The following is a 119,298-nucleotide window of genomic DNA, read 5'->3' on the forward strand; positions in this document are numbered from 1 at the left end:
CTGATATTCATGTCTATTGAGACCCCAACATCGTCAGTTTCATGGCACGCTATCGTTTAAGCACTGTTTCTCTGCCAAGTGGTCGTTCATTAAAGAAAGTTACTGTTAGTTGGGTAAGTAGTTGTTAAGGTGCCACTTCATCGAAATTTGATGCGCAAAGTAGTTTAGTCCTTGTTAGAGTTAGTATTATTTGTAGATTCTCTACAGTATGGAAGTGTACAGTGCAGTCATCATTTCCTAACTACATCAATAATTTGAAAATACTCCTTCTATGTTGACTACAGTCATGTCAAAACAACGTGAGGTTTGGTCCTGTTGAGCTCGAGACCTTATCGCTAGCTCCAACCAGACTGCAGAAATGAAGGAGCTAGCGAGGATACCATCCCGTGCGGAACCCTTTACGCAATTGCACAAGCTTTAGGTTGTTTTGATTCGATCCGCAAATTGTCACGCTGGTATATTTGATGCTAAGCATAACGAAGCTATTGCATAACTGAATTGCAAATTCGTTCTTGCAGTCACTTGTTTTTTTTTTTTTCGTAATATACCGTGAGATTCAACCTAGGAAACGTAGGGGTTACAGTTTCATTTCGGCTATTTTTATTTTTTGTGACAAATTGGATGAATGTTCGAGGTATTACCTATGCATGAAACCTATGCATGAAACTTTAGTGGGCTGTTTCTGATCAATAATTCTAGATTTTATTTTTACTCGCTTTCACTTCAGCTTGTTGCTAGTAGTCATAAACTCAGAGCTCTGATGGACTCGAATTTAATCTAAACTCATCAAAATATCCCTTCATTTCTTCTTCCTCAATGTTCGCAGTTTCTTTTAAATGGAATAGATTCTACCTTAGCACGAAAGGTAGAGGTACATGAATGCACCTGACATATTCCTCTCTTCACAGAGGCTGGCCTTCAAAATAAGTTTTTGTTCGAAACTAGAACGCCATTCTGTAGACTTGTGCGTTTTTTTCCCCGTTTTTCAGAGAACTAGTCGTATTATTCGAGAGCTCCTTTTTGCTCAAATAGTCTATAATTCGACAGGTTTGAACAGAAACATGATTCTAAAGAGGTAGAGGTATTCTTGCATGTTTTTGAAGAAAAAAAATTGCAGGATTTAGGGCAAAAAGGGCAATTTTTCAGGATAAATTCACTTTATTTATCTAAGGATTTGGAAGGATTTTACTAATGTAAGACTGGACTTCACCACAATGTTTTTGTGATTTGTGGGCTAGCAATCAATGATAGAAACGGTTAGCCGACAAGATCCTTAAATTCTCATTCTACACTGACATACTTCATGCAACTTTAGCTTCTCTGAACAAAATGTGCGAGACTAGTCATGTGCATTCTTCACTAGTCAGTCAGCCATCCAAACAATCTATGGAGTAGAATATTTACTGTCATTCGATATAAAGTAGTTATTACCTTTTTTCGGAGGAGGTTGTAGTTGAGTTTCCTTTTTGCTGTAGAAGTAAAGAACAAAGCATACGAATGCGATCGCAACTAGCGGTATGAAAATGTGAATGCCTGAAATGTTCGTCCTTAATGATTAAAATATGAATACAAGAGTTCGAATGTTCTCTTATCTTGAAACCTCGGCATATTCTGCCTATGTTTTGTATTAGTGTGCCTACGAGGTTTTCAGAAGCGAAAAAGGCGAAACGTAAGGTAAATAAAAAGTTCCACCTAAAAAACCTCGTAGGCACACTATTACAAAACATATGAATAGGAGAGTTTGTCACAAAATATCTTCGACATTTTTCTTGACGTTTACTTAAAAGCTATTATTGTTTGTCTTCCAAAAAAGGCCAAGCGTTAAGTATCCCTATGTGAAATTGATTGCATGAAGAGTGCGCAAGTCGCAAGGCTTCCAAGGAAGTGGGCGGGATTCAGGGATGGGTGACCCAGACGCTGGATATCCAATGTTATGCCTTTTCCGTCTAAGCAAGATATGTGTGGGGTGAGTATTTTCCGGTTTGGTGCTAATTTGTGGAGGAAAAAACGGCAGTGCCAGTATTTTATTGGAAAGGAATCGTAGATAGTTAGGAAATATCTCCAACTAAGAGTTCCAGGAGGCAGTTCTTTCGCTTCTTTTTACTTTGGTTTCTAATGTATTTAGTAGTAGTATGTCTAAGCCACTACGTTTCATAGTTTGTTTGTTTTTTTTTTTCACAAAATTGCCGCTCTACTCCAGAATAGTGTGGATGTGAGCACAATATATAAGAAAGATTTCGCAACAAACCCGGAAGATAGCCAAAGAAGAAACAAAGAATGTTAAAGATGACTCACTTTCAACTATGTCATATACGACATCCATATTCCCGCCAGATCCGTGATTCTATCCGAAAATAGAGAGCTAGTCAGTTCTGGAACAACACTTGTTTTTATTCCCGAGTGAGAGGATAGAATAATAGGTCGCATTGTAGTATAACAGGTAGAAAATGGCGTATAGAACACAAGTTATGGTAACTTGTAATTTTTCGATCTTTCGCTCATAAATGATCTATGTGCTTGTCTGATGTCTCCTCTTTGTTTACAATATCTTATCGAATCGATATTCTGTGTGCTGGAAAAGTGCGGAATACTTGTTGCATCCTTCGACAACGTGTACTAACATCTATGTTTGTTAATATTTTACTAAATATTTTTAACAGGCATAGGTAAGAGTTCACTATGTTCTTGTGTTTACCTATAAAGGAGCTATTTTCTCATTCTGTTATGTTCACTGCTGATTCATGCAGGATTTTGCTACTGTCTGTCATTTTCCGGAGATCTTTTGATTGTTTCAGCCCTCGTGCTGAGGATATGGATATGAGCGTAGAAGCCCATCCGGAAGTACCGACAAATGAAGTGATTCAAGCTGAACCAGACAATGAAGTTGAGATGGTCACAGCAGCACCAGAAACGGAAGGATATAACACACCAGTTAGCAAACCAACGCCAAGCGAGTGAGTCGGTTCGAGCAATTCTGTTCTTTAGTACGTTTCTGGACGTCTTGTAGGAATATTAGAGAGAAAAGATATGATAAATATGAAAACGAAGAGAATGTAATTGTGGAGTGTTATCGATCGTTATGAGTCATTTTATTCGAGGAAAACCGTTGAGATTCTAACTGAACAGGATTTAATGCAATATATCTGACAAAAAATGACTTTTTGGAATATCTAACACCGTAATAACCAGAATGATCGAGAAGATTTTCATAAAATTGCCAGGTAAGACATCTGCTGTGCTGGTTCCAGTAGAAAGGAAGCAAAATTCCTTCAGATTGCTATCAAATTAGCTTTTTATTTCCTCCTCATCACTCTCTATGATGTCTGTGGAATTTGACGTTCCGCTGAGTTAATTGGAATCATTGACGAGTTAACTGCTGGCAATAAAATGGCGGTTCCGACGTTTTTTCTCGATGGTAATGAGGAGGCAATTTCGAAGTTTGTATTGCAATTTGCGTTCTAGACTTCGTTTATCGTTAGCGAGGCTTCAGCCGGATTCACTGCGCGTGCGCACCAAGTCGGACAATAGTTCAAAAATTACCATTTTAAACTTTCGAAAGAGTGCAAATATGTTTATCGTTTTGATAAGATTGCTTTAGTCATTCTAATGGAACCGTTCATTTTTGCGCTACGGTTGATCTAAAGCTACTAGCGGTGGTTATTCCTTGTTTGTTTATGAATTTTAGCATTTTTAAGTATTATAATAGCGGTGATGAGGTAGAATGTGGAGTATTGGAAGACTACTGGGAAGTGGGACAGTGATTTATTTAGTTACGAAGTAGGGCCCTGCTAATTTATTTCTAACTGATTAATTTGTCTTTTAAGGATAGCAAAAAAGATTTCGCTTGAAAGAGATGCTTTCTTCCTTTTCAGTATGATTCGCTTTCCTCTTTTTCTAATTTTCTTTCTCAATATCCACACTAAAATGTCAACTCTGGTATGCATATGGAAGATTTCAATTAGAAAGTGATTCTTGAAGAGTGTTTTCCTCCTTTTTCATTTTGGACTTTAAGAATGTTTTGCCTTTTAGAACTGCTTTTACTTTTTGATAGGACTTGAAACTGTCCATTGATGATTTGGATGAAACTCATGAATATATGAGAACTTTCTTGTGCACTGGAGACTGGCAGAATACAAAGCGGAGAATGTTCAAAAAATGTGTGCATTGCGTTAGCGCTACTGTATCTGAAGATGATGTCGCGAGTGAAGGAAAATGTGTAGGAGCTCTGCATTTGAGATGGAGGAGTCAGAGAGATGTGGTGCTTTTGCTTTTTTAAATCACGAAAATTAGCGCGAAAATTCATAATTCAGTAGGATAAGTTTTAAAATAGTCCTATAAATTACGCATTTCTCGTGGCGAGTAGATAAATGTAATGTTGTCGACATCCAAATGTCTCTTTCGTATTTTAGGAGAAGTGGAAAGTGTGATGTGTGGAATTGCGTAATTTTGAAGAGTTCAGAAGAGGCAAATGTGTGTAATGGTTCTAATGTAATGAAACTCACCTTAGACTGTTCAAACAAGACAGAGGACATGTGTACAAGGGCCCAACATTTTAACCACAGGAGAGTTGTGAATAGAAGTACGGCAAAATTGGCAGAATATACGCTGAACAGCAGAGGAACATAGGTGCAGCGGCAGCAACTGTGGGCCCAGCAATCGATTCCTCTCCTCAATAAGGCTTCTGGTTTTTCCAACTACTCGTTTGACAAAGAGGAGGAGGAGGAGGGCTGTCCTGCTGCTGCTGCTGCTGGTTGTTGTTAGTGGTTCGTACCACGGCATGTAGGCGGCCACATCGATTCGGTGGAGGTTTGGTCGAAAGACTGAATACACTGCCAGAATCCATTTTCCGCCTTGTGACACCTTATCGTGACAAGTCGAAGTGGTCGGTTGCTCTTATCTGGCTGAGCAGTGTCGAGCCGCGCTGAAGTAGCGCCATCGCACCATGGATCCGCCAGTCGACAATGAGGAGAATGAACTATTCAATAAGGGAGGCACATTCACCAGGTGGGGTTAGACGTATGATTGCGAATTTCCATATTCGATTAATTTATTTAGAGGTATTGTGTATTTGCACAGCCTAACGATGGGGATTTGCTTTCTAGGGGGTGGTTCTAAAGCTGTATGTAGAGAATGAACAGAACTAAAGCTTATCATGTCCAATCGAACGATCCAATTTTTTTTTTCGCATAGTTCAGCCTTATGTTGTGAATCTGTATTCTCGACAACAAAAGAGTTGAAAAAGTTCCTTGTTAAGAATGTTTTTCTCTTCACTAAAAAACATGATTGCTGGGGAGTCAGTCCCTGGAACCAGTTTCTGATGCGTATAAAATAGGGGAAGCGCGTTTTACGATTTTTCCTCGAAATAAATACGATGAATGTCATGCTGGTCAATGACGGTAGTGAATGACTTTTTTCCCGGACAATTGTAGGCATGTTTACCATATTAACTCTCAAAAACGAAACAGCTTGCAATGAAATAAATTTAATGAAAACTGGGAGTCCATATGAGGAGTGTGGGTGAACCAGTGAGCTCACCCGTACCACCTCTTTCGTAGAGATTGGATTTCGGGACATTGTGATCACCAGTTTTGTTAAGATGTTTGGACCACAACCACGTGAAATTCAGGTGAATCCTGTCCGCTATGCCGGGTTATCAACGTAAGCTTTTGTAGAGAACTAGAGGTTTGTGCCCGCAAATGCAAAAATTATATCTCTTTGGTACACGGATTTCTGGTTTGCAGAAAGTCACTTGAAGGAAACAAGCAAAACGGGTTCTCTTGAGTTTGGAAGTTAATGTTCCGCTTAGCTCTGCTAACAATAGTGTTGCAGACGCCAGAGCTGATCCAGATCCAGTATATATCCGTTAAAGTGGAGAGATGTTTACACCCATCGCTTATTTTATCGCTTAATCAGTAGGATAAGATTATGGAGTTCACATCAAAATCGGAATCTTGGTTAAGATTTGTCGTTCTTCTGAGGATTCTTTCAGATCTGTGGCATATCTGTAATCTCCTGAATTTAGTAACTTAGGTAAAATGGCGGAGTGAGAATTTTGCAGTTGGTTGCGACATGCTGTTTACAATTATTGTTTCTTTTGTGCGGCATTAATAGTACCATGCGAGCTTGTTTAAATGATTTTCCTAGCAGTATTCTAATGAAACCTTACGTAATGAGGTGCGGTCACAAGGTCATCATTTCTTTATGTGTTCTTCTCACTAACGAGGAGTTGTTTCCATACTCTGTCTTTCTAACACTTAACCTTTCTTGGACAGGTTTTAGTGGTGATGGGACAACGATTGAAATTAACTGTCGCCTTTATGTCTTCTCTGAATGCGAAGCACTCAGAAATCCCTTGTCTCGTTCTGAAGTACTGTTTACTTAGCTGACAGAGTAGAGAATATCGATGGTGTTCATGGTAGAGTCAGAGGAACGCAGTCAGGGATTCACTAATCCCGTACAGTTTGTACAACCCCAGCGTCATGTAAGTTGTACTGAATTGTCGTCGTTTTTTGCATCATTCTAAAAGGGTTTACTGGGAATCGCGAGAGACACGCGACAGCTTAGAAATGCATAGAGAGGCATGCTTCAAGCAAGGATGTGCAGGAAATGACTTGCTATCACGATTCGGCAGTAAAACGGCGTATACGCTTTTTCCCTATGTTTATTCCATATATGTATATTGTTTATATGCCCGCTCGAAGAAATGAGAACTTCAAAAACTTCGAATCAATTACATTATTTTGGTGCGATGCATTAGAAACACTAACTACGACCTTGACTTGTGATAATTTGATTTAGGTCGGACTTAACAAGGACGTTCACACGACGACCTGCGATTCCAAAGGACATCTCGCCAATACCTGACAATTCGATGCCTTCAGCTGCCGACACTGCAAACCCCAGGTTGGTGTATTCCGAGAAAAATTTCAAATTTTTAGCTGTTTTCCTTTTTTGTTTTATTTCCCATTTACTCTTGCTTCTGAGAACTCCTACTTTCAAAATAGTTGATTTTTCTGGAGCATTCAGTTAGTTGTTGCGGTTATGCATGCATTGAGGTTTACTCACGCTCAAAGATTTGAGTTCATAGGTCCAGTGTTTTTGACGAAGGGTACAACTGTCACTTTCTGCAGTTTTTTCTTTCTTTACCGCTCTGCGCTCATAAAGTTTTTGTCTCCCATAACATTCCAGTTAGAAGGGGACTGCGGGGAAATTAGCTGTTTATTGGAGCTAGAATAATCAATTCCACAGCATCTAAACCTTCCATGTGGACGAAAAGAAAAAAAAAAAACATTTAACTGACTTGGGCTCACTGGCTAAATTACTTACAATGGAAACAGGGGAGAGTAACAGATTTATAAGTAATTTACTACCCTACACTTATTTAGTTAACTATTGATTTTGATCAAATAACTAGAATTTTAGCTGTTGATTCAGGGCGAATGTGCGCTCGAGTCGTCAGAAGACAATGACTATGGATCCGAGTGGTACGCATGAGCTGAGGAAGTTGTTTGCAGATGCTAGGGTAAGTTTGAAGGTCCGAATTTTGTACTTTCTCTTTGAATGGGAATTTATTGACATTTTTCCATCAAGATCAAAGTACTCATTTATTTGATTTAAATAAGGAAACCAATTAGAATCATATGCGATTCAGCAATCTGGGATGTCACTAGACGATCTGGAAGCAAAAATTGTGGATCTGTTCCGAACCAAAGACGCAGAGCAAAACCTACGCCTTGCTAAGGTTATTAACGGTTTATGTATAAGTTTTTAAAGGCGCCTAAAAGTAATAGTGATGTACTGTATTATGCAAAATTGTGATGGTTTCAGGCAATGGAACAGGTTGAACATCACGAAAAACATGAATGTCGTAATGATGAGGCGAATTTAATGGTATATCGAGCGTTAGTGGCAGAATACGAAATGATGATCGAAGAATTGACTTCTGGAGCTTGTGAGAACTTTCTGTTTACAAGAGAAGTCAAACCAAGAGAAATTGTGCTTGAAGTGTAAAATTTAGGGAAATTTAATCTATTTAGATATTCACGTCGGACGATTAGAGGAATATGGGTATTCGAAGAATGCAGGTTGTGGAGCTAATTGCAAGGCATCAGCGTAAGTAAGACATAAACAATAAATCTGAATGTTTATATTCATTTGTATTTCAAGTGAACGTGATTCCATAAAATCTGAGTTGGATTCGTTGCATGAAGACTACAGTAAGTTGTATGATTCATTCAAGAGACTTCGGGGAGTTGCAGAGGAGCAGAAACAGGTGATTTTATGTTTCTTTTTTCTTTGTTTGTTTCCATTTATAGTTAATTCTTTCGGGAGATTTTTTCATATTATACTTCTGAGAGCGTAGGTGAATGAGGAAGCGAAAAGTCTAGGCATAGTGATAGATCATTGGATCCGCTCTGTTCCCTTTCGAGTTTATGAATTACTGATCTACGTAGTTTTGGGGAGTCCACGACAAAATTTTTCCTCACGTTTACCTCGTCATATTTGTCTGATTTTGGTGAAATCCAAGATCGTATAGGTTGAGAAAGCTTCGTGTGCAATGTTTGGTGAAGTATATTCACAAAATCTTATTTTAGATAAAGTGATCCCGAATTTCCTAGTGTAATTTACACCAATCTCATAGTAATTATTTTCGAGCTTTGGTTGTTGCTGCGCAAAATTAGTCCGTGAAAAGGAACCAAAAGAGTCATTTAATGGAGAGTTAGGTTTCCGCATATTAGTTTCTACAGCTGCCGTAAAGGTACACTTACGAAAAAAATCCAACCAATTGGAGATATGGTATGCACGGAAAAGCACACATTTCACGGTCATTTGTGCATTCATACAGATATAAATCGTTTCACGCCACATTCAGAGGAATGTGTTGCGTCGTTTTGATCGAAAGCATTTCATGAATCAGGCAGGGAAGAAAAATTCTAGCATTCCGTCTTTTTTTTTCTGCATCGATAAACCTTGCTCGGCCTTTACTCTTCAAAAAACCTTGTTTCGAGTCTAAACTGACAGGCGAAAAATCGCATCATTATGAACTATTCATGAAGGAGCGTTTTCGCTTCTGTTTCATATCCGTGCTTCGTGACACGTGAAAATCTTTATGTTGACAAGGATACATTCACTGAAGTTTTTTTTCTTAATTCTGAGTGTCAAAAAATTATCGTTATCAGCTGTAAATGCTGTGAATTTTCATGTCCGTATATCTCCTATTTTCCTCTAGGACTCTAGCTCTAAGAGTAAAATTTCTTAAGAAATGGGACTTGAGTGTCATCCATTAGAGGAGCAGCATTTACTGCGGCAGTGGTTTAAATTTACTGATTAATGAAAACAAATGTGTAACTACGTAGCCTTATCGAAGCCAATATTCGAAAATAATGAGTGGATGAAGCTCATCATGACATCAGGCATAGTGATATTCAATGAATTTATTCTATCCGTACAAGGATTGCATGCCCGTCATTTTCTCCCCAACCTCTACCAATATTATATTGCTCAATTTTATACTACAGCCGATACTGTATGTGTATACATAGCTTCAACTTACATTTCTTAGGAATACGCTGCATTACACGAAAAATATGCTGAGAAAGTGGAAGAGAACAAACGCATACAAGGAAAAATGATTCGTTTACGTGAAGATGCCCAGAATAAGCTAGAGATGTAAGTGGCTACGGTAGCTGGGAAGAAATGAAATGAGAGCACATTAATTTGGTGATTTAAGGGCGTCGAAGGACATGGCTGATTGTCTTCGGGAACGAGATGAAAGCCTAGTAGGCTTAAAAATGAAGGTACGACAGCTTGAAGTGGATCTGAAATCAAGTCAGAAGGAGCTAGAAATTAAGGCAAGTTGAATTTCACTACTATTCTTCACATAACAGTGGAATGTTTATGTCAACCTATTGTCGTTTTATTGCACTCTCACGATGATGGGACTGATTTTTTTTTGTGATGAAAGAGTGCATTGAAAAGACAGCAGCATTAGAAGGTTACTCTCATGCAGATATTTCGTTTTCAATAGAAATAGCCCCTAAAGGATTCTTAAAAGTTTTTTTTTGCGTGTTCAGTGAAAAAAAAGGTTTAAAAAACACTTCAAAGTGAGAGAGATCCAAACTTACTCACAGAAGAACGAATTCTACTTGCACGATATTCTGTTAAAAATAAGCTTTGGAAATGGAGGTCTCCAGCAGGGGACCTATAGTGGTACTCTAAATGAACAGATCTTCCCCAGCACTTTTTCCTTTTGTTGATATGGCGCGCATCATTGTATCTATTCCAGAAAAATGAAGCCATCGAACTTCGAGACATTTGCAACCAATTGATGTCACAAATCGAGCCGGGTTCGGATGTGGAGCAGTGATTCTCGGAACATTGATCTTTGCATTTCTTAACTGACTCACTTCCAAATGAGCATCAGGGTGCAGGTCAAACTTAAACTTAAACGATGCGATTCACCTTCTCATTAAATGTCTCATGATCTTTTATGATGCGTATTCAGCTTCAACCAGTAACTTAATTTGAATTTTTTTTTGTAAGCTGTGATTAGATGCTCGCTGTTTATGTATACTATTGATTTATTTCGGGTTCATTTTCTCTTCATAATGCATGATATACATATAAAGGCTTGTAATAAGAAGTAGTCAGTGGAATTGCTCGTTTTAACGAAAATCCTAACGAATGTTGGCTTCATTGGAACTGTGAAAGTTCGTAATATAGACCAGAATGGTTTTTATCACGTTGATTTTTTAACCAGACCAAGAGCGAACCGTCGGTAAGTGCGTTGCTTATATACTAAGTGATATTTACAAGTTCTATCCATCCGTGCTATACCAATAGTAGTACCAATGGGAAGAGAAATCTATGTTGCACGGAATTACAATTTGCGTCCATGCGCGTGTGTTGAGCGCTCACCAGGATAAACAGGTATTGAGGTCATGCTGTGAAAAAAAGAGCAAATTATGATTTAAACAAGAAAGATAAGATCGATTCTGGAGTGATGGGAGAAATTACCGAAGTTTTTTTTTAAGAGTTGATAAATGACGCTTCAAATAACGGGGACTTTTTCGACAATGGCGCGGAAGAACATACGTAAACCGCAATATAATTGTCGTAAAATTTCTTAGTGATCTTGAATCAGAAATAAGTACCTCTTTTTTGATGATTTAATCGGAAAGAGAACATTTCGTACGCATTTGTTACAGTTGCGCATGAATGAACAGCAGCAGTTTTTAATTTGAAAATGCGCTAGCAGCGATAGATGCCCTGACAGAGGCCAAAAAACATCCAAGATTTGCAATTGACAGCTGTAAATAGCGGAAGTGAATACGAGGAGAACAATCATGAATTAAAAATTAAACGACGAGAAAACGAATGGATGTGAGAACCAGTGCAGACGGGACGACAAAAAGACCAACATGAGTTTGAGTTAATGGATTTCCCTATTCAAGAACGAGGATGAGGCAATGAACACTTCCAAATGAGGCAAAAGAGCCAGATGACCAATTCGGGCCGACGACCACTTGAGGATAGCGACCGCACATTCGGCTAGGACTTCGCGAGCTATTAGCACTTGGACGTTGTCGATGCCGCTACCTATCGATCGGCCGTCGTTGACCATCCGAGCAAATGCGGTTCTCGTCAATTTGTTGGGGATGCGTTTTGTCACTAAGATTAGGAAGTCCGTGCATCCATATTCCAGTAAGCATCAGGATGGAAAATGTATGACGAGCTAATTGCTTTCTCCACATTCAACCGTCCAATTTATGCTAATCATTGTGACAAGAACTGGTTATTGAAAACTGTGTATATTGCCTGGGTTTTCCCAAAAATGGTCACTTCCCAGGCAATTCAGGAATCTCTGATCTTCATGTTGGGTTCTTTTGAGGTGGTTTTATAAATATAAGGTGGATCTATCGAACATATCGGCGTGACGGAACCCATTCGCCATTCCATACGGGTAAACGTGATCTTTCGTGCTCGTGGTTGGAATTTTTTTACACCATCTTGTACCACGGATCAAAATTTTCTTACCGGACAGCGGGAGTACTGGACCGTCCGAATATTTGCTAATTCTCGAAATCGGTCCCATGACCATTGTCCACAAAAATATCTAACAAAAATCCTAAAAATATATAACCAATCCAACATCAAGATATCAAATAATGCTATTCGGCTACTTTCTCGAGCTTAACTACAGCATATACTTTTTTCTATTTAACTCAAACGAGCAGAGCAAGCAGAAGTACGAGTCGTTTTTCCTGAATTTCCTGACCTTTTGCCGACTCAGTCATCATGTAGTAAGTAATGCAATGCGTAATGCTCCAGTGCGCACCCACACTCGGGAAGATGTCTGCAATTACAGAAGAACTACTGATTTTAGATGTATAGTACCACCAAAACTACATGAAACACGACGCAGTTGCGTAAGCAGTTGCGCTCGAAGCGTTGCAGTGGAGCTTAGCGGTTAGGATCGAGTGAGGACCTTTGGCGACACCAGTCTTCTCTGCAGTTCGCGATGGTCCCACCTCGATTTCAGCGGTTACGCGTCACCGCGCCGCTTCGAGCGCAGCCGCTTGCGCAACTTCATCGTGCTTCATGTTATTTTGACTCTACTATACCTATACGTGTTTTTTTGAAAACGTTCACTGTCCTTGAAAATATGAATGTACATATAAAATATATATAAAAATAAAATATATAAAAATAAAATACTGTACATATGGGGTACGATATACTCAACGGTCAATTGATGTAGCAAAAAATATGAGTAGTTAGTTCTTTTTTTGTGGATGACAATAATTCTTGAAACATATTATTTTCATTTTTGATTTTCGAAGAAACACTTACGAAGTAACACTTCGAAAATTGCATGAACCCTTCGAGTTTCCATTCCCTTAATTTCCTTCGGGCATTACAAGTGTATAAAAATCAACCTTTCAAAACAGAAGCACCGTAACTCTGAGCTCTCCAATTTCTGATTCTGATATTCACATTTCTACGAGGCAGCATATGTAAGGTAGGTGGTTTTTCCTGTTTTTTTGCCTGAATGTCCACTGATTCAGCGACACAAAAAAGAGTGCACGTTTGAACACACCACTAAATTATGCATTGAATTCTCAATGTGCATTTTGCCAATTGGAAAATTACGAATAAAACGAAGAAAAACTAGAAATTACAGTCGTGCGGACAATCACATGGGTCAGAAGGCAAGACGCACATAATAGAGCTAAGTGCTCAAACGTAAACACCTCTACTTCATGTTGCTGAACCGATGGGCATTCCAGGAAAGAAAAACAAATCGAAAAAACACCTAGCCATAGAAATACTGCGACGTTGAAAATATTTTTTTTAGAATTAGGAGTCATTGTTTTATGAGGGAGGTGCAATGTGTGAGATGGCGGACGTAACACCATTTCGTTCTAGGATTACGATGCCTCGCCTTTGGGAGCTTGATTTCTATACTTCTCCCATTGTGAAGATTCTAGTGGACTAGTGTTAGCTCTATCCATGTTTATTATTTCCGTTTTGATAACTAATTTTCTATAGATTGCTGGAAATTTCTTCTGAGTGGAAGCCTATTCAATCATTACATTAACTACATTGACTCAGCAGGTCCATATTTTTCCCTGCAACTCCTAATTTTGCGTTCCACTCGACCTCCTCAGTGTGTCCAAACTGTAGTACTTCGTAATTTTCGCAGTTGTCTTTTCTGTTTAAACGTTCTATTGTTAAATATCACAATTTGAACAGGTTCTGAACTGGTACCGATATGGCGACAGGAAACCGTATCCCTGAGAACTATGAAACGCTTACACCAATTCTCAAAGCACCAATCTCGGATACATTCTCCGTTCCGCTCTCCCAGCAAGGTGTGGATAGTCTTTGGGAGATTTCTTTCTTGTTAACTCTTCTTTTAGTTGACTTAGTACATACTGGTATCACTACGGTTATGATGACGGCCTATTCTTTCTAGGTCGAATTTGCGGTTTCTTTGAAGCACAGCTATTCCGTTGTATGGAAGCTTATGGCGCTAAATTGGGACGTAAATATTGCGATTTAGAGCATCGTGATTTCAAGGAATGTTTGACTGGTGACAAGCAGAAAAAGGTAATTCTCGGCTTATTTTGCTTTCGTCCTTTTTTTTTTACCTTTTCAAGTCAATAACATTTCGTAAGCAACATTTTCAACATTCATTCTTTGTCATCTACATTTTTTTACCTTTTTATATTATTCTCCATGGATTTTTTTCTCATGACGTTCCTTTAAATGAATCTTTTTCTGCCTTATAGCGAGTCCAATTCTTTGACAATATTCTTGTTTTATTTGATTGATTGTCTTTTTATTTTATGTGTATTTCCTTTCGAGATTCCGTGAAAGTGTTATTTGTGTGTATAATTACATGTCCGTCAAGCCGAATAGCATCTTTTCGTATACGGACGGAAATAAGTTTTATGGTATTGTAGTTTATTCTCACTAGCTTTTTCTTCTGAAATTCTCGGAATTCTCATTCTAGACATGTGATCCATATATGCTCCATAATTTCACAAAATTCTTTCTTTTGCAGCGCGTAGAAGCAATTGCTGCACAACGTCGGAAGCTATATCGCGAAGGGAAACTGGATAAGCCGTTCCTCGAGAATCATCCTGAGCCAGGCCACTTTCAAACTGATCATTTTTCGTGGAACAAGATCCACTAGATTGTACTTTTCTTCTTTTATATGGTAGAATTTAGATAAAAGGAGTAAAGATGATATTTCATATGTTGTTGTGTTTCTGCCGAAGTCGTTCTAAGAACGTGCTACTACTTCCATCTTATATTTCCAATTTCATTGGTTTTTCAGTCGATTTATTTAGTGTAGATGCTCACAGTTTTTCTATATTTTCGTTGAAGAGGTGACATGGTTGATGACATCCCTACAAGTTCCTCAACATTCGAATCGAAACCTGGTCCTTCATCCCCTTGTTCACAGTTCATCAAAGATTGGCAGGAAAGACGAGCGTATGTACGACCCAGTGGAAATTTAGTGTTAATGTTAACAGAAAGAGAACGTGGATTTTCAAAGCACGGTGAGTGCTAGTTGATTTCTTGGATTTTACTAGTACTTACTTTAATAGTAGAAAATCCTCTAAGGGAGCACTTCTGTTAATATCAGTTACGGGTTGCTGGTGGGTTTCCATTTATCCTTTCTCACTGCATTTCTTGAAGTATAGTTTACGGATGCTGCAAATTGTGATGCTTTTCACATTCATCTTTTTTTGGTGAGTTTTTGTTGGAATCTATCTAAAAATGAAAACTTTCCAATTATACCGATTTTTTTCATTCGCCTAGCCTCTTCTTTTTCTACTTCTTCCCATCAGTCTTATCACCTCATCTTCTTAAGGTGTCTGCCATGTTCGAAATAGGCGTGAATTCTACGGAACAGTGGCCATGGATCGGGTAGTTGAGGTTTGTTCCTTATCTTTGTATTTCGCATTTTTTTTTTCGAAGCCATACGTTATTGATTGGAATATTTTAGCTTCTTCTTTCAGCCAATATTGTCCGTCCCATTGCAGGTTCCAGAAACTCGCCACATGCAGGACCATGTAGTTTCTTGGACTCCAGATGGTTCTAGGCTGATAACGTTTCGCATAAACTTACGTTCTGTTAGAATATTTCGATATTTGGGTGTGGAAAGAGTTCGCGGAAGTGCTCCTGAGGAACTATGCGAAGTACCATTTGCTTTTTTTTTTCTTATTTCTTCTTGCACTCTAATTTATTCCACGCAGTTTCTGTTTTTCTTCACGTGGTTTGTTTCCATGTGAGCTAAAACGATAGTTTCAGCGACTTTTCACACTGGAATCTGAGGTAATGATGATGATGGGCTCTTCACGCCTAGAAAGTGCACTGTTACGAACAGATTGTATGCTTTTCACTGACGACGGGAAATATATGGTTGTAGCAACAACAGCACCGGTGCGTTGTCTTCAAAATAAGTTAATTTCTTTTTCCGGCGCCCCGAAAATTCTTCTGTGCTCATTTTTCGTTCATTTAGGCACCAGATCAGCTAATCACAATACCAATGGTTTATCCGAATCATGAAGCACTTCCATTGGCGAACTACAGCCTGGAGATATACACCTTTTTCACAATTGATTTAAAGGTACGTTGAGAAAAATCCTTTTCCTTCGTCTGTTTTCCCTTAAACTCTTAGCCCAGTCTTTTGAGAAATCAGATTGTATCTTTCTTTCTAACTGGTTTCAGAAAGGATCCATAGCTCATTTTGTTATGTACAACTTCGATAGAATCAATTTAACCCATGGCGTTGCGTTATGTGGATCTACAATGATGATAATGTCCTTACAGAAACAGGTAAGCTGGTGAGGATTACGCAGTTCTTCCTGCATTGTGAGAAAATTTCTTCGCATTAGTTGCTTGCTATTACCGCTGCATTCCGCTTAGATGAGAGAGAACTCACGCATTCTACTGATTCCATACATGAATCGCGCTTAGATATGAAGAAATATGTTGTGTGGCTATTGCCGTCTTTGGCCTCTTTCGCTGAAGTGTTGAACTTTGCGTGTATTTTTTGGACCGATTTTTTTAAGGTTATCCATATGCTCCATGTGGATGAGCACGGTGCGATGATACCTTTGAAAGATATTGGCCCTTCGGTATGGGATGACGATGCACTGTATTTATTGTAAGTTTGATTAAAAGTATTTTTGGTCTAGATCGAAATTTCAATGTGCAAAAGCAAAATTCTAGTCTACCTAGTATATTTGGATTTTTTTCGTTCTCCTTTATTTCACTCACGTGGAAATTGTTACTTTTTCCATTTTTTCACCTAGATTTTTGTATTTTTCCAGTGGCGACTGTCAAGCCACGCCTACGCGATCGACTCTATACACTGGTTTGAAACAACGGTTACTGACGTTTTTGTATCATGAAGCAAAACGCGAAGGAAACATACAACATTTTCTTCGATTTATGCCACCATACGTAGAGAAGCTTAGAATGCATCGGGCACAATTGTTCGATGGGCATTACCTGCTGGTCAGGATGCTACCGCGTGAGTATTGAGTTTTTTTTTGAAATCCAGAAACGCTATTTCGGAGTGAGCTGTTAATTTCACTGTGGTTTACGTGCGAATTCGATTTCTAAAGCTAGTTCTTTATTCTTTGTGGAGTTCATCTAGTTGTTAAGATAGCTTGAGACTATCCTGTTGAATTTGCCATTTCCGTTCAAGTATTCTCTTCAGATTCTTCAATTCGATACGATGTTTCTTTAATGCCTTGTTTTTTATTTGTTATGGACTGGAGAAACTGCAAAATTTTGGCTATATATCGAGAAGTTAGTTGCATTTATATTAGATTATGTTAGAAATTGGTTTCGTGTGTGAGTTTGAAGTCAAAAATGGTCAAGCTTCGTATACCATTGCAGTATGGGCCCGAATTGTTGGCGTTCTATGAGAACTTCGTGGAATCCTTGCTTACTCCTTCTCAGAATCCACACCGGTATCCGAAATCATTCCAGTATAATCCACATTCTCGACAAAGAGTGCACTGGTTAATGGCGAATAGCTCTGGGAGTTAGTTTACGATTAATTATCACATTTTGACCCAATTTATTGGCACACTCTGGAAGCTTAGTTAGTATTTCGATGACAAAGATTCAAAGTTTATTTTTTTCCTGTTTTCTTTCACTATTAGTATGCTCCAGTTTACGAAATCTTGTTATGATTACTTTTCGTTGTCATTCTCCCTAATTCCTCGTTTTCTTTTTTTCCAGCAATGCCCGAAGCATTATATCGACGCATTTTGTCGGTGTTACCATTTTGTGGATGTCATGTGAGTACATAAAACTCTTAGTGACTATAGTTTATGATTTGTGTGGGAATCTTAGTTATTTTCAGTGAAATTCCTCCAATAAGATCTAAATTTCTGCTACGTATTATTTATTCCCAATGAAATTGATGAGTAAATCTTTCGTTTTAGCACTCTTCATCGGAAAATCCATACCTCGACCCGCTTTACTTCTCCATAGATGAGAAAGTTCATTCAAATCTTATGTACGGCCGCATGCGTTTCGATCTTGGACCAGTCAAGTCAGTTTTGGTTCTTCTTTTTGGAAATCTTCTTGCTTTTTCTTATATAAATTTGTTTTTGAGAGGAATCAAGTTGCTTTGGACAGGAACGTTAACAATTTTCAGCTTTGTGCTATGTTATGAGTATAACGCACTCCTCTGATTTTTACAATTAAAATTTAAGATTGCCTGAGTGCGATGATTACTCACAAGTGAAGTGACTGGTGTTCTAATCAATACAAAGAAGGATGAAAAGTTGTTCTAGATTCAGGACTGAAGGGATGCAAATTACATATAACTGTTATTTCCCAGTATACTCTCATAATTGCTACTACACCATGTAGAAACAAGGATTCGTACGCATTTACAATATATAAGGACCTTTGCGATTGCCTTATATCCAAAAACATCTCGCGATACCCACTCATTTCCATGTTTTCCGCATTCTTTTCGCATCTGTAATTGGTTGCAAATAAATGAGTGGCTAACTAATATTTATGTCAGCGAAAATTTAATAGAAACGAAACTTTATTTAATTGAAATAGCAGGTTCGGAGTATTTTTGCTTACTTTACAACAGGACGATTTTTCTGTACCATGGTACGATTTTGGTGAGCAAAACAAACGTTTGAGCAGTATTTCTTGAATTTGTCCTGCATGTTATGTGAAGAACTTTTACATGATGTACTTCCCTACATTGTCTCCCAGTCGGTTTGACAGCTGTTTGGGTGTCAGTGTTGGTCACCTCATATTACAGCAGTGTTGGACACATATCGATTGTGTTCCTCCTCGATATTTAGCATTTGCTTGTGCCACCTTTCTGGAAGAAGTTTGGAACGTTCACGAAGTTCTGCTTCGAGTTCTGATGCAAATTTATCCTTAGAAACAGTTGCACGGAATAATATCAAGAGAATATGTAATTGTCTTTTGGTTTTTTTCTTACATATTCAAAGTACCATGTTTCTTGTTCTTATAACCAGAAGTATGCAAAGAATGAAATCAGTCTTTATTTTTTGAAACTTTCGCCGCTCAATAATACTTCACCTAAAAATTTCTCACCTTTAAGTTTTTTTTAATATTTATGTGATAAACATTCATCTCTTTATATTTGTTGTTTAAAGAATATTTGCGAGACGAGCGCAACACTTGGTCTGTACGTTGTCGGTGCCACCAGCGTTAGCATCGAAAGGACCAGCCTGCGTGATACTTTTCCATCCGCAAGACCCTCTCGCTGTGGCATTTGATCGTGTTCGCACGGAGCAGCCACTGACATTCTACCTGCCTTCATCGCCTCAGGAGTAGCCAGGTAGTTCTTCAGTGACATGTTTATTTTCTGATTCTATTAAATGAATTAGTTATGTAAGACGACTAGGTAGAGATTCCTTCTGTTATTATCTCGAAATTCCCTAATCTTTCCTTTTCTAGAATATGTTAGATAGTATTTGTGAGGTAATTTATTTAGAACTATGAGACCTACCTCTGCAGTGCGTGAAATGCACGTGGCGCTGGTAGGAATGGCTGGATCTGGCAAATCAGGTGAGTTTTACTGATCTTGGATTCACTTTAAAGAAAGCTTCGCAGTTTGTTTCTTCACCTGTGTGAGCATTTGCAAGGACTGGTATTTAATACTGTTGGGATTGAGAAAATTTAATATTTGAAACTAATAGTACTAAACTCTTTGCTCGTATTCATTATCGAGTTTGTCGTATGCAAAGATTCCAACACTTAATGTCACCGAATTTTAAAAATAATTTTAAATGACGGTTATTAGCCTTGCTCAGGTCCCTGTTTTGATGAATACTGTCAATGTATTACGTTTGATAGCGCATAATAACTCCATTTTGTGCGCTTTTGAAGATTCTGTGACAGTTCTTGAAAGTTTGCTTTCTTGAAGAACTTTCAAAAATGTTTTCTTCTACTGTTTTCTTTCTTTGTCGCACTTGAGTTAGTTCAGTTCTAATAAATCACGTAGATTTCTTCTATAAGTTATATTAATTATGTTGCATGCAAGAATTTCTTAGTTAAAACAAGCTTTTTGAACGTAGAGAATACAGTAACCTCGTGAATGCTTGAAATTCATCACTGTCTGTAATAGAATGTATTCATTTCGTGGATTATTTACAATCAAACTCTGTTCTTTTTTAGCTATAGCCGTAAAATATATAACGAAGCGCTTCATTGGAGAGTACGACTCGACTTTAGGTAGGGTTCGTACTTGAATTTCTCTTATGTGATCACAAAGAAAATTTTGTAGAGGATACTTATTGCCGCCAGGATACGGTAGCTGGGCAGCCGCTGATGGTGTGGGTCATGGACACGGTGGATGATGCGTCTCGTGACGAAATGCGGTGGTTAGCTTGGGCTGATGTGTACGTAGTGGTCTACGATGTTACCAGCCAATTAAGCCTACAGTAGGTTTCATGCATATTGAGGACGAATTTGAATAGACGATTCTTGAGACCATCAGATTTGAATGCAAATTCTCACAGATATGCTGAAAGTATTCTGGAACGTATAGCTATGCATGAACATTTGCTGTGTGCCAGAGAGCATAAGACGATTCTGCTTGGGAACAAGAACGACCTAGAGAGGTATAGGTAAGTGCTTCGAGAATATTTTCTGCTTACTCCTTACCTTGAAGTTTTGTTGAACATGTAGTTTAGACAAGTTTCCGAAGCTGAAGGAGAGGCAATGGCCGCAAAGTACAAAATTCAATTCGCCGAATCAACAGCAGCTGGTGATCCCCGTCCCCTGTCGCAGCTGCTGCACACTACTTTTCATGTACGTCTTTTTTTTTTTTTGCTAAATTAGGGTCTCAGAGAAGCAGAATGACTTGCTTCTTCAAGTTTTTGATAGTTGATTCTTTGTAAGGCCAGCTGACATGTACGAAGGAAGACCGTTACATTAATGTCTGATTTTTTTTTGGTTTCTCTATACTTTCTGCTGTAACGCTGCAATAATATGAAATCGTAAGTTACCTCCCAGAAGCAGAATCACAAATGCTGCACTCAGAAGATAGTGATTACATAGCTATTAGGTGCATTGCTCCTGAATTCAATTTGAAAAAGATACTAATGTGAAAAGACCTATTCAGAATATCCTGACTGGAACGAGGAGTCCTTCACCACGACTGTGTTCGTCGGACTCGGAGATTGTGACTCCAAGTGAGCAATGTTCTTTCAGTTCTGCTTTTTCCGATATATGTTCACTACAGTAACACATATAGCTGGCATAGTTGTAATTACAATCATCTCTGGGATGTTAACGATTCGCGTCATTCAGGGAAGTCCGCATTCTCGGCATTACGGTCAACGAGCAGATCCAGCCAAGTCCGTGTTAAAGCGCCAAAACCAGCGCAATTGCACAAAACTCCAAGCCTGAGCAAGATCAAGACGGGTAGCAAGTTGTTGAAGTTGTTTCACAACTAAGAACAACTGCATTCGTGTCTTCGAGAAGTACTGTGGCAAGGATACTCTTACAAGGTACTGTATTAGGTCAGGCATATCTAGTCTTTCGTCCTCTGGTCAATTTTTGAGAAGTCTTTCTCTCAACGTCCTTCCCTTCTCATCAGTTTAGAATATACACTTTTCCGGATTTTCATAGTTATTAGTTGCAATATTCGCCTTTGATAGTATTTTGAATGTCCATTTTCATCTAACTTATTTTCAGTTGTACAAGATTTGTGGTTTTGTTGTTCTTCTTACTTCTACCTATTGTTTTTTTTCCCAAAGTTAAAAAATCTTTCCGAATACCAATGTTTTGCAATAACTGGTGTTGTATTGCTCAAGTCATGCTCTTCCATCTAAGTGCCTAACGATTCGAAAGATGGTTTAGAAGGATAAATTTACGAGTATTCGAATTGTTTCGAAATGAAAGGATTGTGACTCCTTCATGCCTTTTTTTCGTTTGCATTGATTAATTATTATTCGTGAAGTGGATGAATGACTCTAGCGTCACTAAAATAACCAACGGATTACAAACCGCATTGTGAACATTTCGGAACCCGTGCTAACAGCTTTCGAAACTAATTTCTACTAAGACAAAACATCTTTTTGGAGCACAAAAAGGCGATTTGACCGGCGATTGATCCATAAGAACCGTACTCGGCTACACGAATGTAATTTTGAGTGTTATTTTTGATCAGTAACCTTGCTGCGAAGAAAAAAATCATCATGTGGATGACTTTTCAGTGGATACTTGCTGGAGAAGTTGAAGAGCACTGATCACTGTAGTGCGGGCTTATGATTGGTTCGTTCGATTAGATTGATTTGATTTTAAGAATTGTGCCCGATCTTTCATCTTTTCCTTCTGAATGATATCTGAATGATAGCCTATAAAAATCTTTCACTCAGCGCAAAAAAAGTCTGAAAACAACTTTTATTCCCGTAGTCATTCGAGGTATCGTTGTAAAGTGATTCGTCATCGAAGGAATTTCTCGATGCAGCTCCAGTTCAAGCAATTCCTGTCCCGTTGTTAAGCACGATAGCCACGATAGAAACAATGTATGAGTGGCTGAAGAATGGATCCAGTGTCTGGATTAAACGATGTTCTGTCTAATCGGCACTGCTCTCGTAGCAAATCTCGACTACACCTGCTGGTACGTTACGGAATTAGTGGAAACGTTCGATTTCCGATTAACCGTAACACAACTGTACAGTTCTTTGATTTCCTGATGAGTCGAGAATTCTGGGATTGATATGATGAGAGCCTTGAGGATCCGAGGGACTATTAAGCAAGAAATGGTGTAGTTAATGGCAACAGCCCAATTTCGAAGTAGATCTTTCGATGGAATCCCATATCGGTTTAAATGGAACATGAGCATTATGCGACAAAGTAGAGAGGATAGGAGCGGCACGGCGTCATTCAATAATTACCCGTTACCAGATGGGTAATTTCACTGTAGACTACTGTAAGCGATCAGCGTTTGTCGATCTACATTTACGCGCCATTGGAAATCAATCACTCTGCAGCGCGCCGCAATCGTTATGGCCATCTTGCCTATTCCGGACAACGGATCCTTCCATTTGTGGGACCTTGTCGGTGGCGTCACCATAAAGTCGGCTCGTTCATTCCCACCGTGATCTGGCTCATAGTTGTCGAATGGTGGTGGCAGTATGGTCGAGTCTCAGTGGGAGGCAATCAATGGAAATAATAAGTAATCGAGATGCTGGTATTGACGGTAATACACCGTTCTGGCTGTGGTATGTTTCTTTCTTCTTCTTTTTTTTTTTGAAAAGTTAAATGAGGTACTACGAGATATTTGTGTCATTAATAAGGTTAGAAAGTCTTTTTTCTCTTGTAACTTTTCCTATCCTTCGTTGAGATATCTTTTGAAATATTGGAAACATTTCCATTGATATTAGTGGATTAGAGATAGGATTACCAGGAAATTTCTCGAAATCTGAAGATTTTTCTAGAAAATTTGGCGGAGTTTCAGGCTAGAGTTTGGAAAAATTTCGCGTTAGGATCCGTTTTTCATTCTTAGTTTTCTTAGAGATATTCATCCACGTTTCACTGAGATTGTTTTTTTTTTTTCAGCCAAGATTTGTGATCCTCTTAGATATTTGTTGACTATTAGCATTTCTATATTTTGGCTCCTTCAGTGCAATGAATGGAAATTGATCGCTCCATCTAACATTTGTCTTCTAGAATGTTGGTGAAGACGCGAAAACGACCTGCGGCAAAGTTAGACGAATGGTTGCGTGAGGGCGCCAGTGGAAGTGCATTTTCTCAGCTATCGATCAATAACTGATCTGAAACTCCACGAAATCTTTTTCTATTCTCAGAAAAGCCAGCATTGGACATCGATAGACAGTTGGCATCAGCAACAAATCGGCTGATGAAGGAGAAACTACCGTTCAAAAAAGAACAAAATCCATACGATGTTACACAGATTTACAAAGATTCAGGGTAAGCCTCTTTTTTCCTGGAAAAAGCGTTTGACATCATGGATTTATTTCCAAATTCTCAGGTTCATCATACTAGATAGGGAGAAAGAAGAGGCAGCAATTCAATTAATAGCGAATTTGGTAGCGTCGAATCAGCTCCCAGCCAGTGCTTTGATCCGAGTTCAAGGAGACGCCAAAAAAGCTAAAAAGACATTCTGGAAAGGGAAACAAAAAAAGAAGAACAAACTGAAGAAAAAAGTATAGTTTTTTTTACTTTTCACTTGAACAGATTGTTGATTTACTGTTGATTTACTGTTGTGTTCCTTTTACGTTGTCATACTGATCTTTGAATTTGCATTCGTGTCAGATGACATAGAGCTTGAAATTCTATTTTCTATCCTGTGAAATGGTTCATTTAGTGTTTAGCCTTTTTTTGGATCCGTGATTTTTTTCCAAATCTCGAAAGGTAAATAATAAATCATTGATTTGGTTGGTAGCGTTATCAATTTGATGTTCTTATGAGGATCTCCCACTCATTGTAGTTACAGTACCTTTCTTCAATAAGTTGCAGCGGAGCGGGAAAAGCTGATGGTGAGGCTGTAATCGTAGAATTTCTGGACTGAAATTTGTCATAGTTTATCCAGTGTTTTCATTACATTTTGCGCGTTCCTAACTTCAAAGGAACAATTCAGTGATATGAATGTGACCGTAACATTCTATGCGTGCGCAGAGATGGTGATCACCGCTCCTCGGTCACGTTGGTTTGGTGAGCTCTTTTTTTCTAGCTTGGAGTAATAAAAGCAGTAGTTTTCTAAGTTTAGGTACCAAGCATAGGGAAAATTTCACATAATCAAAATTAATGAACTGTGGTATGGTTTACTTAGCATTACTCTGAATCGGAGATGTAGTGGGTCACTACGATTGGGTTCCAACGGCTGCGCTCAAACCGACGCGGTCGAGCTGGCGTAGGCGAGCGACTTGGACTGCAGCATTGAGTGGAAATGAGAAGGGTCCCACCTCAATTGCAGCAGCTGTCTCCACCGTGTCGCTTTGATTGCAGTCAGTTACGCAGTTGCACAGAACATCAGGTTATTTGACCCGACTATATCCCATTTGAATCAGTATCAGTCAGCATCGGTTGACAGTAGCGAGGATTGACAGTCATCCCGCGGATACGGTTGTAGTATTCGAACATCCGTATATAAATTGGCCACCAGTAACCTCTGATATCGATTGAAATTGATAACTGGTAGAGAGACACGGACACGGCTGAAGTTTGTTTCGTTCCAAAAGGACTAGAATCAACCATGTAAGCCACAGTTCCGTATTCAGATCCTTGGATTTATCTTCTACAAAAAGCAGTATTAATGAGTTCGTATAGTTCGTAACTTCCAAGAGTTGCGAACTTCCAAGATCTTATAGTAACTCTGTCCGCATGAGAACTGGAAAGTAGACTCGTGTGACGTGATCTGAATCATATCCTTGTACAGTTCCTTGAATAAGAACTTTTCTTGGTATGGGTGTGCTTTTAACATTTCTTAAAGACATCATTCCACGAATCTGGGATGGTAGGGGTTTCATCAGGGTAGTGCCTATACGTGGTCATAGATTGTGGGGAAGAGGGTGATTCCGTTCATCTCTCCCCTGTATCAGTGGAAACGTGCAATGGTATTCCATCTGTCATGAGTTGCTGATTCAGGAAACGATTGATTTCATTTGCGTTTGCAAAATAAGCTGCTGCTTCATTGAGATTTTTCAAAAAATTGACGTTGGTTTTTGGTCTTACGAGAAGTTGCTATGGGTCTGGACTGGCTGAGGCAAGAAAATAGATTTGATGTTCTGTCCATAGCTAGATTTATTAAAATCTATGAAATGTACTGTCAAAGTTACTTGCGTCGTTTTACTGAGAAACTTCCGATGATCTCCTGCAGATCGATTGAACATGTGAGAACAGTGCACCTTCCACGACACATCACTAGAGATACTCCTCATTGATTAGATTATAAAATGGAGAAGGTGCTAGTCAATCATTTTCCGGCGACCAAAAACACTGGACGTGATCCTGAATGGTTCTTCTCAGTTGTCGTGCCACAGCCACACGAAGGTGGTTTTTTCGAACGGCGGCTGTCTGGGCCTTCACGGGCTCGATGTTTTCACTTTATGGATTCATTTCTCTAGAAATCTACACTTATATTACGCTAAACAGGTAATTCTGGTCAGATCTTACAGTATCGATTGAATGCTACCGTATTTCTTCAACTAGTCCAGTAATGCGCTATATTCGCAGAATATCAGTTGATCATATTAAGCTAAGCGAATATTGCTACTAGTAGCTCTGTAACAAGTATAAATTTAGCACTTTTAACTCTCCCAAATATTCCAGAGCCAACTTCATCACGTTACTCGATGAGCACCTACCGATCTTTAACCGAAAAGCGTTGGGAGTTACCGTAATGGGTTGTGTGGTATTATTTATTCAAACGATGAGTATAAACGTTATGAGAGGGCAGGAAGTGGTGCGACTACGAGCGACATTAAAGACGTCTACTGTAAGATACACTTTACATTAACTTAACTATCGAAAAATTGATTTGGATCGATTTTAAATTTTCATCAAAACCTCCTGAAATTAGGATTCTTACCGATTCTTCCCCTTATTTTGAGCGACAGATCTAGAGTTGATCGTTATCATCCAACAATCTCCTAAATTTCAAATCCGAGGTTCACTGTACGTCAAAAACTTCGATTTTAGCTTGGCTTACAGTAACGCAATGGTCAAAACACTTTTTCGAAACATACAACTTCTATTTTTCCGATTTTCTGGGCTTATAAGGATCCAAGTTCTGCTTTTTCGGTCTTGTGGGTGGATAATACACCAAATCTCACTCAACGCTCTTAGCTTGACTGGCGTGAAACACCGGTGACTCACTACTCACAAATGGCTCGATTTTTGCTAAAATTTAGAAGCATTCGTGCATGACTATAGTTATAGGTCTAAAAATATAGTGAACACATTATTGTGCTATGACAAAGTTATAATTCGCATCATTTTCATAAGTTTTTCAAGTTTTTAATAAATTCATATCTGTAGTTGCACAAAACTTTGTCTTCAGGTGGTAATTCTCAGGATCTCAGCATACTTTAGGAAAAAATTCTCACAATGTCATTAGCTGTTGTTATTCTGCTATTTGCCGGCGTGCTATGTATTGTATACTCTAACGGCTTGAAACCTGCAATAGCTATAGGTTTATTGAAGGTTTGAGCTTTTTTCCAACATTTTTTTGAATTCCTGAATTATCGGCTTTTTAGACCGTAGCTGACTATGATGAAAAGCAGGAAGCTCGAGCTTTTGTTGATAAAATCCAGGTAGTTTTTATCGAGGATGATCATCGAGTATCCAACAATTACAAAGTTGTTGTAGAGGGGCCAAATAGAAGTATTGATTGATTTCGAGTTTGTTCATTTTAAGCTGGATTTTTCTATGTAGCGCTCGTTCGATTTGTACATGCTGAACTGGTATCTCGGTAATATACTTTCCTATGATAAACACAACCTATGAAAGCCGGAAGTCTTTTGAAATTGTGAATTTTCGAAAAGCGATGCGAAAAAAAAATTGGATTTTTTCTCAACTCAACGATATTTCCTGTGTATTTCATCTCCGTAGAAAATATTCACGCAGATGTCTGCAACTACAGAAAAATTACTGATTTTAGATGTTTAGTCGGGTCAAAACGACGTGAAGCACAGTGCAATTGCGTAAGCAGCTGCGCTCGAAGCGTAGCGGTTAGGATCGAAATGGGACCTTCGCTGACACCGTCCGTCAGTACAGTTCGCGATGGTCCCACCTCGATTCCAACCGCTATCTCCACTGCACCGTAGTCCACGTCATTTTGGCCATACTATAAGTCTAGTTTACTAGGTTTCTTATAATTGCTGTGGTATTAACAGCCCCGAAGACTACGAAGATCTATCAAGCGTGGATCTATACGGGATGAAAAAGTTAGCCTTCTTAACCTCCATTCCTCAACAATCGATGATCGATCAGCATATCGATTCATTTCAGTCAGTTGCCACGGGAAAAAACCTTGCGTGACTGTCCGCATGAAGATACAGCATGTCTGTATCCGCTTTCATGTTGCTTTTCTGTGGAGTGCACGGAATATCGATTGGCTGAATTGAACATCGAAGGGGATCGATTTCACGATAGATGGTATAAAAGAAAAGGTTGGTCATCACACGACAACTCACACAAAATTTGACGAGTTTCCAAATGGTTCATACGGATTTCTGGAGTACTTTTGTCACTTGTCAAAGAATTGTGAATGGGAACACTTTTGAGAGTAGGTAGAGGAATTATGGACCATATCCATTTCTCGGTTAGAGGAGGGAGGAGAGGGGAGGGGAGGGTAGAATAAATAATGAATAATCCAAACGTAATTCTATAGGATTCACAACCACGAGGTTTTTTTAATGATAGAATGAATTTACTGTATGATATCATTGGAAATTGCTATTCAGGATGTGTCTCCGCTCTTTTTTCTGCGTATTCTGGATTATTGGAGCCGAAACTCCCCATATTTGTCGTATTTCTAGCTCTTGGTTTGGAGATAATTGGTCTGATTTTCGCACAGGTAGTTTCTTTTACGTGCTTAATAGAAAATATTAATAATCTATGGCCTCATAGTTGACCCTCACTGGCTATTTGACATTAGCTGAAAGCGGTCTGAGTGATGCCGATGAGTCAATAGCATGGTTATTGCCGTTCTCCTATCCTGGCCCGGAAGATCTCGTTCAGGTGACCTTCACTGATCTTCGTGACACACAAACATGGTAACATAAAGAAAACGAAGTTTTTGTCAATATTGGTGAAATTTTCTGGATTTTACGTTGGAAAAAAGTGGATAGTAGACTGCGTGCAACTCCGTGCGCCAGTTTTGGGAAGTGCATCGTTATTCCTATGCAATAGGATTTTTTCAGCATCTTAGTGACTGGGCCGCTCAAATATACATTGATAAAGATGAAGTAGAGCAGAAGGAAGCAGGAGTCGATCAGAAAGAATCTGACAAAGTCCCCGGTTCAAAGCCAAGAACTCCGGTCCAGAGAGCCGCAGGAAGCGGAGGCGAATCGCGAAAAAAGAAGCAACTACGAAAAAAATGAGGTAAAAAAGATCTTAGATTAGATTTTACCCTTGCTTAGCACTTCAACCATGTTCATGAATACCTTTTTTGAGTGATAAGCCTACTACAGGTCTTGAATCCTGGGTTTTGGTTGTTCTCATCCCAAGCGCAATAAAATTAATAATAGAACACCCTACCGAGGTTTCGATTACATGAAAATCCAAACGAAAAAGAAAATTGAGCAGTCTCTGCGTCTCTAAACATTCCTTAGGTTCTTCCCCCACTGCCCGTCCTTCTTTTCACGAATGTAGATAAAATTTATGTTTTTCTGGACGTTTGACAGCTACCTATCAACATGGCTATCCATTTGCTTCAAAAAAATCGATAAATGGTGCAATGCCAAGTAATCAATCAAAAAAATCAATCATGTTCTGCATTTAAGGTCACCTACACTTGCTGATATGGCATGAAATGAAGAATGAATTCTTCTATGCTAGAAATTACTGCTATGAATTATACGCTTAAGTTGAAAAGTGGTTCTCTTTATTTTTTTTTATTTCTAGAGCATCTACAGAAGTAGAATATCAAAATAAAGAATGAACTCGTAAAGGAACATGGCAAATATAGTTTTAAGTACACCATAATGTTAAAATTGACATAAAACGATCAACCAATCTGCAGTAGTCAAAAATCATGTGGGACTGTTTCCTCGGCTCTTCATACTATACAGCAGTATAAAAAAAGTCCTACTGTAAATCTCTACTACCGTACACCTTAGTGTTCCGCAGCTTCTTCTTCCTTCTTGAACTTCTCGTATTCCTTCTCATCCAGCAGCTCTGTCAACTCTTTAGGATTGCTCAGGCGGAGTTTGTATAACCATCCTGGAAAAAAGCAGTTACCATTGAAATATTACTTGATACGTTGACCTAATGACCAACTTACCTTCTTCAAATGGACTTTTGTTTATCCTTCCTGACTCTTTTTCCAGCACAGCATTCTTTTCAGTTACTTTCCCGGAAACAGGTGCGTAAATGTCCGAAGCAGCCTAGAGTAGTTCTTTGATTAAGCGGTGAAAAATTCGCATTCGCAGAGGAAAAAACGAAAGTTCCTGCGACTACCTTCACACTTTCCACAGCTCCAGTTGTGTCACCTTGCTTTAGTTCCGTCCCTACTTCGGGAAGTTCGACAAATACAATATCTCCAAGTTGTTCCTGAAAATTATCAAGTTACTATTGTGATAGTTACTGTTGCTATTGTGATACCAGCAATTTTTTACTATTGTAAAATAGCGCTCCATCATTTTGGACTGGACTATCAATGTATTAGGGTGAAGTAGAGTAACTAGTTCGAAAATTCTCAACTGCAAAGGGGAATTTTCCGCTAAGTCTATTTAAGCCTCTAAATAAACTGTAGTTAGTGTCTTCAAGTGAAATTAGATTTGTAGTTTCGAAATGGCCAGATTTCGTTCACCTATTCTTCCATACAGTCCTTGAATTCTTAAAAAAATAGCAGTAATCTTCAAAGGATTATGACAAGACGATTCTCGTCCGTATCTCTACGTCTATAATTGATTTATTGCATGCTGAACAGTTCATTAGCACCCGTGCGTGATACGGCGCAAGTGTGGCGGCGCACTCGCAGGAAGAGACAGTGTCGGCGGTGATGAGTGTGGTTGGTCCGTGTTTCCGACAAGAGAGTGATGTTAGTACAACCATCTGAGCCGAACCAGATCGATTATGATCAGTAGATCGTAGAATCCAAGGTAAACAATGCCGTAGTGATGCAAATCCTAGCGAAGATTATTTATTTTGGCAAGAGATTGTTCTTTCTTTCGGCCACATTCAACAACCGCCCTACCGCTCACGATTCCAAGAGATTGTTCAGGACAACGCATACTGAAAGACAGTCCTTTCCGCCATACTACTTCTTTTTCATGCCCGGATGACCAGGCGGGTAGCCTTCCAGTACTACGATAGCTGTCACTTCTTTGGAAGTAGCGTTGGATACAAGTAATTGCGCAAATTGATGAAATTACCATACTTCTGAGTGTAGAGTTAAGCTTAGACTTGCTTCCTGGACTTACTCGGTCGTTGATTTATAGAAATCTATAACCGCTGAGTATCATGATGGGAATATTAGCAAATTTGAAGTTTCTTCATTCATTCTTCTTCAATTTGAAGCGCGTAGTCCTTACATATTGGCATTTAATACTTCGAAACATATAAAGGTACCTAATAACACTAACGTGTAGAACTAGAACAGCAGTGCAATTGCATGCATTCTTCTTAATGTTAGCCGATATTAAGGTCACGTGCACTGATTAGAGACAATAGTCAATCGATAATCAGAAGCAAGATAAGAAGGCAACCGAGTAGAAGACGAATTGCTCTTCAGAAATATTCTAAATTGACAAGAAAATCCTCCCCTCCTGTTCACATGTAATTTGGGAACAATTAGCAAAAAACAACAAGAAGGGAAATAGGAAGGAATGACGCGCAATAGCCTTTTTTTCTGATATTCCAACTTTTGAAAAGAAAACTTACCGCCGCAAAGTCTGTAATGCCAACGGTGCCCATGTCTCCGTTAACTGAGACCCATTCGTGTTTCTTCGTGTATTTGCGTTCTAAAAAAGTTTTACTGAAGCGAAATATACTTAGAAAACAACTTTGTGGATTCAAAACTATGGAAAACTAAACGTTAGGGAATCAATATGGTTACATTTGTAGTTGTAGTTCATATAAGTTTATACTATACTTCATATGTTTTATACTTCATATAAGTTTTGTCCAAGGTATAGATCCCTTCATTCAACCATGTAAACACAAAAAGTTCTTATGAGAGTCCAAAGAAATGAATAGTGGGTAAATAGAAAGACCAAGGCAGAAAATAATCGAATGCAAGACTTTAGAGAGTCACATCTAACTCTACTTCACATCAAATAAACCTAAAAACACGAACCATCCGAATCAGAAGCATGCAAAAAGCATAGCTATTCCAAAAAAAGTACATAGAAAGGTGACAACTATATCGTAAACATTTACAAACCTGCAAATAACTTCGCAGAGGCGGACAATGCCCTCGTTTGAAGCACAGCTCGCTCTACACACGACGCAAGGCGCATTGCAGCGCATGCACTCCGCATGAGCATCGCCATTCTGAAAAGAAAGGATCAGATTTGATTCAAAACACAGCAGGAAAAATGTAATCATAGCAGAAATGGATGAGGATGAAAGCGATGTAGTTTACGAATAGCTTATTTGTGAATAATAAGAAACTCCAAAAAAGTAAGTGGTTCTCCCGAAGTGTTTTTGAATAGTACTGTTAGCTCCTTCAAGGTCATTAATAATCGCTGAAAAACCAGAAACTTTATCCAACGTGCTGAAGCAGTTCAGATCATCTGTATTAAATGACGGAGAATTTTCAGTTAGAATTCTCTTTCAAAGGAAAAAAATAAGTGAAGGAAAACCTCGCAGTAATGAATCTTCGACAAAATTTTCATTCAAATTTTGTGTAAAATCTTATATAAGTACAATTAATAATTGACACTACTGTGATTTCACTTCCTCAAATGATTCGACTGCCGTTACGGAGAACTCTCAGAGTTTTTTTTTCAAAGAATATGTTGAACATAAAATAGTTACGGTTATACGTTTAGCTAAATAAATGAGATGTTTTTGTTTGTTTAGTGAAAGATGTGCGAATATCGATTTTTCTGACAGCTGCAACATTTTTTTCCGTAGTTAATACAATGAACGAAACCCCGTCCTCTGTTTCTATTAGGTGCATCGCAGTATCATCGCAATGCACCTAATAGAAACAAAGCAGCAGAAATCGTTATCAATCCACGTTCGACGACTGTTTGTACTTTAGAAGGAAGTTTGCGAAGCTAAAGTTCCGTAAGGAAAAAAAGTCTGGAGAATACTATGTTCAAGAAGTACCCTGCTGCTGTTTCGGGAGTATCAGTACGAAATAAAGAGGTTCAAATGCAAAAAAAAAAAAAAAACTTGAAAAACACCAAGGAAAGTGTTCACATGCAAGTCCAAAACTCAAGATTTCTGGTGTATTTGCACAATATGGCTAATATGGGCGGTTCTCATTACCATTACATTACCTAGCCAATGGCCCTTCCATTGAGACCATTTTCACAAAGAGGTTCCTTCTACTCAGTTGAAAAAGCAACCATTTTAGTCAATTAGAATATTGTGAACTTAATTTTACTTAAAAGGTACCTATAACATCTGGCTACTACATTTAGATACGTATCCACTAAAGTTCTGCAGCTGCTGATGTTGCAGTCGGGGAAACGGTGCACAGGAAGTTCAACATAACTGGATGGACTATGTTTGCACATTAAAATGCGTACAACATCATTTTAGACCAATTGCGGGAATAAATAATAAGAAAAGACGACACAGCTATGAAAACTGAAGTGTAACATCGTCGCGTTCGTGATTATCACTGATAACGTAACTGATAGGTGCACCACAAAAGCGGGAGTTTGGCCTTTCAGAGTGCATTAACGATTTGATCGGTAAACGGAAAGAGAAGAGCAAGTTTACGTGCACTCACACCCTCTCAGCAACAAATAATACGCATAGTCTAAATAGCTAATATAACAATTAACATTTTTAAGAGAAATTGAACCCAATGCAAGGACCGCAGAGTTGTAGAAATATGTTGCAGAACCAAAGGAATTCAACTGGAGCAGTATTGAGAAGTGATAAACCGGAAATAAAAGTAAAAGGTGAAACACTAAAACCACGAATCGTGCCCATAACAATTAAAACAAGTTTCTTGTAACGTTACTTGAAGTAGAAGCTAAATATTAACTAATCACACAAGTTCAAGTAAAAGGAGACTGACCTCATTTCTTCCCATTCTCAAATGAAAAGTTGTAAAAATTTCAAATAACTTTCTGTGAAATCACGTGTGACGAAATCGCGGACGCGATATTGCGTATTTACTTCAAGCTCAATAATTTCGCACCGTGGTGCGACATGTTCACAATTTTAATAGAGGTAGAGGTATCTGTTGCACATTTAACATTTTTTTTTTAAGAAAAAAAGGAAGTTGGTTGTTTATTGTGTGGTGTCGGTGATGTCGAAGCGTCGTCATAACACTTCTGGCGAGGACAGGATCCCAATAGTAGAAAAACTATACAGGTTCGTTTTTCAACCAATCCTATCTACGTAGGTTAGCTAAGGTTGCTTGTAGCCTCAAATGCGTTTTAGATTTTTTCGCAATAGGTTTTGCTTCAGTACCATAGCTATTGATGTCTAAGTCATTTTTGGAATATTAAGGGAGAACCAACCTTCATTTGAATGTGCTGGTGGCTTTATGGACGATGACGACCAATACCAAGAGAGGAGAGACGAGTTGTCGGAGTCAAAACAAAGAAGTGAGTGAAGATTGCTTCTTATTCCGTTAGTGTGTAGGTACGAAGGGTCTCTACCTTCAAAACTGTACTAGTTGCAGACCCTTTTTGCTCTGTTATCTAGAGATGTTTTTTATGCGATGGTTTGGTTTTCGTTGCAACTTCTTTTCCTTCTTTTTTCGCCTAGAAACACTGCGAAGGTTTCGTGCTTTCGTTTTATGGAACATTTACAATACTTTTAACATTTTTTCCTCGGGAATAACGTGTGTGGGCGTCTTTACTATTTTCATATTTATGTCCATATTTTATTAGACCCATGTTTCTTTGTATTTTTTTTTGTGAATTTCTCTAAAGATGTCCCTGTATTTGAAGTCGGTCAGTTTTAGGAGCCGATGCGAAGTTAGCTAGCCAGGATATTCCCGACAACTGTATCAAATGTAATAAGCCGATGTTCGATTCGTGGCTTTGGGAACGCTATAACCATCCAGTCTGTGATGGTTGTAGGTACTGGCTTTAGTTATTATTTTCGTACATATAAATTAGCTTTCGAGGATCATATATTTTGCCATTGGCTTAAACCTCTGTGCTGTCTTCATTATTGATAACATAATGAACACATAATTCATTATATTTCTTGTAGAATTTTTGGTAATATTGATAATGTATGGTCTGTCTATATTTCAAGTTTCTCATGCCATTTAAAACAAGCTCTTTCTATTGTTGTTTTTTCCTCTCAAGATTTCCATTACTTCTGTTTTAACTGTTATCACGTTGTAGCTGGTTTTGATGACCCTCTTTCAGAGATGACCTCAACGAGCACAAGTTGATTCCTCGAACGGAGGCCAAATCAACATATTTACTGAAGGACGCCGACCTCGATCTTCGGAAACCACCTCTAAGATTTTGGGCCAAGAAGAATCCGCACAACCCTCGCTATGGAGACATGAAATTGTACTTAAAGTGTCAGGTGAGTGGCTACTCTCATTTTTTTTCTCTGCTTTAATACGTTAGCTCCCATGTCTTATAGTTGTTTCTTCACATTTATTCAATCACACATCCTAAAAGGATAAAGTCACTGGCGTATCAATCCACTTGGGATGCGCCAATGCGTTTTACTGGAATTCGTGATCGTTGAGGTTTTGGAACGCGTGCTAGCCTATACAATAACTACAATCACACATCCTATATGTTTTGAAATATTTCTATACTCATCAATAAAATAACCTTCAGGTTGTCGATCGAATGCTTGAAATATATGGAAGTTGGGAAGAGTTTGAGGCGGAGAAAAGGCTGAGGGCCAATCAAAAAGAAGCTCGAGCTGAGAAGAACTTCGAGAAGAAAGTGAAAGAGATGAGGCAACATGTGAGTGTTTTTTCTTGAATTAACTTAGTGACTTTAATGGTGTAGTTCTCAAAATAGTTCTGTCATTGATATATTGACATTTTCATTACTCTTTTAACACTTATACTACTTTACTTTTAGCCGTTTTATTTTCTTGGATGTTTGTCTAAAGATTTTTGCTGCTAAATGTTGCGTGCTGTGGAATTAGTTTGTTTTTATGTTAGTGCAGTTCTTAATTTCAGATCCGTGGCTTGTCTGGAGTGAAAATCCAGCCTGACAAAGCACATGAACACACGTACGCAGAGGAAGAGTATGACGAAGCTAAAGACGAGTACTTGAAGAAGTGCACACAATGCGATTACGTACTTAGATATGAAAAAATGTGAAGGCATTCTAACATTTCAAAAAGGTAAATAGCTCTTCCTTCTCCTGTTCTTTGAATTGCGCGAGGATTTTAGAGTAAAATAAGTGTCAAGAAGGTTAGGATTACACCAACATGATTAATTTAACCATATGTTTTGTGTTAATGATTTTGTTTGATCTCGTGTAGATTGATTTACCTTTCTAGGTTATTTACGGTAGACATAGTACGAGTATTTATTCTTTTCTTGCGAATTTGCTTTAGTCGTTCCGTCGTGCTATCCTACTCCTCATCTCATTTAGCGAATAGTTGTTTACGCCTCGCAAATCTTTTGTTGTTAAGTTAAATATTGAATTATGGTTTTTATTACCACGTACTGCCTTTTTCATTTCGGATATTATTTTTCCTTTTACTTTGCATCTGTTTTACAACTTAAGCAACATTTCATAGCTTACCTCGTTTCGTCTGAAGCCGGTGATTATTTTCTTTGACGGAGAAAGTATATAAAGTTTGATTGATTTTTACACATTTTTTTCTTGACAAATATATTCAACGGTACTTTGGACGTACAGTAGAGTAAAAGCGGCATAATGCATGGTGGAGAAGTTCGTTCGCTCGAAGCGGTGCCGTAAGCATAGTGATTAGGATCAAGTGAGAACCGTTGCTAGCAACACCCCTTGCTGCAGTTCGCGATGCTCCCACCTCGATTACGTCAGTTACCTCCACTGCGCCGCTGTGAGGGCAGCTGCACCGTGCTTCCTGTCACTTTGACACGATTATAACTATTGTAGAAGCATGCATATGTAGTCACCATGTTATCGTCCCCTCCGATGAATTCTAATTACCACATTTTTTAGAACTATTGTATCATTATTGCTTGGTACGAAAGTGACCCATGTAAATGCTCAGTGAATTCGTGGAAGAATATCTTGCTGAGGTGGAATTTCCGTGAATTTATTTAGGTTCAGAAATGTTTAGTCGGCGTCGATAGTGCTGACGGGCGCGTTACGTCCTCGATGGCCACTTTGCTGTAGATGCGGTGATCGTTGTTCATTGAGTACGTGACATCGTCGAAACCGCAGCCACCGAGGACGTAACGCACCCGAGGACATGACACGTTAGATTCTGATAGGAAATATTTGGTGTATGAGAAAAACGATACCCTTGTCAGCGCTTGCGCTTTTTCAGACCAGAATAGCTCGTTCCTTCTTATCCGTGGCGGTTATTGTGACATTTCCCAACGCTCCAGAGAAAGAGAGGTTGGTTCTGTACTGTTTGTAATAACGGAACGTAACAGATTTTCTACACAACTTGAAGATTTGATCAGATTTCTTTGCGCCAGAACCACTTTGTGAGGGATAACACTCTGATGAAGTCAATCAATACATATCATAAAAAGTCGGTACTCTGTGAATCCCAAATGCTCCACATTAAGAGCTAAGAAACTAAAAAGCTAAAAAGAAAAAAAAAAGAAAAATAAAAGCTAAGAAATAGAAATTTGCTGTGTAGCCTATAATTAAGTGCGCACAAAACCCTAAATGACTATTTCATCGAAATGTTCTTCTTATTGCAGTACAGTGACGTGTTCTTTGAAAACAACCTTTATAATTCCTATTTACTTCCTTCTCCTTTTTTGTTTACTTTCTGCCAACACATAGAAATGTGATATTCTATATCCGTCGACATGCCCAGTGCCTTGGTAGGAAGAAATCAACGATTGGATTACTATAGGATGCACATCTTGTACGTGCATACCATTCCTGACCATAGAACGCGATGAACATTCCAGTACCTGAACGATCACTACAAATCGACTGGAATGTCAAATATTCAAAAAATCAATATGGAGCGAAAACTTATAAACGTTATAGTAAAGGAGGGTAGAGGTTGGCGACTAAGCATTGTAGACTGTGCAGGAGTGCATGTAGTGAAAAGTAGGACTAACCTATTAGTAAATTGAACCATAGAACAGTATTCCAGACTGATTTATTCTTGATCAACTTTGATACAGAGAAGAAAATTCCTGGAAATCAAAAATGAAAGCGGCAGCATTTCGTACGAAATCATTTAAAAAAAACATAATTATGGGTTGTTATTTACGGCGCAGTTACGATTGTTGGGAATTTTTTTCTGTCGCAGATCCAGGCTAAAACATGGACCAATCACAAGCGAGCATTATCCACAACACCTGGTCAGATAGTTATTTTGTAGCAAGATTAGCGTAATTTGCTTCATAGTTCACTTCATGGTAAAGAAATTTAGATGTTTATTAAATAATGTGGAGATTTTGGGACAGGAAATCCGTAATGACGTCATCGCTCACCTCCGAATACAAAATACAACATGAACATTACTGGGTACAAGATCCGAAATGCGATCCCAAACCAGTATTCATGGAAAACTGCAGAAAGGAAAAAAACTCCTAACTGGGCAATTTGTAAACCTTTTCGTCCGCCGATTAACTGGAAATGTCGGTTATATTTAATGATGTAAACTTTAAAAGACCTCCAAATAGGTCAAACCTTTGACAGATCCCTGTATACGTAGGCGTACAGCCAGTCATGTACGACTAAATTCCAGTTGCGGTAGTATTCAGCCATATTGTCAGCGTTCCACCAGTTCTCAAGTGTTGATGATTTTTTCGCTTTTTTTCGTGGATCATAGATGTTTTGATTTTCACGAGAGGAATCTCCTAGATTCTTCATACTCGCCTCTCAAAAATGCTAGAAACTTACTAAGTAGAACTGCCTATCGGCGAAACGCATCATTTCAGCAAATCCATTAAGCCAGGAGTGAAGGAGGCCATAGAATAAAGAGATGAGGCAAAGCATTCCCGGTACGATGCCAGCGAAAAGCGAAATGACAATTGTGGTGATTGATTGGGAGGGGTACTGGAAAGAAAAGTACTGTATTTCATAGCACTATTAACATAAATAATAATCTATATTTCTGCCGTGACAAGTTTTCGCACTGAGTCTGATTCTATCCCTGCTTTTATCCTTAATTTAATTTAACTATTCTATTAATTCGACCAGATCAACTCTTTTTTATTTTTTGTTCTATTTATTTGCTATTCTTGTTAGAAGTTACATGTTTATCTGCTTAAACACAACAATCAATACCAGACGTTTTTTTTTTAACTGGAGGAGCACGACGCGTCTACCGTAGCGCGCAGTTTTTCTGTGCTTGACACCCCCTCTCTGCCAAGTCGTAATCGAGGACGCGTTGTGGTCACCCGGGCAAACATATTTGAGGTCGGGTGCGTATTTAAACGGTTGCATTCACTATTACTTAAAGTGTAGTAGTTATAGCTATATATACATCCTAATGAAGCAAAATGTGATTAAATCTGACTCACGTCCAAAGCGTCCATCCACGGGAAAACATACTGTGTAAATACTAAATTCACATATTCTATAAGAATAAAACAATGCAGAAAGTGGATTCCAGCTTTCTTTACGCATCTGGTCTGAGTTCTGAAAAGAAGATCGCAATCAGTTCAAAATCTTCTAAGAATCTTTCGACAATATCATATTTACGCATTAAAAAAAATCCCTTCTCATAGCTAGAAGTACTAGCCAAACATGTTCCAATAATATTTTAATTTGAGAAAATGGCCATGAATCATTCACAAAGTAGTCAAAACTGAAACTCATGAATAATAATAACCTTGGATATTCGTCTCTGTAGATAAACGATGGACAGAACATGAAGTATACATATTGTTCCACAGTGGGCCATTGTGTCGTGGTTCCTGGCTAGAAATGAAATTTATAGTATTGACCTCTTTACGGTTTCTGTGCTACTTTTTCCTATCTGTAGAGTTCCAGCACAATAGTTGTAGTTGTCCTGATTTATGTTACTGTATATTTACTGTATATTATTTAAAAGAACTCCCATTGTGATGGCACAGTAGGATTACAGTAATAGCATCATAGATTTGTTATAAATGAAGACTTGTAACTTACCTCTACAATTTCTCCACTGGTTTTCTTCGCAATCCCCCTGGGAACATTCTCTCTAATAAATGAATGTAGTTTCATTGCAATTCGGGTCTGAAAAATCTATTTCTTCCGAAGCATTTTACCGCGTCATCAGGACTACCGCAACACAAGACTATTATTTCATTTTTACCACAGCACAAGACTATTTTTCGAATCAATCGTTAGATCGTTGGTGATTCTGTGCCAAAATATTTGAACAATCACGTCATGTGATACTGAGCAGCGAATAAATAACTTCAACGACTATCTTTTGGGGAAATGCTGCTATTGTGCTGACATTGTGCTGACATTGTGTTCGAAAAGATTGTTTTTCCTCATGCACTATAGGTCTATGGTATCTGTTTGGTTTCGTTAACACGTACTATAATCTGCGCTAAATGATCTAGGGTTACTTACCGTTTCGCAAGTAATTATAAAGGAACAAGCACAATTCAACTGCCATGTAAACAAAAATTTCAGGGGAAAATAGAAGAATCCAGTGAGGTAGAACACGTAGAGAGATAGTATAGGAAGCTGAAAAATAAAATTATAGTGTTGGTTTGTTAGGACCCCAACAGGAATCGCCAGAAAAAGGCTTGCGGGAACCGAAACAGCGTTTTCACGAAGAAAACAGCAACTTTCAAGAAGTGGGCCTTGATATAGAGTGGGAAAATACGAAATCTTGAAAATAACCTTACCTCAGATCTGAGGTTCACCACCTTCGCTGGAGCGTGAGCCCAAATTTTCAAACCAGCATAAGGTATGAATGTCGAGAGGAACATTAACGACCAGACGAACATCGTAGCCGGGAAGTATTGGAAATTCCAGCCAATCAACCAGAAATGATAGAATGGCCTGGAAGCGATTCTCGGATTTCGTGGATGAACAGCTTGAACAGAAAAAATAGAATGAAACTCACATCCCATGAGCAAAAATGTCATCTATGAGGGCTCTGAGAAAGAACAGAACGAATACGGCAGCAAGAAGATTATAGACGACACCAATTTCAGATTCATGGAAAAGGGTCCTGCAAAGAACAGAAAAGTCGCGATATAGTCCCTCGATTGCCCATCATTTTTATTTTCACTTTCTCAAAGGGATTTCTGCGGTTCTTCGGTTAATGCTTGTGTCCCACGAGGTACTCACGTTAGCAACGATTCCCTTATTCGAAACTCCTTCGTCTTAAATGTCATCTTCCGTGGATCCTTGGGCATTTTTGTGTTGTTGTTCATCTCCGTTCCCTCATTTTCCGCATTGCGATTCCGCAAGTTTGTCTCCATTCACTCTGCAATTATTGATTTTTTGAGTGAATGATTCGAACGATTTAGGACGTCACGTGCAGGAAAACGACATCCACATATGGTTAACTGCTGCTCATGGATCAAAAGGATCGAAGGAGAGTAAAAAGTGGAAGGATGAACGCAATTGAGATTCTTCCATTCAGCAAAATGTAAGCCAATAACTAAACCAACGGTATTTTTCGCACTTTTCATGTCATTGAAATGAATTTGATATCATTCAAAATACCTTAATATTTGAAAATTATTATCGATTAGCATTAGTGTGGAAAATGTAGTGAATCTCATTTGAAACATCTACGTTCTGTTGTTGAAGCCACTTGGTTTAGGTCTATTTTGAGCTGGAATCGAGAAAAAACAAAAAAAAAAACATTGAGATGAGTTAACTTTTGAAGAAAGCTACACGTTTCCCATTCGGGGTACCGACTGTTTGAGAGAAAAAATGCAGAAACAACAGGCCAAAATTGACCTGAATCCAGAATATTCTTTTAGAGAAAAACCTTGAAGAATATAATATCAACGTTAGGACCTTTCGGTTAAAAAGACATGACATGGGCGGAGCGCGACGTCACATGACTGTGGTATATTTTCGAGTGGCCGTCTAGGCTACCGTTCCTTCAGAACAACTTCTCATTCACTCTCATTAGTAATTTTAAAGCTTGGTCAAAAAATGGGCAACAAATAGTTGCTTGAGAAACACGCGGCGAGACCCCTGCTCATCTCTGAGGTCCCATTACAGCTAACAATGGTCCCAACACGATCCTAACCGCTTACACAATTTCTACCGCGAGACTTCTACACTGTTGCATAATGTGCTCTTTTTTTAAATATGAACTAAGTCCACATGGTAAACGGTGGATTAAAGACGTAACCAAAATCTGAAGTTAACTAACTACTTCTCTCCAAAACTTAAAGTTGGAAATTTTTAAAATTTTTCTTCTTAATTTTCTCAGCAAACACATTCAAATGCTTCGTGACGTAGGGAAATTTATTTCTAAAACATCTATCCCATAAGGAAAGCAACTGGGAAAAAAACCACAATTTTTTTCTTTTTTTCCGGTAGCGATTTGCCATCAAGAAGATCGAAAGTGATCGAAAGAAGTTCTCTGATGAATTTACATATGAATTGAAATAAAGTAGCGTTGTAGTGAATGAATAGCTCACAAATGTGATCAGGAATGTGTCCTTCCGGAACTGCGCAGATCACACCACATTGCACTTTTGCCGACGAAACAGCAGACGAACTGGATCGTGAAATCGTTTTATGATCGGGGAGAATTAGTGAAAGAAATAGGAACATTTTGCGATTTCTAGAAACTAAGAACGTGTCTACTGTGAAGTTTCGCTTCGTTTAGCTTTCTTCAAGGACACGCGAAGCAATTTTCTCTCGAAAAAGCGCATACATTCTGCCGTATTAATCGTAATATCAAGATTTTCGGCGACGAATAAATTTCAAAGGCAGGGCTTTTCTATTCTGATGTGATTCTGTCATTGTTGACTATCATTGTCAATAATTGAATCGTTTTCCACATAAAAATTACAAAAAGTCTCTCCTGCATGTATTCTAGCTCTTTTTTCGTTGTTTTCATTTTTTTCAGCAAAATCCTCGTCACAGCATAGTCTGTGACTCAGATCTTGTCCCGTTGACGAGTCGAGTTGGCGAGCGCCGCGACGCACGCGCGTGCGACGCGGTTCGCTATCTATTGGTGATAACTGTAGTATGACGGCTAACGGATGAAAAACTGCAACAAACTGCACTGGTGCGATTTCGTAGTCACGCGCTTCTTCCGCGACTGCGACCATTAAATTGCCTGAACTATGAATCAACAACATTTCTCAGTACTAGTTATAGATCTGCAGAAATTGACTTTTTTCGATTTCTTTTGGTTTAAAAAAAATGCTTTTGAATTTATGAACGGTTGATCGGCTACAGTATTCAGCTGTGGGACAGATGTTATTTAACTTGGAGATAGCAAAACTTTCAATTTAACAACTGCGAAAGCGACACTTCAAAATCTGCGCCTTCACGAAGTATGCAAATATTTATTTGAACAGTAACGGCGCAACAATAATATTTGTATATTTATTTTTTTCAAGTGCATCTGTAGTTGATGTCTAAACTGCGTAATATTTGAGAGAACCAAAAAAAAAAAACTAGAAAAATCTTTCGAGATCAAATACTTTTCCTCACCTCGTTTGAAACGTATTAGCCACAAAAGTACTCAAACATTGCCTGCAAAATGCTACAAAAATTTAGTCAAGTCTTAAAAACAGAGGTGAGCTGTGTCTATCCACTTATTCACTTTAAAGTGAGGTAGTCCATATATGCGATGCAGTAATTATTTGTTTATTTGTTATGATGATATTATATGACGTTGGTATTATTATACCATATTACATCATATAATTAATATTATTATTATTTGTAATATGCAGCAATAACATAAACATGGACGACATCAGTCGGATGCAATGCTGATGCAAGAAAACTCAAAGGTTTTCTCGAAACTGAGCAAACCTATCATTGGTCAACACGTGGGCGGAGCTAATTAGGCAGCAGTTGCAGGGTCGTTGGTTACTTCAAAACATTTCAAGAAATGAAACTAATTTGCGTCCCTGCGGCGCATGATTTGATCATATTCTTACTAGTCTAGTACATACAACGTTATTTACGGAAAAGTGGATTTGAATAAATATTCATCTGTGGGGAAGAAAAGAGGAAATGATTAGAGGCAACAGAGAAAAATTGATGTTAAGAGGAATATGTAGAGATGTTCTTTGGAAAAAAAAAACGGTATTGCAGGCTATGGCACAACAATTCGCCTGCTAATGGAATACCATGGTCGAGAGGGTGAGGGTGACCCTGGCGGTCAGCCTCATTCGCTACTACCATCACCACCACCACCTCCATCATGAACCATTGTAATTTAGGTCAGCACGCATTGGTTCCTCCGCAATCGTCGCGATTCGACATGAAAGCGAGTACGAGCGGCCGATATCGAGAGTTTAACGTAGATCTTTGGGTCACTCGCGGAGAGAATCCCATCACGAACGGATATGAATCACAGTGATGATTGCATGCTTGTTTAAATGACCAGCGAAAGAAGTTTCATGGAAGAAAATCCTTTATTTTTTTTCCAAAATTAGGAACAAAGTTTAAAAAAGCTGTTATTTAAACTTCTAAACACTTCTTAAATTGGGGAAACACTAAGATGCTCACCAAACTCGTGATGCTTTGCAGGTAGCTTCCAGAAAAATTCCCAGATGATCACAATTGATAAGATGACGAGTACGGATTCAATTCAGTATTGGAGACATTTGCATTTTGTGACATTTGCCCACAAATCCAGTCGCATGGATTTGGAAGATGTTTGGCTTATGTAACGAAGGACCTCAATTTTTCCAACTCTTCACACTCTTGGGAAAGCAATGTAAGCCCGTATAATGTAGATTTCTGGTGAATTTGTCCGATAAAACAACTCACTGTATCAGCCTAGAGTAATAAAATGAACTTTTATTAGTTTCGTTTCGTCTATCTTATAAGCGTAAGGAGTTGTCTCGTTGGGTCAACTGGTCCTGCCAGTGCTCTTGATGCCTTTGATTACCGAAGTCGTACGACGTGCTTCGTGTTCTCGCTGTGACTCTCGCTATAGATATAAAAATAAATACAAAAATCCATATTGCAAAGAGATGGAGAGATCCGAACTATGAAAATTCCCGCCAAAGCGATGGTTTTAGCAGCTCTTATCAACTGTTTTCAGCGCGTAGTTTCGCTGACGTCTGTTCATTCCCGTTATCGGAACTTAGGACGTAATCGGTTCCTTGTTAGAAGATTCGAACGAATACGTGAAATTCTCAGATTCTTTTGTTGGTGATTTAATTTTGTTCTCTAAGTTTTTCGTAGATTTTTTTACATCGCTAAATTTTTGCTTTGTTGCATGCATCTGCCGTAAAATTGCGTCGTTCAGCTGTACATTGTTTTCCTCTATTTTAGAAAAAAAAAACTTATTTTTGAAAGCATATTAGTTGTCTTGTCCGTTTTCTTTTTCAATTGAAGAAATTCTCTTCCATTCTTTCATTTAATTAACTGTAATGTACTCCTTTCCATTTACCCGGGGATGTTCTCATCATTCATACATTTTCTTTCAGATAGTGTTAATTCCAGAAGAATGAGTCTTGTATTTTATTGTTTTCTACTTTCTGGTTTTGTGGTATACTCGGGTCAAAACGATCCGGAGCCTGGTGCAATTACGCGGAGCTACCGGTTGCGATCGATGTAATCCCTTTGCTTGCTGCAGAGATGAGTGAGGGTCCCATTTCGATCGTAGCCGTCCGCTCGACCCCTTCACTAGGATCCCAATATGTGCCTGTGAGCATAAATACGATGAAAACTAAAGCATCGGTGACTTCTTTTTCCAGCCGTCCTATACAATTTAAGCGGGCTATTTTGCTGACGCAAACTCGGTGCATCGGTGCTTCTCTACGGAACCTAGCCGTTTGTTGCAGGAAGGTTTCTAGTGCTAAGAGGAGTGGGAACGTATTCCGCTGATGCGCTTGTTTGCGGTCCGTGTTTTCCATATTTTTATTGGATAGCAAGGTAGCAATATATCCAACCAACCATGGCACATTTTCCTTCTAGAGCGCGTTTATCCAACTGGAAGAGTTTTATTGGATACGAGCTCAGGTCGTTTTGACTGATCTATATATGTATATATATTTATTTATTTACTTATACATACTTTTAGGTTTCCTTGCAATTTTGCGTAGGTCGTCGCTAGCGGCTACTACTGCCATTGATGTCTTCTTGTCGTTTTTCTTGTTTCTTTTTTAAAACTAACTGTCTTTATCAGAGCTTCCAGTATTTGCAGTCGCTTCAGAAGTTTCCAGTATTTGCAGTCGTCCTGCAGAATGGATTAGTTTAGACTGGTGGAGGGGTTCAACTCATTTATTTTAAGTTGAACGCCCTTAAAATTCCGTCAGTGCTGAATATACGGATATTTGCGGAAAAAACAGAGGAATTGGCTGAAATGGGTGCCCACAGTTTTCAGTTTCTTGTTGTGGTTACATTGACCATGGTAAAGTACAGTTCAAGTGCTGACCGCTATGTAGACGGGGCTTGGTTGGGTTAGACGGAGGAATTTGCCACATGTGGGCAGCAATATAAATTAATAGGCCAATTTTTTGATTGGTTTCTGCGGAAAACTGCCAATCGAAGCACATTCTGCAAAGTATGGATTGGATTGGGGCGCGAGCGAAACTCCGCCCACAAAGTCGAGAAGCGCTGAGTAAGAACCACCCAAGAACGTTCAACTCGACCACTTTTGAAACCCTCTCCGTATTACATGCAGTTAATTCGACATTTAGTCCGGTAACCGTTTGCAGTAGTCCCGACACTTGCGCCTGATATTAAAGGCGGCGACACAGCGCCAAATAAATAAATGAAGTCCAGTGTCGCATGGAAAGCGTTCTATTGCTTTTTTTTTATTGATGTCAGTTCCTAGTTGTATGTGTGTGTGCGCGCATTAACAAGTACAAGTACATGTAATGAAATACCCGCTATCATTTTATAAATTACCCCCGGCAATCAATAACCTATCTGTAACGCAGCGGACCCGGACGATTTTTTTGTCGGACGCACACACGCACACACACATTCTGCTGGGCGGCGGAGGGCAGATTACGAAACCCGCACAAAATCGTTACTGGACGGCGCTCGCTGCTCGCTCCGCAAATATGGTTCCTTTATTTTTGGCGTTAGCCACTTCTATTGACATTGTGTTTTGTTCAGCATCAACCGATTCGTGATGATATTAGTTTTTTTTTTCCTCCCCAGTTATTTGATCGTAGGCAGCTGTTTTAAAGATTTTTTTCTTTCTCATAAAAGAAAGATAGTTAGAGTTCGCTTTGATGGATTTTTATAGGGTAATGTTTTTTTCTTTTTTCTTCTGTACATCAGCAAATGCATCACTTTTTTTTTGTTCAGCATTACCTGTAACATTTGTTGTTGTTTACCGATATAGTGTGAATCGTTCTACTAGACCTTGTTTTTTTTTGTAAACTTGTTTTTGTTAGATAAATTTTCAAAGGTGACTGGACTCATACTTCTAACACAAAAACAAGTAAAACGAATTCGTCACACTTAGCGAAAGCTCCTCCTCATATCAATCGATGTTGTGTCAAGCGTACCTGACCTAAAACAGTGTTATCATCACGTAAATAAGCAGGTATTTCAGTATTTCATAGATTATTTGTATTTGCATTTACTTTTTTTTGTATTCGCGAGATTTGTTTGCACAAAGTTATCGCCAGTTGTGTTCAACCGGCTCTTCGCGACGCTGCTGCATCGCGTTCTTTTCCTGCCTGATTCGTAAACTCTAACCTGTCCCAATCAAACGTGCCCGGATGAACTTATTCAGCGCCGAGTAAGAGGAAATTCACTCGCCGGGGAAGTTGTGCATTTTCAGATAAGAGACCAGAACTTATTTTCTGCAGTGTAGAGAAGAGGTAAATATACTCTTCGCATTTGTTATTTATTTTTGATAGTTTATTTCCTTCATATTTTAAAATAAATACTGCTTTACGACTATCTGGAATTGTATTTGAACACATATATTCGTTCTTATTGTGTACAATTATGGTGAGAAGGCAATTGTTGTTGTTTTTTTTTTGTAGCAGTTTGGTGAACCATGTATTGTTGAATTCTGTGCAAAGACAATACTCTACTATTAACTTTGAGGATTGACTGATGATCTTTGACTCTGCGCTTAAAAACTGTTGAGGGTGGGCTGAGGTTTTCTGTTCGGGAACAGATGTGAGATACACAGAAGATTAGTGGCGGTCGGCTTCCCATCTGCTTTACATCCACTGCTTTCTCTTTATTCTTCGTAGATTTCCTCGCTTATCGTGCGTTCTTTCACCGCATAACATCAGTTTTCGCCGAAGTTACACTGAACGTCTTGCAACGTCGATCAGCTGACTGTCTCGCACATTCTTTCGCGATTCAGTCCAATTACATCGGTGAACAGTTTTAAAGTGGCGTATTGTTCTCCCTTTTACTCTTGTTTCCATATATTTTCTGTGTTCAGCTCGAATTCGAACTATTGCTCCTTCATCACCTCAACATTCAGCACTGTTGTCTGCCTCCGAGCACACACACACACCCACATCCAGGCACGTCATCGATCGTTGTTTCGGAGGTCCTGGGCCCCATTTTGATGATGGAATTGCCTGCTTATTCCGCTTTCCTAATGCTGCAAGGTAACATCCCCGATTTCACACATGTGTAATAGGATCTCCGGAGGTTTTGCGGCCTTTAGATATTGAGTCATGTACGTTTCATTAAATTTCCGCCTCCGTGTCATGTTGAAATACAGTGTTATGAAAAGTCTGAGTAATGTTTGACAAACCATTCGAAATACCTGCTGCGAAATCTCTGGTAATGTTTCATAAAAACCACATGACAGAAATACTGTTTGATTTCAACATAACAGGCTTTTTTTTTTACTCACTTTTGATGTACATGAATAAATTATGCATCATCAGCGATCAGTATTTTGCGGAGTTTTTTTTTTCTTGAAATTCTTTTCGACTCAGCTTATAAATTGTTTTTGCTCTTTTCCTTTGCGTTTGTAAATGCTGCGGCGTCCGGATGATGATCCATTCTGCGTTGTCGGACAGCATTAGTTAACCAGCTGTTCGATTACGCATCTTCATCACAGAGCACAGTCTTTGCATCTTTTTATTCATTTCCTTGCAGCTGATTTCTTTTTTTCATTTTGTACTCATTTCAGAATTCTTTACATTATTTCACGGTGTTTGATGATTTTGCAGCTGGAGGCACACTCTCATCGCTGCGGTACTGCGCAAACATGTTTTATATCGAATCGATACCTTTAAAAATGTCAGGTAAATAGAGCAAGTAGAACGTAATCCTCACCAGCAGTCAAGGACGTCTATCCTTCTTTTTTTTGTTCCTTTGTTTATTGTGTGAGTTTGCAAAGTGATAGTAGTTGATCGTTTGTTTCTTCCCGTCGTAGTTCGTTTATTGCCAGTCAGGAATTATTGTGCTCTTTCCACTTTCTTAGAACTGATTCTGAAGGATCTCGATTTTAAAAAATAATTTTAAAAGCTGCGTAAGATTTGCTCGATACTATTGGTGTTTAGTGGCCGGTGCTCATTTTTTTCCTGATCCACAGCCATACGGCGTTCGTCGCGGTCGCCTGCGCAAATATAAGTTCTACCTACTATGTGTATCTATACAACAAACAGTGTGCTTTACGAAAACAACGTTGAGGTTATCCTATCAGGCAACTTGTTATGCTTAAAGAGTTTTTTTTTTTGCTGCAAATAATTTTCCAGGTCAATAAGTTACCTTTTTCACTATTAACACACATAAAACTAAGTTACTGTTGCAAATTATTACTCGAATCATCTAGTTTTTTCCCCTCAAAGTGCTACATACATTTGATTTAAATGGAGGGCGAATGATAGGTCAAGGATTTGCTTGTTTAGATTACTTGGTTTCCATGAGTTTCTGATACTTTTGGTGTAAAGATTGTTTTGAGCTCGGCTGATCTTTGGCGTATCGTCTTCAGCACTAGACGTACGCTGTAGTTTTTTTTTTTTTAAATCATATCTTTGTTGAAACATTTTCACTTACAAATAAAGATTAAGTGCAGCAATGTTGCAGTTTTAAAGACAGAGATATACCAGCAATTTCGTCTCGTGCATTTTTTTTTCTGCTTAGTCATCTTCGAAAGCTGGTATGCCTTATGGATTCCATCTGTTTGCAACACTTGAGCGCATGCGTGCTGGACGTATTTGCTTTGCATCTTTCCAGTGTCAAACGTTCCTTCTTGTAGATTCTTTCAGTTCTCTATTTTTACACTGTAATTACAGCAATTAGCAACCGTCAACTAGACTTGATACCGAAGTGTTACAAAAATAGCTCAGAAAGACCCAACTGGTGCTGGAATTGCGTAAACAGCGGCTGGGCTCCTCGAGATGGCGGGGTTGAATCCACAATCACCTTCGTAATCTGATTGGAGCTAGCGAGGTCCCATCGCGAGCTTTACTCTGTGCGCAATTTGCGCAATTTCGCTACAGTTCTTTTTAAAAGTTGTTTTAATCCGACTGTACTGTAGAACTGATGCCCATGTTCGATGTTTTTAATAAGCCTGGGTGAGGCAAGGGAAGGGGAGGAGAAGATAATTATCTGTGGTAAGTGGAAATTTTGCCATACATAATTACCCTGAGAAGAACTTCGCTCAACTTTGCCTTTATTTGTACCGTTGCTCCATTTTTGTATTGACCCAGCGATATTTTCTTTCTACCTATACACAAGTAAGTGCAGTTATGCTACAAAACCGTTACTACATTTGTGTTCAGCAGTACGAAAAAGTCATTAGAGAGTAAGTTTGATGAGATTCTCAGAAATACTATCGAAAATACAGTAACTACTGTTTCACTATAGTATGGGTATCAGAGCGGTTTTCGAAAACATTTTTCGTCAGTATTTTATGCAATAGGGTAGGATTTACTGAATTCCACCTGAACTATGTTAGCACACTACATAGTAACACTTTAAAGCTATGAAACAATTGTTTCAGGAATATCGACAGACCCTATTTGTATATCTTAAGCAGCACCGTAAGTTTCAGACAGGCATGAAATCTGTTGTGATCTAAGCATTTGAGTGGCATTATATCCGCCGATTTAACTCTGGTGAAAACCGTTTCATTTAACCGATCATTTGATGAAGTGACAAAATTCGTACGTCATCACCTACCAGTAATTTTCTAATACTAACCATAAGCCGATAAAAAACCGTTGTCACCCGTTACCTAAGTGGAGATATAACCGTTTGTTGTTGATTCATGTTTATGTTTCTAGTCGTTTTGCCTTTTGCCCATAAATATGTTTCAGGTTAGTGAGCAGTGGACTCTGCTGCAGCACGAGAACTCTCTCTACTTTTCTCTGTGCTGTTGGACTAGCACGGCGGATATGGTGGCGAGAAACATTTTCGCGTCGAAGCACCCAGACTTGTTTGCATAACCTTGAGCGGAATGGTGGTGGCTTCGGTTTCTCTCAGATTATGCGAAAGTTCGAAACCGTGCTCCAGCTGTAGATAAAAGAGCACCGTGTTCATAATTAAAGGGTGACTTTGGACTCGGTCAAGGAGCGTGGCGTACGCTTACATCATGACGTTCGGTTTTTTTCGTTTACTTCCCGTGCTAAAGGGTGGATCTGTTTATGCAACCGTGGCTCTCTTCCGGATACGAGCCGCACGATTATTTGCGGTCCATTGCCTTTTGCCCACAAGTAGTGATCGTCGAGTGTTTTTGAAGGGATGTGAAAATAAATAATTGAGAATCAGCCGCGAAATTGCCTTGCGACTAGACGAATTGGCGATACTTGCTTAGTGCTAGGATAGTTGATAGGAAGGGGCCAGCAGGCGGGACCCGACCTTGATGTCGCTGAGGTCTCCTCCGGAGTAATTTCCAATGTAGAATACCAATATAACATGAAAATATCGTAAAATTTTGAGTCTGAACGCAGATCTCGTTAAAAAGAGAGAAGATTTGTGAAGAACCCTTCACAGATTCAATTTATATGCTGAATGGATACCATATTTTTTCTCAGCGCGTAGGTTCGGACTCTTTAGAAAGGAAATTAAGAAGTGGGGACTCTCTCCTTTCGTGCCTCTGCTTTATTCTTCAACTACTTGCGTCCAATATATATGAGTATTAAGTGTATACGTATGGAAAATCTCGAAAATTTGTTCAACGGGAATGTATGTATGCCTTCTACGCCCATGGAGTGTTCAAGGATGTTTACGTTCGAGCGTGGCCAGTCATCCGAGCTTAATATCGTCAAACACTATGGAGTCATTTCGACCTAATTCTGGTATCGGATTCAAGCTAAGATATTCGAGAAAAGATGTGACAACGAATGCAAGAACTAGGACCCGAATGAACTCAAACGCAACTTCTGTAACCATATAAAAATCGTTCGATGCAATCGCACGATTGATAAATTCACTTTGTTTTTTCACTTTTCATAACCGACTTCGTTTTTTTTTTCCTTCCAAGATATCAGTTGTGTGCGAGATTATCGGTGTCGAGTGTGGCGTCGAACTATTGATTGATTATCTATGCTCATCCGTTTCATTTCTCCAGCGGAGTGCCAATGCTCGGACACTTCGTCCATGGAATCTGTTGAGTTGCCGTCGGTTCCCATCTCTAAGGATAACACTTGATTTGTAGACTTCCCTGGAGAGTGTGTGTTTCGACCGAGTTTTCAGCAGAAATAGATGTTGTTCTGTTTTTTCTTAAAGGATCTAAGATTCTCGAAACGAAGTAAGTTGGGCAAGGTCTTTCCTTGCAACGATCTTTTTTTACAATTTTTTTTTCATTCCTAAAAAGCACACCACGAGCTAATCCATGGAGGAGTAAAAACTTCGTAAGATTTGATGTCAACAAAGAGTCTTCTCTGTATGTTTTTCACTTGCTGGGCTCAAATCTTTAGAGTAATACGAGTAGTTTTCGATAGTATGCGAACTACAGAGACTGGATAAGATGCTAACAGGCCAGCTGCTGCGGATGTCTTCATAAAATTTAGAATAAAATAAAGGATAAAATTTAAAATTTGGAATACGTGTTGTTTTTACGAAAGGATTCAACGCAAATGATGAGTGACCAGAGATTAATACAAGATTTATGGTACGCCTTCCAGATATTCAGGGTCCAAATCCCTTTACTAATTACTTACCTTAACTTCTTGTTCCTTATCTCACCTTACAATGAACTCCGTTGAAGCACATAATCTTGAGGTTTGTTCTTCTACGCTATGTTCACATGCTTAATTGCTACTTGTTGCTCCGGTTTAATAAAAGCGGACCTGGAAGCTTATGTGGATCTCAGCCCGGTGTATATTGGTGATTCTATGGTTGCACTTTTCGACGAGGTATTGGATTTAAACAGTATTCTGATGCTTTCTGTCCGAGCAAAAGAAAAAAAAATGGAGGAAGCATTTACAGAAGATATAATAAAAAAAAAGTTATTTCAACAAAACTCTTTAATTTCTAATCACGTCCCACTAATAATAGGTTATGAATCCTATGGAAACCATTGTTGTTAGGATCTAATTTAGGGTTATGCTATTAGAATACAGCTGGGAATCTTCACAGCTTCAGATGGAATAGATTATACCAGAAAGAAGTAGACGAAGAAACCATGTTGTGCCTTATTTGTCAGCGGTGATCCGCCGATTTGTATTGACTTTTGATTGAGATGCTGATAAAAAATTCTCGACGAGAAATTGGAGATTTTTTTTTGGTAGCGCTCAGAATAGTGCTTTTATCGTCCTCTATTTGTAAATAGCTGCACTCTGTGTTTATTATAGCATGCTATGGTCTCCCCATGTGTTGTTGATGTTATTTATGCGTTACTCGCGCTTCGTCCATTACACACGGCGTAATATGATATGGACGGACGGGCAATACGCGCAACCAAGGTGAAAAATTCCACAATTGTTGCCATTTATTGGTCATTCCAGTAAGTTTGTCAATCAATTCTTTGTGTGAATCTTTACTGGGAGAGAAACCAGACACACACTGTCAGACTTGTCACGTATCAGCACCTCTTTTTAGTGCAGCGACAGTTTTTTCTAGAATAGTATTTTTTGTTATCGATCTAAAAGTTAGTATTTGTACTGAAAGTGTGTAAAGTAGGATATTTCGCAGGTATTTTGCAGAGTGAAAAATACTTTAGCTTGTCAGAGATCAAAAATTGAGAAGAACAGCGACATAACGCAACTTATGCGCAACCTATCATTCACCTCCGCAATCAAAATGTAAGAAGTATACGAATTTGTTTTTAGCTGTATGTGAACATGCGGAAAAAAAACCCTTGATTAATAGAGATTGATAGAGATAGTTCATTATCCGCATCAGTTGAATTCGTGGCTAAGAGCACATTTTACGGGGAGAATGTGGTTGGGGCGAAGGGGGGCACTCAAGGGTGCCCTTATTTCTCGAGGCCCTAGCTTCGTTTTTTCTCTTAGTAACTTTGGCTTATATGTCATAGATCCTCTAAGATAATCGACTTTACGGCCTTAGGGCCCCGATTGATTGATTTACTTCGAGAAATAAGGGCGTCACTGAGTCCCCTCCGCCCATCCACAACTAAAACTAAAATTGTAAGATAAATAAAAAGTATTGTCAATTTGTCCGAGAACTTCCGACTCAACCCATTACATTTTTTCCTATTTTGCTCTTTGCACATGTCGGGTACGCAAGGATGTGTGGTCGGTTTTTCAAAGAAGAACGATCCCGCAACAGCTTGCTACAGAGTAAATTCAGCTCAGTTGTTTAATACGCTGATTTGATTGCTTTAAGTATGGAGTACTTAATGTGTCAGTAACCCTAAGGTTACACAAAGTTCTTGACACATTATTTTCTCGGTACGGGGGTAATGCGAATGTGCAAAACCTCGACTGACGTTTTCAAACACAGCAATTAGTGCCAGGGCATCGTGTGACAGGTGGCTGAACGTCTATGGAACCGCCTCGTATAATCTCGTTTCGGGCCCGTAATGATTATGGTTTTAGTGCAAATAGGCGTGCACAACGCGGTCACAGAGGTATATGAGGTATACTTGGATTTAAATACTGATGTTCTTCATTACGTATGCAGTTTCGTTTCTCTGTGTTAAGTATTTTTTCGTGTTTGAACAGATGTTTCAATTGTTACATGTTCTCTTTTTTTTTTAAAATCGGCTACTCTGTCAAATGTTCATATTAGATCGATGTGTCCTTTTCCGATTGTGTAAACTTTGTGGGCGTTCCCGAACATTTCCCGAAGGACGACAATTCAGTGTCCTTCTTCGATGATGAGTCATTTAATCAAATGTCGATACGTATGTGGATAGCAGTGATTGTTTGCTTACGTTCTCGTATCAGATGTTATCCACGGGGATGACTAACATCGTGAAAAGTTCCTCCAAGTTTTTGCATCTCATCTTAGATGATTCTCAATCATTTCTATGTGGACGTACTAGTTTTATTTTCTATTTATTTCTAACTTGTTTTTCTCCAGCCAGTTGTGTTCCGTTCTAGTGCATTCGTTTGCACTTGTGAATTTGGAGCGTGTGGTTACATAAGTGAATGCCCATTAAGATCTATTTTTAACAACATTCGTGAATCGTTATTTAAAATCGTGAGAAAATGTGTGACGAAAAGTGCAGCTATAAGGTCATGAAATTATCATAGCTTCTAAGCAAAATGTAGTTACTATTGTCTCCTCCGACCGTAGGAAACATCAATACACCATCTGACATTCGCAAAATGTGAAGGAGACTTTACTAGCGTAGTTGGACGTGTAGCGGTGTTTTGCAGATGCTTTAACATTTGCAAGTTGTATTGTATACTTGTGGTTAGCATGCATTATTAACAATAATTTGTGTCGACGTTTTCAGCTCAGTTTATGCAAAAATCACTACTCTCATAAGTGCCATGTGCTGTTAATAATATAGCACGGAACATATTTTTGGTGTATCTTCAATGCCAGATATATTTTGATAATTATCTATCTTTTTGCTTTTTTTTTCTGGAAATTATTCTTTTTATGTTTCTTGTTGATGGCTTTTTTGTCTGACCTAGCTATTAGAAAAAAGATATCCAATAAATACTTAGCAACTTTTCATGGGGACTGAGCAAGCATTAAATGTTCGCGAAGGTGGTCCTCCTGACTAGAAGTGTGGTCGTTGTACATGCAGAATGTTGCTCACGTTTGAGGTTAATGAGGGAAATTTCAAAGTGGTTTTTTGTCAAGTGAATTCGACTAAGGCTTTCATTTTTAAGAACTTGTATAACTTGTATACTTCTTTTGGCTTACGAAGTAGATATGTCTCTTTTTTTTTTGAAATATTTCATGATATGGGACTTTCCCTACAATCTGCCTAAAACCACGTGATGCTTGGGGCAGTTTCGTAAGCGGCTGCGTCCGAAGTGGTGTGCTGGAGCATAGAGGTTAGGATCAAAGGAAGAGCTTTGCTAGCACCATGCATCGCTGCAGTTCGGGAGAAGAGCTTCAGGTTCACTTATTCAGAACTATAAATTCAAAAGAACTAGCCCAATGACGACCAGCGATAAACTTTGTCCCTGTATATTACTTGTATTAGTGTTCTTTTTATTTAGAAACTACTTTCACTTCAAGGGAGAATTACGTACGATCCTCTTCCATTTTTTGAAATTGGTTTCGACGTTCTTTGCTTTGTTTCTGTGCTGTGTCGGCGGTATGGTGGCTGGTGGGTGGTAAAACCATTTGTTTTGGTAGTCATTAGACCTTCCCCGTTGTGGAGGATGCGTAGGTCCTGTGGTGATTAATTCCCATTCACAGTTCTTCCAGTGTTCGTAGGAAATCGTACATTGATGTGAAAACATTAGACGGTTCGTTGAATTCACGTATCGTATCGGCTCATGAGTGAGGCTCCTGCACATGGATGAATATGTGTGAAACATGGTTGCGAAAGAAATATGCAATCGTATTTTTTACCTTTGTTCCTATTTTTTTGGACTTTATATTCTTTAGGAATATTTTTTATTCTGTTCCACTTTCCGTTGCAGATGTTGTTGAAATACCGGAAACGTTCAAAAGAAAGAAGAAAACTAATGAAAATGGTCGAGGTTCGCTTTATCCATATTTTCTTATCGTTTCACCTTTAAGCGATATCTCGAACTACATTATGCATCATTCCAAACATTGGGTGTGGTTGCGAACGCGGAGACTAATCCGAGTATTGATCGAAAGCATCCACTAAGAGATGAGAAGCGTGCTGAGGCTTTCTCCTTCATTGTTTTCTTGGACCACATCTTGGATTTTTGTTTCTGTGGACAAAAATGCTCATGTCTGCAACGTCTATTGCTATTCATCATACGCAATTGCTTGTTCCATAAAGGACCTGAAGTTTGGGAAGAAACGTGGAGGATCTTCACAATTTTGGCTTTTTTTCTGAAGTTATGAAGCTAGAAGTTGTTATATAAACTTTTCTATGGTTCACATTCCGTTGTAGACATGAAACACTTTTGGATCATGTCAAATTAAGGTCACCATGCTCTCTGGTGGATACGTGAACACAGAAATGATCTAATTTTGAAGTGAAATACGTAACGATCTGAAAATATCGTAGGTTCCGCCGTTCGTGTTTTTTTTTTAAATTTAGTCACCCATTCTCTATCATCTGCGTTGATCAGTGGGTGTAAAAATACGTGATTCATTCTAGTGTGACATTCTACCTCTCCTCATTTTTTTGTGTTTACTATTCCTATTCATTTTGAATGAGAGAATCACATTTTTATGCATTCATCTAGGTAAGTTATCAATAGATGTGCAAGAGGCTTTTTTCTTAGTTTGAACTGACCGTAGTTATGTATATCAGAATAAAACAGCCGTAATTAGGGGAAAAAATGTTGTTGAGACCCCTTGAAACGTCCTTTCTTTGCTGTTAGCGTGGGAACATTGCTATTATGTTCCAAACTGGATGAATTTCTACGTAAGAATAACGAGTTAGCGAAGCAAGTGACGTCCAGTGATCTGCAATAGATTGGAAATTGTTTTCATCCATGTGTATTATTCCTGTTCCACAGTAGGGTTGCCCAACAGTGATTTTTCTCTAATCGAATTAAAAACGGTTGGTATGTGATCTTGATGTGGGTGCTGTCTCGAACATTGATCAATGACAAACCGACATCAATCGATCTTATCATTTACATCGGTGAGATTGAATCGGTGTTGAGCCGTTCGTGTGAACCATGTAAGCATTTGGAACGGTAGTTCAGCTGATCAAATTTTAATGTTGTTTTTCGTTAATTATTTTATCGTACATTTTTGTGGATTTTGCTTGGTTTTCTTACCTCTGACCTCTTATTTTACTTATCTTTTGCGCCACAACATCCACAACTCTGATATGAAACACCAATTTGTTTTTTTTTCGACTAATGTTTTACGGTTTTATAGAGGTTATTTAGACACGTAATATAGATCTATATTTGTCGCTCTCGTTGATCGGCTGGTGCGACTCTGTCATTTCTTTTTTGACAAAACTTCTTTTAGTGCTCGTCCCACTTTTTTTTTCTGCAAATGGATATTTTTGTAGTTAAGTGCTGCATTTTCGGCATAACCCCGAAACCATAATGTTTCCTGTTTCTATATTTTCGGAGTCTCTCAGGTGAGTACTTCACTATAACAAATGTGTACGTTTTCTATCCAGTTCATCCAAGGAGTCCATTAATTTTCGTAGTTTTTCACGTGTAACGTAAGTATACGTCTTCCGGATTGCATTTGAGCGGGAATCAGGAGAGTAAATGGTGGGCAGAGTAGAGCAGTTTCACGTCTCTACTCCCATCCATCGTAGCCCATTCGAGAAACCCATTTGGTGGACAGAACTTCAATATTATTCGATTGGTGACGTAATTTGTTGAGCAATTTTTATTTTCGAAAGAAATTAGCGTGGAGATTATCGCCGGCTTATTCTGAGAATAACAGACTTTTCAGTTGGCAACAGAAGGAGAAGGAACCGGTCATGTCGAAATGCTTATTCAGGAAGCCTATTGTGAGAAGAAATAATCGACTTTTTTCCATGCACCAAATAATAACGGACGGAGCACCGAAGAACGACGTAAACTGCGGGCAACACACAATTACGTCACCAATCGAATCCACACCGCTGACGAGTTCCACTTCCGTTTATCGATCGTCTTGCTTTAGTAATTGTTGTCAACGTGTCCAGGTACTATACAGTCATTTTAGAAGTGCCAAGCACTAATCAATAATACGCTGTAGCGCTGCTATGGATAATAATCGTCGGGTGCGTGACTATATCGAAGAAACTAGTGATTCATCTTTGCTTTGATGAGAAGTTTTAATGTTTCCACTCGCGCATGATCTTCCCCACGGATGTTATTGTTCTGCGAACGCTGAAATCTCTGTTAATCTGCTCGGATAGGTTCCAGAACATTCTCATTTCATATCTTCTCGAATCGCCTGTTTGTTCGAGTTATTGATATTACGGTCCGAAAAAATGAGCACAGTGGAAGTATTGATAATGTGCAGAGTTTTTTTTTCTGGTTTCATTTCATTTCAAATAGTTGACTTTGTTTCGTTTTGAAATGTTTGCTTCTTCTTCTCTGAAAGATCTATGTTTCTCCTGAAAAGGAGCTGAGTATAACATTTGACGTCGGTCTCTGCTTCACATTTCAGTCTTTTTTTTTTCTTTATTTCCTTCATTTCATTTCAGTGTGAGGAAATTGAGGTTGAGAAACTCATTTTTTTCGTGATTTTCCGAGGTTATGGCTGGCCAGGTCTTTTCATTGGTGCAAAAGTGCAAAAAACGGATTTTCTATGTCATACAGACGGCGCTCGGGGCACAATCATTGGAAAATTACGTGTTTGAGTTGAGTGATGCCTGACTATTTAATGATTACTTGTGATTTGTACCATGACTACAAAATAAATGTAGTTATTGCGTTGCAGCATCAGAAAAGGTTTGTTTATATATGGAAAACGATGTTTTCTGAAAAAGGTCGTTGCCAGGATGCTTTCCAGGTAGTGAGATTGAGATTTCTGTTATTTTTCGCCAGATTGCTTCGACACCGGCGATGGGCCGACGACAATGACGAAAGATTGTGTTGTTATTTGGTTCTCGAACAGATTTAGTGTATATCAGGGAGGGAAAGTGCATGAATTGCAGCGAATGTGTTACTGTACTCCGTACCCACACGACCTTCTTTAACTACACGTCACGTTTATGCCATCCTAGCGTTGCTTCTATACGTTTTCTCGAAATTATTCGCCAATTCCACTCTATGATGTTATTGTTATGCGTCATATCGTTTTCTTCTCAGCTTTGGATTAGTATTGTCGTTTGGCGACGTGAAGTTTTGAATTTTCGCGCACTTTCTGAAATGACAAGAAATCGTGCAATTATTGCCGCGAAGTAATCAATTAATCTCAAATTTTGTAGCAGTTATAGTTTAAAATCATTTATTTGTTTTTCCATGCCTATGCGATCGTTCGAAAATCGCAGACCGGCTCCGGTTCTAACCGAACTCATTTGCGGCTGAGTAACAGTACATAAGGTCCTATATAGATCTTCATGATGAAAAGGTCCAATTTTGGCATCAAACCATTGATCCGAAAGATATCCGCTGAAAGAGACGACGAAAGAAGAGCGGTGTTGTTTGTATTTCTTTTCTTTTCCCTCTTTTTTAGTGTTGCTAGTGCAGAGGTTTTCAAATTAGTTTTGTCCACTCAATTTCACATTCGTTTTCACGTTTCCATATATCTTTCTCCTATATATTCTGAACTTGCAGTAGAAATAGAATTTTCCATTCACTAAAGTCTTCGTGTTAGGTTTTTCATCTCTTACTCAACGATCTATTAATAGATCGTTTCCCTTCGATACTTGGAGCCTACTGCGGATAATTCTAGAATTTCCCATTCGCCCGAGTCATTTGTTTAGTTTACTATTTATACTTTTATCATCCTCGTGTCCATTTCCCATCCTTAGTGTCATTTGACGGCTTTTCTTATCAGTGTGTAGCACAGTTTTTGGCGTTGTCCTGAATTTTCAGACGTCTCGCGTTTCTTGTGATGAAATTTGCCTAACTATTTATTGACTACTTTCACTTTATAGGAGAAGCTGTTCATACATGGCTCGTCGCCCGTATGATTTGCTGTTCAAGCTGTTGCTCATCGGTGATTCGGGTGTCGGCAAGACGTGTATACTTTACCGATTCAGCGATGACGCTTTCAACACCACGTTCATTTCAACGATTGGTTAGTTGCTCCATAATTTCTTTTGCTTTGTTTTCAGATAACTCTTCAAACCTTGCGCAGAATTTGTCGATGAAATTTGTGAATCATTGTCTAGTTTTTTTTTTCTGTAAAAGAACTGAGTTGAAGTCGTAGAAGTCCGTTAGAAATGTTTCTTTTGGAGAAACGTAGTCGCAGTAGTTCTCTTTTATTCACGTGCTATGTGCGATTGCATATTTCATGAAAATCTGCCTTATGTTCACGTAAGTATGGGGTTTTCCCTGAACTCCTTTTGGGTTGGTTAGAGGGTATGTAAGGCTGTTTTTTTAAAGATGATCCTGGTGCTGATTTTGGAATGATGACTTTGGTTAATTCGTAGAGGTAAATTTAGCGCTCTCGCGATGTGAAGCTGTTTTTTTTTACCATGGAGCAGTTAACCAAAATTCTGTTCATTTTCATTGAAATCACTATACTGATACGAAGACGTATGCTTTTGCTTCCTAGTTCTTTTTGTTTATTTTCGCAGTAGTTTCCATGCATCGATAAAATTCTAGGAAAATCTAAATTCAGCAATTTCTAATTTCGAAACATTCACTGCTACTAAAATTCTTCTTATGATTTAAGTTTTGGTTCTTGTTGAAATGCCATGAAGCGTTCGTGACAGACCAGAAAATAGATATGGATTCACGGGCGTTGTTTTTCTGGGGCTTCTATATTGGATTCTATTCCATTATGAGCAGCGCAGTGGTTTTTTTTTTTCATTTTTCCAACACATTTGGTGAGAATTAGCTCAATAGTTGGTGGCTTTGGAAGTGTTCGAATGTGCATAGTCATTATGACACAACGTTTATCCTGACGAGAGGGTTGGCCTTGGCGGAGAGTGTTCTTCAAGGTGTTTTGTTGGAATGGAAAAGAGTCGAAAGGGGTTCTCGTTGCCAGAACGGGTGTATTTGATATGATGTACCATAATTCTTCGGGTTTTGCTTTGATAATAACTACTTCGTTGACAATTTTCTCGGTGCTTTACACAGCGTTAAGATGTCATCTGTGTTCATTCACATTCGAAGAACTTTAGACTCAATAAGGGAAGAAAAGAGACGTAAATAGTTTAGAAGTTGATTGAAAATTTGTATTTCCGCCCATTTGATGGGGTCTGCCTTTCTTTGCCTTGCAGAGAACTGAGGAAGAGCAACAAAATTATTATAATTTCATGTTTTTATGTGAATATTGAATAATATGGAATTAATCAATAAATAGGTATTATTTGCTTCCTAGTTTTATTTTGTTGACTTCACCGCTTTGCATGGTCGCAGATTGCTTCACGGAACAATTGTTTGAGAGTTGCTGATTATATTTTTTCCAGTTATTTTGAGTAGATCTGATTCATCTGTTTGGAATGGAATGAAACGGTGAAGTTAATGAAACCTGTTATTGGAAATTGCAGAACAACTTGGTTGATTGGCTAAAAGAAGACTATAGTTGAGAAGTGACAGTATGACCAAATTAGAGAGGGAGCTGACTTGAAACCGCAAATTGGCAACACAAAATTTAGTTCCTGACTTTTACCCGTTTCATACGTATATTCCAGGCATTGATTTCAAAATCAAGACAATCGAATTGAGGGGAAAGAAAATCAAACTGCAGATATGGTGAGTTTAGAGATAATTTTGATTGTTTTGAAGGATTTTGTCCTCTTTTCTTTACCACAGTTTACTACAGAAAGATCCCATTCGTTTGAATACTGATTATTTGATACTATATTCTTTCCTTGCTTTAAATTGAGTTCCAAAGTTCTGTTTCTAGGGATACTGCCGGTCAAGAACGTTTTCATACAATCACAACGTCATACTATAGAGGAGCAATGGGAATAATGTTGGTGTACGATATAACAAATGCGAAAAGTTTCGATAATATAGCAAAATGGTTGCGAAATATCGACGAGGTTAGCTGGTTTTCTGTACACTCGATTAGCACATTCAAATATTCCTTTGAATTTGAATTATACAAAAAAAAAACACTCCTCGAATAAATTCAAGTGTGAGTAAACTCAAGTTTTCAACTCACCAACGAGTTTAATAGTCAAACGTTCATGTGACCACGACACTGGCGAAGATCGTTCTTTTTCTGTTCGGTCTGTAATACTAGATACATTTTCAGCACGCATCAGAGGACGTAGTGAAAATGTTGCTAGGAAATAAATGCGACATGACTGAACGACGAGTAGTGAGTAGAGAAAGAGGAGAGAAAATTGCCAAGGATCATGATATCAGGTTAGTTCAGAGCCAGTTTCGACTTAAACATTGCAACGCCTTTGATCCATCGTCATTTAAGCTCAAATTTCATTCGATGAAAGCGTTTTGGATACAATTTCTAATAGTTTTTATGTTTTTTTTTCGGTTAATTGGAGAATACTTTAGCAATTTTCAGTTGATAATTAGAACAAATAACAATTTTTCTTCTTGCTTCAAATGTCCAGTGGGAGATATGGGCTCATTGTTCTGAAACAAAAGGTCGTTGTCTGCGCGAGAATTGCTCATCTACAGAATTGAACAGAAACAAAAAAAACTAGCATTTGTTCGTTGTTTAATGGGTTGTCACGTTCATTTCTAAGAAGAAAAAAAGCAAACGCTGTAGCACCAAGGTGCAAGGGATAGTTATATAGTTGGATAGATTCATATTTGGTGAAATTTTGCTTTATTCAGATTCCTGGAGACGTCAGCCAAAGCGAATATACATATTGATACAGCCTTCTATGAGCTAGCAGAAGCTATTTTAGATAAGGTAAGTTTAATTGATGTTTGCTTAGATTTTTTTCCAGTTGTTATGACATTTTTGTGGAGTTTCGGCTCTTGTCCATCCTAGAGTTAAGAACGTGAACTGCTTTTGCTGTGTAGTATGACAATTGCGAATGGTAAAGTTTTCCAGAGCAATGAGACAATCCTCAGAAATTACTGAGTTACAAACAATTGAAAAAAAAAGAGACGTTCTTTGTAATAATTTAGTACTAGTACATATTTGTTGTGTGTAAATGGTCGCATAGTCAATAGTTTCAATCCTTATATTACAAAATTTTGAATGTTCTGCATGTTCTCCTGGGTGCTTTCGAATAGGAACTGATTTGTAAACATTGTGAGTGTGTTTGGTAAGCTTAGTTCAAGTTCTGCGTTTCTTAAAAATGTAGCACTAAACTTTCAAGACACTCTTTAACTGAGATAGAGCTCTCTGTGAAGCGGTTCGTTCAAGGGAAACAGTTATTGAAAAACTCTCGCTCTTAGAAGATAATTTGTCTTTTTGGGAAGTTCAAGACATACCGTGCAGCAACGCGGCCTAGCATTTATTGCTATTAATTATTATTTTTATTCATTATTCAGTTATCATTATTTATTACTCATTATTCAATTATCGTTATTCATTATTCTTTCATTCTATTTCATCTACATTATAGCCTTGTTTGTTTTACGTGATGAATTGCGTCTCATTTTCTCGACAAATCGCACTTGAGTCGCTTTTTTTTTGCTCTTTGCGGGTGATTTTTTCAATACGTGATAGGCTGTAACTACAGTAACGAACAAAAGATTAAGGTTTTTTTTTGTTTTCCAATCTTTGCTTCAATATTTCATTTCCTTTAGGTTAAATCTGATACAAGTAATCGGAAATGATGTAAGGAAGGTAATTCCGTTCGAAAGGTTGAAGGAAAATTGGCAATTTCAGATTTGTTGCAAATAGCATGGATGAGAGTTCAGCAATTTTCTACTTGTCTCTACTTGTTTTTGTTTCCTCTTGTTGTTTTATCATCCTTTTCACTTTCTGGACTACTTTTTTTCTTTCACTCTTTGCTGGAAAGCAAGGAATTGCTGTAAACGTGCAGCAGCTAATTATCAAAACCTTTTTTTCTCGGGCGTGGGAAGAGAGAGGTTAGTGTCGGTTGCAGTGTTCATCCAAGTTCCGTTACTAGAACCAGCCAATGTTTCAAGAAGTAGAAAGGTATCGTGAAGACTCTCAGAAGTGACCGAAAACTCACTGAAAGAATTGATCACAAGATTCTTTGAGAAGTTAGAAGTGGCATTTACAAAACAAAAAAACCCGTTTGCATTGGGACCAACAGAATTCGTGCGCAGTAGGATTTTGATATTTATTCACTCAGAGTAGGATTGAAGTGTTGATTGGGTGACCGTTTCGTTCAGTCAAGTGCGCTTTTGGAAATTTTACCCGGAGCTTTCTATTCTTCATGGAAACCAATGGTTTCCTACAGGGATTTCTACCAAACAGTCCGTCAGCACATAAACAGCGATGAACAGTCTTGAGTGATGCGAAAATCTTTGAAAATGGAACACGATGTTTTTGAACATCGACTGCGGTCACATGCGGACTGTTTCTAACTTCTCTAAGGATCTTGCCATGAATTTCTTCGATAAGTTTTCTATATGGGCCATTTGTAGAAGTTTTCAAGACTTTTTTTTCTTGAAACATTGGGAATTTCTACTGACGGTTCTCGGATGAACATTGCAACAGATAATAACTTCTTCCTTTATTACATCCCAAGAAATGGCTTCGATTATTAGTTCTTGCACATTGAGAGCAACTTCTTGCTCTTTATCCATGCCTGAAGCATAGAAATTAGTTGAGAAAGTGTAGAACACGAGAAAAATTTAACCAGAGGGAACAGAATTAGTCTAAAGAATACAATAAATGAAAAACTGCTGTACTTTTGCCCCCAATATTTACAATACATCGGAAAGTGCAGTTCTTTTCTGGAACTTTCGTCTTTTTAGACCTAGTTGCATTTCTTGCATTATTTATGATTTCTTGTAATAGAACTACTGTGGTCTAACTAAAAAGAGAACAAAAAAAAAAGGGAAGAGGCTAAAAGAGAGAAAATTTCTCAGACTTTTATACGCCACTATAAGTTATTGATTCTCATCCGATCTTCAAGTTTCGATCCCCTCAAACCTTTCATTAGTCGCCGCTTGCCACTAAATTTTATTAGAATCCAACCGGGAGATACCAATGGAGCTGTGTTTGTGTACTATGTATGTTGTAGCAGCAGCAGTGTTTCTAAAGCGCTGTGGGTCTTTATTTGTAATCGGGCCTCCCAATGCAAGAAGAGGTGTGTTCTGCTCTGGATTTCTGACCTCAACATCGTATTGCCCCGAGGAATCAAAAACGAATGGCTTTTATTGTTCTCAAATGACTTTGGTGTTAATTTTTTTTGGTTATAATATCTTTGTTAGTCTCCTTTAACGTTATATTCTATAAGGCAGTAGAAGAGTACGTTAATTACAAGCCATGGTTTTAGATGCCAGCTCAGACAGAAGAGCCAAGAGTGACGATAAATCCATTGGATAGTGGGAAATCAGGCAGTGGCGGCTGCTGTTAGGAACCTTCTATTTATGTGCGTATCGATCGGTATCATTTTGTTCTCCAGATTTTTTTCTTCGTTTTGCTTTCTTATGTTTCCATCAATTCATCTTATCCGGCTTATTGATTCTCGGGTACCGGTGAGTCGGTGCGTCGCTTAATCATTGCGACGTTTCTTTTTTTTTCAAATTGTGTAGTCCAATTGCGCCGTCGTTTTCCTTTTAGTCGATTTCTTGTCCCTGTTTCTCTGCACTTCTTCTTGCTCTGTTTCTCTGTTTCTCGCCGCTTCGATTTGCCGTTGATCGCTGTAGTTCGATCCAAGTTCCCTTGCTATGTGAGGATATCATGTTGCTGCTGCACCGGAGTGCTATCGTCTACGGGTTACGGTGGAAGAATCCTCAAATCTTGCATTGAGAATAATGGTTTAACGGTGCAGTAGTAAGTGCAGCGAACAACCTTCATAACTTTACGATACTTTTCTGTAGATTGTTATCAAAGGTGTTTTCCAATAAGTTTGTAATCTAGGCTGTTTTTTTTTGAAATAATACCGTACAGGAGTATTCTATATTCACTGAATGGCATGTAGAGATAATTGGCTGACAGCCGTCTGATCGATAACTTTTGGATGCGTTGAGAGCCAAGTGTTATATGTACTCCTAGACTATTTGCCATTTTTCGTACATTTGTCAAAGGCCATCGCTAGATTTCCGTTTTTTTTTAAAATTGTTGTTAATCCTCGATTAATGTGTGCTTTGTATGCTCTCAATGGAGATTTTCATTTCTCTTTGTTTGGGTGGACGGTTGTTGAAAACTGCTCCGCTCAATCTTTGGTTGAATGCGTATCGCTGTGATCATTGTAATGAAGTTTATAAAGAACAGTGATGTGAGTTACACCTGAAAATCCAAGAAGTAGCTGATTTCTACTGCTCCTGGAAATCAGATTGTAATACAGGGGAAAGTTTTTGTCAGGAAGGAAAAGAGCAGCGCAACATGGAGGGCAGTGCGGCTTCGACCTCTGCAAAATGACACGAGACGATATTTTTGAACGAGTTTTTTTTTCCCAAAGGTCTTCCTCATGAAAAAAAAACCGGACTTTTTCCCCATAACAAAATTCCCCATTTCTCATTTGAGACGCACGTCTTTGTCTCTGCGTTGGCGTACCGCCGCCTACACTTACCCACTTAAACATAATTATAATGTTACGGAACGTATATAACCAGATCAGGTGGCTAGTACATGAGACAGACCAATCACAGTAGGAAACCTGTTGGTTACGACATCATCCGTCAAGCTCGAGTACAGCGGATCGTCACAATTCGTGTAATGTAACTCAGTTTTGACGCATCTGTATGTGATTAGTACATTTTCCAGTTTTTCTCCTTTTTTTAAACAGCAATTTTTAACACTGAAATGACATTTTTTAATATATATTTATTTTAATTGAAAAATCTATAAACATTCGAAATTATGTGGGAGAATCGGTCAACTATTCAATTGTTGAGTCCTTGTTTGCGATTCTCTTCAAACCAGGTCAGCGATGATTACTCTTCCGTAGAGAGGTGAAAGGTCTGAATAGAGAGCGTTTTTTTTTCGCTCTCATGGATCATTCGTAAGAATTCGCGTGGATTTTGTACCTCATAGGAACGAATCGAATTGATTCGAATCGTATTTGTTACCAAGTTGCTTGGTTTTCAATCACTTGTTTCGTAGAAAGTAACGTTTCTATTTGTATTATATTATGGGAATAAAATTCTTGGAAAATGTAAGTGTTACTATCCGATTATTGCTCAAACCGAAAACTGCAAAACATTCGCAGCGAGCAGGATTCGAACCTACGCGGGCAGAGCCCAATTGATTTCTAGTCAATCTCCTTAACCACTCGGACATCGCTGCATGGTTTAGGTGGCTTTGATTTTCTTTAAAGATGCATTATTCTCTTGCATTGAAAACTGAAAAGAAACTGAATGCTGCATTTTAAAGCATGTTTTCCGTTCTGCTAAGAATATCCAAAGAATCTGTGGATATATAAGTTCAAAGGGACCTTTTCTTCATTCACTGCATCGTTATGTTCTCAATAACTATAGCTTGTAGTTTAAACTCTTATATTACTTCATAATTACTATAACTACCAGTGAAGTTAATTTTTTAAAGGTGATTGCGGTTTTTGTGAGGAGCTCTTTATGCGGTGTCTCACTGTTTTTCCCAATATTTCTCAATAGATCAGTATGAATCAATAACTTTTCCGTCATATTCTTTTACGCTCTTAATTTAGTAGATAAGAAACGTTGAAGGTTCCTCGCAAGTTCCACAGGTGACCTGAAGTACACTACGAATAGAAATGAACTCACACCTACAAGGTTTTGGATCCCTACACTATGCGTTCATAACGCAGCGTATGTCGTTGGTAGTATCCATAAGCTGGAGTTCACTTCCTCCTGCCAGTAATGTGCAAAAACCAATATTTTCTGAGAAAAAAAAAACTCACACTTCTCTCACTTCACACTCTCACCTTTCGCACTCAGACGCATAAAAGTTCGACCTTCCTTAGATCCTCGGAAAATCACCGCAATATGTCGGTTATAAATGTAAAGCAAGAGCCAAGATCGAGCTCCGATGGAGATGACGTCGTCGAAACGTTAGCCGTATGGCGGCCCTCAGAGTTCAGAGCCGCACGCGCGGATCGGCGGCTCTGCACTTCGATGGTTATTGAGCGCAAGGTTATGAACACTCAACAAGGCTGCCCGTGCGGCGCCGAAGTGCGCCGCCCGTGCGGGTCTGAACTCTGCGGGTCACCATACGGCTAACGTTTCGACGGCGTCATCCTCGGGGGCCTGATGAAGAATTTAAAAAAAAAGTTGGGTTTTGATCCACATTTATAATCGACAAAACTCTCGCATTCACGATTACTACTGGCGGACACTTAAAAGTAAGCTCCTATCAAGTTCAACCCATCAAAAGATCCTATATATGTACCTTTTTGCTCATTTTTCACCTCCGTGCTCCTGCCTTACTTCATCAAGGATCTTTCTTCTTCAATATAACTTCAAACAATTCTTTTCGGGGAAATATAGTAGGCTTTTAGTACAGCGCACTTGACTGCCAACAACGGTTTAAAAAATCTGTACTAATTTTTTTTTGGTCCAGAATAATCAAAACATCTAGAGATAGACATCGGGGAAAAATTCCTAGGCGATTATTGTAATGTTGACCACGAAAAAGCAACGCATACGCACTACGCAGTGGTGTGACATATTAAAGAAAAACGTTTGGTTAGCCCAGACCACCGGCCACCGACGCTTTGCATGCGACGGTGGGCACAGGCGACCGGAAGCCAGGATCATTCGGTGGATCCGTGGGCGAGTTGCAGGGAGCGGAGCCGCCGACAGAGGACAATGTGCGGATCGCAGCCGAAAAGACGAAAGCGCTAAAATGCTGAAGGGGACGGAAAAAGCGGAAGGGAGAGAGGGAAATCCGAAGGTCCTGGCAGATGGTCCGGCGTTATCGGAAAGAGGAAGTGGAGCGGTGAAACCGAAAGAGGGAGAGAGGAAGCCGAAGGTGGACGGGTAATAGGAGAACGTGAAAGCGGAGCAAAGGAAACGGAAGAAGGAGAGAGAGAACAGGATCTTGAGGAATAGAGAGGGAGGAGGGAGAGAAATCGAGCAGAAAGAAGACGGCCACAATGAAATAACCTCAGATCAGTGTATTCCTCAAGAACGTCAGAAAAACAACAAATGTTCCTGTATGGAATCTTGTAGAATCCAGTCGATTTTCATTAGCATCATAATCTAACCCATTATATTGGGGGCAACGTCGAGTGAGGTATTTTGAGGTCAGTCAAAAAAAAGTCAAAAAAAGTCTCTATGCAGCGGTACTCGGTTACGGTTCAGATAGGGTTGAGGAACCAAATGTTTGTGGTGTAGTGGATTTGTTTCCTGTCCCAGCTCGTGTTGCTGAAGGTTCAATTCTTTTCGCCGAAATTTTCAAATCCCACCCCGAGAAATTTAATATTTATTTTCGGTGTTGCTACCCAACAAAGCTTAGGTACAAAAATTCGAAATTAGAGCATAAAAAGCGCATTCACTGCATTGATACAGTATTTAATTGTTAATTTCATGAAATTTGATCATCCGCTTTGACGTTCTGGAATTAAGATGGTAACGGAGGTGCCATTTTACTTGTGAAATTTGACAGAATTAAATGACAGAAGTTTTTTTTTGACTATTATTGTTGTGTTGTTAGTGGTCTCTTTTTATTATTATCTCAAATTCTTGCAGATCCACAAACCCTCACTGTGCTTTTCCTCCTCTCTCTCCTACCATTCCCGTCATTCAAATCATACCAAAACAAAATTCCTCTTTGTCTTCCCTTTATCTCTGACAGTGTCAGTGCCGCTGTTCAACGAAGCATTGTTCAAGGAAGAAATTTCGCCTAAACTATGTAGATCGACGTTCTAAGGCCCTAACTCCGCTCGATCCATGGGGACAATCGCGTGGCGAAACGCTGCATGGTCCATCGTTGGTTCCGAATCGAATCGAATCGTTCGTTCGGACGTAATGGCCTTCCGTGAGTGCATCTGAGGATGCAGGTAACTGCTGAGCGCCGCTGACTGGTCAGCGCCGGCCATCGTGACCAGTTCGTGGTAAGATGCCGCCGCCGGCGGCGCCGCCTTTTCACTAATGGTGTCTTCCAGCTCGTTTCTTCTTCGTTTATCTATTCGCAACGTTTAAAGCTGTCCTGATTTTCAGCCTCACTTTACCTCAACGATTTACAAATAATGGGCTGTACCAGCCAGAAGACAGTTTTTCTCCAAAAATTCCTCCTTGAGCCCTGTAATATCGGTTCTTTTCAAAAAAATCTTAATCATTATTGAATCAATCATCGAAAATTTGCGTTCTGAAGCTCTTTCTTGATCCGAAATGTTCGCAATTCATTATCCGTAATTATTTTAAATACTTACTGAATAAGTATTACATACGTAAATTGTAAATTGTATACAAATTTATATCCATAAGTAACGGCACTACTCGTTCGTATGCCTGAAAATTCATAAATAGACGAATTCCTGTACATTGTTCAGGAAAAAAAGACATCAGATAGAAAGCGCAAACCAGGATACGAACTCTGGAACAGTTACAACACCGGCCCTACGTAAACAAGTGAACAAACAAGTAAACAGATTCAACTAGTGTACTCAAATCCTCACTGAACCCGCATCCATTTCCGCGTCGGAAACTAGTCAGCCATTCCTCCAGAAAAACTCGAACTCGATCGAGTGGCCGACGCCACATTAGATTTACTGCCCCTCTCTGCCTATTATTACTATTTCAATCGTATATCGTCGTTCTAAATTTTCTCGTTGATCCTCGGCTGTTCACAGGCTTATAGCGCCGGACTACAGTAGTAGAGTACAGTAACCCCACGCCTGTTAATTTTATTTATTATATTCCATATTCTTTTATATATTTTATGCTTTATTTTATATAATTTATTTATTTTATATATTATTTATATATTTTACATTTATATATTTATTTTATTTCATTTGATGTCATTTCAACGTGGAAATTTGAGGTTGATTGCGAGCAAAACAGTTTGAGTATAGTATAAATCTGTGCAGTCGTTAGCACCGCAGTGCGTACAGTACACTGTTGCGTCATAAGTCGGTATTACGGTATCTGGGTCACATAATATTACTAGTATTTGTATTGTTTAGCATTTATTTGTTAGTATGTGGGCTTATTACGGCAATGTACAAGCACATACTAGTGAAACAATACTGTTCTACGCACTGTAATGTTACAGTACCATCCCTACGATACCAGCAATCTACCAGAAATGTCATGGCTTTCCTTATTTGCACAAATTTTCGCTACCATAGCCGTGAATTCCATGTGAGACCATCGTAAAATTTCTGTAAAACAGATGAAAAGAAGAAAAAATGTCACTGTCAGAAATGTGAAGAATTATACGTATCCGTATTAATACTACGTGAATATTAGATGCTGTTTGGGTCCCATTATGATTTTAGGCACGAAAATAATAGAAGAAATTTTGCACACTTAAGAATAAAACTTATAAGAAAATACTAGAAAAAAAAACCGACGAGAAGAGCTAAAAATTGAAGCGTAACTCATCGAGGTATCACGAGAGTACAAGATGCCGCTCTGTCTCACCTTCATCGACTTGAAAAAGGCCTTCGACTTAGTTGAGACGGAAGCGGTCGTGGAAGCCTTGGACAACCAAGGCGTCCCCACTCAGTACATAAAGGTACTTCGAGAGTTGTACTGTAACTTCACGACCGGAATTTCGCCATTCTACAAGAACATCATCATTGACGTGAAGAGGGGGGTCCGACAGGGTGATACAATTTCACCCAAAATATTCACAGCCACCCTCGAGAACGCAATGCGAACGTTGGAATGGGACGACATGGGAGTGAACTTTGATGGTCGGCAGCTACACCATTTGCGCTTGCTGATGACATCGTACTGGTAACACCTAGCATCAGCCAAGCGGAACGAATGCTGACCGAATTCGACGAAACATGTGGATGCATCGGTCTTCAGCTGAATCTACAAAAGACGATGTTCATGCGGAACGGATGGGTCTCGGATGCCCCATTCACGCTCAACGGAACGAACATATCCGAATGCACCAGCTACGTTTATCTGGGTCGGGAACTGAACATGATGAACGACCTGACCCCCGAGCTGGGCAGGAGGAGACGAGCGGCTTGGGGAGCGTACAAGAGCATCGAGGATGTAGTGAAGAAGACCAGGAACACCCGGCTCCGTGCTCGCCTCTTCAACACCACCGTACTTCCTGCTTTGACCTATGCTTCGGAAACCTGGGCATTTCGCAAGCAGGAAGAAAACGCGGTGAGCGTCATTGAACGCGCAATTGAGAGAGTGCTGCTAGGAGTATCCCGTTTCACGCAAGTGAGGGACGGGATTCGAAGTTCTCTCCTACGTCAACGATCGAAGATTAAAGACGCCGCCGCGTTTGCCAAGGAAAGTAAAATAAGGTGGGCCGGACACGTGATGCGCTTTAATGACAACCGTTGGACCAGAGCCGCGAGTGACTGGGTTCCGCGCGATATTAAGCGCACTACAGGAAGATCGCCGACCCGATGGTTAGATTTCTTCACGAAGTCCTTCAAAGAAAAGTGTGATGCTCTTCGTGTCCCACGTGAAAGGAGGAACCACTGGGCTACTCTGGCACGCGATCGGGACAAATGGAAGAATTACTGGCGCCCGCTCGATCAGTTCGAAGATCAACGGGAGTCAAGGTGATCAAGGTGATCAAGATGTTGCAACGTGTGCTGATGCAGACATTGACAGTTACAGTAGGCAGAAATTAAAACTGCAAACTGCATTTGTTTAGAAGTAGCTTCCAGTACCGATAATGACATTTATTTCAAAGTATTAGTGTGATATTTCGTGGTTATACTTATGTAATCTTTGAAAAACTACGATACTAGGTTTGGGTCACTTTTCCTGGCTATGTTACTACCGTAATGATACTGAAGGAAGGGGAAATTTCCGATAGGTTGGATTCTTTTCAAGAGCAGATAAAGATCGGAGCACAGTTTGCAAGTATCACAACGAAAAGCGAATATTTCCTGACTAGTGATCATTTTACTTGACGAGGCAACTCTTTACACTTGTACTAGTGAAGTCCTCTTCACGGGCTTTGAATTCTCCAATTCACCAGTCATAAAGACTTGCTTCATCGGATAAGCTGATCAGTTTGTTCCTCCTGACTCAGCTGATCCTTGGATTTGTAGAAGGTGTTACGTGTCTTTGGGTTCTGATACTCGCAAGAAGGTAAGCAGCGGAAATTTCCACTGGTGCCGCCCCTAATCTTTAAATGCTCGACAATCCATATCATCTGGATTGCTCATAAGGACGTCAACGCCTCAGTTGCACCTGTCGACCGCGTCGCATACTCGACGTGCGGCGCGGTCATCAGATCGTTGAACGGGGAGTATAGCATGGGAAATAAGCAAGATGCAGCATTGCCGATAGAGCCAGAGCGAATCCAGCACGATTATAACTCATTCATTTTTCTTGTTTTCTCTTTTTTTACCTGGAAAATTCCGCAATGAAAAGTTCCTTTCAGCATTTTTGCCCTTCTCGACATTTTTTTTTGAATATTTCAGATTTTCTCCGTCAATAATTGCATGAAATCGATAGCGATTCTTTTGATCAGCTTGCCTCTGGCACAAAATCAGCTGTCATCGATCGATTGCTCCTTCGAACATAATCTTTGCGGTTGGACCGCCGAATCACCATGGACCGTCACCGACCGGACGTATCTGCCAAGTCCACTTAACTTAACCCCAATGACATTGATCGGTGGTGAGTTATTGATTGAACAGAGACGCTGAGGAGTGTAATACTTCGGATTTTTTTTCGGTTCACAAATTAGATCCGAAACCTTCTAGGGTGTTCGCTCATATACACCTCTTCATGATCAATGTGATCTTCGATCGACTGTGTAGTCTAGACTAATCGATATTTTTCCAATTAATCGATATTTTGTTCTTTTTAGATGGTTCGTTCGTGACCGCCCAGGGACATTTCGGTTCGAATACAACAGCGGATCTCATCAGCCCACTGAATGAACCATCACAAGCGTTATGTATATTGTCGTTTAAATACACGAAAACGATAGGAGATGCACATTTACAGGTAAAAATCAATACTATTGATTTCCTACGGGTGAACTCCGTCTTTGTGAGTTTGCTCTGCAATTCGCAACGATATCATTCCCAGATTATGCTCAAAGAAGGCGGCTCCTACCGTAATCTAGACACTATATCAACGAATATGTTAGCATTCTGGATACGACGCACACTAGTGATACCGCCTACGAATGAACCATTCCAGGTAATCGATACACATGTTTTCCATTCGAACAAACATCTCTACCCTTTTCAGATAGTGTTTCGCGTCAGTAAACTACGTACGGGTTTTGATTTTATTTCAATTGACGACATTATGCTCAGATCGACTGGAAAAAATGTTTTGTCAGTGGATGAAGATCTGATAAGGTGGGAAGACGACGACGATTTTCGGGAGGAGCTTGGTGGGAGGAATTTTTCCAGTTACTAGTTATTTACTGGCACTTGCAGGCCCCATTTGGCATCAATGTCTCGAGGAGTGGAAAACCGTGAACTGAGAAGATCTCCTACTCCATTGCAATCCTCCGGTATAACCTGTAAGATCCACCAAATCATTTTCCGATCGCACAAATCAGTCAATAACTTGCGTACCCCGAAAATCAACGAAATAATCCGATTTTTAGTTCGTTCAGACAAACCTCAAGTGATAACCCAATGCTCACTCGTGAAATGTTCGTTCAGAGCCAATGCATGTTTTTGGTGAGATTTCAGGAAAAAATTACCGACGTAAAATCAATAAATCGATAATCCTATTTTGTCAGGACATTCGATCATTGGAAGCTGTTAAATGGAAAGATTGTCACGGAAGGTCAAACTAATGCTTGGCTAAGCAGCGAACCAGTGTTATTGCCAATGAATGCTCATTTTGAACTGGATATTTTTGCCAGGTATACTACTTTCTGCGGGAGAATCGCAGCACATCAGAGAAAGTAACACAGCTCGTTTTCCCGAAGATTTCCATGCATTCTTTCATGATTTTAACTCTGAGACCTACGGTAATGATAAGTTGAGTAGCGCCACTTCTGATGAGCTCCTGCTGTTGTACTGCTAGGCATAGTAAAAATATCTGACTTATAAATAAAATAAAAATAAAAAAATAAAAATAAATAAGTAGAATTATCTAATTCGAACAAAAAAAAAAAGAAAAAAATTCGAACAAAATCATAATCGAAACACTACCTCTTTTCAAACTCATTTAAGTCGCTCATAATCAAGTTCGCTACTAGCGCTCGAAAATCATGTGACCGTAGAATTTCAGTGAGTCATCAGCCGTGTCGGTGTATCAAAAATTCGGCGCAGAGGAAACGTTAATCTGGACACAGAGCGGTATAACATTATCTGGATGGAACCGTATACGACTACCATTACGGTAAGTCCTTTAATTAAAGTTTTTGCGCTCATTATAATAGAAGCATACTATCTATTTTGCCTGTGTTGCTGTTGTTGTTGTTGTTGTTGTTGTTTTACAAAAAAAAAAACACAAACACACAACACAAGATCTCTGTCATTTTGATTGCTAACAAAAGAACTTCGAAAAAAAGCAAATGGATTTTTTTCTAGGATAGAATTCCTTCTTGGAAATTACGTCAAAATTGCAATTTTTGTCAGCTACGGACATTTTCGTTGAATTATCTGAAGCTGCCATCTATTATTATATCTTTTAACTGTTTCAAAAAAACATGCAGGATTTTATAAATTCGAGCACTACTTCGAAATTTTCAATGAATTCCCACACATTCCTCGCGTTCCTCTCATTCAAACCAATACAGGATCTCTCCATTGCCGTCAAAACTCCTCATTAAATCGTCCACCAGACAAGGACAACTTGTTGCGATTACGAACACAAATATCGTTGACGAAAGTGGCAGAGATTTAGCTTGTGGTACGTATCGTAGGGGAATGAACGACGTTTTCGCATGGGGACCATTAAGCTTCTATTAAAAAAATAATTGCAGGCGGAAATCTTCAAGTAATCCGCCCACGAAGCGATGACCTCATTCGTTTGACGGCCATTCAAAAACTGGATTCGACGGACACGGAGGTACGTAACCGAAAATCAAAAGTGCACCCGTCGCATAAATTGTGGATTTTCCTGCTTTTAACACTTGTGCCCTCTGTTTTTGCATGCAATGTCGTTGTCGTTGCGATTTTGCGCTGCGTTCAACGCTCCGCAGCTTGCGTCAAAGCACGATTAGCGTGATTCTCATAGCTGGACGCAGCCATACGCAACTTTTAGGACAGCTATTTACGAAAATCCAGATGTAGTCGAATTTTTCCTCCTAGGCAACCACAACACCAACACTACACGTGGTCTCCACCACAACACAGCCAACTTCGACACTTCGACCAATCGCAGCTCAATTTGGACCGTCCATCGCTCCGCCCATCGCTCCGCCCATTGCCCCGCCCATCCAGAATTCCTTCTCGATTTCGTCGCCAAGTCAGAGCGTTGCGTCGCCGATTGCTGTGCTACCGATATCGCCAGCGCAGGTTAACGATTCGTACAGTATTCCGAAATGTTAAATCGATCGCTGTCGTGTTATTCAAGGTGTCAAATCAACAATCTGTGGGTACGCGAGATTTTCGAGCCGCGCATTCATCGTTTCTTCAGCCAGCTGTAGCCGGTAGCCATTCTTCACATAGTATTATACGTACGTTATCGTCTACCACATTACCAACGCCAGTAATCGCTCAGACATCAAGGAGGACACCATCATTACAAGTGAGACACAATCCACAAGGTTCCTTAAAGGCATCACCCCACGAATCCGTGCGGGTTTCAAGTGGGCATGCCTATACGGGTTCGTAGATTATGGGAGGACGGCGATTCCGTCCATTTCTTCCTAATTGCCGTAAAAAACGGCCCAGAAGATGCGACTTCGAGTGTTCCGGCGCGCTATTTTCTACAACGAGTTCAATTGGAGCGCCAGCATTGTGCACGCGCCGCATCTTCCGGGGCGTTTTTTTGGCAATTAGGAAGAAATGGACGGAATCACCCCCCTCTCCATGATCTACGACCCCGTTCAGGAACTCCTGAAATCCGCATCACCTCAGATTCGTGGGGTGATGCTTTTAAACATTCTTTCCCAGTTGTGGATAGAAATTCTAAATTTAGGATCTTCTCAGTGGAATGGCTGGACATCCTGTATTTGAAGGACAGCTGAAATATCTCGCTAAGGTGCGTTTGAGTAGGCTTAGTAAGCGGTCATTGGTGAGAGTTCGTTTTTTTTAAATTGTTCAACTTCCAGAAATTAGGATTCGATCGAATGTCCGGAGAACAGGCGACACGACGTTTAGGACAAATTCAACGCATGTTGGCCGGAATTAAACAAACTGAACTGCCAGATGATAAACATCGAATATTTCCAGTAAATGCTAAGGTTTATCGGATTATCACTAATTTTGAAGTATTTCCCTTCATTTTTCCAGGAAACCGACTCGATACCACCGGATTTGATGTCCAGATTCGCTTCACTTTTCCCTTCGTCCAGAACAATTAATGGAGCTCTAACGAATAAGATCACACAGTTTATTCCGTGAGTGCTTCACTGATCGATTTCCGGGGAAAAAATCGATGAGTCGATCTTCGGAACGAGAACATTTCAGACCACCACGAGATTATGGGGATGACTCGAAACCATTCTCTCGCAACAATATGGATTTTGTAATCCAGAACGCATACAATGCATATATGAGCCAAGCTCGTCCATAATAAAGAAAAAATCGTAGAGAAAAGGAAGAAAAAAAAAAGAATTAGACATTTTCATTGAACGGAACATTCGGGATGATGACCCGAAGATATTGGAAGTAATTTAATATCTCTTGCGCTCATAATTACGTAGCTGTTGTCAATTTTTTTTCGTGTGCCTTTTTCCTTTTTTTTTACTTTTTTTTCTGTCACATAGCACAGATTCGATCTCGGGAGTCTTTCATCCGTCGTATTATTATCGTATTGGCCGTGAAGTGCACTTCAGACGATTATTTTTTGGCAGAATAAAGAAATAATCCGCGTTCTTTCTTGTTTTTTTTTCTTTGTTCATATGTTTTTTCTTTTCTTTTCGTTCATTTCGTTCATTTCGTTCGTTTCATATGTTTTGTTGTAGGTGTACAACAGCTATCGAATACCCTGAGAACCCTTCTCGTTGGAGACGATACTATTTTTTATTTTTGTTTTTTTAAGGCGTATTTGTTCACTTATTCGCATACGCCAAGGGAGTCCAAAAATGAGGGAAAAATTACACGGAAAAGAGAGAAGTATACCAATCTATGGACTATTTTTGAAAGTTTCCAGTTCTTTTTTTATTCGTCGAATTGAAATTTAAAATTGAAATTTGCGAGAAAATTCTTCTTTTTCACTGTCATCGCCACGGATTTATCGAGCATCGATCACAGATTGCGTCCGGCTGACAAAACACGCTCGAAGTAATGGGATTTTGGGATGTGGTTGAAGTCAAATGGGAAAATTAAGGGAACGACAATTTGTAGCGATCGTCACGATCACCAAGTTCATAATCAATACTCACAAGATACGAAATCATCGCCGCTAACTTAGACAGAGCACTCATAAAGTTTCTAGAAAGGTTCGCGGGAAAAGTCAGTGGGTAAGGTCAACGGATGAAGTCCATGGATAAAACTCACCGAAAAGTTCGCAGAAAGGCAGTAGGATGAGGTTGCTCGAGAAAGGTCCGCGGGTAAAGCAAGGAAAACTCCTTAGATAAGGTCCGGCTCCTTAGAGAAGCTTTCTGTGAAGGGTCCTCGGATGAAGTCTGCGGAGAGAGCCCTTGGATGAAGTTAAAAGAAAAGGTCTCCGGATAAGCAGAGCCGAACAATTCACATAAATAAGATCCTCGGATAAAGTCCATAAAAAAAGTTTACGGAAAATCCCTGAATCAAGGTCCGCAGAAATGCCCGAGCGATAGGTTCACGAAAACGTCCGCGAGACCGAGCATAGCAGAGGTCCTCGGAAGGGCGAGAAAAAGTCTGTGAAACAGCATCGCAAAAAAGTCCATGGATAAGGTCCGGAAAAAAACGAAAAAGTCCACAAAAAGGGTGTGCAAAAACGTACGCAGAAAAGCTAAATGGATCAAAAATGGTCCGCAGAACAGAAAATCCTCGCACAAGGCCCTTAAAAACGTGCGCAGAGGAAGTTCGTGGATAAGGTCCACGGAAAGATAGTTGAAGATCTTCTGGAGACGAAGGCGGATTTTTTTCTACGGGACTTATTCGTAGTTGTTTTCCAAGGGACTTTTAATACATATATTAATATTTACTTCTTGTCAATTCGAAAAATAAAATATGTTAAGCATCAAGAAATGCATTGAAGAATTTTCAAATGTTTGACTGCGAAATGTTTTTAAATGCAAAACAGCCTTATTTATGATGCAAGAAACTGATTTTCCAACAATAGTAAAATTGTCTCCTTCATATTTTTGTGTTTTTCACTAGACTAGAAAACCTAAATAAGTCATTATGAGGCTAAGTATTGGCCTCACCGTGCCTCCACATACTAGATTTTGATTTTTATTTCTTTTCACAAAGTTTTAATCAAAAATTTATTCAGTTGACTGCAGATTCCTCTAATTTCGTCAGGGGTTTGCTAGGGACCATTGTTCCTGGTTAGAAGAGTTACTAACTAACTGATTGTTACTATCTCATTTCAAGGACCTTACTGATAGTTCGGAAGGGTATAAATAGGCCAGAAACATGTGGTATGCTTCATTTTTTAGGTGCGGTTACTCATTACAGTTGTGAAATGGCTCGTCCAGTGTTTGTGAACTCGTTTTCATTTAAATAGATGGTTTTCTGGACATCATTTTCTAAAATTTCAGTAAAAAAGGTGCTGGTGGACCAATTACCTTATTACCAGACATTCCATACAAGAAAACAGAAGCGACATTTAGAATGAACAAAGAGGTATGAGTCACTAAGGTCGTAGAGGTCCCATGTTAGGATCAGTTGACTAAATTAATCATGATGCACTCATTTCCCTTCCATCTGGCTAGGTTCTCCCGAAAAAGCCAAGGAACGCATTGAATCAGAGAGATGTGCCGTCAGAAAAACATCTGATTCTCTGGAAGAATCTATACCTTAAATATGGGACGTAGTGAACCCGAATTACTAGTTTTTTCGAGTTGAATGAGAGAGAGAGGGGTGGGGGGGGGGGGAAGTGGAGTAGATTCTTTCTGCCGTGATTACCTAGAAACCTACAGAAAGTGCAGTCTCAGGAAGAGAACTCCGTTGAAAACGCCGCAACCCAAGCGACTGTGCCTGGATATTTTCTTTCTCATTTCTTGTAGCCTTCCTCCTTTGCTTATCGACCCAAAAGTCCCTGGAACAACCGAGTTCTCGTGTACGCTTCGTAGAAATCGCCTATGTCCCCTTGATAATTCTAGAAAACAACATGATAGAACACCAACCCCCTTACAAGAGTTTGCAAACACAGTGTCGGTGGCCCCGCTCTTCCCTCAGCGCCGAGAGAGGGAAAAACAAGAAGTGCAACATCCAATGGAGTTGAAAGCTGCCCACAGAGTTGGTCAAATATATAGCAGTACAGAATATACGCTCTATTCTCTTTCCGTTCCCACCATCCTTCGTTACCGTATCATTGGACGAGCGCTAACTCGTCCTGCCTCAGCGCAGAAATCACGCCCTTTCAAGGCAGCATGCCACGAACCTGACGGGTGGGGAGTGGGAATCCGCGGAAGAACCTAGAGATGGGGTTGTAGATTGCGGGATGGTTCCACTCATTTCCCTCCTAAAGGTCCTAAAAAACGGCGTGGGAACCGCTCTAGTTCCCACGAGGCACGTCAGAACGCTCCTCTATTCACACGATCTGGTCCTTTGTAGGCTATTTATTGATTTTACTTGGATAGGCCGGCGAGGAGAATTTCATCTCATCCCATGGATTTCATTGGTCTCCGACCGCTCGCACTCCGGTGCGGCGCGTGCGTAAGGGTGGCACGTTGCAAGTAACTTCGTAGGAAAGATCGCCCTCTTTCACACCGTATTTCACGAAGATCGGGGAAAGAAGAGCGGAACCACTTCGAATCCACAAAATCTGCAATCCTATCTCTAGTTTTTCCCGCGGAATTCGCTCACCACGTCAGATTCGTGGTACGCTGACTTTATCGTCTACAGAGGACGCCTTGCAGAACTTGACTCCTAAGGGTTGTTCAACGCCAGCATTTTATCTTTTATGCGTTCAATTCCATCTATTCTCCCTATCAACGATGATTCATTTACATTAAGAACGATATTGACGTTGGGGACAACTTAATGATTATGAATATCGCATCATCAGCGGTAGGAACAACTTGTGCAGAACTTATCGCAGGTAAAATTTGGAAATTCTATTGGATTCCGAGTTGAAATTTCTCGAATTCTTCCCAGAATCGTTTTCAGGAGATCGAATAACGAAGATCAACGGTCAACCAGTGAAAACAAAAGCCGAAGCGGTTGCAGCGTTAAAATCTGCATTGGGTAGCGATGTGAATAACTATGTTACCAGTATTTCTGTTTTGTCTCTATTATGTTATGCTTATTGATATATGGCACCGTTGCGCCAATGCGCCGCGGTCGCGTCGCAATGCCCCCGCTATGTGACAGGTGGCAGAAGTATGAACACGGCAGCGGAAGGGATATCGATTAGTTGTTCGCATCGAAGATAAAGTCACGTGGAATTCCTCAATTCTTGTGAGGAGTTATGCCGAAAAGAGCGAAATGCAAATGTCATCCGCTTAGTATATCCTGTAGGTAATAAACGTTGTCCAGCGAGAATGAGTTTGGAGGAGTTTTGGGAGGTACGGGAGAAATACTGGAGACGGTGGTTATCCAAGAGCTGGGAGCTCAGCCGAGCCGATATTACTCGAGAAAGAATCTGGGCATCTTCAATGTCATTCCGAGGGATTACAAACCTCTTGGATGATGAAGGATGGGGAAGCGACAATGCGACGCGTAGCGGGAACTGTGAACTCTCCTCGAGGAAAAATGTGCGAAGATTGCGTTTGCACTCTCTTTATCGCGTCAATATGGCACATTTCGAATAACTTCTTCCACCGCGCCGTGTTTGAAGAAAACTATGTAGACGTTGATTACCCAACTATTATAGTCTGCTTAAAACACTACCTGAAGCCTGCTGTAGTTCCGCAAGAAGCTGCAATTGAAGTGGGACCGTCGCCAAATTAGGGTCCCACCTCGAAAACGGCGCCTCGTGCGCAATTGTTTAAGGTACTACAGCGCAGTTCAGGGCCCGTATCCAATATCATTTACCCATCTGGATAAACGAGCTCTGGCAAGCAAATGGGACTGGATATTGCTATCGAATGGATGTTTGTTCCCAGACAAACGTATCAAATGGGGAAATACATTTACACTCGTTTTAGCACTGGAAATGTTCCACTAGCAAACGTTTGGGTCCCGCCACGAAGTGTCACTGCAACGAGTTTACGTCAGCGAATCAACAACATAATACTGGATAACGCGGTTTAAAAAAAGAAGTCCTCGATGGTTCCGATCCCATCACATTTGTCCTCTCAAGGAAATATTTAATGGATATGGGCTCAGATCGTTTTGATCCGACTGTAGTGATTTTTGAGGCCGCTCTCGCCACAACTCCCAGTATCTTCTTTGTGCGCATTGAAGTATAAATGCTGTACTGGGCACCTCATATTATTTAAAAAAAAAATTCGACTGGATTCCAGATAAAAGTCGAATTGTTGCGTCGTCAATTTACAAAACCACTTACATTGGATCGGGCGAAAAAGATCGGTTTGTCGCGTCTGGATGGATTTACTTACTTCTTACTCACTTGTGTAAAAGTATGTTGTATTCATTGGGCTGCAGATCTGTTAAACGTCGGATGAACTTCCTATGCCGGCCTTTGATTGCAGGAATCCAGCGATCCTGTGTCGTCATTTGGATTCACATTAAAATTACTAAAAAATCGAGCTCATGTTATTGCTGTGAGTTAGAGAAGTTCAAGTTTTTATCATCACACTATTTAACGTTTTCAACGCATGGAACCTTCGTTTAGTTGGATCCGAAAGGTATCGCTTCAATTTATTTCTGCATTGGTGATGCATTGCTGGATTTGGATGGTATACCGATTCCATTCAATGATATTGAGTTTGTACGCGGATATACGCAAAAATTCAACAAGTAAGTTGTTCATACTCGCTAAATAATCCACTCCCTATTGCGGAACGTGATTTCGTCTCGGGGCCTGCTTGTTTATATGTCAACACGGAAGGTTAGGAGGATGAGGATGGAACCTCTCGACAATGAATCCCCCATTTCCAGAGCATTTCAAGGAAATAGGCGAGAAATCAGGACGAACGGCTGCCGCTGATGACTGACAGGCGCTCCAGAAGAAATAAGTAAGCGCTCCGACGGTGGAAGCGACCCTTAACCATTAGATCTAACCGTACTCACCTTAATCTGCTCCTAACGAGAGTATCTACGGTAAAACTCGGGCTCCGTGTCCTCGGTGGGGTTGCGCCATGGGTCCCGTCTTGCGCAGGAAGTGTCCAGTCGGCAAGATCTCCCTCGGAAGCCCTAGCCCATAGGCTCTTATGAGCCAAGCCGCGCGTTTGTTTCTCCACCCCCGCCAGGTAGCTCCACTCTGAAAGAAGATGATTGATTGATTGATTAGCATCCGAAGCCTATTATTTACAAATCGATCCCTTCGTTTCTTTTTTTTTTTTGCTCGTCTCGTTCTACATCATTTTTATATGCAAATTACTCCAAAATGTTGCTTTTAACCGCGAAAAGGAGTTGATCTCTAGAATCCTTTCTTAACCTCCAGAAATTTTTCAGAAAATTAGCAAATTCTGGTGAACTTCTTTCAGGAATAATCGATTTACTGTCGTCATCGAACGTCCTCTGTCACAACAGGCACTTTTCACGTATAATATGTTGTTTAAATTAATGGTAAGTCACGAGTGCTTAGAAAAAGCGTTGTCGTGAGGCTAATCCCTAACTCATTCCTAACCCAGCTTCCACAAGAATCTGACGTCGAAATGGGTCCTGATGCAGTGCTTATTGGGAAGGTATGTTATAATTTCTAAAAAAAAAACCTAAGTGGTGAATATAAGAAAAAAGAAGAAAAAATTAATTAAAAACAAGAAAAGATGAGAAAATAAAAATTGGGAAAATAAAAACTAAGAAAGTAAAAAATAAGAAAAATACAATAGGAAAAGAGTAAATAAAGTTAGGAGTTACCAAAGAGTACATGATTTAAGAAAAAAGCCGATAATATAGTACAGTAATAAGAACAACTCGCCCATTTAGTAGAAAAAACAAATTTTGCAATCTTGTTCTTGTGTCTTTATTTTTCACCTAAAAAGGTAAAATGTGAAAAGCTGCTCCTAGAAATTTTACCGCAGAAACCACGAATTTTTCTTGTGTTCTTTATTGTAACAGCTTCCGTTGTACAATAAAATCATAATATTAATCATATTCGTTTAAGGAAGCCGCTAATATGCATCGAATGGTATTTAGACGATTGAAACCGAAAAGTGTGTACGGGCCCAGAGGTACACTACACAGTCAACTGCACTTGTGTTGCGCCGCGCGGCCGCGACGCACCGGGCGCAATTCACGCGGGCGTCACGTGCTCACAGTTCCGAGGCCGACTCGCGCCGAATTGTCGCGGGTTGAGGTGTTTTGATGCAACACAAGTGTAAATGCAACAGATCTTACAGTAGAAAAAAGGGGAAAAAGTTTTCTCACGTAGAATAGAAATGCTTCAGCTGACAAGCGTGGTGCTGAACCTACCTTAAAGACGTTGGATGTGTCGGATAGAGCGAAAAACATACGTGTTGCGGTAAGTTTTGAATGAATTCTAAGGGAATACAAGTTCTGTTTCTTGTCCACTAATACCATTTCAGTCGAGCGCAATGGAGCTGAAAATAGCATCAGATATCGATGATGAAGATGAATTGAAGCCAGTAGATAGAAAGAGTCATGCATTGTTCGATGACTTCTAAAAAGGACATTCAAATAAACTAACATCGCAGATTGTTGCAGATCTACTTTAGAATAGTGCTAATGAAATAAAATTGCTATCAATTAATTATTATTTATTATTACAGGGGCAGTTGCACTCTAGATGGGCAGGTTTGCCTCTCCGACAGCGACTCTGTTGGCAGTGTTCAGGACAGGCGAACACCTCTTCACCTTGCCTTGCCTTTTCTCGGTTCCTTGACCTCCGGCGCCTTCTCAAACTCCTTCGCTGTTGATGTCCACCCGTTCTCACGATGACGTTGCAGCTGACGGCACAACCTCCTCAGACGCTTCTCCTCGCTGAAGTCACAGCAGTGTGGGCAACACATATAGAATTGCACTTGGATATTGTCTCCGCAGATGCAAAAGCAAACTTCTTCCTTGGTGCTAAAACTGAATGCGTTCTCTTTGCAGCGTACCGAATACATTTAGTGAAACAGTCAGGGTCATTCACTCTCTGGTCCGTAATCCAATATTGATCGTCACTTGTTGGCGGAGTTTCTACCTGCATTTCTCGTTTTTCAGACCTGCCAAGTCGAGCTTCAGTTGATGTTGAGCTCCCCGGTACCTTTACTGGAACCGAACCTTAAGGCTGAGAAGAAATGAGCGGTGGTCGAAATCGAATGCTACGTGCCAAACAGCTCTAGATATTAGTATATCTGACAAAGGTATATTCTTCGTCAGAACGAAATCGAATTGAAGCTTAAGAGTCGGCCTCTTCCGCTTTTGCTGCTCTTCTGACTTTAATGGGGTTGTCCCTTGCCATGCAAGCTGATAGCGTCGATGATTCCTCTCAAGCGTGGATGCAATGGTGAGATTCGCCTGCTCGCAAAGGTCCATGAGACGATTTCCGTTATCTGATGTCTGCTCCATGTGATAGAACCATTTTCCAAGCCCATCGGATTGTTGCTCAAGTCCCATCTTTGCATTCGCATCAATTCCGACAATTACCGCCTTCTGGCTTGGTATCTTGGATATCAACTTATTGAGTTCATCATAAAACGCGTCCTCGTTCTGGTCTGTGGTCTTCCGGGGTTTCCGTAGGTGCATGAGCATTTAAGGTCCAGACTTGGAGTCTTCTGCGATCCCGCAATCGTACAAAGCTGCATCTTGACGACGTTGATCGAAATACCTCCAGCAGATTGTTATAATCGTTCCTAACACCCATTGCACAGCCTCCTACATTCCTTTCATCAGCATCGCCGCAGTAAAGAGTGTGATTCTCGAAATCGATGAGAGGGCGATCCCTGATGCGTGCTTCATCCAATGCACAAACGGTGCATGAAGATATCGTAGAAATCTGGATAGAGTGGCTTGTTGGAGTTCACTTGACAGTAACCGGCAGTTCAATGTAAGGAGACGGATGTTTTTCGCGAAAGATCCCATGTTTCCTTCAGGCACTCGACCTTTCAGGGTATGGGCTCTGGCATGGTGTTGGACGACACACTTTTTTTGCACCTTTTTGCAATTTATAGGAAGTTTTTGACATATAACAGTGCAGGTTATATAGCTCGTATGTTCCCAATGCGCATGCAGAAGCCGCTGATTGCGTTTAGTGAAAGCAGGGCCACCACCTGCAGGTAACAATCAGACTTGTATACGCGGCCCTAGGATTTCGGATAATCATGCTATATAATAAAGGTCTTAGTCTGCCAAGGTGCCTGTGGGTAGGTGACCCAAATCGGTCCGCTAGCGCCAGAAAGCGATGAAATGGGCTGAGAAAGGTCCCAAAGCGTCTATTTGTCTACCGGCATCACAAAACGTTGAGACGGATTCCACGACACGGGATTGGTGCGACAACGTCAGGAAGTGGGCTCAACAGGATTATTTTGCGCCAACACCACGCAGTAATTACAGGAGATAGTGAAATTATTACAAAAAAACCCCAACGGAATCTTCCATCAACGCGTGTGTTTCTTTTTTTAAAAAAAAAAGTACGGGAGAAGATTCTATTAAAAAAATATGGCAAAAATTTAGAGGAAAATCAGTTATTCAATGTAATAATTTTTTTAAGCTTGTATTCATGACTGATGGTAAGCGAAGCTAGCCCCGCAAGAAGTCTGAAGTCTAAGGACGTTCAGACTGGTTAGTTATAACCGAGTATAACAATTGTCATTGCAACAAAGAGATTTAATCGATTTATCGATTTTTGTGTCAATCAGAAACAACAAAAAACACTACGCTTGCTGAAGAAAGACTAAGATACAAAGAAAATAATAACAATGACCCAAATATTAAGTAGAAAATAGAGAAAGTAAAAAATATTGGAAAGAAAGAGTGGGAGAAAAGAGCGGGAGAGGAAAGCTAAAAGACCGACAGACACATAAGGAGTTAAAGCGGTACGTGGGCCAACAATTTCTGGAAAAATTAGGTTCATCATGAATACATTAGATCATTTTCTATCACCGGTTAGTGTAGAGTACAGGTCACAGTAGTCAATCAATATATCGATCAACGATAGTAAGTAAGACGAGAGTGTTAAAAATGACTGCTAGAAACTCCTCAGATCCATAGTAATTCGTAAATACACCTCATACTCAAAGGTTGATCGACAAATTACAGCAGTGTTTGAAAGTCGAATTATCGATTATTGGATGTTATGGATTCCATAATCGCTTTTGTAACGAACGGATGGCCCATGTTTTCTTTATTAGAGAAGAGGAAAATCAATCCGTTGATCATCCAACGTTGGTGTTGGCGGATAAAAAATTTTTCACCCATGGGCCACCACGCATTGCATGAAATCATGCAATTACTATATAAATGTTTAGTAAAATTCTCCTTACGGACCAGCCAAGTCCCACCTAAGAAAAATCAATAAGCATAATACAAGAATGTATCACAATTGGTTCCCAATTCCTTGAGTTGGTAAAAATCCACCAACGCTTGCTTGTCTGGATAACACTGGTGAGTGAGAAGTAGGCGTGACTGACGAGAGAGAGTGTGGTGATAAGAGACGCGCAGACGTTGGAAGAAACGCAGACTTTTCACCGGACGACAACGACGGTACTGAAAATCGATAATTGATTGGGAATGGGAGGAAAGATAAGATGGGGAAATGTGTTCGACTAGTCTTTACTTCGCGATTTTTCGCGTCATGACGACGACAGCTACCGCAAAATAAAGAAAAGAGCGTGGCACGCGTGGAAAAATTGCGATTGTGGAAAGGAGCGGAAAAAAGCAGTCCTTCAATATTTTAAAATTTCCCACATAATACATTTTTGGAAAAAAAATTTTGCTCTGGTAGCAAGTCAGTTGCTACCTGAGAATTGTTCTACGGAAGAAAGTTATTGAAAAAATAGAGTATGTGCAGTCAACTCACCTTCTAGACTTCCGCCAACCGTATTGAGCAGCTGGCGAACATCGCCCGCCGTCGCCGACTGCGGCGAAGTATGACCGAAATTTGCCGGGACGGGCGATATTGACGGTGTCAATGAGAGTTGAGCGATAGGCACTGAAATGTCCACCGGGGAACCATCCGGGCGTACATGCGTCCGCAAATGACGAGTGATCATATCGCGACGACTCTGAAATGAGTAGATCGATGATTTATTGATTGTCTAGGTGATTTCCGAGTTAAAGCGACTTGCCGCTGCGTATTGGCATAATGGACATTGGTAAGGTTTTTCTCCCGTGTGTGTCCGTTGATGTGTGCTGAGGTGGTCCGAACGCGAGAACACTTGCCCGCATAGTTGACAACTGTAGGGCTTCAGACCGGTGTGCAATCGCATATGCCTGGAGAGATGGACAACTAGCACAGGACAACTACCACTAGCAAAGTACACAAATCTACATGGAAGAAATCGGAATTTTTACTGTTATTATGTAATTATTTTTATCAGAAACTGAATTTTTCTGTGTTGCAGTAGAAGGATCGATCGATAACTATTTTTTCGCAACAAACCTTGTTAGCATATCGCTCCGTCCGAAGCTCTTGTTACAAATGTTGCACTTATGCGATTTCGCGCCATCGGCCTCAGCCAAAGCAGATGCAGAGCTGAAAATCGATACGATCGATTGCTGATGATCAGTAAAATGATCAGTAAAAATGATCCACGCGTGATCCGTGTCACTAACGGCAAACCTACCGATCCCGATGACGAGAAGCGATGTGCTTTGCTAGACGATCGTGTAAGGCGAATGCCTGAAAGGAGGAAATTATTGATTACTTCGCACGATCAATCCGATCATAACCGCTCCATTGCTCCGCCCACATGTATTCTTACCTGGCCACATGTAGCGCAGACAAACGGTCCCGTTGTAAGATTTCGGCTCACGTCCGACTCCGATCGACTTCGCCTCCATAGGGTCGCACCTTTGACAGGACCTGCACCAAGTCCTGCACCGGTGATGTCTACCGTACTCTGTCGCAACAGTGGTGAGCGTGGAAGGTGATCAGTGGGCGGGGCGAGCAGTTGTGGATTTGGGACCTAAAGAATGGCTTCGGATTTGCGATTTCATTAGTGCTTAGGATCACTAACGAACCTGAAGAAGTCCGCTGTTCATCGCATTGTTGTACATGTTTACCGCTTGTAGCGCCACAATTTGTCGTTCCATCCACATTTGGATTTGACTTTGACCGCCAAGCGCTTGTCGCATGGCATTTTCTAACTGAAGCAGATGAAAATAAAATACGAATTCAAATTATAGCCTTTGATTATAGTTTCTCGTCGATCAACATAAATTTTTGATTTTGATTGAGATTTGAGAGTGAAAAACTTGGGGAAAAAATAGAGAAAGGAAAACTCGTACATTTTCGTTTGTATTCTCATGTTGTGGTGACGGTGGCGGTTCTTCGATCGTAGGTTGCCTTGAAGCCAATCTACTCACACTACGTAAATCTGAGTCATCTATTTCGGATTCCTGAAAAATTTCCAACGTAGTAACACATAACGTGTCGTGTACTATGTATGTTGTATTTTGCTTTATTATTTACGTAACTAGTAGCTTGATTTGTTCTTCTTTTGAACTTTCTTCTATTTGCTTCCACTTTCCTAGCAGGGATCGGTCTAATGCGTTCTAACGTGCAGTTCCTATGCGCACTTCCTTGGATATTTAGTTTGAACCTTCTCTACACTGTTGTTATTCCCCTTTACTTCTTTATCTGGCATCTATAATATTAGTGCTTCCTTTTCTACTCACCGGTTGAGTGGGGTGAGCCAGTATACCCGCTTGCCGAACTGCCGATGTTGTACCTATTAATTTTATGAGGGCATCTTGCTGGCTGATGTGATTGGAAGCTACTAATTTTTAATACTAATAGCCTATCTGCACTTTCTTATTTTCCAAGAATCTTAATCCTCACCCTATCGAGTTTATGTGCTTTTTGAAATTACTAAATTGTCCCCTGCTTTACTGTTCGCGTGACTTATCCCTGCTTATTCTCATTCTACTCTTCTCATTGTTAGATTTTCTATTGTTTATTTGTATTCATTCCTTGCCTCATACTCTGGGCACGCCTTTGAGCGTAATAAATAAATAAATAAATAAAATAAAATAAACTTCAGTAGAAAAAAGAAAATTGATACAACAACGGTGTGCACAGTAGTGACAGGTACCAATATGTACCTGGACCCAAAAAAAGTCAAAATTAACGCAACACGAAAAAAAAGGGCAAGAAAAAATTGTGCCTGTTGCCGATCAAAGCAAATTTCCTCTACTGTTTGTATAATTTCTAGGAGCAAAAAGAATAAATAAATATAATAAAATAATAACTTATCAGAGTCAAGTGGAATTGGATGAATACGCATCCGAACACTGCGTAGCCCCGTATGTTTCACGCACAAATACCGTGGCGCAGTTAATTACACATATGTAGATGTGGAAATAGAAATTAAAGGACAAACATACTGTAGCGCTCGGCGGCGGACTGCTACTACTTCGATGTTTTGACGCTAGTCGTTCCTCTTGTTCTTCTTGATACTTCTGTAGAAGTCGCTTTTTATATTGTCCTGTTGACGAGAGGCGTCTAGATGTCGCTGCAGGAACCTACGAATACGGTACGTCACGAGAAGTGTCTATATTGTCTTTCTAGCCTTTTTTCAAAATTACAATAGTCTTACAGAGATTGTCGATTGCAGCGATGTGTCCATACGTTCTTCTTTTGGTGACATATCGCTGTCTGATCGACTTCGCTCTCTAAACATAGTTTTTTTTCTCCATTTTTCAAAGATTAATTTTTTTTCCAGCAGCCTCGGTTCGAGCGGCGACCACTCCACCCACCGTGATTCAGGATCTAATGTATGCGTTTCTGGTACCATGAGGTTGTGGTGGCGGCCTGACATCGAACTGCTGCTTCGTATTTGATCAAAACTGTAACATTTCCGTAGAGGACCTCACCACCTCGCCTCTCTAAAACTTCAAAGGTACAGTACCTAAAATGGTTGAAACTGCGCGTCAACGGGTTCGGCGATAAGTTCGGTGATCGTGCGTAGGTGGAGTACGGTGTCTCTGGGTCCTCACAGTCCGAGAACGGTGAGTACGGTGCGGGAGAGAGCATCATCCCGGGAGACAACAGCTCTTTGCTGCACACATCCGATCCGCCATCGTCGAGATCGAAGCTGAATCAATCGATATTGTTTTTGTCGGAATTTTGTAGAATTAGTTCGGAATTTTGTAGAATTAGTATGTAGAATGTTGTAGAATAATCATGAAACAAGCAGGTAAGCACTAAATGATCAGGTGAGGAAATTTTCCATGCAAAAGGCATCCGTAGATCTGACTGACAAATGAGTTCCACTACGTTGCTGTCAATTACGTCTACATTGTCACCTCAAATGCGAGGAACACGAGTTACACACTTACCTGTTCTTATGGTTCTCACGAAAATTTATCCACGGTGATAAATTTGCCGAAGCCACGCTGATTGACGATCTTGGACTCGAGCCAAGATCCGATGTCGCGTACGTTGACATCGGTGACAACTTGCCGTAGTCGTAACCGGAGCTCAACTGAAAGATCAGCTTCTAGGTATGGATTATTGATTTGTACACGAAAAAAGAGGGAACAGACCAGATTGATTCGATGCATCGCGTCTTCAGTGAGCGGAAACGGTCGACGAGGTCGTGGTGAAGTTGGCGACGAAGGCGCTGACGGGCCTTGTTCGCAGATCAACGGAGGCGACTGAAATTGACAATTTTCAGAGGAATCTAAGGAAAGCTATCTTTAGATTTCTCTCGAAATCCAAGATTGCAATAGATGTGCGAAATGATTGCATTCTCAAGAGAAAACAGACGATTTGAGGAGAAAAAGAGCCAAAAAATTCGCTGTGACGTGTACTTTCGGCAGGTGATGGGTGCGTCATGCAGCAGGTGGTCGTGAGTTTTTTTTTTCGCCGTGACCGATTCTTACGCAAATCCTTTAAACTTAAGTAGAAAGTCAAAAATAGTCTTTAGTCCTAACTCTAAGCTGATGACAGCAGAGATTGACGTGACACCAAAGAAAGACAGGAAAGAAATTAGTCGGTTTGGTTCTTATTTGCTCAAATTCCACATTCAGGTAGGCCCAACTAATCTACTGCTGATTTTTTTCCACACATATGCGATCGAAGAGGTTACATTTTGGTTCTAGACCTAAAATAACTCTTTTTTTTTACTACAAAAGAGTACAAAAAAAACGAAAGAGTACTACAAAATTGTAATATTACGATTACTCTACAAACTACTTCCTACTACTACTACAGGCACAGAGTCATCAACCGGAGAGACACACTAACACTATCGATTTTTTTTCCTTTTTAGCAATTTTAGTGTCAATGCAAATTTTAGTGTCAAGCAATTTGTTCAACAGTTATCTCACCTGTTTTCACCTTGTTACCAATCCGTTAGAAATTTCGCTAAGCTCATTTTGAGGCTACTAATATCAAGTTTCTTGTCGTTAGTTAATTTCCTGATTTTTTTTCTAATTATAATATTTTCCAGGAAATTTTCTAGAACTCACAGAGCAAGACTTGCTCCTCTTTACATAATTATTATCAAGAACCATTTGAATTACTGTAATTGGTGTCTGTTCAGGATATTTTCAGTTACATCTTCATTTTGCATCTCAGAAACCCCGGTGGTTCAGAATTCTGCGGCAGCAAACGCATCTCGAAGGTACGGTACTTAGCTTTGCTGCGTAAATTCCAAAGTTCCACTTATTTCCTGACTGATATCGATTGATTAGGAGAATTGACTCAACAAAATTGTAGCATTACTCTGCACGATTAACTCATGATTTTTACCTCATGATCATTTGACCGCTGTTTAGCCACTACAGTATTTAATTGCCCAGCGTAATAAATTACCATTGAGTCATCCACTAATATTTCTCGATCATTTTCTGACCGAGGATAGTGGAGGTCAGAAGTGGTCAGACACGAAATGGCACGAAATGGCACGGGAGAAGAACAAAAAAGAAAAAATCCCCGGGAGGCTTTGAGAAAAAAAGGATGAAAAACACGTTGAAAGCGATTTGATGATTAGTTGCAGTGTAACATTAGCAGAATTTTACAAAGAAACAACGAGAAATTCGTTGCTCGCAAGATTTTGGAGAATTCTGCGTGATATTTCTAAACGAGAACATGAAGTTTCTTTGCAGAAGAGAAGATTTGAGCAACAATGAGGAACAAAAGTGTGAGTGTAATGTGTCGAGAAAATAATTGCAAAGCGCATGTGAGAGATGATAGCGTTAAGGAAATCGGGAAAAAATGAAAGGAATGTAAAAGATGCATCAGGAATTTTCTGTGACATCCTTCCAGAGTTTCGCCGAAAAGTCGCGAAAATGTGACGGAATCATTTTTTTTTCAAACGGCTGTAATCTTTCGAAGTTCAATTTTTTGAAACACATTAAATGTACAGTTTATCTGAGAAATGAAATCGCGCCACCGCGAGTTTCTCGAAACAAATTCGTCAACAAATAAATAAATAAATATTTGGATGAAAGCCGACGAAAGAGGTCGGTGAAGGTGGTGAGGGTCGTCGGCGAGGTATCAGCTGACGCCCTCACCGCCGCCTCTTTCGTCGGCCGGCAGCTTGCTGCCCTCGCTGAGCCCCGCTTCGTTTTGAGGTGACAGAAAAAAAAACAACTAAACAAATTTTATCCAGCAGAAAAATCAGCAAGAAATGAAGTGGTAAACAGTGTTGATCTGTCAATTTTTCCCGAACGGGAAACGTAACGAATTTTCGGGATAATAGGATGTACATCACATCTCTCTCACATTTGTAGCTTTAGGGATATTTTCAGCTTCTGTTTCAGGGTCTGCCTGCATACAAAGATGCAAATTTGTGTAAAAAAATCAATTTTTTTTAAATTCAAAAAATTTTCATATAAATCCACGCACGACCTACGAATGGACTACAGAATTTCTTTTCCGGTACAGTACGAAGATAAATCTAAGTAAAAGTAGAGAGCTATTTGGTGTACGAATTGGAAATTCCTGTATTTCATGACGATTCGAATTTTGACCCTTTCTATACCTCTCATACATACATAGCTCATCATAATGGTGTAACTAGTGTAGTGTCTTTATTAGTTATTTTTATCATTTTATTTTTATTTATTTTTTTTATTTATTCAGCACTTAATGAATGGTAGAATAGTGTTCTAAAAGTTTTTGCTTCGAAAGCTTGGTAGCATTTCAGTACATCGCTTTTCCAAGGAATTTTTGATCTTAGAAACAATATCAGGAGACCGTTTTTGAGAAGGGAAATAAATTCCCGAAATCAATAAAGTTGACAGTTAGTTTAGTTAGGTGATAGTGGATTTTATTGATTTCAATTATTTATTTAATATTTATTCACAGGAAAAATTAGCAGAGGAAACTCTTAATTACTAGTCAGTAATTAAAAAGTAATTGTCCCCATATATTTCAAACCACCACGATTCCGATCGATCCACAGTTGGCACAGTAGCCTCTACAGTATCCATACGTCCCTTGGATCGTTTTCCTATCCGCTCCATACGATGATGGAGATAAGTTGCTGGATCCGATGTTTTTCCACTCAGCCACCACCACCCACACCAGACCTCCGCCGCCAACTGCGTCAATAGTCATTTAAGCGTCGCGTGACTCAGCCACGCCCACACCGTGCCAATATGTACGTGTTTCCTGTATTCACGGTGTCATTAATGCACAAACACAGACACACGTTTATACATAAACACGCAACGGCTGTAAAGCATTACGTGCCTATCCGCAAGAAGACGACGTAGACGTAGGCGAACGCGAGATTTGTGGACAACTCACACAAGCCAAAAGGCGTGTAAAGCAAAAAATTTAACGGAAAGCACTTGCTGATGCTCGGAACTATTGCACTTAAATTTAATTGCTGTTGAATGATTTGAAACAACTTGCACTTATGTTCCTAAGGTTACAAAGAAGAAGCAGATGTCTGTGTGACGGACAACTGACACTAAAACACTAGCGAAGGAGGCTTGAAGGTATCATCTGGAACAGGAAATTCAGAAAGCAACGCTGCAATCTACAGCCAGGAACACTTATCCAGATGAGAATTCGCAGCTTGTTCAGGGCATGCAGAAGCAAGGAACATATTGGAAAAACAACGGTAAAGCACAGATGTTTCACTTCTCCCAAAAAATCGAAAAACTGGACAACTGACACTAAAGCATCTAAGCGACACAGTTCCAAAGGTGTTACCATGCTTTTCATATAGGCAACTATGCTCATTTCCATAAAAATAAGATCAGTTGTCCGAAGAAAACACAACGGATGGTCCTGTAGTGAAATTAAGACATGTTTCCACAGGCGATGCACATAATCAGAAACTGAAGATTCACATCATCGTCGACCAAATAAAGAAGAATTATTTTACTATTATTGTTTTTTATTTTATCCCTTAAAAATCGACAAATCGCAATCGAAAGAGTGTTTTTTTCCAGCCAATCAATTACTTTTCTTAGAAGCTGAACCTGATGACCTGATGCACCAAAAAAAAAAATTCAGGATCAAAATGTTATGCATGAGCAAGGCACAGATGGTATTTTTTTCCTTGCAGGAAAAAATTGGAACTTAAAAAGAGTTGTTGGAATATTTCTCTTAAAATTATTGGGGTGTTCACACGATTTTATTCGTGAAAATCCGATGTCCCCTTCACCTCCACCCGTCGTCGTCGACGTCTGTCGCCCTGAAATCATCTCCCCTCTGCTGCCGTGATGACTCTTTGTCGTCGTTGCTACGGAAAATGTATTATGAGCCATGTGTGAGGATTCAATTAAGCCATCATGAATGTTTTGCGCTCGTGGACGACGAGGCGCGCTATTGCACGATGACGCAGGACTGCGGATAGTTGAGCGCAAATCCACCTACGTTATCGCTCGCCCGAACAAGCACCGGCCATGCTTGCTATAAATTTCCTCGAAAAAAAAAAACAATTGACCGAGAACCGAGCACGGAACGAATTATCGTTGATGACACCTTCGCGGCCGCTTAACATTTCCAGAAATATGGCGGTTTTTAATCGTTATTAGGTAATATATTATTAGTAAAACTAATGAAGTTGTCAGCCGAACCTTTATTTGATTTTTTCTCGTCACACAGAAGAACGTTCACAATTATCATGAAATCATTTTGAATGGCCAACGGGTTTCGAGAAAAACCTAATAACGTGACGATTGAGATTGTTTGAAGAGACAATTATCGTTAAAAATAAAATAATACGTGACCGGTACGAGTTTTGCCGTTTCGCAGAAATGTTTGCAGAAATTTGCACGCGTTCTTGACATTAACAGAAATGAACAGTTACGGCTCGGATTACAAACACTCCAGGCTTAACGGTAGCCACTTGGACGCATTCACGAGTGTCCACGTGACCTTAAAATTTGAATGCTTCATGTTCAATAGATTTATATGAGAAGCAAAGAAAAAGTCTAAGATGGTCAGAAAAAAAATCTTTGGGTCTTTCTTTTTTTTCAGAGGCCAAAAGAAAGGACAAAGTCCACATTATAAACTACTATTCTCACTATTCAAAAGAGGAAAATGATTGAAAATCATAGGGAAGAGATCTCTGTGGGAAACTCCTAGATATTCTTTGCAGGAAAATATTTCCCTGCAGCTTGTCAGAGTATCCAAAGAAGTCAGGAATTTTTGCTGTAGAAGTATGTACATAGCTAAGATGAGTAACCAAAAATGAGAGTGCTGGGAACTCGTGTCCGCGAGTTTAGAAAATGTTTGACCAGTTTTTTTTAGGAAGGAAAACTCGTCCGAATTTCTCCCCGAGAACTGGTCCCATGAAGTGGGCGAGAACTTCACGGGACCAGTTCTCGGGTCTTTTGACGGATTTTTGAATTTTGAAGGATTTTCCCAATGAAGGTCAGCTTCGGTTTGTTAGTGGTATCAAGGATAGATAATTCTAAAGAACTGATATCTAAGTATTCCGAAAGTGCCCGACAGAACTCGCCCGAATCTCTCCCCGAAAACTCGTCCGCATGGATTAAATTATCTCCGTATAGATTAATTGACTTTAGTGCTGATTTGATCAAATCAACAAAAAAAAAAGGTTAAGGGCCAACGTCAAATCAAAGCTAAACGTAGTAATCAACGCAGATTTTGCTAAGAAAAAAGAAAAGTGCAAACTAATAGAACGTATACCGTAATCAACGACACAATTCAAACTGAAAATCATCGAATCAAAGAACATACCTTCAACATTCTCCGCGTACCATCGTATCGTTGCTTATTCGGCTCGTATATCCCTGGAATCACAAGCGCCGGTGGTCGATTGATCAGCGACGGACCAGGCACGGCCGCTGTTGCTGGAAAAAAAATCAATAACTCCTTTCTTTCAAAAAAGGACTACAACTATTTCATTTTCGACGAAAAAAACGCTGTTTCAGAAAAATTTTTTATACTGTGAGAGGGAGGGGCGTCGGTGCGAACCGTCGATGCGGCAATTTGCGGAGATCATCCGGAAAAGCTGTTGTTTGTGCAGGAAAATCCGTGGGGAAATTTAGCTACGCTTGCGTTGATGCGGCTCAGACAAGAATACATCGAACGCGCTCTTTCTCAATCAAATCCGTATTTTCATCGCTGGCTGGCAGATTATTCCGGAAAATTCCCTTCCTGTCTAAGCGATAGCGCCCATAATACAACTTTTAGCATTGGAGAATCCGAATGAAAGACTCGAGAGAATGGAGCAGACAACCAGAGTATTGATCGTTGCGCAAGATGCAGAGCGAGCAGCGAGACTATTTCGGTGCGTTGAAGTATAAACGCTGTACAACAGGCGCTGAATCTAAAATCGAGCGAATTTTTCTAGAATCATTATGGAGTCGGCTTCGTCGCAGGCGGTTCAGCTATCGTGCGGCTGCCGCATTCCTGAGACACCTTTCTGAATATCATTTATCACAAAATCTAATTGCATGACGAATCTCCCCCTGCCCTCGCCATCGGAATTGCTATCCATGCACCATTATTCTTCCTCTGCAGTTTTTTTTTTCTGCTTTTTTTTTTCTTTTCATCTAGTCCTTCCTATGTCTGTTCTACTGTCTCCCGGAAAATTCTTCCTCCTCAAGAGGTGCAGTCGTATTCTCTGTTTCTGTGAGCTAATTTCCGCCCGCAGATTTGTTCGTTCCTATCTCGGGCGCCCCGATTGCAGCGCGTTCCAAGTCATGGATAATGTTTGAGACTATCCTTGGCATAGCTGTCAATCAGTATAATGAGCTCTGCTTCCGATCGTATTATCCTCTTTTGTGTTTGGCGAAATGAACATAAAACGATGTCTTATGAATACAGTAATCAGAAAAAAAAACAAAAAACGGTAAAGAATGAAGTGGGGAGAGGGTTGTAATGAAGAAAAAGACAGAAGATGTGAACTTATTACGACTGGCTCATTCAGCTGACCCTTTGCTAGGAACTCATTTACCCCATCCGCGGTTACAGCCCTTGACTATGATGAAAATGTGGATAAGATATTGATCTAGATTGATAAGAAACAACAACTGTTTCCCATCAAAAACCTAATCAAAAAGAACAAGAAAAAAGTAAAATTTCCCGCACAAAGTACCTACAGTAAAGTAAACAAAGTACAGTAAAGTCCTTCATCACTTCTTACGATATACAAATGAATAAATCAACAAATCAATTACGGTACTCACCGTGGAAATTCTCCACATTCACCTGATTGTTGCTCATGTGAAGAGCGATCGCTGATCACTTTTCGTTATTGAACCAACGGTAGCAGAACTCGGATCGTTGCGAAACCACAGAGTTCTGGAACGGGTAACGTAGCGTTCGAGTGAAAATCCCAGCGGTTAGAAAACATGGAGCACATGGAAGGAGAACTGTGGAGAGGAAGAAAATAACACTTGCACCAGCGCCGAGTGTTTTATATCTTAAGGAAGTACTCAGCATGCACAATAATTGGAATAGGCGTGGTTTAAAAGCTCTTTAACCTTAGTGTTAAGTAGTAATTGATGGTGGACGACGAAAAAAACTGATGAGGAAGGAAGATGAAAAGAAAATTGAGAAAAAGAAGTGGCAACGTTCTATTTATTTGTTGCCGTGCTTGCTAGGTGGATTTTTTGCACCGGTTTTTTCCCGCTTACCATCCGTAGATCACACGCGACTGTCCGCCATTTTCAAAAACTGAATATCTCCATTGTTGAGGTTAAAGGAATGAGGGCTACTTCAGATGAGCGTACACAAACATCGAAATTTATCTCAGAAAACATCTACAAATACGTGCATATACCCTTTTTTATTATATTTCTATTGCATTATTTTTTTAAATTATATTATTGTGTTATATTATATATTTCTGTTATACTCTTCGTTATTGTATTACTATTAAATTACATTTTTTAAAACTATATTCCTATTATTTTATTATTTTCTTCTGTCCTGTTCTATTTTCTATTCACTATGTTATTTTATATTTTTTATTATATTAGAACGTTAGGCAGGTGTTTTCTAGGGAGTAAAGCTCGATCTGTATCCGTTTTTCAAGGAATCGTTGACCCTAATTTATGATCACGTAGGGATTTACATGAATTTAAAAAAGTATAGACAAGCGATAACATTTTTACTTCTTTTTCGCTCCGCTTCCAACTCTTTAATGGTTAAAAATTTGGGGGAAGAACCCCTATTACTCCTTCTTTATACCTTTTTTCCTATCCTGAAGTTTTCCATCACTTTTCAATTTTCCCGATCTCTTATTTTCTTTATTTTTTCAATGATAAATTTAATCCAATAATTATTTCCAATGATGGCTACCTCAGCTACTGTCTTGTGAGATGCTCCCTTGCGTGCGTAGTTTTCTCAGGGTAACAAGGTTTTTTCAGTCATTTGATTCCTCAGATGAGAAATCCTAAGGGAAAGGCTGGATAGACATGAAAATCGTAAAGAAAACGAAGAGTCCCTGGATATAAAAGTTCGAAAAAAAAATTACTGACGTAACATTGAGAAATTTAGAAGAAAACAAAAATCGTGACATAAATACACTACAAAGAACCGAGTCAACTGCTAAACTATTTTTTTTCCTACTGGATTATTAGGTTGTCGTCACCAGTGCAGTGTACCAATTCTCACTGAGAAGCAAACATGTCATTATAATTGTATATTCTAATGGAACGGAACGTAATTAAAGTAAAATAACATGAATTACGTACTTACATGCATGGAAAAAAGCCTCTTTTACCAATTTAACAACAATGTAAGGTAATAATGATATTACGCAAAAAGTGACCTTATTATCTAATCCGTTCTAATCGAAAAAAAAACCTAGTACTCGTGAGGAACGAGCAAACGCACAATGAGTAAATAAGTTTGTTAGAGGAATACCTTAAGATAAACGTATTACACGGGTTAACTACGCTCTTTCAAAGATCTTCACATAAGTTTTGGGAATGTAGAGGTAGGGGCGAACTCATGGACATATATGAATACTGTAGGTTCGCAAAAAAAGTGCGTTATCAAGAGGTTATGAAAATGAAAATGTATGACTGAGCGTAAGATGCGCTTCAATAGGGCATTAATCGTACCTACTAGGTCATAAGCTAAGGATTTGATTTAAGTATGACCAAGCCTTTAGGGAATCCTTAGTCAATTCCCAGAAAATCCCGCTTGGAAAAAAGCGATGCTTCCCCGAACGTCAATCGTTCGAATCGGCTCAAATCACTTAACGGTGCTCAGCTCTTCTTTTATCTTAAATTCTCTCTTAAACCCAACCTAAGTTTAATTATTATTTAATATTACAATAGGAAAAATGGAAAAATAGAGAAATAGAACACAAGAAAGTTAAGAATATAGCTGAATAATAACAAATTCGTTCCCACTACCACATACTGCGAAGAGCAATCGGAGGCGTTCAACCACCAAATCCTGATCCCTTATATCCCTCATAGGAACGCCATCTAATACTATTATATTGCTCATAAAAACATTTTCTTATGTGCTAGCATGGGCTTAGTTTATGCTAAGCACAAAAATAAAATCCATATAACATAGTTATTTAGTGAAAAGGGTCTGAGCCACACCTAAGACATTGATAAGAACATGGTAAATCTCTATCATGAAAAAAAAAACACTGTTCCCTTCTTAAGGGCGAAATAATACCGTACTGAAGGTATCTGAAAGCAACTTAACGATATTAGCGTCTTTTATTGATTTTTTATTGCTTGAGCTGTGGCCAAGATTGGTATTGATTTTTTTTTATGAACAGCTGACGTTTCGGCGTTTTCGCCTTAATTGGAGCGTGGAAAAATCAAAGACATTAAGTGATTTATTCTCTTAAGCACCTCATCACCCTACGGAAAGCATTCAAACGCTAACGAAACTCAAACAGCAGCACATTGGCTGATGCTTACCTCATTCTTTATATTAACATCACAATATTCAAAACTTTCTAGCATATAAACGAGTAAGGAAAAGAAAAAATAAAGCGGGGAAGAAAAAGAAAGAGCAATTTTCACAACAGAAGAAAAAAACAAGAAGAATTAGAAGTCGAAAAAATTGCTGGATAGAGAGAAAACTCAAGAATAAGAAGCAATTTCCTTACGATTTCGGTTGCTATGGACCACACACATCCAGAACTTTTCAAGAGAGGTCATCGAATTTTGCCTGTCCGTCCTCCTAATAGCTGACGACTATGAGAAAACGACATATATGGCAGGCAGCGGATTAAGAAATAAAGTGCTTAGAAAGAAGAAGAAAGAAAAATCGAGCACGTACTTGATTTTTTTTTGCTTTCCAACGAGTTCATTTCTTAATCCTAACCTACGTGTTGAGGACAATTTTTCTTTTCGAACGATTTCGTTCTCTTTTGTGACGATTTCATTCTCTTTTGTATCGGTTTAGTTCGAGGAAATGTCAATGAGGCACAAACGATGCTCCTGGAGCGGCGAAACACAGCGGCTAATAGGAGAGTGCGGCTACGAATAAACAGATGGAGGACATAGTTTATCAAAAACGCATATTAAAGCGTGAAGCGCACGCAGCGTTGAGATCAATCCCGCCGGGGATGCGCCTACGCTTTCGTCTTCAATTCAGAGACTTCAGTTTGAGATTTATGAACCCCGGGGCAACTCTAGAATGACTTGAGTGGGCGAGCCGATACGTCACGTTTTTAGTTTTTTGTTTTCATCTTCCCCAACAACTTTGGTGCCAATCGATCGACCCCGGAGGAATGAAGGGAATTGTTGGCACTGGGCCGGTTTCAAACTGTCAAACGTACAGTCACAGCACAGCCAAACCTCTTACTGACTGCGCTACATCCACTCCTAAAGCGCCGATTATGAAGGGAGGAGATCACGGAGATTTGAAGGGTCCCATATGGTGAACATTTCATCCTATTTCATCCTGGGATCTTCAGACGCTTCATTAATCAGCAGAATAACTTGAAAGAGATTACACTTTTCCCTAACAAGTTTTAGTGTTGCGATCTCACGTATTCGCACAGCCTTAGGTGTCTTAATGAAGAGGGGACCAGTTCTCGGCTGACGACAGTCAGTCAGAAATTTCCCACCCATGCTGTTCAACGTGTAGCTCTGCAGGCGGAAAATCGGACAACCGAACAAGTCGTGACCTTGGGCGAATTATAAGAGAGCTATTAATAACATATAAAATTAACGGAATGTGGAATTACAGCGTTTAGTGGTCCTAACACGACGAACGTAAAAATGCAAGATGCAGTGTGTCAACGGATGCACATCATCGGATTATCCTATACGTAAGAGGATGTGAGTAGTGTCTACCAAGCACTTTAGATTATTAATTAGAAAGAGAGTAAACAAAAAATAAGAAGGAAGAGAAAGAGACCTTCAAAATCCCGCAAAAGGAAAACCAACAATAGAAGAACTCGGAAGAAATTTCGATAAACTTCGTTGTACTTTTAAAAATACATCTAAAACAATATTTCCACCAGACATCGGAAATTTTCGACGAATAAGTCTTTGTAACTGTAAGAATCCATCAAATTTCGGTTTCAAATTTAAATTTGAGAAGATGAAGCTAAAAAAAATCAGACATAACAAGGTTGGACCTCCAATGAACTGATGATTTTTTTTTCGACGAGAACTAGTCCTTGTACATCACTCGGCTGGTCATTGTGACCGTTACAGATGACAATAGAATCAAAAAACGTACATATAAGATGACTTATCGAACGAAGAGTATGTCAATGCTTAATAATAACGAATCCCATTGAATAAGTAGCAAAAGGGTTGGTTAAACATGGTTCACGAAGAGATACGTTGGTAAAGTACCAGTTCTCGCATGGTTGTACAAACTTTCTGCATAAGAACAGAAGGTCTTAGATCACTCAAGGATTTTGTGTGAGCCATAAGAAATCGAGAATTCTTATCAAATCCGCCCTGTATCCTTGATATGTTTGAATAAATTTCTTTTTTTTTTGTTCCTAGTTCACTTTAGTTTAGCAAAAATGACGGAATCATGCTAACTTCCCATTAATTTATGGTCATCTATTTTTTTAACGAAATCTCTCAAGATTACGGTATGATAATTTGCACACCATTATCACAGAATAAAAAGTTAACGCGTGGTTTTAGCACTATTTTGTTGAGATAATTAATAAAAATGATGTACAGATGAGGGCGAAAATGTTTGCAAATTGCAGCTAATTATTTGTGCAGGTCCCCAACAGAAAATGTTAGTGCCCATAGCTGTAACCGCTGTTATTGAGACTAGAGGTGTCGCCTGAGATTCAGGTGGAAAAACTCCTGAGAAGGCGGTGCGTTGGCTTGATGAAAATTTTGATTCAGACACACAGTCGACGACGTCAACGATGAGATCGGTTATAATCAGCTTGAACGGGGCTCAAATCCACCACTCGTATGACTCCCCGTGTGGTGGGGGAAAGAAGAAAACAACAACGATAGCCGGGGGAGGGGGTTCTGTTGGATTAACATCGATCATCTCGCTAGGTGTGGGTCATACACGGCACCAGTGAGAGAGAAAGCAGGTAGGTCGAGTGAAGTGAGTGTTGGCTGGATGAGTTCAGCGCACAGCAGCACTAGCGCCGCCCATTTATGTGACCGGAAAAAAAATGCTATGCACTTTACGTTCGTTCATCCGCACTCCATCACAACCATAGACTGACTGACTTATTTGGCGCAGGACAAAAGAGCCTCGAAAAAAGCTCCAGATGACCACAAATCATCCGGGATTAGTAGCGCGTAATGCGGCCAATGTTAGAAAAATCGGAACACCGAGGGTCCCAAATGCATATGGGACAGAAATCGACGTCTTTTGATGGAGTTCCGCCGAGGCATAGTCGCATCTCCATGCAATAAAATTCCTGCAGAACTGATCGTTCAAAGAAATGCGACACTAATCAGCCGTACGTATGGCGTATGTGGTATCGACCAGTGGTGGAGGGAACGAAAAGCACAATGTACGGGTGCACGGAAAAATCGATATTTTTTTTGATTAATGCAAATTAAAATTGAGAAATGTAAATTAGTAGTCGTCTGCAAAGTGCATGTTCGTTGGAATTGTTCTGAATTTTTGTTAGCTTTGTGAGTTTCAAACAAATTTGCATGGTATACGAAATAATTTCAAAGGATTGAGTCACAATAGTGTTCAATTTCTTCAAGGAAAATCCTCAGGCTATGTACCCGTGCATGAAATTTCTCGAAAAACATTCACTCTCAATGGGGAAAATTTTAAACTCTAAGAAAAAAAAAACGACAACAACAAAGCTTTTTATTCAAAATATGTCTTATCGTATAATTTTTTGGTTTCGACTGCGCTTAGTCCTTTTATCGCACAGATTTGTTTCATACTGTAGTTTTATTCTTCTCCTTTTAAGGCACAGATTGGATTTGACAGCGTTTTTTTTTTAATAAATAAACATCCTTCGACTTCAAAATTAGAAAATTACTCCATCCAACGGAAAGTTTACAAGGTAGCGGGAGAATTTCCTGAGAAAATCCTCTCCACCAAAACATACAAAAGAATTATTTCTGAACAATGGAGTCAGAGGACGGTTTTTTTTTTGTTTGTAAACACTATCAAATCCAATCTGTCCTCCGAAAGAACTGCAAAATACAGCTCTAGCTTTACGACTGAAGCAAAAAAAAGGAAAATACAACAAAAAGCAAAATAAAACGAGACGACTGTCGTCAATGCAACAAAATGTGTTTCTCGTTGATTCTACAGTGTTGATAAAATTTTGTAATTGATCTATCACAGTACTCGATCGAACAAAATCTAAGGATAGTCTAAAGTCTTTCCGGATTTCCCTTAAAAAATCACTAATAATTTATTGCTTTACCTGAAGAATTTTCTGAATAGAAAAGTATTGTTTAAGAAAAAAACAACTAATTTTCACGTATTTTTGGAAATATTCTTTTAAAAAAAAGCACATAGACGTTTTCCAACTTCTTAAATCATATAATCACCAGAGCAGGAAAAATTATGCGTGCCGATCGATTATTGATCAAGATTCTTGTTCGATTTGCCCGCTTGAAAGGAAAGCGGGCAGGATCTAAATGTTAGAAACACGAAGTGCCAAATTTAAAATTTCTGCTCAAGCGAGGAACCTTTTTAACCTTAAGCCTTAAGCCTTTTTTGAGTAACTTAAGATGGGAATTCAAGTAATTGGTATTTTTACGGACTGAAAAAAAATCTACAGGAACGGCTTTAATATTCTAACAATAATTTCCATTTGACACTTAAATAATTAAATTAACCTTCTCTGGTTCCGATTATTATTATTATTATTATTATTATTATTATTATTATTAGCAAATTTATCTGAACAGAATTGATATCAGAACTGAAGTAGGTTTTCCCTAATAATACTTCCCCATTCATCTTAATACTATAATCTCCTTAAATTTGTGATCGGATCTATCTTTTATTTAATTACTGTATTCAAGAAAATGCAATAAATCAAGAGAAAGCGCTATATTGATTGATTTGTCAGATTTTCACTTCGCAACGAAGTCCAATGTTGTATCAGCTCATATACTGCTTAGACGGCTTAGTACCCGTAGCCGAGATTCGAATCCACGATAAGAAATCCGATAAACAGGAAGCTGAGCCACTGGTTGGATGAGTGTACCGTAAGCTGGTCACGAGCCGGCGATAAGCGAGCGGATCAGATAAGACGAGGAGCGTTGTTTTTTCCTTTCTTTTCTTCTTTTTTTTTTCTTGCAACCAGCTGATCTCACAGATCTCGGTCGTAGTTGAACACCGCACCGCACACGAACACCCGCACGTCACACACGCACACATCGATGTTTTCCGTCACAGTGACAGATGACCCGTAGATTTTCGACAGCGTCAAGAAATTGACAGCCCCAGGGCAACAAGTATGATTTTAGGGCGTTAGAATTACAACAGAAATCGAATAAAATCGGAGAAAATTCCAGAACTGGACTAGACGGTAAATCTACAAAACAGTACTGTTTGGGATGTGAAAAGTTTCAATTGTTATTAACACAACTATGAGAACAGAATTAATATCAGAAGTAAAGCAGGTTTTTCCTACATTTTTCCCTATTTCCCTACTATTAGCACAATGATTTATTAATACTATAATTTTCATAAATTTCCGATCGGATCTATTTCATCTGTATTTGAACGATAAAAATCGACCTATTGCTACTAACGAAATCTAGACTGTCCCAAAGATGTCCCTGGGCACGAGTGCATGGATGGTTAAGGAGGTAGCTCGTGCCAAAGAAGTAAATAAGTAAAAAAACAATGAAGTAAACAACAAATAAGTTAGCCATTAGGTAAAATGGCTGAATATGATCAAAATAAATAGTGTTGAAACGGTAAACCTTCCACTAAAGAAGATAAAACTCAACCGATTTTTCCAGTTCTCAACTATTTAAAAAATGAGGAGGATCTTATTCCAGTAAACGGCTGGACAACATAACATTAACAGCTAATAGACAGGCATCATTTCCAGTGAAACGCGGGCAGCTGAAAGTGTACCGGAAGTGAAAGTATGCATCTTTTTATCCTGTTAATATATTTCAAAGAGTTCTGCGAAAACTCAGCTCATAGTTTGTATCGGAAATGTTATCTGACTAAGTGCAAAATCCCCGAAAAAAAAGCAGTGAGTGGGCGAAACAGGGAACTTCCCTGAAATTTCAGGGTGAAGCTACATAATCGTTGACTTGTCAACACTATACTAGCTATTAACTAACGATAAAGATTTATAAATTTCTAACTGTCCACATCCAATTCCATCTCTTGTGAAAATAATCGAAGGGAAATTGTGGAAATAAACTAAAAAATAGTAAAATTGTAAAAATCGAAAAAAAAACTAACAGAAGAAGACGTCGCAAACATATTAATTCATTAAACAATAAATAAATAAATAAATTTGGTCTCAGGAGCTCAACGTAGAGATTATTCTTCTTATTCTTCAATCTAGCCATGGATACCATATTGTTTACGGGATCTTTTGTTTACTTCTCATTATCCAAACCTATCAACTCTACATTTTATCATTCGGACCTATCAACATTTATATAAATGACCCCAAAAATTAAAATCGATCTTTTTCTTTATTCAATTCAAGTAAATAATTGCTTTGTAACTAAAATCATTGCTAGTTTCTACTCATTACGAGAAATAGAAAGAAAAATATTTTACAAGCATGATTGAAAACAAAATAAAATAGTTTCTTCAAATTAATTCATGCTTAGGTGTCACGACGGTTAGTTATTAAATAATTTCATCTACAAAGAAGAAGATCAGTAAGGAAGAGTCGTCATGCCCCGGATTTTTTTTAGAATTCTAAAATCCTGAATTTTGCGTTGAGAAACTCATTAAAATGGAGATTTTGAGTAAGAACTCACTCCTCCAGACGAAAGAATAAATCGAATTCAGTGGTAAACAGCAGACGAGACGAACAGCTGGAGCACGACAACTAATTACCGCCGGTCTGCGATATTTTCAATCAAGAATCAAGCGCATAAATGAATGTTTGAAGCTTTTATTGGGAATAAACGATATGAAAAGCCGTAACGTTCAACAATTATCCCCATGACGTCACTACTAACGCTAACACTAACCCTTCTGAATTATTCAAGCGCATACACACTGACTAGATTAGTGGCAGGTACGAGCGTAGGCTCTCGGCCGGGTTCAAGAAACACAACGAGCCAATCCACGAACGAAACTAATTAATTCTAGTGGATATATGCATGTATAATTCTGAGTGATTCGCCCACAGGGTTAAATTGCATCATTAGATCAATTTTTATGCACTTAATTGATGTCGAACACTCTTCTACAGTACCGGGAATTCGATCAATATAATCCCCTTTATGGTAGAGTAACATGTTTGGCTCATTCATGTATGTCGTATTTATCGCTAAGGCATGCGTCGTTACGTATTTATTTATTTTTTTATTTCTTTAAATGCATCTATAGGTGTTAAATAAAATAAAAACCAAAAGAAAGGGCAGGACACTAGAAATTCCGCTAAATCCTATAGAGTAAAACTGGCCGATTCGGGACATTTTGTTCGGGTGATTCCCGGGTCACAGAGGGCCAGAAATCCCCGTCCGAGATCCTTTGGCCAGCGAAGACCAGAATCTGTAGTAGAACAATGTTCACCAGGGTTTTAATGATCAACCAATTTAATCCACAACGAACAAGTCTGTCTGGGACCCTCGCCATGGAAGCGGTGGATGTACCTCAGGCGGAAGTGTTCACCAACTCATAACTTTGCCATCCTTAAACCACTGTGAAAGAATAACGAACAGTTAAAGGAATGGATAAAAGGGAGAATTCCATTAGCTGCTTTAATGAAGAAACAACAGGAAGGAAAAGAAAGGAACAGCAGAAAGAAAAAGCAAAAAAAAAAAAACCGAAAATTCTGAGCTAAAAATATGGATCAATCCTGGATCTTAGCGTGGTCGTTGTTAGGGAAGTAACTTGCCCAGGACCTCATGTTTCAATTATTCTGAGTAGATAGGGGCGAATGAATGCTTATTTTATGTGTATATAGAAATAAATCCATTACTATACATTCTACTAAACCTACTCCTATTCAATAATAATAATAGGCAGTATAATAATAATTATATAACGTCGCCGCCGCGGCCTTCAATCCACCTATATCAAATTTGTATTGTATTTAAAGGTATCACCCCACGAATCTGATGTGGTACGGATTTCAGGTGTAGTATTCGTATACGGGATCGTAGATTATGGAGAGAGGTGATTCCATCCATTTCTTCCATAACGGCCCGAAAGATGCGGATCTCTCCAATCGAACTCTTTGTAGAAAATAGCGCGCCGGAACGCTCGAAACCGTATCTTCCAGGCCGTTTTTTTACGGCAATTAGGAAGAAATGGACGGAATCACCTCTCCCTTAGTCCTTAGTCTCCCATCCCATATACGAATACTCCACCTGAAATCCCTACCACCTCAGATTCGTGGGGTGATGCCTTTAAAGGAATACTGCGCGAGAAAATGAACCGACGATTTCATAAGATTAAAATAAAATTTCTCTAGTTTCATTGAAAATCAATGTTCTTAAAAAAATTGAAAGTTTTCTGAAAAAAAAAATTGTCGCCAACCACTTTAAAATATAGACCTCAGCTTACCTCAATTATTGAAATTTCACATAGTGATCACATGCAAAACTTCACACCCACAGAATTATCATAAATTGTAGCTTTTCCGAGAAAAGTACCAGCTTTTTCCCAATTTCTTTTTCTTCTTTGGATGATAAACATTATGCACTAAGTTAGAATTTAATAAATCCTAAGATATTTATGATATGCTTTTGTGCTTAGCAAATACAAATTAGACAGATAAATCACGTTTATTGCTGTGCACCCAATCCGTCCGCGCTATGAAATGTGCTTTAATTTAATCTACAAAAAAATCTACAACCAAAAAAAGGACGTAATCGTAGTCCTTAACATGGAAATGAGTGAAATTAATCTCACATCTCGTTTTACGAGATCGATGACAGTCTTAGATGTCCAAAAAGAAAAAAAGAAAAGGAGAAAGAAGAAAAAAAGAAATTCGAAAATCATACTACTTTCAGGGAATAGTTCGTGCCTTTCACTGCCCGAAAATCAAATTATAAATAATGAAACTGGTTGCTTTAATCAACAGAACATCAAAATACACTCGTAATTAAATTTGCTGCACGTCTAATATACATTCTACTATGCTTGGATATTATTACATTTAAAAAAAAAACTTTGCTGAACGAAGCGCAATTATTAATATTACATAATTTCATGTGTATTTTATTTTTATTTATTTATTACATTTTATTCATTTTATTTCATATTTTATATTATATTTTATGTATATTTTTATTGTTTGAAAGATAAGTGCACACCCAAAAAAAAATACCACGATAACGACAAATGCTCAGAAGTTTATGTGATTTACAGTCGACTAGACATAGTTTAATGTGAATTTCCTGTGATGCGATACGTAGGAGGAGAATTTTCGAGAAAAGAGGAGAAATGTAGGGAGGAGCACGTTCGCTGAGAAACGTTGTTCCGCAGTTGATTCGCTGGAAACCCGCCGTTAGACGGAGATTTACAACCTTAGGCGGGTTTTTTTTTTCTCTCTGCTTAAATGAAAAACACGGTGTGTGTGGTGTGATTCGGTTATCCGTGTGTGCCGTGTCGAGCACGATTATCTCCTACACAACGAATTAACGACGTCAACGACGTCGTCGGGGGTCCCGTGAGTGCCGTCTTTTCGTATCCGCTCCGCGCCGCCGCCGCCACCACCCTCAACACTTAAGTCACCACGGCGGCTTGTCGCTCCGCCTTCGGTGTCTCGTACACAATTTGCATGCGCCAGAAAACCACAGCCACACACACATACACACACACACACGTACACACAGAGGTGGAGTCAATTTTTCAGCGCACACACACACGCACATATCGAACAAAACAGATCGATAATGAACTTATGCGCAGCTAAATAAAAGCCCGGAAATTGCCGTCGAAGGATAGCGGAGTTTGCGAGCGGAAGAAGAAGAAACTAAGTGGGAAAGGGCAAAATGAGCGACTAACTGCGGTAGAAGCCGTGAGCTGATGAAATATGAACGAATTTCCGTGATTCAGCAAAAGAAATGGAAAATTCGAATAGAGAATTACGTGGGTGTGCTTGAAATGAATTATGAGAATTTCATCAAGGAACGTTCGTATATTCTAATAATGAAAAATGAGAAAAATAATAAAAAAGGAGATAATTAGTGAAAAAATAAAAGCTGGACGAGTTCTCTCAAATTCAGACCGCTAGATTAACAGTGGAATTCTGCGAAAACACTCTCGTTTAGTCGGATGCTGCTTTAGAAAAAAAAAAGACGAAAGACGAAAAAAAAATTAAAAAATAATAAATGAACTAAGTTCCACAGTTGTTAGACGTCTCCTCCATTTCTTGAAAAAAGTGAGAACCTTACTCTTTGAAAAAAATAAGCAGTAAATGACAAAAAAAAGGTTTTCTGAACACCTTCCCACTGATAAAAAGAACGGTAAGAAAAAGAATTGAACGACGATAAACAAGGACCTCAAGCGAACGTATTGGACAGGGCAATTCCTCGAATTTTAAAGTGCTGGTTTAGGGCATTAACACGGTTTAAAGGACGAAAAAGAATCGAATATAGCCGCTAAAAATAAATAAAACATTATTATATTACTACTAATCGTATCAAATATTATTACTATTATCAAATATTAGATAGTATTGGTTATAAAATTAGCGCACATGCATGAGTTTCTAAAATCTTAGGTTACGTTGAGTTATCTGATCAAATACCGTGGATTGTTTGACAAGGGTTGAACCTAAAGCCTACCGTAACCATACAGCTAATCAATGGACCAATGGAGACAAAGCAACAGGGGAGTTCAACACATTTAAATGAAAAGTGCGAAGAGAGAAAAAAAACAGGTAACGACCGAATTCAACGAATTTGACATATTACCGAGTTAATAAATTGTTATATAAAAGAATCGTATCCTCTTTTTACAAATTTTCCAACTTTTCCTGCGAATGAAATTTTGCAGCAATTCCTAGAAATTAAACGAGAAAACTTCCGTAAAACGAAGCGACGAAATAAAATCGAAGAATGCGGAGAGCCCAGGAGAAGGAAAAGAACGAAAAATGCAACAACGTTTTTGAAAAAGGATAAAATTGCGGAAATAAAAGAATAATATGAAAGTAATAGACAGCATGACGATCAGTTGAGGAATTTGCGAACACGGTTTCGTGATGTCAACTACATTTATATATGCAAATTCCATTGTTTTTCTTCCAAAGCGCGAATCGATAGCGAGAGCAAATCAAATCAAATAAAGCCTGGACGTAAAGAACCACGTACTACGTAGAATGACGGGATCAGCGGGACGGATACGTACGAGTTTACGAGTTTCTCTGCCCGTGGAGAGGCACACTTGGATGTGTTCAACAACATGGAAATAATGAGGAGAATGCGGTGATGCATTGACTCGTGCCTACGTCGAATCGAAAATGGGGGAAAAAATATTCGGACGAATTTGGGGGTGGGGTCATGGTCATGAGCATCGGAGACAAAGTGCAACTGCAAACGACAACTGTTCATCTTCGGATCACAAGCTGAACCAGATCAGTTGACCCCGCACACTGAACTGATGTGGATGCTTCGAATAAAATTCGAGCTTGGGAAAAGAAGGATTTCGGGCAATTTTTTTTGAATTTCTTCAGAGATATGTGGTTTTGAATGACTTTCTCTGTATTTTATATGTGTCTAACACTCACGTATACGTATATATGCGTATATATTAGTGTATATATGTGCAGAGAGTCAAACGGGTGCGGAATCGATGAACACATATAAGGAGGAGAGTGGGTGGGAGAGGGAGGAGCAGCGGTGGCGGCGGCGGCAGCAGCTTATGCGGGCACGCCACGGAACCACCACCGGTGGCACCGGGTGCCATAGTTGCTGCCGACGACAGTGCCGACGCGAGCTCTTCGCCCGCCACTCTCCCCAGATCACCTCAAAAATCATCCTCAGCAATGATTTCATCGTTTTCCATTTCTTTTTCATCACCTAAGTGGATCTGAGGACTAGATGACTTCTCCCTTTCCTTATTTATTAAACAACGGTAGGTAGGTGACAGCAAAAGTACATAGAACCCAGAGCAGCCCAGTTCTCAGTTAACGGATAGCCGCCGACCCATAAACTCGTCCGAGACCACTCCTCTAATGATTCTTCACATAGTCGATAGTCAGCTGTAAAGCTAGAGGAAATCCTCTCGAATGCTTAGAATGCAGAGCGGCTTTTGAGAGAAACATCGAAAAAATTTCTGACGTAACCGTCGTCATTACTGCAAGAAAACTTTGCAGAAAATTTCGAAATTGCACACGAGATTTTATTTTCAGAGAAAAACCATAAGTTCCCTGAGAGGAAAATGCAATAAATGATTGAGTCAAACACTGAACCATCAGTTCTATGCGAAAAAAAAAACGTAGAAACAAATGTTGTTAAATCCTTTTCTGAATTTTTCTCAATGTTTTATCAAAATTAAAGTACAATAGCAGTCTTTAAGGCTGTATTGGAAGTGTCCCCGGAATTAACGGTACGTGAATGACTGAATGGTGTCAGAAGACAAGAATTGAGGGAATTTTTCGTTTTTAGGAAAGCGAAAAATTACAAGGTTCTCTGAAAGAAAATTAGAAATCTTTGTCTACAGTTTAAGGATATGGGTTTTTTTAAATTTAGTTTTGCCTACGGCAAAAAATTTCCAACAAGAAGACGATTACCAAGAATTTTCTCTTTCGTGTTATTCTTGAAAGATTAGACCAGGAATTCAAACAGTATCGATTAGTTTCATTCCATTTTCGCCGAAAACAAAAACATCTACAAACGCTAACGAAGTGCTTCCTAAGCGTAGCAGCGAAGCGTCGGCGAACGCAAGCAAGCGGCGCCGCCCGTCGAAAAATGCTGAGAAATGTGCGTGTCATGTGCGGATAAAAATGCACTGCCGCATGCACGGCGGCAATCGTCGTCGTCGTCGTCGGTTTGGCCATAAATTGCTGGTGATATATGCATTTCCTTTCGGTTGTTAGAGAAATTGCTTTCGATTGACCGAGCGGATGATGATTATGATGCGGCAGCATGTTTGCGTATAAAATGCAACTGAATCGGTTCGTCTCACCCCTTATTCTGCACCCACATGTGTAGTAAATAATAATGAAATAAATAACAAATAATAAATAAAATAAAGACATCAGCAGCCTCGAATATGAGATTTTCCCAAGTTCCGAACCTTAACCGACACCTACGGTACTTCCTCGAAATGGGTACCATTTATAGTTTGTTGGGGCGGGTGTGGCGCAGTCGGTTAGAGGTCCGTTGTAGCCACACGATCGAGGGTTCGAATCCGCCCCAGTGCTCACCAAGCCTTTCATCCCTCCGGGATCGATAAATTGATACCAGACTTGTCTAGGAGGATAAAAACACTGACTTGACACATCGGTCGGCCCCCGCAAGTCATTGTATAGGCCAACACGCGTTCCAAAACCTCAACGATCACGAATTCCAGTAAAACGCGTTGGCGCATCCCAAGTGGATTGATACGCCAGTGACTTTATCCTTTATCCTTTATCCTTATGGTTTGTTGGTAAGAAGCCACAGAAAAAAGGAACAAAATATTTTCTTCTCTTAGGAAAAATTAGCTTCGAATAATTTTACTTTTTTTACGATTTTTCACCTCCTCTATGTTCCCCGTTCATAGAAATAACATAATTAGATTCTCAATAAATTCTCATTAGCTTACTTTGACTAATCCACCATTTTTTTCTCATCCTAACCTAACATAAGGTGATTTTTTAAAATCATTACTGTTGTAGCCGGAAAAGTAAAGCTTCCCTACTTGTTAGTTAATTCTCCGTGTGCGTAAGAGCTGCGTACGAGACGCACTTGCGGAATCCGTCAAATTATCTCCTTAAATTTGATAATTTTTTAAAATTTCGACAATCTGATTTGTTTTGGATTAAACCCACGCAAATCTTTCTTTTTCTCAAGTTTGAAAAAAATAGTAACATTGTTACAGCTACTTGGCTGATATCCATGGTCTAAAAATAAAGACCTCCTAACCTAATTACGGGATTCTGCACTAAACACGTTATACTACGAATATTGTCAGAAAACCACAAGTTCCCCGCATTATTAAATAAATACCGCATAGAACTATCAACGTCTTGAGCAAATTACGGTGAAAAGTTAAAATTAAATTTAAAAAACTCATAAAAAGTCCATATTTTCCATAAAAATTTCATCATAAAAAATTCAGAAATCAATTCATTAAAAAATGTGTGAACCTAATTTTTCCATTTATAACAAAATTTACTTCACTACACCTCTCCGGATAAACCAGAACACATCAAAAATGGCGTGAATCAATATGTATCCACAGCAAAATAGGAGAGGATTTCCAATCGACGCTTTCTTTGTGCGATACGCGGAAAAATTCCCGACGAATAATTTTTCTGACGAGTAATTTTTTTTCTTTTATGACGACTTTGCAGTGAACACCAGGGACCTACAAGTATTAATTGTGGCGGTGGGCGGCGCCTAAAAAACTAACGACATCAAATTTTTTTCTTTTCTGAGGATTGTGCAATGGACAAGTGGGACCCACAAGACAAGAAAAAAAAATAGTAGTTGTGGCGGTGGGCGGGGCTTAAAAAAGGCCACGACATCATTTGCGCTTGAAGCGCTTGAAACCTATGCTCAAGACCTATTTCCCACACACAATGCGTGCAAACAGAAATGTCCGCAATTGCAGAACAATTGTCAGTCATACAAACAGCTTCAAAGGCATTTCGGTTCACAAGCCACAAAAAAACATTCTGCTATAAGAATATGTACCTTTATAAGGGTAATTAAAGAACGAGAAAAAAAAAACCGGGAAAACCAGATTGGCAAATAATGTTTACACGTAAATAAAAATATTTTTTTTTTTAAATAATGACAGTAAGTATAACTGATTAGCAATAATAAACACCTCGACTTGTGTTGAAAAAATTCTGAAAAAAAAACCTCATGCTACAACTATGCAGACTTCAAGGAAAAAAATACATTTTTACAAAAATTAAGCTAGAATTTACCTGATTCATTGAGCTATTAACGAATATCGTAACGATATCGGTTAGTTTAAGTGATGTGAATATGGAAGTAGATAAATTTTGAATTTAAATTAAATTAAATTTTATTTTGCTAGGATATTAATCGATTTGTACGTAATAGAATCACTGAAGCATCATTAAAACCTAACCGAAATTAATCTTGTTACCTTGTTTATTTGCTAAAGCTTATTTGCTAAAAATTATGGACTGTTACATTGCAGAAAATCCAATAAGTCTTGCTTATCAGAAAAGAGGCAAAAAATCTTTAAGCACCGAAGAATTCAACCATTTTCACTCCATTTTGAGGCAGATTTGATGAAAATCATCCAAGATCTTGTAAATAAGCGCTCGAAATCGAAATAAACAACAAATAAATCCCGATCTATGGCGAGAATTTCCATCGAGAATACGAACGATGGGCGACTATAGGTGGCGGCTCAGGTGTTCAGTGGTCAAGCTGCCGAGCTGACGGATGGGGGTGTGAACGAGGAACAGCGCGGGTGGACGCACAGAACAACGCCAGCGTGCTGTAAAGTGTACTGGCCAGGCATCACATCAAGCCTCAGATCCTGACAAACTGGTACATATCTTTGGAAACGAGGGAACAGTTGTCCGAATAGCGTAAAAAATGTGAAACTGCATTGCACTCGCCTTGCGTCTTGTGGTGTTCAAATTTTCCTACGAGGCACGTTGACACGGTGCCTCGTAGGAAAATTCGAACACCACCACAACACCGCGTCTCCCACGCCGCGATTTTCAGGAGAATTCGGAAGATTGGGGCATGATCGCGTAGATACTCGTGATTTATACTCTTAACTCCATCTTTTCGTGGAGAGAACACAACATCGTCAATTTTGTGGTATGCTGCTGTATGCTTAAGCAGCCACGGATGGTTTCGTTATCGGATCTAACAGCACCACCAAAAATCATCCCCACTGGACCAGTGCTCGAAATGTAGAAGCCACAAGTATATGAACCATAACTTGTGTTTAGCTCATCGGTGTACAACTCGAAGATTTTCCGACGTCCGGGTCGCGACATGCGGTCGACAAATGCACAAAATTTCACGCATCATCAATCGCTTGTTACCATTTGCAGATCAACTGAGCTGAAGAAGATTGCATGGATTATTTTTCCAGTATTTCTTCTGGAATAGTGATCATATTGATGTGTTGTTGATTTTTTCCTTGTGATATGCGCATTCCCTCCACACGTTTCGGGTCCGGCTTCTGCAATATTCCATTTCAGGCGGTCTGAAGTCAGACGAGACAGCAAAGGGACCCATCTCCAAGGTTGATTGGTTCTGAGGCAATCACGGCCCAGTGTAGGAATAAGAAAAACAACAAAAAGAGTATCGTCCCGTTAATTTCGCCGAGGAAATATCGTATTCCTAAACATTTCAAAATGAATCAGAGAGAGAGACTGAATGGTCCTGTCGGGACAA

At 39.3% G+C, this 119,298-nt stretch overlaps 17 protein-coding genes across 26 annotated transcripts; 14 read left to right on the forward strand and 3 right to left on the reverse strand.

Moving 5' to 3' along the window:
- Positions 1-2,625: 2,625 nt before the first annotated feature.
- RB195_004141 (uncharacterized protein) lies at positions 2,626-10,366 on the forward strand (the record flags this gene model as incomplete). The annotated part of the gene is made up of 11 exons (XM_064179605.1): positions 2,626-2,666; positions 2,796-2,954; positions 6,799-6,903; positions 7,435-7,522; positions 7,652-7,741; positions 7,828-7,951; positions 8,037-8,112; positions 8,167-8,272; positions 9,563-9,669; positions 9,731-9,851; positions 10,286-10,366. The coding sequence occupies 11 exons, from the start codon at positions 2,626-2,628 to the stop codon at positions 10,364-10,366; spliced, it is 1,098 nt and encodes a 365-aa protein (XP_064033136.1).
- A 3,408-nt stretch (positions 10,367-13,774) lies between these two features.
- On the forward strand, positions 13,775-14,701 carry RB195_004142 (uncharacterized protein; the record flags this gene model as incomplete). Its single annotated transcript, XM_013436379.2, has 3 exons — positions 13,775-13,874; positions 13,979-14,112; positions 14,570-14,701. The coding sequence occupies 3 exons, from the start codon at positions 13,775-13,777 to the stop codon at positions 14,699-14,701; spliced, it is 366 nt and encodes a 121-aa protein (XP_013291833.1).
- Positions 14,702-14,902: 201 nt separating this feature from the next.
- On the forward strand, positions 14,903-21,494 carry RB195_004143 (uncharacterized protein; the record flags this gene model as incomplete). Of its 3 annotated transcripts, XM_064179638.1 has the most annotated exons (21): positions 14,903-15,071; positions 15,386-15,450; positions 15,558-15,713; positions 15,826-15,957; positions 16,037-16,144; positions 16,246-16,353; positions 16,590-16,684; positions 16,851-17,053; positions 17,243-17,334; positions 17,425-17,572; positions 17,773-17,831; positions 17,979-18,088; positions 19,188-19,312; positions 19,363-19,372; positions 19,529-19,602; positions 20,212-20,268; positions 20,321-20,477; positions 20,556-20,663; positions 20,730-20,847; positions 21,161-21,230; positions 21,349-21,494. In XM_064179638.1, 21 exons carry the CDS (start codon positions 14,903-14,905, stop codon positions 21,492-21,494), a joined length of 2,310 nt encoding a protein of 769 aa, XP_064033137.1. The 3 variants fall into 3 exon arrangements, with proteins under 3 accessions (XP_064033137.1, XP_064033138.1, XP_064033139.1); XM_064179636.1 differs by lacking the exons at positions 19,529-19,602; positions 20,212-20,268; positions 20,321-20,477; ... (2 more) ...; positions 21,161-21,230; positions 21,349-21,494 and having other exon boundaries at positions 19,188-19,368; XM_064179637.1 differs by lacking the exons at positions 14,903-15,071; positions 15,386-15,450; positions 15,558-15,713; ... (9 more) ...; positions 19,188-19,312; positions 19,363-19,372 and having other exon boundaries at positions 19,533-19,602.
- A 1,116-nt stretch (positions 21,495-22,610) lies between these two features.
- Positions 22,611-24,218, forward strand: RB195_004144 (uncharacterized protein; the record flags this gene model as incomplete). Its single annotated transcript, XM_064179656.1, has 5 exons — positions 23,231-23,267; positions 23,716-23,718; positions 23,757-23,786; positions 23,853-23,976; positions 24,038-24,218. The coding sequence occupies 5 exons, from the start codon at positions 23,231-23,233 to the stop codon at positions 24,216-24,218; spliced, it is 375 nt and encodes a 124-aa protein (XP_064033140.1).
- A 1,802-nt stretch (positions 24,219-26,020) lies between these two features.
- RB195_004145 (uncharacterized protein) lies at positions 26,021-29,541 on the forward strand (the record flags this gene model as incomplete). 2 transcript variants are annotated; one of them, XM_064179672.1, is made up of 11 exons in its annotated part: positions 26,102-26,160; positions 26,338-26,503; positions 27,100-27,210; positions 27,264-27,320; positions 27,874-27,953; positions 28,018-28,178; positions 28,473-28,585; positions 28,639-28,749; positions 28,932-29,028; positions 29,055-29,112; positions 29,514-29,541. In XM_064179672.1, the coding sequence occupies 11 exons, from the start codon at positions 26,102-26,104 to the stop codon at positions 29,539-29,541; spliced, it is 1,041 nt and encodes a 346-aa protein (XP_064033142.1). The 2 variants fall into 2 exon arrangements, with proteins under 2 accessions (XP_064033141.1, XP_064033142.1); XM_064179671.1 differs by lacking the exon at positions 29,514-29,541 and adding an exon at positions 27,676-27,829 and having other exon boundaries at positions 26,021-26,160; positions 27,264-27,390; positions 27,903-27,953; positions 28,932-29,111.
- Positions 29,542-29,845: 304 nt separating this feature from the next.
- RB195_004146 (uncharacterized protein) lies at positions 29,846-33,422 on the reverse strand (the record flags this gene model as incomplete). Of its 2 annotated transcripts, none has more annotated exons than XM_013436376.2 (6): positions 29,846-29,952; positions 30,014-30,116; positions 30,190-30,282; positions 31,615-31,694; positions 32,117-32,226; positions 33,301-33,422. In XM_013436376.2, 6 exons carry the CDS (start codon positions 33,420-33,422, stop codon positions 29,846-29,848), a joined length of 615 nt encoding a protein of 204 aa, XP_013291830.2. The 2 variants fall into 2 exon arrangements, with proteins under 2 accessions (XP_013291830.2, XP_064033143.1); XM_064179691.1 differs by lacking the exon at positions 33,301-33,422 and adding an exon at positions 33,183-33,211.
- A 746-nt stretch (positions 33,423-34,168) lies between these two features.
- Positions 34,169-36,172, forward strand: RB195_004147 (uncharacterized protein; the record flags this gene model as incomplete). Its single annotated transcript, XM_013436375.2, has 6 exons — positions 34,169-34,233; positions 34,372-34,469; positions 34,832-34,949; positions 35,247-35,412; positions 35,676-35,807; positions 36,029-36,172. The coding sequence occupies 6 exons, from the start codon at positions 34,169-34,171 to the stop codon at positions 36,170-36,172; spliced, it is 723 nt and encodes a 240-aa protein (XP_013291829.1).
- Positions 36,173-37,817: 1,645 nt separating this feature from the next.
- On the reverse strand, positions 37,818-41,410 carry RB195_004148 (uncharacterized protein; the record flags this gene model as incomplete). The annotated part of the gene is made up of 12 exons (XM_013436374.2): positions 37,818-37,939; positions 38,093-38,170; positions 38,471-38,609; positions 38,670-38,768; positions 38,883-39,038; positions 39,506-39,623; positions 39,817-39,905; positions 40,116-40,202; positions 40,548-40,664; positions 40,829-40,985; positions 41,050-41,157; positions 41,277-41,410. The coding sequence occupies 12 exons, from the start codon at positions 41,408-41,410 to the stop codon at positions 37,818-37,820; spliced, it is 1,404 nt and encodes a 467-aa protein (XP_013291828.2).
- A 4,318-nt stretch (positions 41,411-45,728) lies between these two features.
- Positions 45,729-49,752, forward strand: RB195_004149 (uncharacterized protein; the record flags this gene model as incomplete). 2 transcript variants are annotated; one of them, XM_064179732.1, is made up of 7 exons in its annotated part: positions 45,977-45,991; positions 46,068-46,112; positions 46,174-46,191; positions 47,572-47,652; positions 48,556-48,685; positions 49,259-49,333; positions 49,592-49,752. In XM_064179732.1, 7 exons carry the CDS (start codon positions 45,977-45,979, stop codon positions 49,750-49,752), a joined length of 525 nt encoding a protein of 174 aa, XP_064033145.1. The 2 variants fall into 2 exon arrangements, with proteins under 2 accessions (XP_064033144.1, XP_064033145.1); XM_064179731.1 differs by lacking the exons at positions 45,977-45,991; positions 46,068-46,112; positions 46,174-46,191 and adding an exon at positions 45,729-45,797.
- Positions 49,753-52,739: 2,987 nt separating this feature from the next.
- RB195_004150 (uncharacterized protein) lies at positions 52,740-59,282 on the forward strand (the record flags this gene model as incomplete). Its single annotated transcript, XM_064179753.1, has 5 exons — positions 52,740-52,785; positions 53,259-53,392; positions 56,624-56,733; positions 58,980-59,214; positions 59,268-59,282. 5 exons carry the CDS (start codon positions 52,740-52,742, stop codon positions 59,280-59,282), a joined length of 540 nt encoding a protein of 179 aa, XP_064033146.1.
- A 1,853-nt stretch (positions 59,283-61,135) lies between these two features.
- On the forward strand, positions 61,136-66,615 carry RB195_004151 (uncharacterized protein; the record flags this gene model as incomplete). Its single annotated transcript, XM_064179764.1, has 6 exons — positions 61,136-61,262; positions 62,827-62,887; positions 63,042-63,180; positions 63,396-63,508; positions 63,941-64,019; positions 66,535-66,615. The coding sequence occupies 6 exons, from the start codon at positions 61,136-61,138 to the stop codon at positions 66,613-66,615; spliced, it is 600 nt and encodes a 199-aa protein (XP_064033147.1).
- Positions 66,616-69,797: 3,182 nt separating this feature from the next.
- On the forward strand, positions 69,798-70,163 carry RB195_004152 (uncharacterized protein; the record flags this gene model as incomplete). Its single annotated transcript, XM_064179782.1, has 1 exon — positions 69,798-70,163. The coding sequence occupies one exon, from the start codon at positions 69,798-69,800 to the stop codon at positions 70,161-70,163; it is 366 nt and encodes a 121-aa protein (XP_064033148.1).
- Positions 70,164-72,752: 2,589 nt separating this feature from the next.
- Positions 72,753-73,091, forward strand: RB195_004153 (uncharacterized protein; the record flags this gene model as incomplete). The annotated part of the gene is made up of 1 exon (XM_064179795.1): positions 72,753-73,091. The coding sequence occupies one exon, from the start codon at positions 72,753-72,755 to the stop codon at positions 73,089-73,091; it is 339 nt and encodes a 112-aa protein (XP_064033149.1).
- A 26-nt stretch (positions 73,092-73,117) lies between these two features.
- RB195_004154 (uncharacterized protein) lies at positions 73,118-73,888 on the forward strand (the record flags this gene model as incomplete). The annotated part of the gene is made up of 1 exon (XM_064179810.1): positions 73,118-73,888. One exon carries the CDS (start codon positions 73,118-73,120, stop codon positions 73,886-73,888), a length of 771 nt encoding a protein of 256 aa, XP_064033150.1.
- Positions 73,889-74,778: 890 nt separating this feature from the next.
- RB195_004155 (uncharacterized protein) lies at positions 74,779-78,994 on the forward strand (the record flags this gene model as incomplete). 2 transcript variants are annotated; one of them, XM_064179822.1, is made up of 16 exons in its annotated part: positions 74,779-74,956; positions 75,150-75,289; positions 75,374-75,487; positions 75,539-75,651; positions 75,733-75,818; positions 75,915-75,981; positions 76,044-76,169; positions 76,541-76,651; positions 77,052-77,164; positions 77,238-77,323; positions 77,566-77,772; positions 77,831-78,004; positions 78,398-78,460; positions 78,531-78,650; positions 78,712-78,818; positions 78,889-78,994. In XM_064179822.1, the coding sequence occupies 16 exons, from the start codon at positions 74,779-74,781 to the stop codon at positions 78,992-78,994; spliced, it is 1,911 nt and encodes a 636-aa protein (XP_064033151.1). The 2 variants fall into 2 exon arrangements, with proteins under 2 accessions (XP_064033151.1, XP_064033152.1); XM_064179823.1 differs by lacking the exons at positions 74,779-74,956; positions 75,150-75,289 and having other exon boundaries at positions 75,377-75,487.
- A 2,040-nt stretch (positions 78,995-81,034) lies between these two features.
- On the forward strand, positions 81,035-86,267 carry RB195_004156 (uncharacterized protein; the record flags this gene model as incomplete). Its single annotated transcript, XM_064179838.1, has 12 exons — positions 81,035-81,048; positions 81,111-81,195; positions 82,531-82,615; positions 82,684-82,769; positions 83,982-84,098; positions 84,171-84,242; positions 84,314-84,438; positions 85,128-85,209; positions 85,275-85,328; positions 85,748-85,814; positions 86,031-86,104; positions 86,169-86,267. The coding sequence occupies 12 exons, from the start codon at positions 81,035-81,037 to the stop codon at positions 86,265-86,267; spliced, it is 960 nt and encodes a 319-aa protein (XP_064033153.1).
- A 186-nt stretch (positions 86,268-86,453) lies between these two features.
- RB195_004157 (uncharacterized protein) lies at positions 86,454-100,411 on the reverse strand (the record flags this gene model as incomplete). Of its 4 annotated transcripts, XM_064179854.1 has the most annotated exons (16): positions 89,123-89,292; positions 89,606-89,810; positions 89,874-90,018; positions 90,188-90,280; positions 90,372-90,427; positions 90,510-90,713; positions 90,769-90,894; positions 91,036-91,146; positions 92,134-92,271; positions 92,346-92,421; positions 92,506-92,595; positions 92,658-92,843; positions 93,088-93,233; positions 93,295-93,405; positions 98,921-99,033; positions 100,375-100,411. In XM_064179854.1, 16 exons carry the CDS (start codon positions 100,409-100,411, stop codon positions 89,123-89,125), a joined length of 2,007 nt encoding a protein of 668 aa, XP_064033156.1. The 4 variants fall into 4 exon arrangements, with proteins under 4 accessions (XP_064033154.1, XP_064033155.1, XP_064033156.1 ...); XM_064179852.1 differs by lacking the exons at positions 89,123-89,292; positions 89,606-89,810 and having other exon boundaries at positions 89,844-90,018; XM_064179851.1 differs by lacking the exons at positions 89,874-90,018; positions 90,188-90,280; positions 90,372-90,427; ... (9 more) ...; positions 98,921-99,033; positions 100,375-100,411 and adding exons at positions 86,454-86,583; positions 86,703-86,788; positions 86,869-87,252; positions 87,416-87,583 and having other exon boundaries at positions 89,168-89,292; positions 89,606-89,798.
- Between the last annotated feature and the right edge of the window lie 18,887 nt (positions 100,412-119,298).

The sequence above is a fragment of the Necator americanus genome, chromosome I (assembly GCF_031761385.1).
Source record: "Necator americanus strain Aroian chromosome I, whole genome shotgun sequence".
Taxonomy (NCBI): domain Eukaryota; kingdom Metazoa; phylum Nematoda; class Chromadorea; order Rhabditida; family Ancylostomatidae; genus Necator; species Necator americanus.